The 118,171-nt window shown below is 40.8% G+C and overlaps 1 protein-coding gene across 23 annotated transcripts; it reads right to left on the bottom strand.

Moving 5' to 3' along the window:
• Positions 1-7,790: 7,790 nt before the first annotated feature.
• On the bottom strand, positions 7,791-104,902 carry EPB41L3 (erythrocyte membrane protein band 4.1 like 3). 23 transcript variants are annotated; one of them, XM_053973889.1, is made up of 26 exons: positions 104,816-104,902; positions 73,645-73,859; positions 68,783-68,980; positions 49,441-49,545; positions 47,160-47,202; positions 44,384-44,459; positions 42,631-42,849; positions 42,230-42,317; positions 38,565-38,717; positions 36,413-36,510; positions 34,890-35,065; positions 32,579-32,799; positions 28,500-29,066; positions 24,435-24,488; positions 22,571-22,606; positions 22,338-22,403; positions 21,671-21,862; positions 18,424-18,498; positions 17,918-18,019; positions 15,809-15,931; positions 14,898-15,290; positions 13,692-13,823; positions 13,179-13,277; positions 12,011-12,091; positions 11,628-11,744; positions 7,791-10,394 (listed from the first exon to the last, which is right to left on the bottom strand). In XM_053973889.1, the coding sequence occupies exons 2-25, from the start codon at positions 73,846-73,848 to the stop codon at positions 11,634-11,636; spliced, it is 3,612 nt and encodes a 1,203-aa protein (XP_053829864.1). In that variant the 5' UTR covers positions 73,849-73,859; positions 104,816-104,902; the 3' UTR covers positions 7,791-10,394; positions 11,628-11,633. The 23 variants fall into 23 exon arrangements, with proteins under 23 accessions (XP_053829864.1, XP_053829942.1, XP_053829878.1 ...); XM_053973967.1 differs by having other exon boundaries at positions 15,207-15,290; XM_053973903.1 differs by having other exon boundaries at positions 32,579-32,745.
• Positions 104,903-118,171: the final 13,269 nt, after the last annotated feature.

The raw sequence follows: 118,171 nt of genomic DNA, 5'->3' as shown, positions 1-118,171 counted from the left end.
TGTGACTTGTGTTGCTGTTTTTTTTTACCAGGAAGATGACAGTAAAGCTCAACAGGAAGTGTGGCTGTGACTTCATCCCAGAGAAAATGACCAAGATGAAGCTGAAAGCCTTTTTAGAAGAAGGATAAGAGCCAAGGGGTCCATAATGCATAATGGTGAGAAACACTGCAGAACATCTGGGAGGGATATAGGAAACAGAACTAGGAGAGGCAGGTTTCTCCCCTGTTCAGTTCTAGGTTAATTACAGTGTAACTGGGCAGGGAAGGCTGGCAAGGAGACTGCTGAAAACCAGCTAGAAAAGGCACCACCAGATCCAAAAGACAGCATCAGATCCAGTGCTCTCAGTGCTCTCAAATACCACATCTTCTGAGGACAATGGTTGGCCCTGTCAGAAGCAAAGCCTTCATGGGGTTATGACTTCTATCCATCAGTGTACTCGCAAGAGAATCAAGAGGGAAATTCTGCTGTCTGCATTTCTTTTTTCTTCCACTGGGAGAGAAATGGATGCAGAGACATCTATATTAGCAGGTCTTAGATACTACTGTTGTCTCAAAAGATGACTATGTCTCTCTCCAGCAGCAAAACAGTGCGAGAGGTGGGTGAGTTTTTATTGGTGCCAACACAGCGTTCATCAATTTTGACAAAAGCTTTACTAATTGACTTATAACAAATCTATTTGCCAGAGTAGCTGAGCATGCAAGTCTTCTTTGACCAAGCAGATAATTTAAGGTGAACATCATTATCAAATTATGTACAGCTGAAATCAGATCACTTGGGAGTCTCAGCAATAGCTGCTTTGCATGATTTCATGTAGGTACAGAGATATTACTGGTTTAGTAATGAAATACTTCAATCTTGTTCACATAATTTGTAGTTTCATGCCTATTTGTGAAGGGGAAAATACAAATGCAAATATTACTGCATAATGAAATCCCTTGAAATTTTTGCTCGTGGCTGAGCCATCAGCACAGCAACTGTGCAGGCATTGGATATAGACTCTATTCCCTAGTTTCTCTCTGGCACACATTAAAAATATCATCAAATAACAACACAGCTGTTGGTATCTAAAGACATGATTAGAACTACAGTTTAGTATTATATAACATGAGGACATGCTGTGGAATTTAGCAACATTATGGGGATGGTCTTTTCTGTTCTTACCTTTCTTCATCGAGGTCTTCAAGTAATAGCATGTAAAGGTGAAATATGCTGGTTTCAGATGGTGGATGGATATTAGTCCATTGCTATTTTTACTCCTTTTGGAGACAGCAATGCTAGTAATTTATGACTAAGAGTACATTTTATAGGATACATGCTAACAGAAGAGATATGTTGTCATACATATCTGAACTTTTTGTTGCACCTGTAGTACATTTTGTCTGATTTATTTTTTATACCAAGCATCACTTAAACAAATAGGTTATGTTACCTTTACAGAAGTTCTGCATTAGCACTGTCTGCCCTACCTCATTTTCCTAAATAAAAAAACCCAAGATTTTTACAAAACCCACATTTCTTGTTCTGTATCACCATGTGCTGCAACACTACTCCCTTATTTTACTTGCATATACCTGAAGGTTTTCTTTCTTCCACATGATTGTTCTCTTATGAGTAGCTACAAGATTTTTCTTGCCCTTTGCCACCATTGTTTTTGTCTTAAAGAAGTACAAAATTAAGGCTGTAAGACAGCATAGAGTTTGACATGATAACAAAGTTTTTTTACTGAGACTCGGGCATAAGATGCAGCTTTCTTGATCCTGAACTATTACCAGTTACCTTGTCTTTCAGTCACATCATCTTCCCCAGGATCAAAAATAAGTTCCATCATACATAGTGAAGGAATTGATTTTGCCACCAAAACATGTCAACAATACTGATGCTTTTAATGGAATTTTGAAAAGGCTGTTGGTGGGATCTTTTCACATCACTGTGAAAGGCAGGTTTTAAGTTTTGGCCAAATTAATTTTCTTTTTACCAAAAAAACCCTTTGTTCCAAATCACTAGAGCACACAGGTGGCTTCCTTGAAACTGCAGAGTTAATTGTCAGTAGGAGATTAACATACTTCATTGGAGAAACTGGAGTCATCTTCCCACATTGTACATATATTTCTGGAAAAACAAGGACATATAATGATAAAATTTGGGTAGGTAGCCAACTGGCCTACTGTTGTCTTAACAACAGCAATTAGCTTTAATTGCTGGAGTGATTGATGTACTTCACAACACAGATGGAACATGCGGGGTGCCAGCCAAGGTTTCTGACACCCACAAGGCTATGGCAGAACCCGTGCTTTGCCTGCCTCTCTTCTGCTATGCCTTCTTCCTCCTTCAGCATTAAATGCACTGAAGGAGAGCTTAGTAGCATGACTGAATAAATGGTGTTGATGCACCATTTCAGTACAAATGCGCTGACGCATTTGATCACACTGAGCAGTGATCACTTGCTCAGCCTGTGTCACAGCAGCCTGGCTTGTGTGGATCGGAACATTTCACTGTATTCCTAAGGTTTACATAAGTGTCATGTAAACTAGAATGGGAGGAAACAGTTCCTCAGCCCTTGCTCTGAGCAGATCAGGTAGAATCCGGCTCTAGTTCAGAGACTACAATGCTGGGCCCTAGTGAAGATGCCCATTTGGTCATGGGCATTTTTATCAATGGAAATAAAACTGGTGGTTTATTCCAGAACAGTTTATTTGTCAGCATAGCAATGGTGTTACCTCTTCATTCTCATACACTAACAAATACCACATTTCCTCGGGGTATATTTATTTTGCCTTCATACAGAAATTCTAATGTGGAAACACACATGACAGAGCTCTTTCTACTAAACAGTGCTGCAGCTGTAACACAAATTGCTTGAAGAGAAGCAATACTAACCTTACTTTCAATAAGTTAGACAGAAATATGGGCTGGCTGAATACACATTCCTGGGGAAGATCAGCAAAGCAGTGTAAAGGAAGATTGGATGCATGCCATGAGCTCCAAAGATTTCCACAGAAAAGTGGAGTGAAACAAGGAGGGCCTTTGCTAAAAGAGTGGATAGAGAGTCAGAAGGGCTTAAATGAGCACAGAGAGGAGGATTGAGACAGAAAAGTGTGGAATGTGTCTACAGAGAGGGCAAGTCATGGGGGACAACAGAAAATACTGGTCCTGAGCCTGAGCCTGGAGAAGAGCTGCTGTGCTCTTTTCTTGTGGGGACAAACAGACTGGCCTCCAGAATGGGAGAGAGCAGTTCTAGATAATGTCGACAACATGCTCCTACATGTGAAATTGGGACTTGGTGGGGACCAGAGCAGACATTTTTACCATGAGAGGAACTAAAAATTTAGGAAATAAAATTGATACTGTGAGGAGAAAGATCCCTTGGGATGCAATCATGAGGATGTGTTGAGGCTGTCAGGAGTTGAAATAGACAAAATACTTCTATGGCTGTGAAAAGGGCAAGTTGAGAATGAAGAGGAAGTAGATAGGCTGGTAATAGTCATTCTGCTTGTTAATTCTGCATGTTAATTATGCTCTCCTTGGAAAGTATTGGCAGGAGCACATGCAGAAAGAAGTAGAAGCAACAGGCAGCACATAGATTTTCTTCTTGGGGCTAGGATTTATTTAAATAGAAAAGTGTAGTTTAATACTGTTAGAGAAAAGAGTGTTTATTGTACTGAAGGCAAACTATCTGCAGCATTTCCATCATGCATGCTTTTTAGTGACAGGTCAGAAAGAGGAACAGAGAAAGTAGGGATGGGGTTTGAAAGGTCTGAAAGCAGATGACAACTCATCAAAGCTAATGGACCAGAAAACATGAAAGGTCCAAGTGTCAATGTGAGAGAAAATGAGCAAATGTTGAAAGAGATCAGATGAAGGTTGAAGAGGGAGAAAGTGGCTATAAAAAAATATCAGAGAGTGCTGCTTGATAAAATCACTCGTAGGAAAGACACCAGTGATGAGAAGAATGAACCAAGACTGAAATTTGTAGAATGATATGAAAGCAAAGAAATATGCACTTAAGGATAGGATATACCATCATTGTAGGAGTTGAAGTGGTTATGGATGAATTGGGAAGACTGCAGGACAGAGAATTAGCAAGACTTTAAAGAAGGTTGATAGGTGTGGTAAGATGCAATGGCAAAATGAATAGAAAGAGAAGCATCAGATACGGTTTGCTCAAAAGCTGGGAGAAAAGTTGGAAGAAGAAAAGATGCAGAGAGAATCCTGATAGATCAAACACAGGTGGGTTAAGTTGGAGATTATGAAACTAAGCAAGAAAGGCCAAAAAGAGTTTCAGAAAACTGGGAAGTTGTTGCATTCCGGGTTTGGGTTCAGATTAGGGGTTCTGATATATGTTAGTTAGCCGGTTCTGTGTACCCCTGTGCACCCCCATGTTCCGCCCCGTGGTGGTCCGCTCTGGGTCACTCACCATTGGAGCATCACCATGCCAGTCCTGTAACCACCCCCCTGTTCACTCCTGAGAGTTCTGTGTCTGTTACCCTGTCCCCGCAACCCCGTTCGTCCCGAAGCCCTGTGTCCGCCCTGTCGCGTCCCCGTTGGTTACCGCAGTCCACGTCACTCCCCCGTTGTCTGTCCCCATTGGGCGAGGGGGGTTTCTGCCCCCGTCTGCCCGCCTCCTATAAAATCCCATGCGTCCTTGGTCCCAGTGCCATTTTGTCCACGTGGTGCTAGGGAGCAGCCGCGGTTCTCCATTGCAGCTCCACGTGACAATAAAAGCTCTCCAGCCAACCGCGCGGACAGACTGGACATTCCTTCGCCTCTTTGTCTCGCTCTAGTGCCGGCCACAGAGTGCGGCCAGCCCCACCGCCGGTGCGCTGAATGCCACAGCGCCCGGGACACGCGGCAGCCCCAGTCCCAACGAGAAGCAGCGCCTTAGCCGGGCTCTCCAGAGCTGCCTGGGACAACAATGCAACGCCGAAGGAAGTGGTGGGATAACTATTACAGGCTGTCTTCCCAGAGTAAGCAGATGTGTCGTCATCACAAGAACCATATCACACAGGTATTCAAGTCAGTAATTTATTTCTATGATATCAGGCCACATGTTGCAGTGTTTTTGTGTTGTTCCCTTTTTATAGAATGATATGTCAAAACGTACCTGTACTGACATCTCATCTGATTGCAGGAAAAAAATCTTGTTACATGTCAATCACCAGATGGCATTTTGAATGGAAAGAAACAAACCAAAACAAAAATATTTTGTTTAATGTATATTCAAGGATGATTTCATCAAGATACTCTTAGAACAAATACTGTTCTGTGTAAACGTATATGTTAGTCTGGTAGCTTAGGATTTAGGAGCTCTAAAGATGAGTGGTTAAATTGTCACCACCTCTGTGACTATATAAAATGATTCACATCTATCTAAGTTGTATATTGATTGGACTACAGGAATATAAATGCCTTTAGAAGCCTTCATATGCCAAATGCATCAACATGTTTTCTGTTTGGCCAGAAAACCAGTATGTCTGAGAAACAGCCTCCTAAATCCACTGAGAAAGGACACCTGGGCTAGAAAGACCCTTGATTTAAGGAAATATTGTATTAGCTGGACTTTTCCTACTGGAAAAGGCTTCAAAAGTTCTTAATTATTTGCTTTGTATACTCAGATATATTGCTTTGTTTCTTTGCATTTTTGTAGTGTTTATGATACACCTTCCCTGAGCCCTTTAATGTGCTTTGTCTAATCTTGTATCTTTACACTATAGCCACCCAGGATTATCCACCAAATAACACATGGCCAGTACTTTATATGTGCACTGTAAGGCAATGCTTGTGTGGAAACACAACCTCTGGGTTGTAATTCAGGCAGCTTGAAAGCTGCACATGTTCTGGGGTCTGCTTTTTTGCAGCTCCTATTAGTTGACATTGCCCAAGCTTTGGTTATGCACAGAAGTTAAGAGTCATGGTACACCTCACCACAGCAGACAACAAAGATACTTCTAGAAAATGGAAAAGAAATTCCTAGCCAAACTCTGGACAAAAAAAACCCCACCCCACCCAAGAATGAAAGGTTTGTAATTTAAATTTTGTACTGGAGAAAGTAGAGCTGGTAGACTGTAGAGATAAAAATCTAATGTATTTAAAAATGAAAACAATATCCAGTCTCAGAACTCTTTCTCATTTTTCTTTTCCCTTTTATGTCACTGTAGTCATGCTCAAAGACAGGCCATTAATTCCGCTTACAGTGAGTGATGGTCATTTCAGCTACAAGGGTGAGGTCACTGATTTATGGAGGTTATAGATGAATTTGGGAACATGAGATAATGGAAGAAAGTTGAGTGACTTTTTTTTGTGTAATTTGAGCACACTGGTTTCCCTTTAAACAAGGATATTTGAAATTCTGCTCCAGAAGCCCTTACAGGAACCATTAGTTCCAGCTGAGGAGCAAGACTGATGTTGAACAGGAGTCAGAAAAAAGGGTGGAGGTGGAAACAAAAGGCATAAACCAGACTAATATACAGTCTGAACAGGGTCTAACATTGCAAGGTAATGGAATTATCTAGTTACAGATAGTGAATACAGAAACGTATGGAAAATATATTTATAGAAAAACTAACAACAATATGTTCCATTGTTTATCTATATGTAAATCCTTGAGATGCACCTACAAGATGCATAAGTAAAAATAGTCATTTTAAGTATGACCGAGTTTTAATTAGGAAGGCTTGTATTTTGTGTTGCTCTGAGGCACTGGAGCAACCACGGGCAGACTTTGCTGATGTGGCATAACATTAGTGACAAAAGACACAGAAACCCACTATTGGCAGTGTAAGCCTTTGGAATCTATTGATTTAAGAAAAGTCCTTATTTTTCTTTCTTTAAAAATAACGTAAGAAATGGAGTTAAGTGTTTCTCATAGCCATCCACTTGTCCACCCATAGTCCATCCATAGTACCTCAAACCACCACTGTACCTTGGGATCTATATAGGACTGCAGGAAATCTCAGCATTTAATAACTAGGAAACATTATTAAAAATAATGATTTGATTCCTAGTTCTGAAGAATCTCGACCATTATTGTTCCGGTATAAAAAAGGGGAATGCATTTCTTTATCTCATCCTTATTACCTGTGAAGTTGTAAAGGTGAAGCTTGTAAATGGGTTTTCTGATCTTAACTGACAGAACTGTTCTGTTGTAAGGAAAGAAACCTGCAGCAAGACTTGCCAGTGTGATTGCCAAACTGAAGCCTGGACTCAATGTCCAATTTATATGCCATGAAGAACTATTTATTATCATTTTTGTGGATACAAATTGTTGTACAGATGAAGCACATCATCTCACCAGCTGCCTAAATCTTCTCTGGGAAGAAATAAAGCTAAGCTGTTAAACCCTTGCTTTGATCTAGTATATGGATTTAGAAGCTCATTAAATGTTTTTTATATTTGCTTGAGCACAGAAACACCATTACTTGCCATTTGTGATGAGACAGCCTCAAAAAACTTCAGGGGCATAAATGTTAAGGGATTCCAAGCAGCCTTAAAAAATGTCAGTGTGATGTATTCACTCTTTCTGTATGTGAAATGGTCACTATTGCTGTGGTCACTGGCTATGCCCATTCTTGTCTGGTGTGCAAAGTCCTTAGCACAACAGCTCAGAGTAGTCAGTTCTCTCAGGATTGAGCTGGGATTCCAGCTGTAGCAAGGAAGGCTGCCTCCTGTGCTAGTGTCTGTGCTGGCAACACTGCCCACAAGTAATACACTACGATGGTTTGTTTTCCAGGCTGGTTTATGTCAAGAAGCCAGACAAAGACCAACGATAAATGAGAAGAGACGGAGACAAAAGATGATTGGTAGAAACAGGCAGGTGCTCTTTATTTCATGTGGCACAGCATTAGGCAGACAACCCAAGAAACAGTTTCTAACAAAAACCAAAGCTATCACTTCCAGGAACCATCCTCCAAACAAGGGTCTACTACCAACAGTGGCACTGAGATGTCCTTGCCTGTCCACTCTTATCTCCTCATAGTTTATATGTGCTTAGGCAGTATCTTAGTGGTGAGTGTCCTTTCCAAGGAGACTAACTTCCTACAATGCAATATCTTTAGACAGCATACATACTGTGCAGGATCACCAGAGTACAGTCTCCTCAAGCCATGCTAAAATATAATGCTAACTCTGGAGAGAAGGCAGTGCGATCACCTTGTGTCTCTCTGAGGTAATACAATGCTGTTTCTTAGCTGACAACATGAGGGGCACCTGAAGGAGGATCAATATGGCTTCAGAGTCTATTTTTAAACTCCTGATGCAGTAGCGAGGACCTGGTGTGCCATTGGCCAAGACAGGGTGAGGACCTCCTCCACTCCTGACAGCCGCTGGGCACCAGTGGCACCAGAGAGCTGAGCCTACTATCACTCAGGGGGATGAGAACAGAGATGGACTTGGACTAGGAGGAGGAGGAGGAGAGGGCCATCAAAGATCACAACAGATCGTCAGCTTTGCGACGGTCCTTAGGTGAGAGGTAACAATGCTGGCGATGCAGGGAGGGGCTACATCATTAGCACTCCAGATTTAAAGGCATGAAGAATGGCTGGAGGAAGGAAGATGTTTTGGAGACTAAGGGCAAAGCTTTAAAAGCCTTGGGATATTACTTTTAATTATTATCTACAGGTTATTCTCTCTATATATACTATTTTTCTTTCTAAATTATGAAAATAAACATTTATTAACAAGTCACTGGGTCAAATCCTGCTCTCCACTGAAGGCAAATCCATTGACTTCAATGGGAGGGAGCCCCGTGTAAACAACGAAGGGCAAATTTGGCCCTTTATGTCCTGAAAAGTCTGCTTGTACCCACTGCCTTTCAATCCTGCAAGGAAATACAGATTGAAGGGTGAACTAATCATTACAAATTTCTCTTAAACGACCAGGGGAGTGTCAGTGAGATGCAGCACAGGAGTGGGAAAAAAAAAAAAAAAAAGGAACCAGTAAGTAATACTGTTTTAAAGAGAATTTTATCCATGTTTCAGAGCCAAAGTACAAAAAGAGAGTGGATCTGGATCAAGCGCTACTGGCCTTTACTTTCTAAGCAACAACAAAATTCTTCATTTAGCTTTGGTGAAATGTTACACAACCAGAGAAAACAGAAGGAACCAAACAGTCCTTTTCCTTTGCAAATGTCATACGCCCAAAGGTGAACACTGTCATGCCTTTGGATTCTCTGCTAACTCCCACTGTCTGCACTGTGCAGTGTCAGCCACTGAAGACAAAACACATCTACTGTGCACATGAGTGAAACCTGTGGTGTCTTACAAACATAACATTTTGATGTTTTGAATACTAAAGACCACTAGGTGCTTTTAGACACAGAACAATACGATTTCAGATGCATTTACCACTTTTATTTCACTATGCAGAAACATACATTCACCATGTGTTGTGATGCAGCTGACAGTGTAATGGACGCTATCCCTTCAGTGGGTATTAGAGCTGGACACTAGCGAGTTTTCAGTGGACGTTCTGTACAGGTTAAGGCTTGACTCAGAACTAGATAGTAAATGCTGGCCAGATTCTCAAACAGATTTTTTTTTTTCCTCTGAGAACAAAAGGGAAATCAATAGAAAACCATCACAGTTATTTCAGATTAATAATTTTCTAAAGCTGCAAACTAAGTAAAATACAGATTTTTTTTTTTCTCCAAAATAACTACATATAATTTACAAGGTTAGGATCTGTGAAGGGTGACTGGAAGCTGACTCTGAACAATGCTGACAAAAATCATTAAAGTTAATATACTAAAATCATTACTACCTCATAAGGTATTCAGTCAGGTATACAAAGCACAATTTGTAAGCATTTATATGTTTTGATAAGAGTAAAGATTCATCATTGTTTATCGGGCAGTAATAAAACCAGATGAAACAAATATAAGATTCAAGTTGTTTACTGAATAAACTGTGTTATTGGCACATCTAATGTGTGGTAAAACATTATACACAGTACCTATACAGCTTCTAGCATTTTCGGGGTAATTTTCATTTACAATATCTGTAAACAAAAGGCTTGCCACCTAACAAATCTTAATTTGTTTAGACTTTCAGAAACTGTGAAAGGCATGAACTGTTTATGTGTTACATGAGATCACTGTTTATATTGTTTATGAACGTGCAGGTAAAGCTGAAAACTTAGACATTTTAAGAAAATTAAAAATGCTGCTTTTCTGTAATTTTATTGTTGCTTCATGCAATATTGTTTAACTGCTGCTGATTCAGATTGCTTTCTATGGGAAGGTATCTCTGCCAGTTTCTTTATTAACGGTCAAGATCAATTCTTCTGTACTGAAATTTTCCATAGACAGATACAAGTCAGTCAGGTTGGAACTGAGACTCCGTATAGGTTCTCGTATTCCTACTGATATGCATGTCTGGATTCATATGCATTCTAGGTTATTCCTGCAGAAAAGAGAACTGAGTTAATTATTCAAAGGAACTACTCTCTTGCAAAAGAGATTCTGTCAATTTGTTCATATAAGAAAAGCTGCTTCAAAATGGCATATCCCACTATAAGCAACTTGGACCAAATCCAAAGTCCACTGATGCTAATGGAAAGAATTGGTGACATCAATAGACTATTAAGCAAGCCACACTGAGCTGTCTCTGAAACAATTAGCAGAATACCACAAGAATCACAGCTACTCACTCCTTAGTGACTGGTTCCATCTTCCAAATAAATAACTGACACTGAAATTCAGTTTTCTTTAGGGTCTGTATATCCAAAAGCAGGAGAGCCATAGAGCTTCAAAAGGTGCTGTGCATTATACTCTGTTACTTACACCAAGTGCTAGGGAATACATATTGTTTTAAGAATAAAATGCTGCTATCGATTCAACAAATCTGACAAGCAGCTTTTTCTTCCCCTTCTGCATACAGCATTCAAAGCAATTTATGCAATGGTGCTGGCATTAAGAGCTTTTGCATAGCAGGTTAGTATGCATGACAGTTTTCTGCACACAGAATAAATATGGGAATATTGAGACGTCTGTTTAGCCAGGCACTACTGGAGAGCATGCCTTTACTGAGAAAAAGCTAGACGCAAGGAAAGCTGCATTATCATCTCGTCCTGATAAACAATGCTGCTTTAAAACATTAAATGCTCTTTCAAGTACAAGAAAGCCAAGACACCCAAATACCAACAAACTAATTTACTGCATTTAAAAGCAAATTGGACTATAACTTTGCAAGTTGGGAATTGAAGCATAACTTTTAACATATCTGTGCAACACATTTAAAAAGCAGCTGTAGGTTTTTCCCTTGGCATTTTTAAACAAAAATGCACACCTTTAAGAACAAATTGGTTTTGTTCTTAAATGACACAAAAGCAGACAACAGATTTTTTATGACTTCAGAAGTAGAAAATTAGGCTATAACAAAGCATGGACAATGAGGACTTTTCAGAGAGCCAACAAAAGCAAATGAGTAGTTTCTCTTTCTCCAGCTGGCACTGTTTAAGGAAGGCAGATATCTTGAGCTGAATGTGGTTTACTTTCAAATATCAGAACTGATAACCGGCAACTTGAAAATGCCAGTGAGAGAAAGTGAAGAGTTAAAGGTGAAATATGGTAGGAAAACAACATCTGCAACATGCCAGCCCAGTAAATGCCTAGGAAAATCATCTGGTCCTCTTACCTGTGGTCAATCCTCCCCATCTTCTGGTGTGATTTCTGTCTCTTTATGTACCACTACTTTGGTCACTGACATGTCAGGGTGCTGCTCTTTGGCTTCTTTAATTGCCTGAGCCAGCGCCTATCCCAAGGAAACCACAGAAGGGCAAAAACAAAAAGGAGGTGGAACATGCATGATCAGTAGCAAGGTGGAGAGATTTATGACATATTACACAATTTACAAATGAGGAAAATGATTAAAATATGAAATATACCATCACTGATTTAACTATTATTCCAGCTTAATTTGAGGCATGCCAGTATGAATAATATCTGTCAAAGCAATGTTTAGATATGTTCTCTTTGGCAGTCTTCAGGGTAGCCTTTTTAACAGTTTGTAGATTTTACCTGATCATGATCAATATCTGCATCTCCTGTGATGACTATTCGTTTTTCAATTCTTGTCTCTGAGATGCCTCCTTTCACAGTCTAGATGGGAGGGACAAAAATGCATATCAGTAACTTACTTTAGAGTGCTGCTACTCATCCCCAGATGATCAGTGCAGGAACCCTGTCAGGACTGGACCACAACAGCTCAAATAGCTTGTGCAGAGGGGACAACCCTGTATGGCAAGTGAGCAGCTCTGGAGTTGGCCCGAATGCTCTGAATGGACTAATGACCTCCAGATGTCCTTCCAACAGGTAATTTTATAATTCTAGTTAATCTGCACATGCATCAAGAGAGATGTTTGTATGTTAAAAATTACTAACTTGTCTCATGAAAAACAGAATGGAAATACAGACAGCCCCATATTCAGACCTATTTAAGTCCAACTGCTCGTTTCAGAATGGCATATGGGGTGGCATGGCCTTTGTATGGCTCATCTACTAATGGGAGAACTTCACTGCAGAAGATGAAGTCCTGTTCTCAGTGAATATTGGTAGGAGAGCTGTTACAGCACTACGAGAGTTTCTATTTAGGGAGGAACTGTTATTTAATGCTACTTTAGAACCGGGAAGACACAGCATGGTTTGTCTGTGCAGATGAGCTTTCAGTCTGGCTGTGGGCAAGTTCCTCAGGGTACTATCCAGAACACAGCTGAGGTGTTGGAGCTGACTGAATGCCCTGTTATGGCTACAGGACATAGATTCACTATGTGCTTTCAACACTGTGCATTGCTAATATCTCAGGGCTGAAAGGCATAGTCATGTCAATGGAACCTCATGTTCAGACAAGTTATTCCTTCCAGGCTACCATATGATTCCAATGTGGTTATACTCTTTCCAGTTCCAGGTAGCATTTGCAGCTAAATAAAGTGTTTCTGTACAGCAAGATTTTGTGCTTGCATAGACATACCCTAAGGCTTTATTATTCATGTCAAGTCATTGGATGATGTGTTAATCAAATCAGCATAGCCAAAGACAGGTGAATAAAGACAAGTATTTATGGTAAATGTACGACATTTTGTCAAAAGAGTATCAAAATGCGTTCCCTTTCTAAAATAAATCATAGAACCAAAGCTAAGATAGCATACACCCTGGTGAGAAAGGAGCTCCCTGTTTTCTGAGGACTCACTTTGGTGATGTGTGTAGTAGTTGTAGTGCTGGTGGTTTCAGATGTGATAGTTTGTGCACTCATCAATACACCTGGTTCAGAGTCAGCACTGCAATCCACCTAGAAACCAGAAGAGAAAACCAGTCACTGAAAAAATGCTCCTGAGCACAGGGAAGCAAAAACTGGACTATTAAAATCCCCTATTTCTACAGTTCTTCATAAAGTTCTTATGGTAGGGGAAAACTGCTATTAGGCCAACCATATGTCAGTATTTGTGCATCTGGAGGCTGTCCTTCCCCTCTGGAAGCACAGATGAGCAGATAGCGCTTTTAAATCTGCAGTTTCATCAATGCTCTTGAAAGGCCCTACACCAGGATGTAATAGTGGCCCTCAGGTAAGTTATTCTTATGTACATTCTCCTCATACTAATATTTAATACTAGTTCACACTAAAGCATACACTTAAAGATGGGTGAAGAAATGGGTTCCTTAAAGGCAAATTAAATTAGACCATGTCTTTTGCAGAATTTCTTACCTGAGAAGACTCATATGTAATGGTTTTTGTTTCTGTATGGACTACTGGCACTTCCTTTGTTGAAATTTCAAGGGTTTCCCCACCAGCAGGAACACTGCTGAAACTTATAGTCTCAGTCTTCACGACTGGCGACTGCATGAACAAAAAAGAACGAATTGGAAAAGAACGAATTGGAACAATTAGCAAAGCTTATGCATTTCTCAGAACTTTTTTTTTTTTTTTTTTTTTTTTGCTTGGGGCAAAAAAAGAATAATTAAAAAGTGTTCTGCATGAAACAAAAAAAAAAAAAAAAAAAGAGAAAATTCTCTTCATTACAGTGGTACATTCATGTATATAATGCTGGCGACATTTAGCACTTCCCTGGATTTTACAAAAACAAAGACCAAAATGCTCAAAATACTACAAGAGGCAATGATCACAACTTGAAAAACGGGAGGTTCCCTGAGAATGTCAGGGAACACTTTTTCCACTCTGAGAGTGACTGAACACTGGCACAGGTTGCCCAAGGATATTGTGGAATGTCTTTCCTTGAAGTTACTCAGAAGAAGCTCTCTGGACATGGTCCTGGGCAGCACCTCACTCTGGATGTCCCTGCCTGATCACGGGATTGGAGCAGATGACCTCCAGAGGGTCCTTCCAGCCTCAACTGTTCTGAAAATCTGTGATTCTACATTTTCTTAGAATGACAAGAGAATGAATTCTGTGCAGGCTTAGGCTTTTTATCTCTGAGGAAAAATCCCTGCACAAAACAGGTCTTGAAATTCTATTAATGGGGCTAAGATAAAGAACCTAGTCTGTTTAAGATATAGTACACTTATTTATAATTGCACCAAGAATGGAAAAAACAATCTATTTCCGGTCTTTGAGGATATGTGAACTTTGCCAGCCTTGATAGGCTTTCCCAAACAGAATGCCAGCTGATCTTGTTATCTGTTGCATAAAATGCCATGAAATTTGGTATTTCTCTGCAGCATAAAAAGCAGTTTCAAGTAAAGCATGCATGACATTTTGCTAATGATGGAAACCAGCAACAAGCCTTGCAGGTGACATGCAAGGAGGAAATAAGAGGAGAAAAAACCTGCTTCCTGTAAAAGTGCAATCATACAAGCTGGAAGCACTTTACTTTCAATGACAGGAATTAACTTAGCCTACTATTGCCTACATTCACAATTCAGCACAGACATGACTAATTTAACAAGAAGTTACCTCAAAATGAGGTTTTCTTTCCAAAGACTCTGAAAGTTGGACTGTTGTTCTGTGCTCCTCTGCCTGCTCACACGAAGCAGCGGCAGCGACTCCTTCCTGTTTGGTTAGGGCTTTCCCAGCCTCCTCCCTTTTTTCCTCCTTCGCCCCCTCAGTCCCAGCAGAGCCCTCCTTCCCTTTCACGCCGGCAGCCACCGCCGACGCTGCCTCAGCCTGGGCATCCAGCGTAAGTCCGGCCACTTTAGCAGGATCCCCGCCTGCATGCACCTCCATCCCATGTCTCTCCTTGACAACTACAGTCTCCTGTACAACCTTCTGCACTGTATCCTGATCCAGTTGAACTGCTTGCTTCATGTCACTGGAAGTTATCTCCTGAGACGTTGTCGTCTCTATTCTCTGCAGGGAAGGAGGAAAAAAACTCTCAGCATCAGAAGCAGACACTATTTGCAGTAGTGCCCAAGCTTAATGTCCTGTGAACATAAATTTAAAAAAACGGGCATTATATTTTGCCAAGTTATTTCTCCCACATTGCATGGATATTTGTTCTCAGGATGTTATCAACATAGCAGAAATGGAAAACAAAGCAAGAAGCAAAATTTTTAAAAGTGAAGAGAAATTTTGATGTTGGTGTTCTTCTCATTGGTATTTTTGTGTGAGTTTTACAAAGGCAAAATACAGCACCCCGCAAAATGACCAAAATAAAATGAAATGAAAGAAAAGCTGGTTGTTGACTTTTTTTTTTCTTTTCCTTTTTGGTGAAGTTTCTGTTGTGGTCCATTGAATCAAAAGAAAACACACATGAATACATGCATTAGTTATACAGTTCCATATTGTGCAAAAAATCACGAAATAATAGAAAAGCAAAAGTAATTGGTGCATGGTTATGACATCAATGGAGGGAATCAAGCAGACACCTGAGCCCAGGTATGGGAAGTAGAAGTAACCCCTCCTATGAACTCAGTTGGTTTTCTGGCGGACTCTATTAAAGTGAAGATATCTGAACCATCCAAGGTTTTTTCACTGGTGGACTGTTTAGTCTAAATAGACAAAGAAATGTAGAGTCATACACAGAAAAAAGGCAGACCCATATGCACAGACATATTAATTGCCAAAACCAGAGGCAGAGACAGAGGAAAAGGAGAGAAGGTTGCAGGGGCACGGAGAGGTTGGAAACAGGAAAAGAATGGGAAAATAAATCAGAGCGAATTCATAATGGCTGTAGTAAGCAATAGTTACAAAGCATAGTTGTTAGCATTGGCGTTTTGCTGGTTTAAGCAAACATTTTTTTTTCCTTTTATTAACAAGCCACAGCAGCAATACTGAATTTCAGTACATAAACCAGAAAGGTTGAAAGCCTTATATAATGTCTGCTTCAGACTGTGAGACGGATTCAAAGTATGAGAGAAAAAAAATAAGCTGGGTTGGCTGCTGTCAACATAAAGCCAGGCAGCAAGAGAACTCAAAGCTAGGGTGGTGTGAAGGGATTGCCTAAAAGAAGTCATGCTTTTATCTTTAAATCGTGGCGTGAAGTCAAAGCCACTTGTTACCACTACTTTTGATGCAGACGACTCAGTAACATAGTGAGCAGTAGCAATGGTAAATGGCTGTTCTCTGGAATATCTCCACTCAGACAGGCTCTTATCTGTCCGGGCAAACGCCCCTGCTTTTACAGCTTCTCTGCCAAGACGCTTTTCTGCTTTGCCAAGCTGTAAGCTTTCCAGTGTACCAAGTAACTGCAAATCCTGGTCCATCCTTAGTGTCTTTTTCAAACTCTCCTCTTCAGGACTCTGCAACTGAGATTCTGCTTCCTTTATGGGTGTCAGAGAGTCAGACAGCTTTCTTCTCGCGCTCTGCACATCAGACGCCCGCCTGGCTTTCTCATCAGTGACAGGCTTGAGGATTTCATACTTGGCCACTATTGGAGCGATCGTCACAGATTCTTGAACTTCCCTTTCCAGTTTCTGCAAAGTTTCTCCTGAAGGCTGTACTGCTTTCTCGCCCTCTTTAGCTTTACTTGTCATGGTTACAATTTTCCCAGATACGGTATCATAGGACTTTCCTAGTGTGAACATTTTCTGCTTATTCTCCTCATTGGATTGTATTTCACTTTCCAAGTCCTCAAAGCTCTGCATTAGAATGGTACTGGATTTTAATATCTCAGGTGGAAAGGCAGTTTTACTGCTCACAGTCACTACTTTGTATGCCAGATTTTTTTCCGATTCACCATCAACTACCTCAGAGGGTATTTTGTCTATAATAACCCAATCCTCAGTGCCCTATATTTGAGATATAAAAGCTAAATTAGAATATCTGCAGGTTTATCTGTACTTCAGGAGCACTAAATTATGAAGACTTTTAAGAAATCATGTTGCTTCTTCTGAAAGCATATAGTAAGTTCTAGCATTGTACCTCTCTGTGCAGTTATCAAGCAAATAAACAGAATCACCTTAGGCAAAATATGATTTCTTTGCATATTTTCTCTCTTCAGAGGCCCATATAACATGGACCCAAAAATATTACTTTTGCCACACTATTTCTGTATTTGTTTGAAGCAAAATAGCAGGTCAGCACATAATTTTAATGGTGATTGGAATCAACCTGGGCTTAAAAATCACATATTGCAGTGCTTCACAAACTACAGTCAAAAACAAATTACAAAAATAGGGCAAATAAGCCCATTCACCTGTACCCTAGTTGTCACAAACATGCTGTTAATAACATTTTAGAATAGTACTCTTCTGTATGTAGCCTGCACTGAATTTCCTTGTTTTCGTTAGAACATCAATGCCCTTCAGGATTGTTTAAACGGAGAAGCACAACACAGCAAACTGCATAAACTAAGCATACTACTAAAAATTCTGAATGAAACTTAATTGCAGCATCTTTTTTCCTCCTCATGCAAATGTGCTATGTGATTTGCTTTGACTATGCAATCAGCATCCCGTTATTTGACTTTAAGACCGTAACCTCTGTATTTAACTAAGAAAATGATGTAGCTTAAAATCAAATGAATTAAAAATAACCTCTAGGGATGATGGGATAGTTTTCTGGATAATGATTTGATGAGAAGTAACCAAAGTGCCAGCAGATTCTCCTTCCTGCAGCTTCTTCTCTATCACACTTGGCTAATAGAAAAACCAATAAAAATACCATCACTCAGCATAATCTAAATTCAGTTGACAATATAAAGGAAACACATTCTCGTGACAGAAGTGCCTCATTCACCGTAACGTTCTCAGTGAGGTTTATGCTGGAAATGCATGCAAACTGCAAACAACATCCAAACAGCACCGTGCAAGTGGATTTCTAAGTAGCAGAGAAATTGGTCTCCATTAGAAAGCCATAAGCTCTGGAGATGACCTGTTCTTTAGAATTTGGTCTCCAGATTATATCTCTGCCTGGAACTTATTAAATAATAACAATTAAAAAATATGAAAAGGGAGGGCTTGGAAAGGAAAAAAGATAATAAAATAATAAATCATTGCCATCCTTTCTGACTGCATTTCAATGAAGTATTGTTTGTTTTTACCTGCATTTCAAGGCATGTAGTACCTCCCTTCTGCAAAAATATGAGTTTTTCTGATTTTTCTGTTTCTTCTTTGGTCTAATGTCAGGGGAATAAATGATTTTAGTAAATGGAGGGTATAAAGTCCACTATACTTCACAGTAGCTCACATTTCTCTATAAATAATTAATCTCATGGAAAATTAGGAAACAGAACTAAAGAGAATCATTTTGCAGCACAGAGGTTTCCAATGAGAAGTGAAATCAGTGTCTCTCTATGGTGAATGCAAAGGAGACATGAGTATACAAATGGTATGCACAAGTGTAGCACAAAGCCCACTAAACTGAGTAAGACCCAGGTGTGGATGCACTGTGATTCATTTAACTGGGGCTGATGCCAGCTCACACAGCTTCTACCAATAGCCCAGAATAGGCCCCTCCACCTTCACTCTGGGCAAGGCTCTCTCCTGAGTTTGCAGCCCTCTCTGCTGATGCAGGCAGAAGGTGTGCCCAGCCATGATTTCAGCTCTCCCTTTTTCCCTGCTGGTGTTAGAAGTCTTAGGAGCACCTCTCCTACAGAGGATGCTAACAGTTGTTTTATTATCCTGTAGTGTGACACCAAAATCTCCTCACTTTTATCTCATCAGCGCTTTCCCAGTGCTATGAGAATAGTAAGAGTATCTCTCTATCTTGGACAACTGGGAAAATGTTAAATGGAGTAAGACTCATTTTCCCAAGGCTTTTGAGCCCACCTTCTGGGCTGGCCACTGTTGTCATTTGGCCAGAGAAAGTAAGCCCCTGCCAAGCAAAATGGATTTCTTGCCAAACCCTTTCTAGTGACTTCAGTAACTACTATACTCAATAGATATGCCAATGGAAGTCCTATGACTGGTATGATAAAAGGGTACATATCCTCAAGAGGAAAGATAGAAATTTAAAGATAAATATGACACTAGAAAGGGGTAAATAGTTCAACTCCCTGACTGTGAGGAGTTGCACAACTCCTTTATTCCTAAAGTGTTGGCTTCATCCAATTCAGGTCAGATTAAACATTATCAAGGACTTTGTCAATATGATGGCTTTCACGTTCTACAGCTATCTGGTTACCATCATGGAAAATATTTAAAACTATATTTTTCATTACTAAGGAAAACCAAATTATTTCCCCATCTGTTCTAAGAAATCAAGTGGCGACCAGTGGCTTAAAGTCACACTGACCAAACACTCAGGTGCCACATGCTCGAAGATCACATTTTGAAAAGATGTATTTTTTCTTCTGTTCTTGTTTTATTATAAGAAGGAGCTACAGGTAACAGCACTGAACATATTTTTAAAGTGGATAATGTGTAACTTCTTTGACTAGCAGAAGGCACTACAACATCTTGACTGCCTCTGCATTTCTTAGTAGACATAACAGTGCTGATTTTGACCTATGGATGGCTTCAGCTTTTTCCTGAAAAAATCCCCTCTCATCAGGACATGTGAAGTGAAACCATCTCACTTACTGGGACCAAAGGAATGGCCAGGTGTTATCTACAGCAGAAGTCGCCTCAGAGTTAGGCTCTGATAGCTCAAGTCCGCTCTTAATTTTCCACAGAATACCTTCACTTGTATGAGGTTCGTGAAACAGATGTGTTACTTAGATGCATGTATAATTCTTGCCCTTTTCCTTTCCAAATGAATGGTTAAATTCAAATGTGTTTCCTCAGGGTGAAGACCACATAGCTGTGTAATACTTTGATACTGCTTGTGTGTTTTAATTAAAACTGTTTATTACATTCCTAAAGTAATAAAGATATTAAACAAATAGGGTGGTGCTAAGTTTGCTTCCCCTGTCAGGCTCAGCTAACCACCCTTTCCAACAGTTCCTTACATATTTATTATGATAAATGCATCCTGTTCGTTGTGCTTACAATTTTACTTTTTAGAAGGATAAATCTTTCTTTTCAACTACAATCAAACCAACCTGCTTGTGCGGTCTGTTATGATTCCTGAACAAGGCAGTAGGAGCAACACTAAAACTCCTCTGTGCTCCCCTTAAAAAGGAAGCTTTGAGCACTAAGCCTGCATTTTTACATATTTTAATCCAACATGACTGCCACAGTAATGCACATCTGGTGCCAGCATCAGCCACTGGCTGTAATGTGGGAGAGGAGGAGGTGAGACCCCTTTCCTTCGCAATATCCCTTTCCCTATGAAGAGAAGCTGCATGCCTCCGGGGATGCCCTTCCCCAGAGTTATGGGTCTGCACCACCAGCCTCTGAGGTGAGAAAGTAGAACACTCTTTCAATGTACACTTTCCAGACAATTTTTACTGAGTTCCCTATAACATTACATCCCCCAGTGCTGTGGGCACAGAAACAAATCTCATGACCATTTACTGGTTTTTAATGCTAAAACCAAGAGGAACCCATAAAGATAATTCCTGTGAGACAGAAACCAGATATCCATTCATAATAGAATAAAAAAAAAACCTTTCGGGCAGACCACACAAGCTTATTTCTTTTTGTTCCACTGGACTTAAGCCAAGACTCTGCACTATGTATTTTATTGCAACACAAATGTTTCCTTGCTATCTCTACATGTCCTTATCTACCTACAGATCAAGTAAACACCAGCTTTTAAACTGGCAAGTTTCTTACAAGCACTTCAAGACTGCACAGTGAGCAAGATTTTTTTCACACACGCACACTGCAGGAAAATGCAGATACTTAGCAATCTGCATTGGGTCTTCAATGACAATATCCAGCAGACTGCAGCAACCATCAGGTTCCTTATGGAACTGGCCAAGAAGGTCCAATTATCATCATTATTTCTTCCCTGTTTTCAGAGATTGAGAGCTCTGCCCTTAGTTCTGTATTTTCTTTTCAAGCTTGGCACCATAGCCCCCACCTGTCTCACTACACCACTGCTCCCAACCAGTCACCATTGTTTAAATTTTCTCTCCATCACTTTCATGGTTTCTTTCATGCATGGCTGGACTTCCTCAAGCTCACCGAACCTGTAACAATGCCCGTATTTTGCACCCTCAGAGAGACCCAGTTCTGCCACATGGCTTCCAGTGAATTTAATTCTCTATATACACATGTATTTATATATGTATATATTTATGGTATCTACTCTTTCTCCCATCTTTGCTGCCTGTGTCCTGAGAAAAGGGAGTGCCTGCAAGCAGGGATTGGCCTCTAACTACAGCCTCTAATCTAGTGAGAGCTGCTATAAGTAAAAATGCATAGACAAATACATAATGAAGCCTTTCAGCTCACGCTGACCTCTTCAGGCACTAGTGGTTCAATCATAGGAGCATCCTCCTGCCTTGCTGCAAGCCGAACAGGAGATGTGGAAAGCCTCTTCTCCCACTCATTAGACACAGTCGTTTCTGTGGAGGTTTCCAAGAAGGTGCGTTTCAACTCGCTTATATTGGTCTGATGTTTCATCAGATCTTCCTGGGTTTTGTCTAGATCCTAGACAGTTTTAAAAGAATAGAGCAGTTTGTGATACATCCTAAGCCAACCAAACTTTAGAGCCAAAACACACAACTTGGTTAGTATAGAGGGAAGTAACAGCTCAGGGAGCCGGGGAGCACAGCACTAACACAACACTCTGTGAAAATGTGGCATTTTGAAAGAGAACAGCATAGCATATCTCGTACAAGTGAGTCTAAATACACTCTTAAAGAGCCTGTCCATATTGCTATAATTTGCACCTGATAAAGAGGCTCCAAACAAACATACATATGTGCGTGGAGGCACACACATAGAGGCACACGCATATATTGATATTGATAGTAAAGGTTAGAGAAGTCATCATAATCTGAGAGAAAAAATAATCTATTGGCAGGTGGGAGTACACAGTTCATGCATCATAGTGCAGATCCACAGTTTACCACTAAAACTAACACACATGTACGTACATGCACTGGTATATACCAATACCAACCTCTAACATAAGATTACTATGTTTGACATACACATTTTCACCCTGTATTCGCTTAATCAGACTATTCTGAAAGAAGTGAAAAAGAAAGGGAAAAGTAAGGGACACAGTATTGAAAGGATACAAAATGCTGTTTCTACACATTTCTTCACAGAGAACCGACAGTAACATGCTGAAAGAGGCGAACACCTCCAACATTGATACCTGAGCAACATCTAGACCTTTTGTTTCTGTACCTGTGCCTTTAGATCTCCGTCCTCCTCTTGATCCGACTGCCAGCATGAGAAAGATTGGAAAACAACACCTTACCCACTTGTATGAATGAAGGCTTTGTGAACATTGGTGAGAGGTACACACTAGGTTAAAATCCCGTTTTCTCCTCATTAAGGGTTTAAGGAGAAGGAGTAGACACGCTGGCTTTGCACAGTTTTCCTAACTCAGAGCAAACGTCCACTTCTCAAATTTTTGTTTTGTTATCAAAGGGGTGTTAAGCATCTTCCTTTATAAATAATGCTACACTCCACATTCATAAATCTCTATTTATGGAGCAGCAGTTGCACCTTCTCACCAAGGTCGCAGCTAGACTAGGACGGAACAACAGCAAATGCTTTGGAATTCCCCAATTCCAGAATTTACACATAGGACATAATCTAGGCCACAAGCAAAGCTTTTTATAAACTCACCAAGGGCAAACAATCTGCAACATTTTCTACAGAAAGAAGCACATTTTATTTGCTTAAAATGCTATTTCCCTAACCATAGTCTCTTTCTGTACTTCTGTAATTTTATTTCATATTTAGCCTGTATACATTCTTTCACGACCTATCATCTGGAATGGCACACACATCCTATCCACTTCAGTGCACTTTTTCAAAAGCAACACCCTAAGGACTGCCTCAGCAGCCCTGTTTCCAAGGGTGCAATTTTCAGGTGGCAGATATACCATACATTCTGAAAATCAGGTATCCATAAGAAAAACTGAAATGTGCTATATCTTCTCCTCTAAATAAAGATGGCAACTAGGGATATTAATATGCATTTTTGAGTAATAAACTGAACATTTTAAATGTCACAATTTTATTATTATGTTTTACTTTCTGAAGTGCTCAAGGCCTGAAGTTATGGAGTGAAATAAGCACTTTAAAGCATCTTGTACTTCTGACTCATAATGCCCGTGCTGCTATTTTATTGTTAATTTTTCATATAGTCCTAATTAGACAAATGACTCATGGGAAAATCTGTTGATTACTTTACAACTCTGTTCAAATTTATTCTATTTACAGCCAAAGCTGAATCGTCCTGACGTGTCATACAGAAATTTTTTCCTTGATGATAATTTTAAGTCTCAAATATTAATGAGATCCTTCTAAAAACCTAGAGTAATGTTTGTAGTAAGACACTGTCTTCCATCAGATGTCAGACAAAATTCAGCTCATGTTTGCAGCTGCAACCGTATTAATTATGAAAGCATTATACGCACTTCAGTGAAGTCACATAGGGTTGAATTTGCCTGCACAGTCTATGTACCATGTTGTGGATATGAGGCTTCTTAGTGCAAGGAAAATAGAAACATTTTGCATTTCTCCTCTGAAAAGAATACCTGGACTAGTAGTGGCCATATTTGAAGATGCCATGTGAAATTACATTAAAGAAAAGACTTAGATATTTAAAATGTGAGAATATTCAGTAAATTTGAAAACAGCTTTTTATTGTCTTTTCCCCACTCTCCCACTCAGGCTTCAGAGTATAAGAGCAAACAAGCACACAAAAAACCCCAGGGCACGATCTGGCCAGCAGAACCCACCGGGTGGGCAGCAGTGGCACGGGTGATACCGCCAGTGCCCCACTAACCGCACAATGCAGAGGTCTTGCAGCTTCCAAACCAAACTCAGGAATAAGAGGAACCCATGGGGAGCACCGGAAACTCAACTCTCCTAGCAAAGCTCTCCCGCTTGCAGGCACGCACATGCACACACGTGCAGGGAGGGATCCTGAGCTGCCGTAGCAGACATGCGGTCTAGCCCCAAGGCCCAGGGTCGGGAAGAGACGAGGCTAAAAGCTCTCCCCTTGCCATAGCTGGGTGCTGGCGACTGTACAAACCTCGGTGGCAGTGGTCTCACCATCAGCCGCAGTATCCGTCTGCTCACTGTCAGTCTATTGGGTTAGACAAGTACCCGGGTCCCGAGAAGAAGGCAGGAATAAAGAATAAACCCAGCTCATCAGTACACGCAGCTCACACGGGAAACTGTTAAACTCAACATCCCTTGAACTGCATTAGCATTGCTTTTCGAACAACGCACATGTCAAAGAAGCAAAATAAAAATGCTATATTAGTAAACAGAACAGACTCAGAGGAAGACTCGAGGCGTACTGTACACAGTATATAGCTTTACTGGAACAAATTTATAAGCCAAACAAAACATTACTGGAAAAGTGTTATTTGAATAGCAGATTTTTTTTTTTCTTTAAGAAAACCAGGTAGCTTTAAAAAAAATGGGGAAAAAAAGTGACTAATATTTTCTAATCAAACTTTTCCTCCCATAATGATTTTTTACAGAAAATTATCAAATTAGTTTTTGTTCTAGCCAATATAAAGTAGTGGTTAATTTTTTATCTGGAGGGGAAAAAGACAATTAAAAAAAACAACAACAAAGCTACTTTAACAGTCATCTGACTTTCAGCCCCTCATTTGTACAGAGGTTGTTCTTGTCTCCACATTTACACACCATGAGGCTGTCTGCATTACCAAGGAGTTCAAATAACCATACCCCCAGCCCATCTACTGTCTGTCTGTGGAGTAATGGTAAGGCTCAGATCCCACTCGGTTCCAATAAAGAACAGCTGATAATTGTTAATGATAGTAAAAGGAAAGAAAACTGCCATTAAAAGAAGAAAAAAGACTTCCCATTCCATTTAAGAGTATGGATGAAATCAGGAGAAAAACAAAAGTAACTCCCCCCACCCTCCAAACACTTACTAGGTATGAGTGATAAAAATGAAACAAAGCACAGCATTGCACATACTGATCTATCCCTACTTTGCATGAAGAACATTTAAGTGGAGAACATAAGTGTCAAAGTTAAGAGAGAGTGGAGTGGAGGTTACTACAGGCTGAGAAGAGAGTTCAAAAAACTACTCTGATGTCAGGTAGGCATATGGAAAACTAGTAAGTAAAGTGCACCCTACTGCCCCAGACTGGCACATCCAAGTTGTTTTGATAGCAGTGAAAGCTCTGAAAATCCATTAGTGATTTTCTGTGGTCCTTATATAGTAACTTAGGCAGTCAATTTAAAGCAAAGACAACACATCTCATCCTCCAATCACATCAATATGAACAAGAACAAAAGAACAGCCTACTGGTGGATGGAGTATCAGTCTTAGCTTTGAATTTCCTCCAATTTTTTGCCATTTTCTGACAACTCCATTGTTTCATAAGACAATGTTTTGATTTTTTTCATAGCTTTGTTTTTTATTCTTTGACGAGTTTGTATTTTTTGTATGACAGACAGAAGAATAAACAAGCATTTTGCACTACTTGCTAAGTGCATGAATGCAAGTTACATGAAGTTTTTCAAGCCATGATCACTCTTGAGACGGACCACATTTATTTTGAAATGGAAGTGTAATGTCAAAGCAGTCTATCAGGCTGGTCCAATTGCTTTCACTAAAATGCTAGAAAATTATTTCTTTATTAACAAAGGATCTCATGTCTTTATAAAATTATAGGCAATTGTAAAGGTATGGCAATAGAAAAAAAAGTATGCATTATCACTCCTGTTTACAAAAATAAAAAGAAGCAAAGAGGAATGAATGCATCTAGGCATTTAAAAAGAATTAAAAATTGTGTCAAGGCACTGTAACACAAGTCTGGCATATAGGGTTCATTTTAAGAACTTGAAGTCAATAGAAAATTAGCTGCTAAAGTAAAAACACAGAAGGTAGTGAATTCCAAGGGTGAGATTCTGTCTTTGACTGCATGGGCTAACTCCAGATGCATATCTCAAGGGAGAACAAGCTCAACAATGTAAGGCACCAGTTCAGGATACTGGCTGTAGTCTTCTGCATCTCTGTGTGCAATCTTTTGTGAGCTGTGGGGGTGGGAAAGGTTCCTATCTCTTTTGCCATAAGTTAAATGAAATCCTAAATAAAGCGTAAAGATTGCTTTATTGCAACATACGTGTCTGCTGATAAGCCAATCAACAGCCATGGAGTCGAAGTCAACATTACTGAGTTACTTGAAATAAAGAGCTGGGGTTATCACAGAGCAGGGAATGGTGAGTTAAGGCTGAGTAAGGCAGGTCTCCTCTGGAGTGAGGACTAAGAAAGGCCAGGCTCAGCTCCAAAACGGGCTGAGGTACAGCTGAGGTGGGGCTGGCGGGCAGGCGAGGGCTGGAGCAGGACAGAAGGCAGCTTCTGCTGATGTGCTGTGGCTGCACCTCTCCTACCTTGTGATTGTAATTGCTGTGATTTGTTTTGCCAATGTAATGCAGACATGCCCGAGTTTAAGACATATTCACTTTCATGCAATATTTTGAACAAGAAATACCCCGTGGATTAGGCACAAGTCTGTGTTGTCTGCCAGGAAGCACTGCCAGAGTAATCACCTTCATAAAAGAGCGATACTAAAAAGCCTATTTTAGATGTTTTTATGCTCAATACTTCCCAACTTTACTAACAAAAAGAAGTCCACATTTCTGAAAGAGGAACAGACTAATGTATTACATAAACACTGCCTCATTATTGCCTCTAGAGCTGGAACTATATTAATGATGTTACTGCTATTAGATTAATCCAAGTGCAGAGCTAATGCAAATTGAGACCTAAATGCTGTCTCAAAATGAGGACAAGAAATAAGACAGCAGCATTTTGGATGCCTTTTATCAGAAATTGTATGTTATTATTTAGTTGTAAGGCATCACAGAGCCAAAAGCATTTAAAGACAATGTTTTTACAAGACAAATTGATGTGACTTTTGGCTTTCCATAAAAATGAAATGAAATCCTGCATCAAGTCTTACAAAACCAACAGCAGCAGATGAGAATGTTCAAGCTGGTTTATTGAAAAGAGCTACTGCAATGGACTATTGACAAGTGGCCAAGGTGGCTTTTTACATGGCTAACTGGTCTTTGATTATCTGACCTGGGTTTTTTTCTTTATATACAAAGCAAAACCGTAGTTTTGTATTTGAAGTTGAAGAAAATAGAAAATCAAGGAAAACCTGAACTCATTATTTTATTCTGTCAACAAAGAATAATCAGGCTCCAGCAAAAACTGAGATGCCAGTTACTCTGTTACTTAAGCAGATTCCTTTCCTACTTCTGGATATACCATCACATCCACAGTACCCAGAACCACTGCAGACTCCTACTGCAGCTGATTCATCTGCCCATTATGACCTTGGTGGCTTGAGGCATCAGTTTTGGCAGTGCTAATCTAACACTGCAAATGTCACGACAGCCCACATGGCAAGCTCCTGCAGCAGCTGCACAACAGCTGTCCCAATCTGACCCCTCACTGATATTCTGGATTTAACCATGGGAAAACAATTTACTCTGCAGCAGAAATGGGATCAAGGCTGAAAATCAAGACCCAGGTTTTGCTGAACCAGAAAGCCTTTTCTGGGGTTCAGTTACAGCTGTTAGCCTTTTGCAAAAAGCTGAGTCCATCTGGACTTTGAACATAGTAAAGTTGGTGAGGGTGCTCATCTTTGTTAGGTAGCTAGACATAAAAATAAATATAGATACATATTCATATATTTGCATGCTTCAGTAATTATGCAGAAAATTATACTTAATACCAACTATTTAGATAACTATTCTAACCCTGGTATAAACTGATAGAGGGAAGAAAAATGTCTTATAATTTAATGCTAGTCACTTTGCACCAACTGACACAGTTCAAGCCAAGCCTCTTCCACACAGTGTTGTGCCTAACCCTGGGCTCCAAGCTGTACTCCCAGCATGAGAAAAAAATTAAAAAGAAGAAAAAAAAAAAAAAAACAAACCAAAACCAACAACCCCCAAACCAAAAAAAACACCCTTCTAACATATCAGCACAGACAGAAATGAGGCTCTGAAAGTAGGACCACTATTGCAGCAATCTAACACTGGTTAGGACTGAAGCACTGAACACGAAAAAGAGTGTGTTCGATGCCGAGGTACACACCTCTTCCTCTGAACTGTCACTCAGGTCATTGGCAAGTGAGGCACTCAAGGAGGCCGCCTTGGGCTCCAGGTAGCAGAGGCACATAGCCAGAGGAAAGGAGAGAGTGAGGGCGTATGGCACTGAGAAAGAGGCAGAGAGCAGAAAGAAAAAAATGAAGAGGAAGCAAGGCACGAGGGAGGGGGAGCGGATGGGGAGGTAGTGCTGCACACTGGCAGGCAGGAGGTTGGTTTCGGAGAGGTTAGGGAGCGACAGGTAGCCATCATCATCCAGGAGGGAAGGAAATGACTCTGGAAGTTGCAAGGAGAAGGAAAACAGTGTTCCGCCTTTGCCAGCTTTTTGCTTGTAGCCAAAAGCCATGTCTTGCTCGGCGGAGCAAACTCGCCCCTTTCTGTCAGAGTCTGGCTCCAACTCGCTGTGTTTTGGAGCGCTCTCTTTGGGGGCCTCACAGCCTAAGGACTTGGTCCGAGTGCTCTCCTTGCATCTCCTGCGAAGCTTTGCTGAAGATACATGGGGGCCAGGCTGAAAGGATGGTGAGGAGTGGTGGGAGTCAGTGCCAAGCAAAGATGGCTGGTGACAGAGAAAGAGCAGCAAACAAGGCGCAAAAGCAAAAGGACAAAAAGAAAACTGTAATTAGTTAATTTTCTTCCGTGATGATAAATAATATATATTATATATATAAAATTATAAACAGTATTTTAACACTACAGGTTTCCACTGAATTGAATGGTGCATGTTCCCATGCCACACACCACAGGTATTAGCGAATCACGCTTCCAGCTTACAAAAGGCAACTTCTTGATTCAACATTTGTCTAGTCCTCTGCAGCACAGGATTTACATAAAAGCCTCCATGGCCACATAGGGAGTTTCAAGTGTTGCCAATTTCCACTTACTGCAAGATTGGTTTCTGATCATAAAGTTTTCAAACATGAAATACATGGGGAGCAACAAAGATTGAAACATATTTCTGGTACCAGCACTACTTGTGACAGCATTCTTGCAGTCAGGAGGAGACCTGGTGGGGGCTAAATGCTTCCCATCTATGCCTTGGACAACCTCAGCAGTAATAACTAAAACTCCAAGGACTTTAAATTCCTCGATTGCAATATTAAAAAAAAAAAAAAAAATCTAGGCCGTAAACCAAATTAAAACACATTGTTGTTTATTGGGGGGAGCAGAAATCCATTCATTAATGCTCCTGATGGAAAAAAACTGCTTGACAGATATCCCAGCAGCCAGTTCTTCAGCACAGCTCCCACCACTGGTCCCTGCTGCGCATCACCACAGCCCTGCCCTCACCTCTGCTCACTGTGAGCCTGAGCAGGTAGTGCTGGGGGCTCAGCCACTCCGAGCCATGCAACCTGCCAGCCCCTCCACGCTGCCACTTCTTCGGCCGTACACTGAAAGAAGGGAGTTGAGACTTGTGGCTCAGAAGACTCCATAATCTCTCACTTTGGGATCTGAAGGGGGGCTGAATAGAGAGAGGTCCTTGCCCCACACAGCCACATCTTCTCATAATCAAAATGTAACCCTTTACCCATACTGAAGAGGCAAAAATGCCCATAATGCTTTTGCTACAAGTTTTACCAAAATGCCAAGAATACTGGCTACCAACAAGCAGGATCTGCTTTGATATGCCACTTGTAGGGCATTCAACTGGCCTTTCAGGTCATTTGATGTCAAAAAACTGGTAGGAGGAGGGAGGTGATTCAGTGGAAATGGTGACTGTCATTTCCCATGTTCCCTGCAAGCATACACTACTTTGTCTTCAGAAGGACAAAAACTCCTGTCATCACCAAAATGTATACCCAGTACAACACATCTGCCACAACGCTGATGAATCAGAGATGTTTTGGCCAAGATCAAACAAGTGCACATAGCTGAAGTGGCTCACTGGATCCATGACCAAACCCTCAATGCCTGAGCTGTTCCATCCATACCACATCTCCCCAGAGAGCTATAACAGCCATTTCACTTTCACTCCAGGCTCCCAAAAGCAAAATTACTTTAAAGCCACAACAGCATTTGCCTCCAGTTCAAGCTGGTGTTGAACTGGAGGCAAAAAGCAGATCCAAGTTTTAAATGCCAATTTTTACTAAGCCCAAACTTTACCAGGTATATTAATGGTAGGAATGGGACATAAGCCAAGTAATTACATGGAAGAACTCCTTTCTTTCCTCTTTCATATTTCCCTTTCTCTCTTCTCTAACAATCTATCAAATCAAGGAATTTGCATTCCCAAACTAAGCAATCAGAACCAAGCCTAGCTTCAAACCACTTAGAAATGTCTTTATGGGCTTAATGTAGTAAGCTCAAGTCAAAACAATGCTGATGGACTCACAGGTTTTTGTGCGAGCTAAATACACACACAAATACAACTTCTCTTTGCTGCAAAGACAAAAATCCAAAGTAAATGTATTCTTTTCTAATTCAGACTATTTGCCTACTAACACCTTTACAGTATTAATATTTAGAATAACTTCTGGTACTTAAATACACACGGATAAAACAAAGGCAAAATATCTTAAGGAAAAGCTGCAAACATACCTAAAACATTTATATGCCCTTAAAAGGGATTTGATTTCAAGCTTGTATTGTGTTTCTTGAGACATTCTCTTTATGATGACAGACAAATCTGTTAGCAGGTCCATGTGAAAGCAGGACTGAGATCTCTGTAGGATTACGGAACTGAAGCTCTATTTATGATGGTTTAAAAAGAACTCATCTCGTGAGTGGGGGTAAAAATCAATCATTTGTGCATATATAAGTTCCATGAAATTGTCTCTTAAACTATCTCTGAGTATTTCTAGCCATATATAAGGAGTAGCTAGATGATCATCAAAATGCAACTAATCCCTCCATTGACTTAAATTAACAAACACTTAGAACAGAACTAGTTCTTTTGGATGTTTTCTATGTACTTGATTTTCTTCATTCTTTCTCCATGTGGAAACTAATGGAATTTCAAGAAGACCCCAGAAAATTTTGTAGAGATTATCTTTTAAATGCTACAATACTGCACACACTTTCAAAAGAAAATCTCTCTCATTTGCAATTCTCAGTAACTCAATTTATTTCTGGTTTTCAGTACCTTAATTGCAACTCTTTTTGAGGACTTGATCCTTTCACTATGTGGCTCATTGTGGCCTTATATGATCATGCTGAAAGTTCAGGTTCTAACATTTACATACTTGACAGTTCTGTGGATATAAATATATATATATATCAAGGTTTTTCTTCCTAAAAGATGAGGGTAAACATTACTTGCTTAGCAAGTGCTTTTCACAGTACACGTTCTGAATGTTATTTTACTGTATTCCTCTTCACTGTCAATCTCTATTTACTATTTTCTCCATACTTCTGTTTGGTTTATCCTGTTTTAATATCTCAGTAGATACTATGCACAACCATGTGTGTATGTGCGTGTGCTGGTGGTGGGATTGAAGATGATGAGGGATGACTCAAATTTAACAATTGATAAGAGAACCATCAATAAAAAATGCTTTCTTCAACAGAAACTTCGAACAAGTGAAGCAAATGCTTTTGTAAGCCAGAAAAGAATTGCTTATAACAGCAGATTAGTATCCAGAAGTTAATAGAGAAAAAATGCCCACTGAAATTCATGCAAGGAAACAGTGTTATGAGAAGTATAAGAGAAACAGTTTAAAGCACAGAGCTACATACAAGAATACAGAACTATTTTGTTGCCTTGTCAAAATAAAAAAAACAGGATGGCCATACTAAAGTCAAAATATGACTGAAAACCAAGAGAACAAACATGCACCACCAGGCTACTTCTGGGCATTTCCCAAAGAGCTGTTGATTGCTGTGTGGAAAACATCAATCTGACTGTTAAACATATTTAAAAAAAAAGTCCGAGGCAGGAATTAACTTTTACAACATCATACGAAAACTGAAAGGACTACAAAAACACTGGTTCAAGACATGCAAATATACATAGTATATTTCCACTCACAGAACTAATTTTATTTCCTCTTTCTCCCCCTTCCCTAAAAATTCTATGTTTCTCCAAGCACTCTCAAGGCAGCATTGTTTAATACAAAACTCTGAAAATTCTACCTTGGTGTCATGGCGTATTGCTGAAATCGGGGTGACTTCCTCTGCTCTCTTCTTTTTGCCCTCTTCATCATCTTTGTCCTCTTCTGTCTTTTTCTCTGGAGTCACAGTGGTTATCAAGTTGGTCTGAGAGATGCCCTTTGTTGTGGCGTACTGGCCAGTACCAACCTCTGCAGCAGACACAGAATCCTTCATGTACATTTCATGGTTTTCATTCACTGATGCTAAAAGCAAATATTTAAAGAGGGAAAATCTGAAATAGCTTTTGCTGAGAAGCTGCATAAAATTAAAAAAGCTGGTTTAGAAAAACATTTGAGACAACACTGAAAACACAATTATGTCATGTTTCAGGAAACCAGAAGCATGTGCATACATTTAAATAAATTGTTTACTTGAAGCTCATAGCTTTTATATGCATACACATATATTATGGACGTGTATACACACATTACTGTAGCTAATGTGTGCATTACACAGTTGTTAAATGTTAGCAAGCCGTTAAAATTACTACTGTAGTAAAACACCACACAAAAAAAAGCAATGCATTGCCACAGTTATCAGGCAGGAAACATAAGGAGAACCAACTATGACATCAGCCATGGGGGTGGAAGAGATGTTTTTTTTAAAAATCTGTCAGAATATAAAAATGCAGATCAAACGCAGATTTAGTAACGTGCTGCATTACAGAAAATGACAGCATTGATATAACACAGGCATAATACCTGAGAAAAAGGAAATGTGATCCTTGTATTATTGAGTACTAAAGTCTGCCAGTTAGATGAGCTTATTATCCTAAAAATTCTGCAAAGTGATGACATTCAGTACAGTGGACCCAACCAGAATATTTTAGGATGCAAGTGCTCAATAATTAATCAGATTTAAATATATAATAGTTATTTTGAAAGAAATAGTACCTTTACAGATAGAATGTAATCAAAACTTTAACATATGCCCAGACCCTGCTCTTGACTATTGGGTAACTAATTTCTGAACCAATAGGATTATTCAAATTTATAAACTCATTTGCATCTGTAACAAATGACAGAGTCTGGATCACAATGTAAGCGCAATGCAGAATGTTACAGACACATCTGCATTACAGTAACAATGCTAGTGAAGACATAAGCATTGATTTAAAAAACCTCTTTTCCCCCATTTGCACTTAGGCAAATTAATATCATAAAAACCTTGCAGAGCCTAACAAATGCTGGGTAAAGCATTTCAGGTGTCTTGTCTCTTGGGATTAAGTTTAGGAGGCAGGAGAAAGCAGAGGGAGTAGAGGGAGACATCTTGTTTAGATGTTACAAACAAAATAATGCAGAAGGATAATTTCTGCTTTGAAACACATGCACAGCAATCAGGTCACCAGTTGCTTGGTAACGAGCAAGAAGCACATCAGAATTAGAATATTCGAAAATAATCAATGACAAGCAGCACCTTTAGAGAGAGAGAAAAAGGCTTGTCACATGTTCTTTTAAATTAAAACTTCTCCCCTCCCCATCACCAATTATACTCATTGCAATTTGTGATATTCTGCAAGAGAATTCTCCTTTTTTTTAATCTGTAATGAATCTGAATTTAGTCTCAATCTTCTTTTTTCCTACAAAAATAAACTACAAAACTAGAGCCTCTTTTTACTCAACAGCTGACAACAGTAATAGCTGATGGAAGTAGCTGATACTCTGAACTACATACTGATTTAACCAAAGTCAGCAGCAGAACCATGACCTCCATGAAGCAAGAATAAAGAGAGGAAGGATGTACTATTAACCTAAATATGTTACTCTCTATTTCATACTTTTGAAAATAACATATGAAAAATGTCTCTTAGTGCTCATTTGATCAGGATGTGAGGTAATTGGAATCAAGTCTTATTACTCAAGGGAAATAATAATTTCTGGATTGTAACAAACAAGTGAAAAACCTACACAGAAGAAAATCTCAGATTAAATCAAAACCCAAACAGTCACTCATGCAAACCCTGAAAAAGTGTTGAAGCCTGACATTTTTGGGCAGGCAGGTCATTCCCATCCTTCCCCAAATTAGGGAAGCAGATATGAGGCCAACGACAGAGGCTCTGTGAAGAGTGAGTTCCAAAGGACATCCTCCAGCCAAACACTTTGTAAGGACCACAGCAGTACATTTAGCATGGAATTTCTCTGCATCCTCCTCTACCCCTGCAGTGAATGTGCAGGTACTCACAGCTTCCACTCAGCCAAATCTCAAGGAGAGGAGAAGATGAGGTTTACACCTAATCTAAAGCAGTGATCACTGTGATGATAATGTTTGATAAGGTCAGTTGAGAGGACCTTACCCCCATCTAAGCTGCGAGACATGGTGTAACGTTTACTAGAGGACCGCTCAAAATAAGGTGCAGGACGGTCTATGAGGGCACTGGCTCTTCTCGTCTGGGCCTGCGTCCGGCCGCTGTAGCGAAACTTGGAGCCCAGTGTGAGGAACTTCTTTGGAGGTGCTTCTGGCAGCAGGAGCCTAAAACACACCAAGCAGTGCACCTGTTATTCCCCCCTCCTCCAAAATCAGTCCACTGTTTCTGCAGAGGAGAGAAGACGACTGCTGGGTATCACTCTCCATCGTGACCTGTGCCTCAGTGGTCTGTGGCTAAAAGAGAATCAAAGGATGCCCCTCATACAGCATGACAAAACCACTTAGCTAAAGCATTTGAAGATCTGAGTTCTTCCAAATGGGCAAGAATCACTCAGATCCTTCATGCTTGAAAATAAAATTTACTATTTTCTGAATACCAAAACTAAAAAGAAGGTGTTCCTTGTACCAGAGGCCCTGATTGGGCTGAAATGCAGATGTATCTCTTCAAATTTAACATGGTGATGTTATGCTGAGGACAGGGCCAGAACTGATTTCCAGTGAATGACAGGCAGTATTCATTCACAGGGGTGTAGACATTTCTCAGGTTAGAGCTCTCCCACCCTCTGTATTTTGGGCATGGCAGCTGGCTGAAGAAGCCATTCTCCTGCTATGGAGTCTATGTTTCAGACATTGATTTTTCATTAAAAATCAGAAAATATCCCAAAAATGCACACTCCATTTTTCTTTAGATCTTTTGCTGCTAAGACTGCATTTCATATGAATGTACAGACAGCCTGAACCAACAGTTTTAGGAAAGGAGGGAAATTCTTCAGTACTCCCAAACATTCCCCAGAGGGGGTTCTTAAGTACTGGACACCCATTCAACCTGTTGAAAATCTCACTCTTTTGGGTTTCCCTTTTAAAGTATCTGTTTAGTGACTATCTTAGCACAAACTAATTACAGCACTTATTTCACTATCCCACATTTGTCTCCGTTCTTCCTAGAGGTGAAAAAAAAAGGTGTAAAATTCCTTAGTAATCAAAAAATTACAGCTAGGGGTTGGGTATTCCGGGTGACAGAAAAAAACCATGACTGACTACTGTCTGTACTTTCATATATAATTTAGAAAAATATTCTTCTTTTTTAAACTCTTAGCCACATCCTTCAGCAATCTTCCATATAAGCTGTTCTCTCTATGCAAGCTTATATGCAGTAGGGCAGCAGAGGCCTTCATCTCTTTAATTACTGCAGCTGATAATATCGTGGCACAGATAAAGCAAAGTGATTAATTAGGACCATATGGTGATTTTAAGCAGTATCTATCTGAAATAGTATGAATAATTTGGGTTCAACACCTCAAATTTTGAAAAAGCAATAACCTTCCTTTATCTGCTCAGAGATACCTCATGATCAAAAAGACAATTTGATTTGAAGGGTTTTGTCTCTGCTGACAAAACTGATATTTTCTGTTGTGTTTTACATCACATCTTTAGGAAAAGAAATCCACATACCTGAAAAATGTATGGTGTTCAACACACACTTTCCATAAGCGCTTTGCAGCACGATGATTTGGCAACTTAAACCCAATAGTGCTTTCAAACTGCTCAAACTAGGTAGGAAAAAAGAATAAGTATGTTTTTGATGCTGTGCATCTATTTTTAGACAGTGTACACAGGTTCATCTTCATTTCCTCCACCTGTATCACCTCATTGCAAGGGCTAATGTATATGCTCATGTACATAACCACATGTATCCATATTCTACAGAAAGAATTCTGGGAAAGAAGCTGTAAATGATAATCTATGGCAACCTTTGAGGATCATTTCTAGGGGGAAACACTACTAATGAGCAAGAGATCTCTTATAATGACAGTGATGTTTTATACCTTAAAGTAACAAAGAGATCAGTTAAGACTTGGGAGACTTCTGAGAAAACATCACTCAAGTGTTTTACCTGTTGATTTAATTTGACTAGTTAGAACTACAGTGAGAAGCCTGGTAATAGCTGGAGGTGAGCAATTGTCCTTAGGGACTGATTTGGTCTCAGACAGCCTTAGATTAAGGATATTTACAGAGAAAGTACTACCGTTAGTAAATCACAGTGGTTACAGCTAATTCCTCTGAGAAGGATGAAGCAAGACAGGTAATTGAAAAGACTTGTCCAGAGATAAAAACAGACCTCTTTAGATTGTGCTGCAAATTTATGTATTTCAGATGCAGAAGCTGTGCCAGCTATATCTGCTGTAACATGTTGATGGCTACATGCAGACAGCTGAGTAGGTAAAACAGAGTTGCTGTGTTGGGGGAAAGGTAGACAGAAAGGCACTTGCAAAGAAGTCTGGATCCCTACAGAAGCTGACAGGGAAATAAGGCAGGAAACAACAAAATAATAAAGATGATGTGGGTTAGTGAATCACATTATCATCAAATGTAATTTGGACAGAGGCTGCACTGATTATTTTACACACGGAACTGTGGCCTGGTCACAGGATACTGTGTACCAAGACCAGCAGATCTCAACAGGGTAGCAGTGGTGGAGAGCTTCAGTGCAGGCATTGAGAATGCCAATGACTATTTTTTTGTGTTCTTCAAATCGAATTTCAAGGCTAGAAATTTGGTTACTAAAATTGTGTCTGCTGAGGGGCAGGAAACGTAGGTTTGTGGATTTTGGTTTAGGACTCTAAAAAAGGCTCAGGCTCAGGGGTGGGGAGCCCCAGCAAGTTTCCCAGGTCAATTATGAAGTCAGACCCAGAGACATCGGCTGCATTAAGAGAGAAATGTCAGTCCTCATCTAAATGATTTCTGTCCTGCTATACAGCTCCACACTCTAAATGGATATGGGGATTTCATCTATCACAGGCCAATTATTGCACCAGCATTTAAAATGGAAATTCTCCTTCGCCTGTGATGATACTGAATTTCTCAAGAGTTATCATCTTATAGGCCAGGCTGGATGGAGCTTTGGACAACCTGGTCTAGTGGATGGCATCCATGCCCACAGTGGAGGGGTTGGAACTAGATGATCATTAAGCTCCCTTCCAACCCAAACCGTTCCATGATATCCATGATTTCTGGGTGAGCGCACGCTCAGCCCACGAGGTCGGTATTTGCTTCGCATCTGGCTGAGCCACGAGAGGGCACTCGCTGTACGAGGTTTCACATCCCCTTCTCCAGAGCCAGAATGGGAGCTCTTGCGGGCCTGGGAGGGCTAATGTGTGCAGCTACCCAAAATGCTGCAAATATACTGGTCCAATATGCTTATAAAGTTTGGTATGGCATGTCTACGTCTCTTAGTGGGTGAGATAAATGCCAGTTTCATGTACAACATGAGGGAGGATAACAAGCTCTCCATGAATAAGCAATATTCTACTTAAATGCCCAAAGTATTCATAATATGGATGAGCTTTTTATGTGCAGATGGCCATATTTATTTCTTACATTAATTCATGGATGTAAACAGAAAAATAACAAAGTTGTTTTTAACCTGAATTTTAAAGAAAGTATGTACCTAACCTTTCCTAAGAAAATCAGCATAAATTAGGAAATATGAATGGAGAGGAATACTAAAAGCTTGTAAGACAAAACAAATCAAAAAACCAGTAAAAACTTATGTTTTTTCAAGAGGCTTAGGAGAATCCACTTAGGAGAATCAGGATGCCCTTACCTCCCCTGGTCGGATTTTGATGTAGAAGTTGTTCCTCTTGTAGGAAATTTTCAAAACCTTTGGCCAGGCAAATCTATTTATTCTTAGTCTGTCTCGATATATTAAGAGTCCACTTGCACAGACTCCTAGCATGATTTCCACTCCTTCGGAATCCTGGAATAGCAAGCAATGCACTTTGTTGAGTATTTCTATCCTTGCATCCTACAGTACTACAGATTCCTGTAGCCTGTGTTTCTATCTGAGTTACGTCTTTTTAATGCATCAGCTGTAGTGACCTGATTTCTAAGCACTACCCTACTCACTGAATGCATTCATGCAAATAATAGTAAGGTTGGGCAGGGTGAAGGAAACTGAGGGTTTCCAATGTTTCCTTATATTTTACAAAGACTCCAAAAGGAGGAGGGAAATTTTAGATGTCATTAAAAGAAATACATCAATCATATAGCAAAGTTTTATTAGCATAATAAAAAAGCATTATTAGCATAAATACCAGATTGAAAGTAAGTATGACAGCATACAAATTTACTTCTCCTGGTATCACTCATCTCCATGACTAAGCCTTGTGAATCCTTAGATAAATTTTTCTTCAGTAGTTTGCTCACCTTGGCTGTAGTAGGTTTGCTAGTTTCTTTAATGCTCTTGTGCCTTTGCTGGATGTTTTCACTTTGAAATGCCCTATAGGCATAAAGTTGGGCATTTGGACAAGAAAGGATTTTTTTTCAGAAGTGTGTGACTGTGACTGTGCTATAACCTACGTTTGCCAGGAGGCTGTAGCTCAGACACAACAGCACTACAAAAGATTTGTCCATAATCTTATCAGAACATACCCATAAATATGTGTTTTTTTAAAGTAAGAAATATAGATTTTTCTTTTCTTTAGAAGTCTTCAAATAGTCTAAAACCAATCTTCACTATCTTCTATCACTGTTTTTTCATGTAGCTAAAGTACTAGCACTGATAGAGAAAAGAAGAATCCACTTCAAAGTATTGAGTTCTTCACAAATTGTTTTTAAATAACCTAAAGTCAAAAAAACCTGATCACAGAAGTTATGAAGATATCACCCTATGATAATCATGAAATGAATTCACAATTTTCCTTTGGTTTTCCCAACCAGCCACCTTTTAGGCACTTGGTGAAAATCTGATTACATTTCAAGACCAACACAATGGTATGCATGGTCAGTCATGATGAAACAGCTATAGCACTGCTATGGAACAGCTATGGCACAGCTTTGAAAAAAAAAGTTTTAAAAGCATAACACAGAAAATGTACCACGAAGTCACTCCAGTGTTAGAAAACACACCAATAGAGGACATATATTCCAACAACAATGGTATCACCACTTAAAGATAGTTTTCTAAATACAGCTCATGTGTGATATCACCATCAGGCACTACAGAAAAGACAAAGCTAATTTTTTTCAGTGTACTTCAGTTTCACTTTCCTAAGCAAAGAGCAAAATCTAAATACACTGAACACATTCTAAAATAAAAAGTCTCATTGCAGTAATCACACTGCCTGGTGAATGTCTGAAATGCAAGTATGCTCATACATGGCACGTTTCTGCAGGTGCCAAGGGGCTTCTTCTTTTTACACACTTTCTCAAAAATTGTTGAGAAATACCTTCTTCCTCCACAAACCTAAGTTTATTCAAGACTTCTGTTACTTGTTGGAGTCAGAGACTGCTTTCCAATATGATACTTCTAGTGTAAAATGAAACCTAAATAAAATAAATTGGCTATTTTCAGGAGCCATGTGGTTACATGGGACAGGAACCTGTTACCTGTAATGTCTGAGGCACATCCTTCTAGCTCTGCATACAGATAGGGTGGCCTTCCTCAAAATGGTGACAGCCCAGAGGACAAGTCTGCCTATTTGAACATATTTTTCATCACAGCCTTGCATTTGATAACTGAGAACTAGTTTTAATCCAAGCTGGTGAGTCCAACATCTGTCCAACACTGAAGATATTGGCACCACCTTAATGAATTGACATTTACATAGAGACATTTGCTGTGGCATGACTTCCAAAATATATGCACAGATATACTTGTCCCCTAACCTGACATCATCAAACCTCCCTGGCAGACCTAATTAAAACTAAACATGACTTCTCACCCAGAGTCTACTTTTCCCACCTTCAGGTTTCAAGATGACTGTGGGGTTCATTAACGCACAGACAGACACATCTTGGTTATCACCACAGCTTTTTAAAATAAAGAGCATCAGTTCGGAGAGAGATTAGCTTTACTACTAACTTCTCTTGCTCTGAGTCTTTTGATATGAAAAAAAAAAAAAAAGAAGAGCAAACCAGGATACTAATACTTTTTCAGGAAAGAATAAATAAAATGGTTATCTTATAATATCCCATCTTAAACTTCACAGCTTTTCTACTATATTCTGAAAACATACTTAGGCCTTAATGCTATGTCATGTAAAATTTTCAGTAACAAAGACTGTAACTTATTTAAAACGGTAATCCATTTAGTTGCTGGTTTTTGGACTTCGCATCAGGAAAAAAACTATCAAGTGATATTTGCCAATCCATTTCTCCCTGCTCCAAATGTGCCTCGAGACAGTGTGTGTATCTGCAGGATACAGGGAAGGCACTGGCATCCCTCCTGGTAGACGTTGCCCATTGAGCTGTACACAGATCCTTCATTTTCAGTGAAGGCAATTAAAAGAACTCAAAGGATTGCCTTGAATTCTGTAGCACACCTGCACAGCTCCTATGAAATGCCCCAGGGACATGGTTGCAGGCTCTTTCAAAATCCAAGCTGCAAATTTATCTCAATTCTTGAAAGGAGCTGCTGCAGCAAAAAAACAGGTTCACAATAATTTGACCTTTACAGAAAATGTGGTTCCCTCCACAGGGCAGAATTCTTTGGTTCCATATTTATTTGCCAAGGATGCTTGCTAACCTCAAAAATATTAAAATCCATTAGTCTTACTCTGAAGAGTGAAGAAAACAATAGTAATTATTTATTTGGAATGAAAAAAATCCTGAACCAGAAAATCCAACAACCAATACAAGGCTAATAAGTAACTCTCTCCAGCCAAAGTAAGAATGACCATGTTTTATTCATAACTTAGCCTGCTGATGATTAGAGAAACTACTTGATCATGGGAGAATGTTTCCAGGAGAATTACTGCCCTCCCTGTCAACCACAACAACCATACTTCAGGAAAGAGACAAGCTGCTCTCTCCCCATTATCATCAATCCGATTAGGTTTCCAGCACAGATAAATAATTGCTTGAAAGTCCTTTGCAGCATAAAAATTATCTGCTATCCAGTTAAGATAGCATGGTTGGCCTTATTAAACTGGGAAATGTAGCTGAATTAAAAGAAAATTCACCACTCTCTGGACAGTTTCTAAAATCCTCCCTCATCACCTCATCCATTCAGTATTCTCAAGGATAGCATTGTTTAATCAACATGAAAGTTTATGTGCAACATCTTTGAATCAATAGGATAAGTTATGTTATAGTTACAAGACATATTTATGTTTATTTCATGAGTCACCTTTCCTCATGTTGACACATGATTGATCTCACAAAAATCCTCTCTCAAAAATACAAGAAAAAATAAATCAGGGAGTCCATGCAGATCCAAGTACTATGCCACAGGAGACTCATGGCCAGTGAAAAAACCAAAGTACATACCTTGGCATGATGGAGATCTACTCCATACATTGATAGTTTTTTGGCATTCTCCAGGAAATGCATCTCAGCTTCTGCAGGTGTCATTCCCCTGTGGGAAAGTAACCAGTTCTAGCATAAATGTTAAGGAAACAGAATCCAAAAGCAAATCCAGCAGCTGGAAAACATTTTCAGCCTGTCAGAACTATAGTCATACCCCTTAGGTGGCTGGGTACCTACCAGGGCCACAACTCTAGTGCAGAACCTGTTAACTCGCATGCTGCAGAGCTCTTCTCTATCCAAAGACACGCAGAGGAGTCTTGTTGGAAAAATATTAGGTACACCACTGCAGAATTTAACACCTCCTGATGCACCAAGATGGTAGCTGAAGCAGGCTAGAGCTCACACTGATGCCCTCAGCTTACCTGTGGCTCTTGTGCAGCTCGATCACTTTGTCCTCCAGCTCTTTAGTGTGGTTTGGCGCAAAGCGGAATTCGCTGATGTAGTCGCTGCCGTACTCGTCGGGGTCGTAGTCGCCGAGCTCTGACTGCACGGTGTAGGAGCCCAGCAGGGCCAGCGTGACAAATGAGCAGGGCAGGCGACCCGAAACGATGTCATCTCTCAGCTGCAAGCAGAGGTAGTACCTGCAAGGGAGCACCAAAGCAGCTCAGACAGGGCTCCTCCACCGCTGCCCCCAAAGAAGCACCGCCCCAGCACTGCAAAGAGGCCTCGGTTCCAATAGGCATTTGCAGACAGCCAAGCCCCGAGATCTTCAGCCATTTACAAGAACAATAATAATTTTGTAAAAACAATCCCAAAACCCCAAGCTCTTGCGTAATTTATCAGTAGGAACACCTAATTTATCTTTATATAGCAGCATGGAGATCTCTAAATAAAGTTATTACTTTGTTTAGTGACCTAGATGAAGAAATACCCATTAAACATACTAGATTTCTATCATAAATCACTTACATATAAAACTACCTGATAATTCTTTCAGGAGAAAAAAAAAATTAAAATTCTCATATACTGTTCATTTAAGAATAGCAGAACTCCAAGTCATTCAAAAAACATAAGCTGTCTCTTTAGCAACATATTGTGCTTTCTCAAAAATACATTTAAACAGTAAATGCTATTAAAACCACAGAAATATGCAGTGGAAAGTTTCACCAGATACATGAAAACAGAAAAAAAAAAGAGCATTGATTTGGTGGAAAAGGCAGAGCTCCCAGGGGAAATTTAGGAGTCTGAAGAGGAGTAAAGCAATCCTTTCCTTTGGAAGTCCTCTGTTCAATTTTGAACCCTTGGCACACTGTCTCTCTGCACAGTACCTACCACAGGGTACCCTGATCAAAGCCAAAGGCTTCACGCTATCTGAAAAGCAACAAGTAGCCCATAAAATACTGCAGGTTAAAAATAGTCAGTTTGCCAAATGTTGCAACAGGCTAAGGAACAGTTTGCTGATGGCACAAAAACTCATCACAGATCAAAACTTTTGTGCCTCCTTCCAAGGAGGAAATCAGGTGAGGTTTTGGGCTTTTTTTTTTTTTTTTTGTTGTGGTTGCAAAATGAACACAAAACCAAAGAGCAGAGGTTTAGAGTGCAGAGCTGAGTGACTTGGAGAGGAGGGAGTAGCTATTAATTACCATCATATTTTCTATTCCATGCACATCGATTTCTTACTTACTTAAATGATACACAAAATTTGCATATGCATGCTTATTCTCATCTATCCTGGCTTCAGCTGGGAAAGAGTTCATTTTTGCCTAAGTAGCTGGCACAGTGCTTGCTCTGTTTTGGATTCAGTATGGTCACAAAACCACATTAGCTCACTTATTTCCTTTCATAGTCATGATTTTACTTACAGTAATAATTTGTTACCTCTGACAAAAATGGGCATCAGGCATCTTTGAGAATAATAAAATCAATTCTAAGGAATATACATATTGAAAAAGCTGGGATTTAGGCTTAAACTACACAAAATACTTCATAACACAGAGGATAGACACTGTTCACACTATCTTTTCTGTCAAAGTATTGCATATTTTCCATAAGCTCATATAAAAAAGAGAGACAATTGGAATATAAAACACTTATTTTCTTGTATAATTGGAGTGTAAGTACTACCAGGAACAGCTTTTAAGCCACTTCTAAAAAGGTATTTAACATTTAAAACACCTGGTAATGTCCTCAGATAGCTGGGCAGGGTCTGGAGGATAGAATTTCACATTAAATGCAAACTGCCAAGCACCACCTGAAAAAAGAACATAGATTGACTGAAAATACACTGGAAATGCAAACAGAGATGCTCATGCTATTCAATCACCAGAAGACTTAAAAATATCCCAGACAAACAATTAATAAGAACAGGTTTTAGAATAGTTTTCCCACACATCGCACTGAAGATACTGTATTAGATCAGATTTTACAGTTCTTTTCTTACTTAGCAGGATTTCCACTGAAGTGAGGACTCTGAGTGAGCAGCAATTTAAAAAAAATTTAAAAAACCTCTCAGTCTTAGAACAAGGTTTATTGAAAGTAAGCACCACACAGTCTGTACAAGTTTTAAAAACCAATAACCCAAAGCACAGAGGCACTGGAAACACCACAAGCCAGAGTACAAATGGGCTCTGGTGTAGGGTGATGTGCTGAGGTTTAGCTGCCCAAATCAGCTCACAGCATCCTCTCAGAGTGCTGCCTCAGCACATAGCTCCTTTCTTCAGCAGACATAAATTATTGTGCAGACAAAACTGCAAGGACAAACAGAGAGTATGACTGCAAAAGTACACAGCACTGGGAATTCTTATTTAATTATTTCACTAAATTTAGTTGACCCATGGGATGGATACTGGTTTGTATCTCCAGAGTTGGCAAAATTATTTCTGGAGTGCTAGCTTTAAATGTTGTTAAAAAAAGTAATATCAAGATTTAAAAAATAGAGTTGAACATGGTAGGTAAATTTAGAAGCTATTCTGAAAAAAAAGGGTTAGGTTACACTAGCACATGACTTGAATGCAAATGAAAAGCAGTAATAAAACCCCAAACCACACTGTTCTTACAAGCAACAAGGAACTTTTATCCCATGGGAGGTCCCATCCACTTTGGTCATCCACACATTTAATCTCAAATGTTCAAGACCAGGCTGGATGGGGTTTTGAGCAACCTGGTTTAGTGGGATGCGTCCCTGCCCATGGCAGGGGTTGAAATTAGGTGATCTTTAAGGTCCTAACCAATCCAAACGATTCAATGATTCTATGAATGGGCAAGAAGAGTTTTGCTGTTCACCATCAGGAGTTCAGCTCTTGGCAAGATTTTTAGAGTCCTTGATTCTAGGAACTTTTCTATTTTCTTGGGACATAAAAGACAGTGAAAGTAAGATTTGGCTGGCAGCAAGGATGGGACATGGTCCCAGCAGAGAGTAGACCAGAGGTGACACCTGGCTCCACAACAGATGAAAAGGACCATGGCTTGTAAATCTATTCCTTGGCACAAAAAATAAATCAAACCTATGATAAAGTCTATCATAATAACACAGATGGTTAAGATAGAGAAGTAAGCAGTCTTCACCCCATATTTACGGGGTTGGAATAAAACCTAACACTGTGCAAGTTAGTGGGTTATAACTAATGGGATGTGAACCAAGGGCCTTTCTCAACCACTGGGATGAAGTCCCAGCAGTGTGGTCTGCGTGTTGCACAACTCAGCCAGCGTTTAGCAGGACTATATATATGCTTTAGAAAGCATTATGCGTAACAGCACTACTTTTCCACTGTTGGCCTGTTGTAAACTTCTGGAATGAATTGTACAAAGAAAGCAAATTATTACTGTCATTTTTTTGCAAATACAACTGTCCACTGCCTCTAGTCCAGGATGAAACTCTTCTGCTCTGGTTAATCTTCTGCTGTCACAACCTTTCGTTGTCTATTTCATGGCTTGGGTACATATTAAATGCATTTCAAATATGTGGTGGGGAGCTGAACTGCTTTACTTGCACTGACCATCTGTGTAACCTGACTCATCATGGTCTAAAGCACCTTCCTCTCCAGATCCATCCCTTCATGAGATTTTAAAAAGGCAAATGCACATTACTTTGTATTGCAGATCACTTACTTGTAATGAAAATAATACTGGAGGAAAGGGGAAGTTGCTCATAGTAAGTGGGGAAATTTTCCCACCAGTGTAAATTAACCCTTTTAATCTTGGAGAGGGAAGGGATTTCTTTGCCAGGTGTGACCCAACAAATGTGAACTACCAGATACATTTGTTTGTGAAAGCACAAGTGCTAGAAGAGGTCATTTACAAAATGTGCAAAGAAAAAAAAAAAAATTACTGATGCTTTTCTGCCCAGAGAAGTCATACACATAGACATTTTGTCAATTTTTAAAAGTGAGGGGAAGTAAAAAAACACAAGTCAAGTTTTGAGCCCAGCAGTCTCAAAAAGGTTTTCCTCTGAGAGGTTTTTGAATTTCTAATGCATCAGACATCTAGTTATAACAACTTAGCTTTTAAAAAGATTCATGTGAATCAGAAATTTAACTGAATGGTCGTTTTAGGAGCAGAGATCAATCTTCTGAAATGAAGAAGATTTTAGATAGAGTACTATTTTGTGTCAGTGAATTATTTCAGTATGGGGCATGAGCAGTGTTTCTGGATATGATATAAATATCAGTAATGCAAGAAATAATTCAAATACATGGCCTAGTCCCTAAGGTTACATTGCTTAATGTCAAACTTCAGGATTTTGCATCACTGCAAATGTCAAGTTGTTTTCAGCAACTCAAGTTCATGTGTTATGAGCATCAGTAATGCTTCACCATCATCATAGTGTAAAAAATCTAAAGGATGTACATAATTCCTTTGCTAAAGACTTGGGACAGGATACAAAAGATGATTGTGAAATAACCTTTGTCCCCATGGGGAGACATGTAGAAGGGGGCAACGATAACAAACTTACTTCGGATCTGCTTCTTGATTTCCTTGGCAGGGTCCAACCAATTCTGCAAAGAAAATGTTTCCTTTTTTCAATTTGAATTAGAAAACACAATAAATGTTATTTTTAAAGCAGTGCTATGAGTCAAAGCTGGAACATGTGAAGCTCTGCCACTCCTTTCTCCTTGGAGTAATAGTAGGCAGGGCTAATACTAATTTTCAAGATGTGGCCCTGGGTAGAAACAGGATTTTTATTAACCTTCACAGACTTTGAGGGCCTGAATAATTTGAAATAAAAGAATAAAAAATATAAATTTGTAAAATAAGCCCACAGAGATCTTTTTGCAGAGTGTCTTCAGGGAAAACTGAATTTCTACAAGCTTGTTATAAGGAGGTAGTTTTGATTGTTTGTTTTTTTTTTTTTTTCTCCAATCCTGGAAAGGCTGAAAATACTTGCTAGAGGAAAAGCAAGTGCAGACTAGGGATGTTTGCAATGCAGCATGGGCACAAGGGGCTCTCCAGGGAAAACCAGAGGCAGAACCACAGCACCCCTGCCCCCACCCACACCATGCAGAGCCCAGTGACTATGCAAGACAAAACCCTGCTGAGGAGGTGGAGAATTATCCCAGTGATGTGTTAGTACTTCATGGATGCCAAGGAGCAGATTAAATTCCTCTGGAGGAGGCACACAGCAGCTTGGGGTCTTAGTGCCTCTGCTGTCTTGACCTCTAAGAGAATCAAATTAATATTTAAAATGCGTCAGAGCCCAGAACAAAAAGTTTGCTTTCCCCAGTAAAGTTCCACTTTGTCCAAAGAAAGATAAACAAGTGTACCAGAAAGACAATAAAACACTAAAGAAATATCAAACAAGCAGAACACAACAATCCCTCCCCAACAAAAACAACCAGTTTGCAGCTGTCCAAACCTGCTCTGTGGTGCAAAACCTGAGCCTGAAGATCTCCAGCTATTGCTGAGCACATTATGCACCAAGAAATTAAAGACATATTAGGGTTTCTGTTTACAAAGATGACCTGGGATTTGGGCACATATGTTGTCTGGCTGGAAGTTATGTGACAGAGGATAGAGAAGGATAGATAGAATTGCTAAGTACTTTGACATTAAAATATGCATGTTATTGATCAATAAAAGGGGTGGCAGGCAGTTGTTCTTTTAACTGTTCAGCTCTGTAAAGTAACTGGTGAGCTATAAATATTTAGTGGTTCTAAACAACGTGTTAATAATGAATCCATGCTTCTCTTTCCCATAGGAAAGCATACCTATCTGAAAATGCACTTAGATTTCTGCCTAGCTTTTCTCAAAACTCAAAACTAAGCACATGCTAAAGCATTATCTTGTGCTGGCATGGACCAAGTATCTGCTTAAGTGATTTTCTGAATTAGAAACAAAGAAGTCTGTAAAGAAAGGGGAAAAAAGAAACAAAAAGATTGATTTCTTTAATATCATATATATTTGAAACAAAAGGAAGCCTAGAAAACACAACTGTTGTTCCCAAAAGACATAAACAGCTAAAAAAATAGTAGAAGCTTCAGCTCCATCAGGGAAGACCTTTCAGGCCTCACAAAGCACAAAATACCTTCACCTGGTGAGCTCTGCTGAGCTTCTGCACATATTGCTAAGAAGTTTTGTACTAGTTTCTGTTAAAATATTTATCTTAAAATAAATAACACAACATATTTTAAATTATCCTTTGATACTCTCTCTTTCACAGTACCATGTCCCAAACACCTTCACATTAGATCATCTTCAACAGCTTGTTTCATATGGAAGTTGGAATGCAGGACAGCAGAATGTGACTCACTATTGCTACCAACAGCTTCTGAAGATTAATGTCTTTAGTAAAATCAACAACAATGCTAAGATAAAGTCAAGGCTCAGAGCCTTCCCTTATCTTAGCAGTTAGCAGGAATAATCAGGCATCTCCTGCCTATTTGTATCCCAACAACTATTATTAAGCCATATTTTAGTATTATTTACTTTGGAGTGTATCTGTAAGTGTAAATCTGACTTTCATCTATGACAGTAAAGGAATAAATCATATTAGAAAGAGCACCAGCTATATTATTAATATCTTCCATGTCATAAATTGCCAAAGGAGAGGGAACCCAAGGAAACACAGGAGATGCTTTTGAGAAGTAGAGTCACAAAAAACAATCTCTCAAACTGTGTCGATGGAAGTTGGCAAGGAAGATAAAACCAACTTCTGGATTGTTTACAGCTGTCTGAAGAGTGTCTCAGGGAGTTCTGATGTTCACATGCCAAAGGCCACCTGCAGTTTTGTGGGTTACCTTTTGGTTTTCTGTGTCTCTGTATGTTAGCCCAAAGTAGTCTTTTTCCAAAAGGTTCAGATGCTCGCACACTTTGTCGAATAGCACTTGACCTCTGGAACGTTTCTGTGGGAAATGAATAGAAAACAAACAAAAAAGATGCTTAAGTTTGCAAAATAAAGTAAAATAAGCATTAAAATAACACGTTTTCTGTCAAACCAGTAACCTCAAAATTATTCAAATCAACACATCCATCTTTCCAACCTATTGACCTGGAGCTTCATATGAATCTGCTGAATGGGGCAAATCCTCTTTTCCTAAAACCTCAAGTCCTCTTGCAGAGTTAAAAATAAGTCATGTAATAAGATCTCTTCTTTTTCTCAGAAACTGCAGCTTCAAGAGCATGAAGAGGCCACACCTCTGCAAACCAAAGCAATTCTTTGGGTGCAAGTAGCAACAAATATCACTACAAAATATTCCTGGTCATGGAATATCAGAGTTGTGACTGGGGGGGCAATCTACTGGAGGAAAAACCAAACATGGACGTACTTTCTGCTTCAGTGTGAACTGATAGATGCCTTCAGTAGCAGTGTGGACTGGTTTCAGGACCCATTTTTGTCTAATACACAGGGAAATGTGATTAGCCATCTATGGAAATCACAGGAAGAACCTAGTATCTGACTGGGAATGCAGCTGCATAAAAAAACAGCTTTCCAGTGCCCCACTAACCTTCTCCACTGCTGGCATGTCAGATGAGAAGACCTCTCACTGTCAACATCTAGAGCCCTTAGCAGAAGATTTGTAGTATCTATCATACTGGACAGTAAAAATTCAGGTCATCCTGTTTCTCAGCGTTGTACGTGAAATTGAGAAAATAATTCTCCAGAAAGCCAAACAGACAGAAACATCCTCTTTATAACCTACACATGCCAACTTTGATATGCATTAACTATGATAAACAATTCAAAATTATTTGGGCCATATTTATCACTGCATTTCATCACTGCCTGCTTCCCAAAGTGCAACTCAACTAAAGGAAAACTCTCCACTTCATTCTGACCACACGCATACATAAATATTTTAGTTGATATCAGCGCAGCATTTTCTTTATCTGTAGCATACACGTGACTAGAAGCAGACTGGAAACACACTACTTGCTTCAAAGGCAATGCAGGCAGTTGACAAAAAAGAGGAGAGAATGCCACCTTCAAATTTACGTGCCTCTGCCAACAGAGCTGCACCCGGACTGTGCTTCCAGCCCAGCAGCCTTGGCTGGGAGAGGGTAGCTCAAAATCCAAGCTGACACAGCTATGCCAACAAACCCATGGAGCCCAATGTTGGCCTCAAACTATTTTAAAGTCCTAAGCAAGCCAAAAGAAAAAAAAAGGAAAGAACTGAGGGTTGCTGCCTAACACCCAGTGAAAACATCACAAGAGATGATGGAGGGAGTTGTGCAGCATAATCTAATTTGTGTTAAATTTGGTATTTTTATTGCCATTCAAATGGTATATTGGAAAGGACACTGGAAAACATCCTTTACAGTTTTATCAATGGAGAAACGGAAGCGTGGCCTAAAAAATGTTCTCCAGCTGAGGATGAAAAACCAGGCCCAGAAATGCATTACAAGTGTATTCCTGTAACTTCATTTACTGTGCCTTCTAGCATTATTTGAGCAAATAGCTTTAGGGCCTTGTTCTGTGTGTCACATGCTTTCCACGCTGTAAGTAGGAAGCATAAATATGCCCCAGCTCCTTTATAATGTCAAACAAATGTTTAGTTAATTCTTCACGCCCCGAACTTGAAAGTAGGTAACAAGAGGTTGGTGGTTTTATACTTGGTGCTCTCTGTAGAGAAAGAGGCGGATAAAAAAGATCTTAACACTAGTGTGTGGAGAGGAACCAACTCAGAAACTTCAAATGGTCACATTTCTGCTGTAAGCAAGCAATGCTGCATTTTGACTAATTTCTTGCTCTTCTACTTGTTAACAAACTAAGTAGTTGTACTGAATTGAGAAAAACAAGCAGGTTAACTCTAGAGGACACCAGCTCTGAAAAACACTATGTCTACACCAGTGAACCACTTACTTATATTTGAATTGTGGCACTTCAGTGCTCTCTTAATTTTAAGAGTCACTCAAGGCCAACACAGGAGCTGTATTATGTAGCCAATCCATAGCTATAGAGATCTACACAGATGTCTGTTTTGAGAAATAGTAGCTAGCAGCTGCAAGGTATGGTGTTTTAACAGGGAATTACAGGAAACCGTTGTGAGGACTGTGCTGTAATAAAAACCAAATGCCCAGAAAACCCCCAGTGCCCAGTATTTCTTGTTTGGCTACACCCTGCAAGTAAGAGCAACTACGGCAATCTGGAACAATTTTCATGGCAATGCAACCTCCTCTTCCTCCTCCTGTATGAAGATGCCCAAGTTGTACATAAGCAATTTTCCACAAAATTCCTGCTGCATCAGGATGGGCAAAAACCCTGCTGGTGGTGCAAGAGGACATGAGAAATCAAAACCTAACTAACAGTCCTCCACGGCCAGGGTCTTCTCTTCACCATCACGAGGTAAGAACTGGTGATGATTGAGGGAAAGTCTGACCAAGATAACTTCTATTTCGTTTGGAAACAGCTATTAGTGTCCAAACACTCACATTGAGTGTTGGATGAGCCTCACATCATAGCCTCACCACTGCCCCTCACCCTGCCTGTTCCCAGGTCAGAGATGACCTGTAGGAGAAGGATTTAGAGGACTCTGATCATCTTGGGAGCTGGAGCAGCCCAAAATGGAGTCACCCCTGCTGTTCTTCTAAAACAAAAGAAATCCTCATGCCCCTGCACATAGGCAGCAGTGCCACTTCGTGTTGTGAGCAAGCACACTGTTTCTAAAGCATCACTGCACAGAAACAAAATGAAGGGAAGCTGTTGCATAAATCCATGGGAAATTAGGAGGTCCAATAAGAAATATATAATTAAAGCAATTGAACAGACCTGTTTTGCCCTTGTTATTTGTTTTTATTGTACTGCATGCCCAAATAGCCCTGCCATGAAAGGCAAGGTTATCATTGCTTTGGCAGGAAGAGAATGGGAGGAGAAGAGAAAGGTCAACTTATAAATTCATACAGCTCCTCAATCCATCCTAAACCTTCATTTTCCATTATGTTGGAGTGACCAGTCTAAGACGATGAAAGATTGACAGCCTGCTGGTTACTGTGGATCACAAGTTAATGCCAAAAATGCCAATCAATTCCCAGCAGTCCAAAAATGTAGACCAAAAAATAAATAAAACCAGAAAACTTTGTACTATAAAATACAAAATATTTTGTATTTATAAAACAAAAAATTCTGAAAGGTAAATCTTGCAAGAGCATCCACTAGAAATATTCTTAGATATTTTTCAGGCATGAATGGGATGAAAGGAAATGTGCAGATGTGAAAAAAGACACTCTGCTTAAGCTCTGGGAAATCAAGTAAACAGAAGGCATACAACACACAGATTAAACAGTATAAATGAACACAAAGGTCTGGGAGCAAAAACATTACGTTTTTTCACAGCCTCATCCCTACAGGTCTATAAAGGCCAGTGCTCTCTCTTGAAGCTGGAATGGGAATAAACAGCCTCCTGGTGAAGTTCCCAGTGAAAGGAGCCAGCAGCAGCAAACTTGGCAAACCAGTGCCTGCCAGCAATTCTCACACACAAGGAGAAGCAGCCTCTCTTCTCACCAGCTTCTCCTCAGTTTTGAAGTTAAGTTTCTCCTTCCTTGGGATGCTGAAGGTCACAAAAGTCTCTCTTGTCCTCTAATTGGCTTCTGTGCCATGCTCAAATCTTTCCACATCTCCTTCAGCCCATGTCCCTCCATCATACCCCCATCACATTACAAGATCACCAGACCAAGATTGTGTGAACAACAGAGTGAAGGGCTCAAAAATTAAAGTACTTCCACCTTTGCTCTGCCTGGATAACAAGATTATTATCAAGTCAATTATTCTCATTGGAAAACATTTAGGCACAACATTCAGTATTCCTTAATGCAGAACAATAATAAGCAAGTTTTCCTTTATTATGATTAAACCCATAAGCTGTAAAGTACTTATAATAAGCAAACATTATCAAAGTGAAAAAACACAAGCCTTTGCTATCACTTCAGCCACAAACTGTGTATTGTATGGTAATCACAGAACCACTGATTGACTGAGACTGGAGAGCACCTCTGGAGATTGCCTAGTCCATCCTCCCTTCTCCAGAAGCACCACCTACAGCAGATTGGTCAGGATTATGCCCACTTGGGTTTTGAATACCTCCATGGATGGAGACTCCACAGCCTGTGGGGGCCACTCTCATAGTGAATTTTTCTTTTCTTCTGTTTAAATGGAAATTCCTGTCTTTCACTTTGTGCCCCTTGTCTCTTCTTGTGGCAAATGTGTACCCCTGACCACATTCTGGCTCTGTCTTCTTCACTCCACCCATCAGATATTGATACACATTGCTAAGATCTCCCTGAGCCTTCTCTTCTCCAGGCTGAATAGTTCCAGCTCTCAGCCTTTCCTTGTAAAAGACACACTCCAGGGCCTTCCTCACATCTGTGGCCCTTTGCTGAACTCTGTCCAGTATGTTCATGTTTCCCTTGTACTGGGAAACCCAGAATCAGACTCAGCACTTCAAGACTGAGTAAAGGGAAAGAATAATCTCCCTCAACTTGCTGGTAATACTGCCCAGGATGGCATTGACCTTCTGTTCTGCCAGGAAACATCACTGACTTCTGTTCACCTTTTTGCCCATCAGGACCCTTGAATAATAAAACCTCTGTATTGTGCCAACCCAGCTACCAAACTCATATGTTACTGTACTGTGTTAAGCCACAAGGAAAATGACATAGAAAATTAGCAACCAACAACTTAATACAAAGATATGATGCTAACTTCCTTGTTCTACAGGTGGTAGTAAGGCTCCAGAAAATTTCTTTGGGAGTCAGTAAAATATAGGGAAGAGATCAGGAAGATTTCAAATGTTATGTGCTGGATCATGCGTCCCAGGCTGGAAGCCAGTTGTGCCAGAGGAAAATATATCAGGATTCAGATCTGCCACCTCCAAAAGACAGATTTTATTTCTGTGAAAGGCAGTAGGCTTGGCTGCCCCATGTCAGGAGGCACCACCTCTCCAGAAGGTCTTCAAGCTGCTGTGGCTCCTGGTTTGGCAAACCTGCCCTGTCCCTGAAACACAATCATTTGCAGTCTCTCTGCAGGCCATATTGGCACCCACCCTGATAATGCAGCCTGAGCCTCTTCTGCTGCACCTCACCCTGAATGACCCACTTTCACTTGTTGGGTAACCTCCAACCTAGAGGACCAATCATGTTTCCTAGCTCTGTGCCAGCTAGAGCCATCCATGCTGAGGACCTGTCAGTACTCAGGCTTCTTTCAGAGAGAATCCAACCCTCTGTCTGACAGATTTGTCACTGGAGGGGCAATGCCATCCTGGACTGGTAGCTCAACATGGCTGAGGAGCCTCTGTTCTCAGAGGGTTTCAAGGCATTGGCCAGGCAATGCCACAGCTGGCCTGCCCACACCTGCTCACTGCCCTGGCCTGCCCTGCTCATGTCAGGGGCCTCTCCAGTCCCTTTGAACCAGCATGGCCGTGACACTGGGATCCCTGTGCACCTCCCCGTGTGCTAAGGGGTTCAGTGTCTAATTACAGGCTGGAGTGTTGGTCTATTCTCAAGGCTCTATTTTTGCTCACTAGCAGATTACCCTCCTTTCACTGAGAGGGAAACAGGATGAGGAGCTGATGAGCAGCAAGCAGCCCTCTCTGCTTCCTAGAAATGAAAACCATTGCAGCCTCCAAAGTGACGCACTTTGGGGCAGTTCTGCTCTGGCATTCAATGCTGCAGTCTCATGTGGGTGCAGAATGCTGAGCAAGGGCTGCTTGCAGCATGGAATCAATTACAAGAGATCACATTCAGACCAAATTTTGCAGTGCTAGGGAAAACACAAAGTGAGAACAGAGTTCTACAGCCAAACATCTATAACAGGATTCATTTTTGCCACCAATAACCATCAACTCCACTGCACAGCAGCCACAAGGTCAGGACAGCCCGATGAACTGAAACTTCCCTTTCTGATCACTCAAGGAGCTCAGTAAGATTAAAATGTATCACAGCTGTGGACCTGGATTTTAAAAGAGAAGAGTTTGCACGTAACTTTCGGCAGAAATACATATACAAATGACCTTGCTGCTTTCCTGGGAAAAGCTGCCAAGCTGCCAGTGAGCAATGTCACACTAGCTCTAGCCTGGCATCCAACTCATACAATTACTGTAATAACTCTAGTTAGGCAGGATCTCTGGAATAAGGACAAACAGATCAGTATCATGAAATCCCAGTACGAATAATTGGACTCGAACTAATGTTGAGGTTATCTGGTTCACATTCCTAATTAGCATTTGCACTTTCCAATGGATCTCAACAATGCACTGTATAAATGTGTGGGCTGGCTCTAGCCTTGCATGCTGTAATTTATTTTGGCATGTGGCTGTACTAACCTCTTCCTTTTCCCCTCTTCCTTCTGGTCGGAAGAAGTAGCTGTTCTTTTTTTTCCCTTTCCAATGTTTCAAAATTTTTTTGATGAAAAAGATTCCAATTGTGTGCAGAGCACTGATATTATTTCATTTTACTGTTACAATTTAAATTACTTTTTGCAATTTAATTTGCTTGATACTTTCATTTTCTACACTGCTGGGCTGCATGGTAGTCTCCTATGTGCAAACACAAGTAAAACACCTGAAAAACTTAAAATGTATATGGCAACAAATAAGAAACATACACAAGGGGAAGCTTCTCCATCCCCATGTTGCAGCTTCTTTAATTATTCTTGCAACACAACGAAGTGAAAATGATTAACTGGTTGTCAGGAATACTTTGTGCTCACCACAGAGAGCACTCTCTTAACAAAATTCCCCCAGCTGAGTCTCTGAGTCGCTGAATTCCAGCCTCCTGACAACACAATTTCTCATTCTTTCCTCATGAACTACCCCATTTACAGAAAATGTATGCCAAATCCCAAAAAAAACCCCAAAAAAACCCAAAAAAACCCCAATACTTCTGCAAATACTCACTACTTGTAAGCTAAAGTTACCAGGCCTGTAAGATCACTTTTGTATCAAGAATCCTATTTCTGGGGGAGGGATATGAGCATCACACATATGTCATAAATTAATATGCATAGGCAAGTATGTTTATAATTTGATGCATACAATATGTGCACACACACAGATGTGAAGTTTTAAGTGGATGTTCATTGCAGTTCCAAATGTAGAGAAGCTTGAGGCCACATCATGTTGCTTCTCCATCTACAGAAAGTCAATCAGAGATTCTAAACTCACACAGTCGTTCTGGTAAGGAGCACATTTTTATCTGTAAATGAAATAATAATCAACATACATTTCCCATGTTTTTCCTGAAAAGAGTTTGAGCTGTTCCAGAACCAAAGAGCTGAATTGAGAAATTCTGGAAGCTGATCATTGCACTTTAGGCCAGAAAATTTCCAAACATGGAGGACATGTTTTTTGAACATGTGTTGATTGAAGCCAGCAGAAAGAAATAGCAATTTTTTTCTCAAGGAAGATAAGTGAAAAAGTCATTCCGAAGAAGTTTAACTTCATTTCACTTCTACACATTTGTAATTTGCATTTTCAAAGGATTTACTCTTTCCCTGTTTATATTTCCCCACAGTTTCTCTCCACAGGGAAAAGAAGATGAAACAGAAAGGTCACAGGAGAGAAAACAACTCCTGAATTTCTTCAAATCTCGCGTTTCTCAACTGAAGCTCCCAGCAGGAAACTAAGTGAGGAGAATCCAGAAATAAAAACAGGATAGAGAATCTTTCCTGGAGTCTTAACTGGCTGAAAATCAGCAAGTTTTCCTCTGGTTTACTGAAGTAAATATCACATGTGTAATGTGTAGAATAAAAGCATCTGTGAGCATAACATGACTTAACCACTGGAATTTAGGTCTCTAAATCCCCTGCTGTGTTTGCTGAAAATGGCTCTGGCAGTTCTAGAAGCATCAATAACAGTTAATTCATCTGAAAGTTCAATGTGTTGCAAGTCATGTTCTAGGCATTCCACAAAACATTTTCAAGTCATTTCTCCTAGGGAAAAAAACCTTTGCCAAAGTTAGCAGTGCAACACTGTACACCAAAGACAAAGGTAGGATATATATTGACAAAGCAAAGAACAAATGCCCTACCTTCCCTCTTCCACACAGACCAACATAAAAAAGCTTAAAAATAAAGGAAATTAATTCATATTGTCTTTTTATTCCAACTACTTTTTTTCTTGCAGAAAAAAATCTGCATATGCAAACTATTATAAACCAATGTCTTGGCTAGAAAGTACCCTTAAACATCATCTAGTTCCACCCCCCACCATAAGCAGGGATACCTTCCACTAAATTGCTTGAAGTCCCATCCAACCTGGCCTTGAACACTTGCAGGGATGGGGCATCCACAACTACTCTGGGCAACCAGTGTCTCAGCACCCTCATAGTAACGAATTTCCTCCCAACATCCAATCTAAATATTCCCTATTTTAGTTTCAAACAGTTCCCCTTTGTCCTATCACTATCTGTCTAAGTAAAATGTCTCTTTCCCTCTTTTCTGTAAGCCCCCTTTAACTCCTGGAAGGCCACAAAAAGGTTTCCCTGGATTCCTTTCCAGGCAGAACAACCCCAACCCTCTCAGTCCTGTCTTTACAGGAGAGGTGCTCCAGCCCTCTGAGAATCTTTGTCGCCCTCCCCTGGATGAGGAGGAGACATAAATGTTCAAAATATAACGCATAATCATTAATAATAAATGTTCATAAATGTATGCCTAGGATGGACAGAACGCTCTCATCCAGTTTGTAAGCAGTTGGCCAGCAAGTGTAGGAGATACTGAACAAGACATTTTTGCCAGCCTTTCAGGATGCAAAGGGAAAAAAGACACACTCCAAGAAAAGAAAACATTCAAAGCAAAATACATTCATTTTTTGGTTCTCAAGTTTTCCCTGCTTCAGTGGTAAACTGTATTTGGAAATGTCCCAAGTCAAAACTCCAGATAATATCTACTTAATAAAATATTTAGCCAAAAGTGGGGAGAACTAAGAATTAGGCAATTTCAAATAGATTCTTCTGAATAAAAGCTATATTAAAAAGACTTTTCTTTTTCGTTATGAAGCTACTTAATGTACAGAAATGCTTTTCCTGAAAGCTGCATATCAATATAAGCTCTCCAACTGTTCTATTTCTTTATTAACTTCTTTATCTGTGAACCTTCATAAAACGTCTCAGTAGGTGACTGATATAGAGTAATAGTTTGAAATAAAACCTGCAATAATATTTTGCATATCTGTCTCTGCCTTTTAATTTAGAACACTATCTTATACTGCTTTGCACATATAAGTGATGCCTCATAAGGAAACAGAGTAGATGAAAAGGTATTTTAACATACAGTGATGACTGATCACTTTCTTTTTTTCCCCCATGATGGTAGTACTATAATTCAGCATCTTATTGATATTTATGGCAACACACCATATTGAAATGTATTACCATTCCTGAAAATAACTTTTTCTGTCAACCACTAACCAAGCATTTAGATCAACAGATAAATACGTAACACTGCCTATGCTACAGTTAGATACCTGCAGCAAATGTCAATGACATTGTATAATATGACATAGTTTTTATCAGGGGCAACCTTCTTTAATGCCATTTGAGCTGGCAATCCTAAACAGCCAGCACTAATCTAAAAAAACAGAGAGTACTGCTAAATCCCAGTAAGAAGATTGGTGACCTAGTCCCGATTCTGGCATCAAACCAAATTAGGGTTTTTGCCTTCTACATCAGCAGCAGAAATCACACTAGCACTGGCACCACACAAGCTCTAAGCGTCCTGACGGGTGCTCTGCACAGTTTGCATCCTTTGGAAAAAATAGTGAGCACTCCGTTCATGACAATGCAACTGCGCTGGGGGCACTCGATCAAAAATAAACACTCTGGAGCATGTTTTTGTATGTGGAAGTGTGAGAGCCATGTCTGCACATGCACAATGGCTACAGAAATACTTGTCAAATGCAATGATTATCAAATGCATCCCAAGTGCATCAAAAGAATGAATACCATATAAACTGAGGTCTGCTACCAGCTTGCGACCGCTACTCTGTGATAAATGAATATGAAAAGAGTGGACACAATTTCTCAATTAGAAGTTCTGTCCTCAGCACATTTATAAGCTTTACACATTTGCTAAATCATGACATAAAATAATAAACAGTATTCCATTTATGAAGGCTTTTCAGCAGAGAAAGTAACCCCCCCACTCAGCTTTCTTGGGAGCACAGATTGTTTGGGCTTGGATTTTAGCTAGACATGCAGCTGATCCATTGGCTTAATGCCTCCTGATTGCCCTACCGCCTCCTGCAAGACACTTTGCAGTAACTCAGGCGGGTCTCTTGGGATTCACTACAGCAGCTGAAGCTTTCCAGTGGCGGCTATAAATATTTTCCTTATTCTACCTACATTTGGACAAACTCAACAAACACTCATCTCACGTGCTAACTGTGCACAAGACTAGTATCAACATAGCAAGGGGAACCAATCACTACCTGAGATATAAATAGTCCTTGGCATAAATCAACAAAAAAACCCCATAAACAGTTTGTTTATTTTCAGATGAAAAAGCTCTCCTGTCAACATAGTCCGATTTACAGAGTAATCTTACCATATGAATTTAAAAGCCACAGAGCTCTCTCTGACCTACATTGTCAGCCTGGAATGGAAAAAAAAAAAACAAAACTACACTGCAGAGAAAGATGCTCTTGAGGCAGAAGAGGGAGCAGGATGATCAGGCTTTTAGATTTGGGGTACTTTAGATAGTATTGTACCATCAGTGCTGGGGTTTTCATGAAAATTAACATATCCTGTTCTTAAGCTACATCCAAGCTTTATCCACTTCAGATCAAAACCATTTCTGTCAGAGTGAGATAAACCATGAGAGACAGACCTTGCTGCCCTATCAACACTTTGCTTTGCAAGCAGATATTTCACCACCCAGTCCTGTCTATGATATTCTGTTCACTGTGTCAACAGACAAGGATGAGAAAACATGAAAGCAGCCCAGTGCTGCATGGGGCTCAACTGGAAAAAAAAAATCTCCCATGAGGCATTTTCTTTGACATGCTAATATATTTAGAGGATGATAATAAAGTGAAGATTTACTTCGTTTGGGTCTGGAAATGGCAATTCTAAGTGTAAACGTGGGGACAGCACCTATAAATTGGAGCAACTAGAAACAGAGCTGATGAATTTAGACAGCTCAGTTGGGACTGGAACAAGCAGCAGGCACTTCATTGACACTGAAACAGAGCAGGAAACATGACAAATTGCAGGGAAGCTTGAAAGGAGCGTGACTGGGCAGTGACACGAAAATCAGCAACTTCTGTGTTGGTTGGGCATGAGGTAGAGGAATGTACACATTGTACAGAAACAGTAGAAGGCTTTGAGTGTTCATTTGGAAAAGGGAAAAGACAAAGCCTGTCATACACTTTTTAAAATTTATATTCCAGCAGTCGTTAAAAAATACATGCAGAAGTTAGGTGCTGGCTGCACAAGGCACTCTAGTAGAAAGCTGGAGGCTCTCTGGGGCCAAGACCACCCCAGGCAATAAGCCTGGAGAATACAAACATGAAGGGACTGTCTTACCCTGGTGAGGCCATCAGCAAAAATGGTGACAAGGACAGGACCCCTGGAGCCAAGAGACATCTCTCAGTCTGGAGTGAAAGGCAGGTGGAAGATCATCCTCTCCCAGGCTCTTGCAAACAGGTTAACCAGCAATGAACCTTGCAGTACCTCAGTTTGAGTGTGCATGATCAAACCTAGCTTTTAAAATCTTTGCCAGATGGAGAACAAGCTCCTGTTGCTTGGCTTGTGTCCATCTGGTTCCCCAAAGGGAGGGAACCAGAGACACTATTCCAGTAGAAAGTTTTCAGCTAACCATTTATTCCCCAAAATATACGCAGTTTCAGAGCAGCTGAAAGTATTTGTCAGTGTAGGTGGACTGCTCACAATAGTTTTCAATGTGATGAAAAATGGCTGGTACCTCCAAGGTATCAAAGAGTATTTTTGCCTGATAAACTCAACATTTCACTGCACAAAAAATTTTCAGAAACTATTAACAAAAGACACTAGTTAAGAGGATTAGATCTAGAAAATGTAGATGTGGAGAAAATGTATGCAATTTTTTTTTTTTTTAAGCTTCTGGCATTTGATTGTGACCATGTCCTCTGATGTGCCAAAATGTGTAATTTAAGGCCCCACCTGCTGTTCACTTGGTACATCTAAAGGAGTGGCTTAGTTTTAATTCTTGGTTCCTCATTCTGTCTCTAAAATACCTGCACATTAATTGGAGAAAATATCTGTCTAAATGTTTAGGTGTCTCCCGACCAAGGTTATAAGAGACCTTCTCCTTGAATACCACACAACCCAGACGTTCCCAGCCACAAGAAGCTGCGGGGGACCTGAGCCTCCCCTGGCAAGGCAGAAATGCTCCAGCCCCATTCCCTCAGCCTTGTGGCATTTCCAAAAGGCTTAGTTCAACTGGATTGTTTTGGTTTAGATTTCTTTAGCTTCAGTGAAATAAGAATAATAGCCATAATCACTAAAAGGGAGCCCAAACACTTTTGGTTTTGTTTTAATTACCAAACTGAAGAGAAAAAAACCTTTCTCTTCTCAGCCTCACGGTTGATCTTTATGAGATCATCATGACATTGATGCTGATTTCCAGATCATTATGCTTCTTGAATTGACAACTATTTTAACTCACAAAAAGAGGCCTAGGGTATTTGGAAAAAGCAAGTCAGAAGAACTGTTTAACTTTATTCAGCTGAAACATATTCAGGCAATACTCAGACTCCTACTGACATGTGTCAGGTAACATAGATCTTAAGTGAATCCCCTGGCTAATCCAAGTCAGCCCTAATTAGAGGGTCTGGGGACAGAAAACATGCTGTGTAACAGTGATGATGCCTCTCAACCCAGTCACTTTTACTAAAATATATCCTGGGGAAGAAACAAAACCCAAAACAAAGGTCTTCATATTAAATTAAGTGAAGTGTAAACAATGAGTAGGTCAAAAGGAAAAGACTTATTTATAAAAGTCCTCTTGCATTCAGTAATCAGTTTCACATGTAAAGCCATTTGCAAGAGACTCTGTGGAATTCATTAAACAATTAAAATGTGCAGGGGGGTAACTGAAACTGTATCCTTCAGAATGCAGAGTGCATCTTATTACAAGGTTTCCTTCCTGACCTTAAAACCTACCCCAAAACCGAGGAGAAATTTGATGTTATTAAACTCCCCATGCAAAAGTGGCTTGCAGGTCCACACACACAAACTCCCAGGGAAGGGCCAGCTGGGACTGCATGGGGAGGGGCACCAGGGGGCCATGCATTCCTCCTCTATCATACAGAAACACAGGAGGATGTTTCCTCCAGAGGGAGTCTTGCAGGTCAGGAAAAGCAGCACAGGCAGCCACTGCTCTCTTTCATTGCTGGCAGAGGTGGCAGTGCAGAAATAATTCTGCTTGTTCTCAACCCTTCAAGCCTGTCCTAAGACAATCTTCAGTGACTTATTTTTTAAGGAAGCATCATGTATTCTCACTTTTTAACAGGAAAATGAGAAATTCATGCAAAAAGCAATAGTTCAACTATTAGAGAATCCATTTATTTCATGTCCATTTTGTCTTCAAAAAGGATTATCAGCCCATACTTGTGTAGGGCAGAAAGGGACCAGTTCACTTCAGTCTGCTTTGGTCCATGTTACAAATCCTGGTTTTAAATGTACGAAAAGAAAACTTCTAGCTATTTGAACTCAAGCATGCTACTCTGATGTGGCCTGAGGATGTGGGGAAATCCATTAAGAAAGTGGGCTCTCCACCAGGGAGGAAGTCACCAGAGCTTCATTACAAAGGTGTAACAGTGGCTACAGTATGGGACACTGAACCACTGCCCAGGTTGCAGTGGCAGCATGACTGAAGAAACTGGAGCTAAAAACACCCATATGCAGTGCATTTTTACCAGTCCCTTTCTACTTCAGCTGACCCCCAACTTAGACAGAAGTGGGGTTAACAGTAATACTTTGTGAGATGCTGTTTCTCCATGTGCTGTGCAGCTTATCTGGATCCTACGTCAACTTGCTGTTTGATGTAGGGCTGCAGAGATGCCACAGAGAGGCTGCCATGGAAACATTTGTTTTCATTCACTGGTGGCCTGCATGATAAGAAAGTCTGAGTGGTACAGGAATGATGAAAGAGTATAAATTACCAATGGCCTCAGACAGCTGAGCCTTTCAAAATTAAATCTAATTATTTTACCATTTATTTAGACAGATTATGTTACAGCTTTCTGCCCTCACATTGTGAATGACAGCATGTATATATTTAGAGCAGAAACAAAGACAAATTCCAACTTATTTTAGAAAGACACTTTAAATTAGGCTATGTGTAATGGAGAGCATGACAGCTTGTTCCACTTGCATCTTTTAATTAAAATGCAGTGGTCTAGATAACAGAAAATTGAGATGGGGCAGATATGAACAACAAGGGAAATAAATCCTAGAAAAAATGTAATTGTACTACAGCATTTGAAAACTCCTACTTAAAGCTGAAGAAACCCAGAAGTAAGTTATTTTTGCTTGTTTTCTTGAATCTTAGGAAAAACTTGAACTGGCGTGTTCATTACCTTTTTTAGGTTATCTGAAATTAATTTGCAGTCTTGGATCTTGCTTTCTCCTTAGCTTTTCAAACCAATGAATGCAAAGCATAGGTCTCACTTGCTTAAAAGAGACAATCTGAAGTGCAGTTTTGGCCACAGCTCTGGCCTGGGACACTTTGACAATCAATATTTCTGAGCATGATGCTGGCTGGGAGAGCACAATGAACAACCCAAGGAGAACCACTGCCAGCAGGGGTGAACATCTAGGTGGAAACCACCATGCTTTGTCCCTCTGAATGGACTGCATTGACTTCTGTGATCCAACACCCCTCAGAAATCTCCAGGTTCTTCATGACGTGGGAGAAACACACAGCTGCCCTGAGGCTGTTTGTCTTGGCAGACGGGACAATGTCAATGCACAAATACCTCTTCTCTAAAAGCCAACAGCTTTCCCTGGGGAGGGCAAGCACCATTAGGTGGCCATCCCACCTTGGAAAGGAAACCCTGCTCTGAAATAAGGCTGCCACTACCATCTGCAGGCATCTGGACAAGAGCAGCATCGGGGGTACAGATGGTAATGCTGGTGGTTTATGGTTTTGGAAGAGGATGAATGAACAGGTTGAGTAACCTCCTTAAGCTGGTTTTGGCTTGTAATGTGTTACTGCATGAAAGACTTTCTGGGTCAGGACAGATAGAGCACACAGGCAGTACCACTGCAGGGCCACGAGGGAAAGCTTTTACCTGGTATTTGTTTAAGATCCTTTCACTGAATGGAGACTACATTAGATGACCCCCTGTTAACCTCAGCTTTGAAGTTAGCTCCGCTACACTTTCCCTCATACATCTCATACAACATGAAAAAACCCTCAGTGTCACAAATGCAAAGCACTGAATGTGAAAGAGATTGAAAGATACAGCAGCAGACAGTGAAAATGCTCAGAATTAAATATGGAGTAAGAAAGAGGGGCTTCTGAAACAAAGGACAGCAAGGGCATAATGGATTAACCAAACTTGCCTCAGAAGTGTCTCAATCTGTGAGTACATGCCATGTTGGCTGCCAGGTCATTAGTGGGATGAACACATAATTGATAAGCTGCAGGTTGTGCTCTACTGGAGAGCAATAAGCTCCTTTAAATTACATTAATATTTAACATACATAAAAAGCATTTGTCATTTGCAAAGCACTTTATAGAGTAACTGATGGATTCTATAATGATCCCCAACTCCCAGACTAGGGAGTGCAATTCTGGAGAGATAAATACCTGGCCTGCATCCAAATCAAGATTCACTGACAGAGCTATTATTCTAGCTCAAAATTAGGTTTCTAAGTTTCTGGTCCTTCCAGATTACATTGTTTTGTAGCCTTCAGTAGGTAGAAGCATGATACACATGGAGCAGAAAGAAAGGAACTGACAACACAGGATGACATTTCTGACTCACATCTAAAAATTGTCATATCCCTACCTTGGGTCACTGTTCACTCTGAAAGATGCAGATATGTGGGTTGAACACAATGAATGGAAGTATTAAATATCTGATTGCCATGTTATCTGTCCCTCTCCCTTTTTTTTTAAAGAATTAGTCTTGGGAAATTTACTGACCTCCATAATTTGTTGGGCGCTTTATATATTTTGTATTTTATATATATTTATATAAAGCACCCAACAAATTATGGAGGTCAGTAAATTTCCCAAGATTAATTCTTTATATATATATTCTTTTTCTATAAATATATATATATATATGTGTGTGTGTGTGTGTGTAAAAGAAAGAACTGCGATTAGCTCACTTGCTTACAGCATGGTGATAATAACACCAAGGGGGTGGGTTCAATCCCTGTATTAGCCATTCACTTAAGAGTTAAACTTAATGATCCTTTTGGGTCCCTTCTAACTCATAATATTCTGTGATTCTGTAAAAACTTCATGGCTTTGTGTGCTGCTAACAGAGAAGAAAATATATATATATATATATATATATATATATATATATATATATATATGTATGTATGCTTGTGCATATATACATTTCCCCCCATTTAAATTGATATAGTGATTTCACATGAAAGTGATCCTTAAAATATGATAGCATTTTTCTGAAATATGATAGATTGTTTCTTACGCTGCAGCATTGAGTTTCTGTGTAACTGACACAGAACTTTATTACCCAAAACTTCTGTAGAACTTCACCTTCAGCCTCCTACACAATTTCCTGGGATGTCTCCTGAGACAGACTCTCAGTTTCCCTGCCCTACTAACTCCCTTTGTGAATACTTTTTTACTCCTCTGGAGAAAAAACATAGTGAAAGTCACATCATTTGTCTTGGCTGGACTCAGCATCCTTTTGCTGTAGCTAAACTTCATGCATGTAAGAAGTGCACTTCCTTTGGATCTACCAAGAATGCCCATGGGCTAGAGTGGGCTGTGCCACGGAAGCACCTGTAGTTGTACCATCAATACATACAACATACTGATAATACTACCTAGGAAGGATGCAAAGTCTGAATCACGCTGTTTAAGGTATGTAAGGTGTATCACCACTCCAGCTGCACTCGTTCCCTGAAATATTTGTTCCTCCTAACTAACTTTGTTTCAATGTGCTCCACAGTCTACTCACCATCATAGCTTTACAGTCATTTGAAAAGCCATCCTTTTAGGAGCTCTATTCTCATAAATATTACATTCTGCCTGGGAAGCCTGATCATCTTAGAAGCAGGTAAAATGATTACTGATGATAGTCAATACAACTTGAAAATATTTCAGCAATGTAAGTAGAAAAAATTCATACAAAACTTATACTGAACATTATTCAAGAGATATTCAGAACTTGCAAAGCAGAGAAATCTGAAAAGCAATAAAATATGATGGCTTCCACATGCCAGCATTTTTATGCTTCAAGAGAACTCAAGTTTAGTGAAAGAATGAAACTTTCTATAAAAAGCATTATTAACAGCATTTTTTTGCATAAGTGGAAATCTAACGTAACAAATCTCCCTTTCTGCTCCATCTTAGATTCCTCAGATAAAGCTCAGCCTGCTAGACAAGATTTCCATAGAAATCTTATTTGGTAAGATTTGCTTGATTGTATTCCAAAAAGTGACTCACATTTTACAAGCAAGTGGCAAAAGCTGAAATGAGTTGACTCTTTCCATCAAAGCCAGTATGAGTCATTCCTCCAGTTTAATGGCTCCCACACTATCCCTGAGTGACAAAATTGAGACTGCAGGTCAAGAAATGACCACTTAATAGTCACAAAAGATGTGACTAGTCCTAGATAGCTAGTCCTAGGCTGAAGGAAACAACATGGGACTTGGCCAGTGAAATGAAAAGATACTCAGTCACATGGACAGCTAATTTGCTGTAAGAGTAGTAAAATACCAGCTTCTGTTTGCAGCTTACTCCTAGCATGACAACATTTGACCCAACTGTAATGCCAGGGGTAACTAAAAACCAATAAGGTTTTTCCTCACCTGCCACTCTCCAATGCACCTAAAATGAGAGCAGCTGAAGGACAACTGGGCTGAGTGCAACATGATTGTAAACATGCCATGATTTGGCTCCCAATCAGGTACTCCTTTTCTCTGCCCCTTTTTCTTCTCCATGCTCCTGTGGATTTCCCTTTCAAGCCTGCAGACTATTCATCTCTGCCTTTATACTCTCCTATTCTCCCCAGTGGCTTTTCTTCTCCATGGAATTCCACAGTTACCCAAAGGACTATTGGCTTAGCCAGGCCCTCTTCCTCATCCTTCCTCTGCAGCCACTGCTTGATCAGGCTCAGCTTCATCTTGTGTGAATGACCTTCTGACCTAAAACAGGACAGGCTGGTCCACTGCCCAAAAGTCACCTTGATGACAGTGACTGAATGGAAAAAGGGTCCACCCTGAGATGCTGAATTTTCTTGTGCTTACTCTGAGGTGCTAAATGCGCCCAATTTTTGCTTTTCTGGCCTTCTGGAGTTGGAGGCATCCTCTTAGCATGGGCCTGCCCACAGGCACAGACTGGCTTTAAGTGACAGCGAAGATCATCCCTCCCAAAAGTAGGTTCCTATCAGAGTCCCAGCAGGGAAGGCAAGCTTCCTTACAGAAAAATCACAGCATCTTTTTGCCAGTAACATTCCAACACAGTTATGATTCACAGACATCACGGAAAAGCACACAAAACTCTCCATTCTCACTGGTATTTGTGCTTGACATTTTCCCCGCTTGCCCAGGGTGTCTCTCATGCCTGCAGTAATCTCACAATAGTCAGAATTTTTGTATGGACAATGACTCAATGGAAGACTCAACTCAGTAAAGAACCAAGGAAAAGAAAAGTCCAGTGAGATCAAAATCCTTATTTGTTATGGGCTTTGTTGCCCATACTTTGCTTTCTGCATTCTGCTGTGGCAAGTGCCAACAGAATGTTAATCCACAGTCTCTGGCTGCTTCAGGGAGTGCTCAGAATCCCTCACCTAGCTCAAATCTGTGCACTATCTTCAACAACCTCCAGAGAAAACAATGGAAGTATCTCTCTGCGAAATATCACGCCATTCACCTTTTTTCTTAAATTAGAAACACAATTTTCACCATTTATCTCCTGACAGGATGAAAAAAAAAAAAAAAAGATGACAAAAAGCCATTTACCTCTACTTCACACGCATATTCCGATCCATCCAGGAGTGTCACTTTGCATTGCATATTTTTCGGTTTCTTGACGATCTTTAGAGGAGACTTAGAAAGTTTGCTAGATGAAGATTTTTGAGAGAGCTTGTCGTCCTCTAGCTGCTGGTATTCCAGCTGTTTTGCACTTGCAGCAGCAAACTCCTGTTCTTTCTCTGTGGCCTATAAAGAGAAAAGGAAGATACCTTTTGAAATAAGATAAACCAATCATGCCCTGCAATTCACTTTACATGCTGCACCCAAGCATTTAAGTGAACCTGTTTTTGGGGCTTGGACAAGAAAGCCCCTGATGCAGGAGAGAGTCCTGAAAAGATTTCCCATATTCCTTCCAGCCCTACATTCTCCCTCCAAAATGTATAGAATACCCAAGAAGGAAAATATTTCAAGGCTTCTACTTTTTCCACAGGTACAAAATCCCAATTGTGCTTCCTCTACTTGTTTTTTTGGTGTTTTGGAAATACTGAGTAATCAGTAAATTTTGTTGATGAACAGATACTCCTACACTTTCTTGATATTACCTTGAAGTCCTGTACCTGTTAAATAATATGATGTTTCCATGGTGTCATACAGAATAGAAAAACACCATCAAGTTTGCACTAGTTTTGCTGTCAGTGGGAAAACAGTCCCTGAATGAGGGCATGGATCCCCCCTGAACAGTGTAAATTTGTAAGGGGATGCTGACGGGAAAGTTAAAGGCTCCCCAAGGATGAGAGGATGAATTTTGAATTTTGAATTTTGGTCTCTGCTGATGCCCAGTAAGTCTCTCAAACTGGAGAGTACTAGGTGCTATTTGGAAGACAAATATAGGGCAGGGAAGAGGGGCAAGAAGTAAGTGACCATGGTTGCTTTTGCTTGGGTTTAACTGAGGGTCAGGCCATTTGAATTTACCGTGATGCAGCAGAGCCCATAGTCCTCTCCACAGCACTAGATGAAAGCCAGAACAGCTCTACAGCATTTCACCCTTCCTAGCAACAGCTCTGTGCTGCAGTCATTACCCTTCTCATCAGTTATATCCTTGATAGACTCCAAACAAAACCTCAACAGGAGTGCAGTAATACCTCAGCTAAAGCTTAAGTTAAATAAAAACATCTTTCTGTTATCTCACTACAATGCAAAAAAACCCCAACCTACTCTGGCTCTGAATTATTTCAGTGTAATAAGCAACAAGCATTAGTGGAAATATATTGTATATTAATCCTGCAAGTCTGTTTCCATTCATTACATATAATAAACCTTCATGAGAGTGGAGCAAATCCATCTGAAGGCTTTAAGCTGCCTTGAGACCAGAACAATGTTGCATCATATAACCTGAAACAATACTGTACTTCTAAATCACGGGGTACTGTCCCTGAATGATTTAATAAAAACAAGCTTTAAGTTTCTCCTCTGCCTTCTGACAATGGGGCAAAGGACAATTTGGAGCTGGCTGTGTTAGCTCCCACCAAAGCCCAGCAAATTACAAAGAGGTATAGCAAGACCTCACAGTCTTCCTTTCCCTGAAAGGAGGACACAGCAATGGCCTCCTGGGCATTCCTGGATGGGGAAACTTGAAAAGAGTGGGGCTTAAAAGATAAAAAGGCAAGAAGAGCTGCTTTAAAAATCTATTGCATCTCCTGGGCCATGAATGTTCTTCCTCAGAAGCAGCCTAGCACCAGCCATCTCTTCCCCCGTCTAGCTCCAGCACAAGAGAAATTCCTCCTTCCAGCAGTTGGACTGCAGCTCTGTGCCTGGATGTCAAGGTCCTCACATACCTTGAAAACTGGTGAGAGATGAAGGCTCAGTATATGTAAGTGGATCAGCTGTTTGCTGAGCATTTAACACTCACAGCAGCTGTGATGAAGAGGGAGAGACCCCCTGGGCTCACAGCAAGGTTTGAGGCCAGCTAGCCTTCTACCACATCTGCAGCCAGCTGGCAAGGGGTCCAGCCTCGTGCAATGAGAAATAAACAACACTGAAGACGCCTCCTGCTTGGGCCTCTGTGCAGAACTGCACTGTTGCTGGTGGGCAGAGGGGCTGTGATTATTTATGTATGTTTTGTCAAAAGAAATATGCCAGGAAAGGTGCACATGCATGTATGTGGGTTAAAAAAAAAAATAAATTTCCAGTGATGGGGAAAAAATGCACTGTCTTACCCAGTGGCTCATTACATTTCTCATGTCAGAGTTAGCACTGTGCTCAAACAAAAATCAACCAACAAAATAGCCCAGCATGGAACCAATCTCTTTCAAGAAAACAGAAAAGCTGTTTGAGAAAAAAATCCACAAGGACACCCCTCATCCATTTAAACCTCAGAACCATACTCAGCCTGCAAGCAATTTGTGTGAATCCCAATGGACTGGTCATTATTTTCCTTCATAAACACAGTCAGTATATCAATACTACTGCAGAGTTTTGCTTATTTATAAATATGAAAAAAATATTACTGAGGTTATTTTGTTTATTAAGGTTCCCATCTACATTAAGATCAGGGAAATGTATCTAGGTTAAAATCATCCAAAAGGTCTTCCTCTCATTTTTTCTGGAGAACAAAACATGCCAAGAACTATTAGAGAAGATTCCCCCAAACTATGCTGACATGTTCAGGCATTGAGGTACTTTCAGACTGCATTAAGTCTCTTCTTCCTAAAAAAACCTGACATCCTGGAATCCAGGAAAAAAATGGCCAGTGAAAGACCCATGTACACAGTGAATTATTTTTTACTCTGCAAGCATAGCTTCATTTTTTTTCCTAAATTTTTGTCCAAGGTATTTCTGCACTGGTTTTTGTTTGTAGTTTCTGTGCTCTGTTTTTGCAGTATTCTTTAAGCGCTATGGACTAAATACTAATGCAGCACAAGTTGCTTCAGGGTTTGCATTTTTGAGCATAATCTCTCTCATGTATGACACAATATGTTCAAGCCCTTCTAAAGCTGGACCTCTTCTCAAAGGACGCCTCTGGAGTCATGGGATTCAGCAATAAAGATCTTGGATGCTTTGCAGCTTCTCACTGGGGTATGAAGTGATATTGCCACACTTGCAGAACACATTAATCCTATCTACTTATGGTATGCTCAGAAACTTTGGTGCCCAACCTTGTGTGATGCCACCTTCTCTTTTTCAAAGAGACAGGAAGGCAGGCAGAAAGTGAAGTTGCATTATTACACCTGTTAGGAAAGACTCATTTATCTAATACCTGTTAATCTCAATATGAAAAGGTTATTCACCTACATTAAAATGTTGGGGGGGGTTTATGTGCATAGGATGACAAAGAAAAGTTATTCTCATGGATTGCTAACTTTAATCTACCTTCCCAAGGTTCTCTCATACAAGTAAGAGCAAAAATCCACTCCCTCACTGCAAGTATGGACAGCAAGAGGGAGAATAAGATCTTTCAGTTTCTGGCTTTTTAATGACACTATTGCAAACAGTTTTGTCTCTTAGTGCTGCATTTAAATGTTCCTTTCCTGAGATACAGACACTTAAGGCACTACAAAATACACTGAGCCTATCAGTGCAGCTGGATTTGGCAGTGTGCTTACAGCATGGACGTTTGGATTCAGTCTGGTAATCTCAGCAGGAAGGTGTCACATATCCCCTTCACTAACCCAGTTCTTCTATCTTGCCTTCTACTGAAACCGGTTACCTGGTGATCTTTGGGAAAGAAAGGGATCATGCAGCACATGAGAGCACCCCACACCTCTAAACACATGTGGACAGGCTTGGTGTCTAAATTAGTTTAGGTTTTTTTTGTGTGTGTGGTTATTTTGGAGTTGGGCTTATTTTGTTGTTTGGAGTTTTTTGTTGCTGTTGTTTATTTGTTTTACATTTTTAATGTGAAAAGAAACTTGAAGAGAAAAGATTACTGAAGATGTCAGGAAAAAACATCTATAGAAATAATAATACTTATGCCTAAGACTGATAGAATTACACTTTTAATCAATGACCAATTTATTCAACACCTATCTCTTTTGGAGAAGCTTTGCTCCTTTTCCCAAAACTAATTCCATTAAACTCCTGATCTATTTGACAGATCAAAATTGCTTTGCCAGAATTGTCTACCCCAACCAAGTAAAAGAACACTTCAAACAGCCAGAGTTTTTAAAAGGATGAAGAGGAGGAGCTAGACTGGCTTATTCCACTCTCCAAAGGTAAATGTAATCAGATGAGGGTCATAACCTTACAAAGCCAAAGGAAGAGATTTGCAGGTACCCCGCTAATTGTGTGTCATTTACCCATGAAGAAAAATGCCTGTTAATCCTATTGACTGGAAATTATTAACGGAAAGAAGAAAGCAGCTTCTGGAAATTTAATAAGTGCAACAATGAACTAAATGGAAAAGCACGCAATAGCTCTTCTGAAACCTATTACATGAATAGCTCAAGTAATTATAATGCAGTCATTTCAGACCCATGAGAAACTTAAGGGACCACACATTCCTCATGGCTCACACATCAGACAAGCAAGCATGAAATCAGTGTTCAGCAGGTGTCAAAAGAAATGAACTCTGAAAACATTTTCAGCTTCATAAAAACTGACACTGTTTGCTATCTAATGCAAAGGCAAGGTCGAAGATGTTTCCTACTTAGTTAATGAGACTGCCCTCCTGTTTAAGCACTGGGGGCAGAAATACCCGCCGTGAATTTAAAAACATTCTGCATGAGAACAATTTTCCTTTAAATGCGAAAGACCAACCAGCCCAGATCTACAGCATCCCATCAAACACCCTTCCATGCGTATCTGAATATATATTTGCACTCCACACGTGCCGGGATGGTTATTTCCTGGGAGCAGTAGGTGGGTACTCAGCCAGTTGCGTGCAGTGAGCGTGTGTATGTGGGCTGCCTTACCTGCTCCTTTCTCACGGGCGTGCTGTGCGCTGCCACAGCCGAGAACTGCTCGAGCGCGGTCTGGTGTTCTTCACTCAGCTGCTGCGGCTGCTGCGGCTGCTGCTCCTGCGGCTGGGTCTCCGCCGTCCCTTCCTGCGCAGGGCTCTCCTCCTGATCCTGCTCTTTATCCTTGGACTCGGAATCTGATCCCGATTCTGTAGTCATGGTTGGTAATTCTGCAACACACGGTGAGCAGACCTACTGAGTACAATCTCATGGTTGTGAATTTGTAAGCTAGGCATACAAAAAGAAAGATCAGATAGTTTTAGTCTCAATATCCTCAGCCTTTAAAACTTAAGTGCCTATCACACTGGCCCAACCAGGATCCCTAGGAAAGCTTCCCTGCTGCAAAAGACCAGGTCTAAATGCATCTGTACTGTTGGGAAAAAATATTGCCAAAAAATCTTATTCTACATAGTAATACACAAACGTTATAGGACTTATATGCAAGTTAAATACAGAATATATAGTTCATAATTCATAGAGGGAGAGTAACACATTGGGCCTTAAATCTAACAAAACCCAGTGGAGTTTGGGTTTCTAAACCATGTGGAAACTTGAAAAATTAAATCTTTTGTCCTTTACACTGAAATCAACAGGACTTGAGCTCCTCAACATCTGCACTCCCTTTTGGAAATGTACTCAAGTACTTTTGATGCTTCCAAGCAATTTATTAATAGTTGAACTAGATGATCTTAGAGGTCTTTTCCAACCTAAACGATTTTATGATTCTATACATACTAGAAACATCTGAAATGTTTCTGTATGCACTGTGCATACATACAGTGCAGACATATATTTGCCCTTAAACCCAGTTCTGTCCTTCCCACTTGAATTCATCTACATTTCTGTCATTTCTTTCTAAGTACTACAGCATCTAAAAGAAAACATAAAAACTTCCATTAAGTCATTCTAAGTATTAGATTTCAAATGAAGGGAATACAAATTCCATTGAATGTGAAAAGTCTATGTTTCTACTTAACTTTGTCCAGTACTAAATAAAAATGAAAATATTAGCAATACTCATTCAACATTTTAGCTACTTTAATTACATAGTTTTGTTGCAAATATGTGGTTGGCACCCAATTCTCAAACTAAATACTCGCAAAACCAAACTTAAAAAAAAATACTGTGATTTTTTATCAAAACAAAGATTTGAAAAAGCAGACTGTGTCAGTTCAGCAAAGCGAGTGTGCTTTGATGTTTGTTATTCGTATGTTCTCAGACCTCTCAAACTTATTCTTGAATAGTTTGCTACTAAGCAACTTGAAGGCAAACCAGTCTGCTGCAATCTATTTCTGTTAGTCATCAGGACATGATTTCTTTAACCTGGTAACCATGGCTACTGTGTAATTATAGGTGATTCCACAAAACATGCATCTGCTAATTCACTGCTAGCAAGTCACTATGAACTCCTAGCATACACTACAGTGCTTACTAGTAGAAGCAAGTTTATTATAGAACATAAGGAAAGTACAAACCTTTCTCTTTTTCTTCATTTAAATGTTTGATAAGCTAAATTGGTTGACAGAAAATGTTTTAAACGAGGCCAATTACTATTTGCAGACTCACTTGTGTATTCTGCACTTTCAAGGCTAAGCTCTCCAGTGAATACACACCTCTGCAGAGCAAAGCAAGTCACAGTATTCAGCCTGTGCTCAGCTCCTGCTCAGTGTGTGAGGAGAGGGGGAGAAGCAGAACTAGAAAGCATACATGGCAGATTTAGGCTTCAGGCCACATTTTCAAGGTACTAACATGTGACACATGTTTAGAAACACATTGTAAATTTCTACACTCAGACTGGCACAACTGTATAAAAAAAATACTTGTTGAAATGTGTTATTTAACAAATTGTCCTTAGCATCTAAAAAAAGCAATAATTAACTTGGGTCTTAAAATGTGACAGTGAGAAAGGTGTTCATTTAATCAAACTCCAGCTGTCCATATCTGAGATGGTCACTTTAAATGCAGAGCAGAAAAGCAGACGTTTCAGAGAGGGATTCATCTGACCTATTTTAAATTCCTGCTTTAAGCTGTGATAAATCACATACTAGAGCGACTTCAATTTGCTACAAAGGAAGCATAAACAAGTTCCTCCAATGTAAATCACTCAAACCCATCCTCCATGTTCAATTCTCCTAAGCCATTCTTTTTGTACGCTTTAAACATTAAATTGAACAACAATGTTAATCTCTCAGAATTTTTGCTTTACACATCTGTCAAATCAACATGGAATAAACTGTTCTTCATCTGACACTCATTACATTTGCCTTGCTTTAAAAGCACCTAGGTCTCCACAAATGTTTCAAGTTTGCCCCTGCCCACCCCCCACCCTGTTTTGTCCAAGTGCTTGAGGACATGAAATGCAAATTAATCAATTATTTCAGTAAACTCAAACTATGTGTTCAGTTTTCTTTTCCAGAAACCATGAATTAGAAAGTTACCAAAGCCTAACTTACAGCTACAAAAATCATTGCTCAAACAATACGAAACAGCACCTTTGACCAATATAAAGAGTAATGCGTGAAGTAAGTTGTAATACTTTTTACCCCCTCTTGATATTATTTAGAGCAGTGTAAATAAAAACTTGCTGTATGATATATACTTCTCTTTAGAAAGAAGTGTTACTCTCTATAGGATCAGATTGCCAGCCACTGCTAGCCAAAAGTCTGTCTTCTTTCAGCTGCCATTACCATGCCTCTGAAAGCTCATTTTTGCACCCTTCTTTCCTAATGAACATTTGTATACTGTCTGTTTGCAAACATGGAAACAGACATTTAAAATTGCCCCATAAAAAACAACTTCATGTAGGATGAGATGTAAACAAGTTTTACTGTTCCTGCCAGTTATAATTTTGAATCTCAGGGAACAACAAACGAGGTTCTTATACTCTTCTCGGACATTTCTGCATGAAGCATAGCCTTACAATACTGAGTTATTCTCTAGAAGCTACTGGTTTTCACTCCAGTTCCATGAGTTCTTGCTAGCTTTAAGAGTACTTTATTAGAAAACTTCATGTGCTTTATCAAATCTTTCAGTGTAAGAGATTTCCTGGATACAATATTACTATCATTAGTCAGACAACAGATGGATTTAATAAACCCAGGGTTGCCCAATACCAAATGTCTTTATTTCCCCATGAACACAGCACGTTTAATAACAAATACTGAGAACAAAATACTGTTCTTCCCACACTGTTCTCTTACAGGTGTAAATAGAAGCAAAGCAAACACATTGCAACGAGTTTGCTTACAAACTCCTCAGATGAGAGTACTGTTAAGATTTATCTCTTTCCATCTAGAGTGGATGGAAAATACCTAAATTACAAGGCAGGAAACAACATTCCTCTTTCAGTGCAAACCAATAAGTTGTTTTGCCTTCCTCAGCAAACAGCTGCTTATCCGCATGAACTCTGACAGCATTTCATTTGTTATAAGTAGCACAACAACCCTCCTAGGAAGAGGTAATTTCACTTATTGAAAGAAATAACAGTAATCTTAAGAAATTTACCAACATAAATATTACTCTACCTTTGTTTATATGCAGCAAACCTGACAGAATAGCTGGTAGTGCCTAAACATTTATCAAGCACTCAGCTGGCTGAGAATTTCTTATTCTTATTTGATTATTTACTATAACTGGCTATGTACCAAAACCACGACTTCTAATGTGAATTTCAGCACAGGAAGAAAGAAAACACTCAAGTTCCTTAAACTTTTTCTGTTACCAGCACAGCCTCTGTATCAAATTCCCCTTTCCAGCAAGCAGAAAACAAAGCGATGAAGAGAAACTGGGAGCACTACCTTATACAAATGAGGTAATACTATGCAAGCCAGATGTGCTCTTGGATAGCTACACTTTGGCTTACAACCCAGCATTCAAAGATTCCAAAAGATTAGCTGAGTCCAAACTTAACACAGATGCTGCCTCAGATAGTCCGAGGCAAAAGTACATTTGGCTGCAGAATGAAAATCAGAATGAAAATTAAGTCTTTTGATTAAAGGGAGGGGTGGAGGGGAGAGGGGAAGCCCAAAACTAGCTTTTTTTAATTTACTACTAAAATTTTAAGCTAAATATGTATGTACTGTCAGCAGTGTAAAATAAAAATATCAGTAAAATATTAAAATGTCCGTGTTTTAGTGCTGCTGACAACAGGTAAGGGAGTATAGGTATTAATATACTATCAAAGTATTGAAACACAACTTCAAAAAATCAACATGGCATTCTATAATAATTTTATCTATAATGTAACCAAATCACAGAGAATAAATCTTTTCCCACCCTCACACTACACAAAGGCATTACATAAGGATTACAAAACCTGCAAACCACTTATGCGAAGCCCATACATCCTAAATCCTGACACAACACCCAGACCTTCTTTCCTTCAGCTACCAACCTATTGCAGCTTGGGAGATTCCCATTTCCATTACCAATTACTCACTGTAGACTTAGAGAACATAATTTACTTTTTTCCATAAGGAGAACCAAAACCATGTTGTCCTCTGTGTCACCTGGTCCCCTGCAGCAAGTGACAGCCCCAATCTACTGTATAAATTCATACATTCAAAAACCTGACACTACCTCTTGTTTTCAGAGCACAGAGCTTCTGTGCTGCATCCACAGAGCAACAAAATTCACAGCTAATTGACAGCAGAGCCTACAGTTTAATTAACACTGCAGTCATTAATAAACCTTTATTTATATATAAATACATGCTAGTGAAAATATCTGCTATATTAAGCAAACAGAAGTCACATTAGACAAGAAATTGCAAATTAATTCTAAATAAATGATGATGTAATGAGAAAACAAAATTGAACCAAATATAATTAAATGAACTATACATAGCCACTATTTCCTGTAATGCACGGATTAATGATTTACATTTAAATGCTTCTTTGATCTGATTAATTCTCTTTGTAGAAAGTTCTCCTTTAATTACAGTAATTCTTGAAGATTGTTATAAATCTTTGCAAAGGTCCAAATTTGGAAATTATGTAACAAAATAATGATTCCATACTTCAAAAATAATTTTCTGCATAATGAGAGACATATTTATCCAATAATGATGAGATGCTGATGAGAAGAGCATATGGAGAACAATATTGCTGCAATGAGCAGTGACAGAAATGCCAATATATGTTTCAAGAAAAGAATATACACCAGAACGCTGACTTCTAAGCTTGAAATATAAACTGTTTTCATCAAACTGCCTGAACCTCAGCTCACTTCATTCCAGTTGGGTTCCTTTTTAGGAAAACAATAATTTTCTGTTGATCCTCTTTAATGTGGATGAGTTTCACTCTCACAAGTAGGAGGCACCCAAGCCACAAACGCCTGGCAGAGGGTCCCCAGGAGTTAAAACCAGCTCTTTCTTGACCCATCACCAGTGCCAGCAGCAACAGGAAGCCTTGCAGAGGAGGCACTTCCTTGGCCTTACAGTTACTTCAGTGGACATCAACAAGCCAAAGCGACTGCAGAGATGTGTCCTGAATGGACATGGGTGGGAACAACCCCAAATGGGCCACTGGATGCCCCCTCCCAAATGCATGCTCCTGTCACCTTTCTCATGCTGGCACCAGTGTGACTTTGGGGGCCTGGTGGTTCAGCTGGGGAGGGCTGGACCTCTCCAGGATGGGGAAGGGGAAGCAACAGCCCTCCTTTGGGCTCTGATGGGTACCCCATCTGTCTGACATGGCTGTGGGGCTCCAGCCCAGCAAGTTCAACTCTTGTGCTTCAATGCACAAATACACCGGCTGTGCTGAGAGTTCACTATTGCATCTTAAATATACACATATAAGCACAAACCCATCAGAGTCAACACATCAAAAAGAAAAAAAAAAGACATGAAAATAAAGTCAAAAAAGTAATAAGAAAACAGAGAAGAGGAAAACCAATGGCGAAAGGTGCTAAGCATCCAAATGAGCTGCCATCCTGCCAGCAGAGAGTGCTCCAGGCTAAATGATTTAAGAGATGTGGTGGCAGAGGACATGGGCCCAAGCACAGATGCAGGAGGGAGACTGCAGGGAGGGCAGGGAGGTGTTAATCAGCAATTATAAAAGAAGCTGGTTGGAGGTGTTGCAAGATATAGCATGATTTAAAATATTTGTTTGGCCTTCTAGGAAGGTGCGTGATACAGATTTGTTTAGTTTCTTGATGAAGATGAAAGGAAAACCAGAGGCAATATCTAAGGAAGGAGTACTGTTATCTGGAGGAGACGGAGAAGGCACCTTAAAACCACCAGACATACCTTTCAAAGGGGACAAAAAGGGAACTGCAGACAGGAGTTACCTGTCAGGACCCAAAACTCCCTCATCCCAGGCACACAAGCACCCCTTTGCAGCACCACCACAAAATGGAAATGGAGCCAAGTGTTTCTGGGGAAACTTCAGCAAGCAAACCTGGGGACAGGAACTGTCAGAAGCTTTGAAAGGACCTGGGAAGGGGAGGAATATATCAAAAAGGGATTGTACACCAAAGCAGAACCAGAGACACATGACTCAGGGATGAATATAAAAGGAGAAATGAAGACTAGGATGCCAAGTGACTTAGAATTAACCAAGAGATGTGACAAACAATAAGAAGAGAGCCTCTATAAATACTTTGGAAGGAAAACCAGACCTGTTACAAAACATGTGAAAGGCTGAATTCTCCTGTGCCTCATTTCACAGCAGCTAGCTGGGACCAGATAATGGGAGCATATTTCACTTGACACACAGGATGTGCAAGTTCAGGTTGGATGGAGTAAGGGAAGAATAGAGCAAACACATCAGTCAGCCTAGTGGTTTCAAGTCAGCAGGAGCACTGAAAATGTCCCTACAGTGCTTGGGGAACCACCATCAATCATCTTTAAACCATTAACCAGTGCTATGCAGATGCCAGAGATGCCAGGTAAGGTCTAAAAGGAATGAAAAGACCAAGCACAGCACCCAGACTTACAAAGGAAAGTAGGAGCAGAAAAGCCAGAATCCTTCTAATAGCCAAGTTACTGGAGCACACTGTAGAATGATTTCTAATGCTGTAAAAATAATGAGATTAGGAGTAATGTAAAAATAATGAGATTAGGAACAAAACACAACAAATGGCCAATGTTATTGTATCAAAAAGTCATGTCAAACTAGAGTAATGCCTCTCTCACTCTCTCTGACAGGGCATCTGTCCCAGCTGATAAAAAGGAAGTAGAGTAGTACAGATGACAGAGCCTATATTTAGAAAGGCTTTTAAAACAGCCCCACATGGCTTTTTCATGAGTGAACTACAGAAATAGCTTATGTTATCACAAAAAGAAAAAGGAAGGGTGGGGGACAGAAAGGTATACCAGTGATTAAAAGAACCCAAATCCTAGCCTACCTAGCCTACAAAGTTATCAGCACCATGATGACAACATGCAAAAACTTATTCATTTCAGGAATCACAGCTATTTGGGGATCAGTGAAAGATGGAAGAGTGCCTGATCCATGCTCAGTATCACACTGACGAGGCTGGGATTCACCACTGGCATCCTCTCCTGACTTAAAGAAGAGCGGAGCAATCTGAAAAAAAACCCATAAATATGCTGAATCTGACTACATTCCTATAAGGGTAATGGCAGCAGCAGTGGGGACCTCAGAAGTGAAAAGTGGTGAGGAAGATGTGGGTTAGGCAGCAGAAATGAAGCAGCATGAAGGTCTGATGAATTTCTGAGGGACATAATGCTGGAGGTGTTCTGTCTTCTACAGCACCAGGGAGAGGTATACAGCATATTATATTTAAGATTTTGATTCATATTTTTTTGAAAAATATGCACTGAAAAGTGTCAAGAAGGGAGTAAGAAGAACAATAGCAGCTTTAGAAAATGTGACCAGTGGAAAAACATTTAAGGAACTGGATTTGTTTACTCTGGGAAAGGGAATAGAAAGAGGGGCTGATAAGAGCCTTGCAATACATTCAAGCTTCTTGCAGACAGAAAGTAATGAAGCATTTGCTAACAGTGGAGCAAGAGCCTTGACTGGCATCAAGTGGGATTTAGGGTAGACATCATATCAACTATAATGACAGTCATGAAGAGGTTATCTATAGCTGTGTGGAGTCATCATGGGACACTTACATACTGATAAAAAAGCAGCAACAAAATTCGCTGTTTGCAACTTTGTAAAGCATAAGATACTAAGATTTCTTCTATTTTGCTACCCCTTCCACGTGGGTTGACAACCCTAAATTCACAAAATGCATATATTCATTTCTGTTTCAGAGCACCTGGATGCACAGGGTGACATTTTTGTCTCCTGTTTACCTTTAATTTCTATGAATCAATGAAATGACCTGGGTCTGTTTTGATCTCTGAATGGGGGGCTTCACACAGCAATAAAGCCCAGGATCACTGCCATTTCTGCTGCCCCACTTGCACACAAGGTTTATGAAGAGTCTGACTGACTGGGTTCCCTGCAAACACCAGGTCACCTTCTGGAGGTCATAACACCTACAGCATCCCAAGGCTACCCTAATTTCTGAACAGGAGAAGAAAAATCAGGCCATCACAACATGTTTTGGATCACTTTTTCCTGTCCTGCTGATCCAAGCAGTTTTCCCCAGGGGCAAACATGGATTTACCAGTGGAAGAAGGGAACTACATTTTCACACTAATTTCTCTGTTGAGGTCTCCAGGCATGGCATGCAGTTGCTGCTGCACCCTTCCTGGCATCCAGAGTGAGGGCTGGCTCTGCTCCCCTCATCCCCCACTGCCAGGATTGATCCACCAGCTCCAAAAGCAGAGTTGATTACAGCCACTGCCCACCACTCACACCAGTTCCTGCAGATGGGTCTTGTCTGGAAGAGCTCACGTACACAAGCTGGCAAGCACACACTTCTCTGAGAGTGCTGAGTGTAACTATAGAAATGCACAATTTAACCCAAACCTGACAGCTGTTTTATTCATTAAAAAAACCCAAAAGGTGAAAGCAGAACTTCTGAGAAACACAATGAACTGCTGCTTAAAACAGACTTCAGCAAACCATCTCCTCGCAAAAAAGCTTTAATCTGCTCAAATACTGCACTGCAGGAAGGTAAAGGGAACCAGAAACAATACACAAATAACTTAGCAAGTCTGTATGGTGAGAAAAAACAGGTAATTACAGGAAGGAGGCAGATGTGAGGAGGAGGAGAAGGAAATGAGGAAACCCATAATGGAGAATACAGCAACATCCCACAGATGTTGATCATGAGAGAATTGCATAGAAACACACCTAACTTCACCCCTCATTTCCACATTTCACTGAAAAAATCTTGGCCTAAAAAACCCCACAGCAAAACTGGTTGTAGTTTTATTACAACCAATTGATAAATACTTCATTCAGAAACTAAAAAGGCAAGAAACAGCCCTCAATGGCACAGGCTGATTTTCTGCAAACAAGTGACTTTGATTACTTGGGTTACATTTACATGAGGTTTTGACCTTTCTAAATTGCTCTGGAGCCAAATGTTCACATGGGGCTCCCTGTGCACCATTCACTATTTAAAAGTTGTATTTAATGTCACAGAAGCTGAGTGTGCTTCAGGCATCACATCATTAAAGTTGATATTCTCTTATATTGAGCAGAAAATAGAACCAATTCAAACTTTAAAAAAAAAATAATTGCAAGGGGTTGCTGACACATGGCAGGTGTGCTACATTATCACACTACCCTCAGGCCAAAATACTGTAACACCTGTGAACAATATTTTTTGTTTCATGCAGTACCTAAATAGAGTGTGCTCCAGTGCTCCCAAGCCGGTGACCTGCCTAACCTCACAAAAACAACAGAATCAGACAGACAAGGTACAAATCAGAGCATCAAGCCCATCTTCTCCAAGGGCTTCTGACTCCCTCTGATCAGACATTTATCATTCCAGCTGAGGTGATGGAACAATTTATGAAGTAAAAGAAAATTTGAACTGTAATTTTAAAGTATCACCTCAGCTTTACTGATTTATCTTATTAATTAGAATCCAGTAATGAAACCACTTGTTTTTGCTTTATTTTACTGAACAGTGCTTGAAAAAGTCACAAAGGACTGCTCACTGATAAATTAAACCCTCCCTAGGTTATTACTTCCAAAAGCAATGTAGCAGTATAATTTTTTTGTTTGAGTTTGTTTGGATTTTTTTTTTTTTTTTTTTTTGAGTGACTGGATACTTTTCATCCATTTTTATGGTTTGGAGGGAATTCACTGTTACGCTTTTGTATCCTTTTTTTCCAATCCAGTGTGGCTCAGAGATGGAAGAAAGGAAGACGGACATTTTGCACACAGTTGCCTGATGCCTCTTTCAGCTGGCCACAGCCATTTCCAGTGTCCACCACTGCTCCTTCCCAGCAAGACACAAATCAGCACTGCGGCTGCAAGCTCTGCCACGGGCTCACAGGCATTGCTGCCTTGCAGCATGCTCAGCTTCAGCAAGTTTTCCATAAAACTCCCCAGAACTGAGCATTTTAAAAGCAGTTTTTTAAGGGGTCATGAATCACTTCTTCTCAGAGGCAGATGTCTGACCTGGGTCATGCAAGGCAGGACATTTGAGCAATGGTTTCCCCCGCAACATCCCAGAGCAGTGCTTGCTCTCCATCTCTAGGAGCTCCAGGTGGATTCCTCAATGCTGGATTAAAATAATTGAGAAAACTTCAAAAATTCAGGCAGATACAAAAGGAAGGAAGAAGTCACAGGCAGTGAAAAAAATGCAGAAGGACCACCCTGAATTCATGCTGGGTCCTAGTTAAATAAAGGCAGCTCTGTGTGACAGCTCTGTGTCCCCATACTAAAGCCTGGGGACAGAAGTGCTCCTACTTCATCTTCGTCTTTTCCTTTTGTTCCTTCCTATACTAACACTAATTTTACACCCCGTGTTTCAACTTCTGAAGGCACTAAATGTGTCTGATGCAGCAAGACTACTTGACGGTGAGGCATCACAGCGTTTTCAGTTGTAATAACTTTTGGTTTTCTGAAATGGATGATTAATTTCATATTTAGATTTTATCCTCCTGGGCATTCATGTCAGTTTTGAATATAAAACACATCCTGCAGTATCAAGTAGAAGACTTTCCACTGTGGAGCACTTCATCAGGAAACCACTGGCTCCCCAAACAAATTAAAATCTTGTGCACCTAAACAACCAAACCCACGGCATCAGACAGCTAGGTTTTCATACCTAAACTCTTCTGGGATCAACATGCTCCCCAGAGCTTTAATTACCTGCTAGAGATTACAAAAATACCATTCAATTGGCACCAGCAGCTAGCCCATGACACGTGTGCTCCAGGTTACACTGTCACTGCAAAAGCAATCTCCCAGAATCCTCTGAAAATGCAGTCCAACATTTCCCTCCCCCCTGCTCCCAAAACTCAAATGCACATACCGGCAGTCAGCCCTAATGCCTCATAGACACCAGCTGTAAAATCATGGGTTGGATGCAAACCAAGATTTGAGGATGGTTTGGGAGCAGGGACTTCTAGGAACAAATTGGTCAGTGGAAAAACGCATGAACAACACGTATATTCATGGTGGGTCCAGGCATCTGTAGTGTGATCTCACTTAAAATCAGCCAGAAAGTGGGACTCTCTTCCAGAGCCAGTGACACTTTGATTAGATGTTTTAGAACCTTTTCAATTAAATGTTTCCAAAGCATGGGAAGCTCCTTCACACCTCCCAGTGCACACTAGTACAGCCTTTGCACGATCAGCTCTGTAAGGAATTAAGAGCAAGCTTTCAGTGTCTTCACATAACATCCCAGTAAAGCCAAAATCTTTCACCATCTGTGCAGCTCCACCATACTACAGGGATTTGCAGACCAGCATCCAATACAGCCTGACAAAGAAAATAGCTTTCTTTAAAGAGGCTCTAACCCTTTTTACCTATTAAACCCTGAAATGCTTCACATACAGCTCCATAGTAATTACACTATATACTCCTGACCCAGTGTTACACTGGATTATGCTGTCTCTGAAGATGGATGTCACCAGATCTGGCAATTCCTCTAAAATGTGTATGACCTTCTTGGAGTTCAGACACATAGAAACGACAGGAGCTCAGAGAGGACAGAAGGGGTTGAGGCAATTGGGACAGACAGGTGGCCTAAAGTGTCCCCACAAGACAGTGGTCAGAAAAAGAAAATGAGGGAGGAGGGGAAAACAAGAAAGCAGAAAGTTGCAGTAATGCAGCCTAATCATAACAGAAAAAAAAAAGAGTAAGAGGGAATGGACAACTCTTGCAGCAGAAAGAAGAAGAAAAGCTCTTTGCAGCTTTTAAATCACTAGGGTTTAATAAAAGTAAGTCACATAAATCTAGGTTATTCAACAGAAAGTGAGCATTTAAAATGATAATAAAAATATATATATTCTGTATCAAGTTCATAATTTGAGAGGAGAAGTGAAGGTAATTAAGCTAGATGCTGCAATTCCCAAAGTCTGTAATAAATTACTTTAAAACCTAAATTCTTTCCTTCCCCACATACTTTTCTTTAAACATACCTTTGTTAAATGTTTGAAAGTGTGTTTTTAAGGCTACAAATTCTGTCCGCTACAAAGGCTACTAATTCTGTCACTACAATCTACCTTAATTTAAGGGAGAATGCTGCAGTTCAGAAACAAAGTGAGAGACTTTGACACCAGATACAATTCAATGTGCTGAGTTTCAAACTTGTCGCGTGTGCTAACGAGGTAAGTGCCCAAATCAGCAAGCTAAGTCCGTGAACAGTGGTTTTTGCCATCTTTCCTCCTGATGTTATGCAGGATCCTATACAAGAATCTCTGGCCAAGTGACAAAGGATTGCTGTGCACTGTAACTAATGATTATTTTATGCCAATCCATTTTCTTCAGTACCCTTCAGGTCACAGCATGTAAAATTCATTTACATTCCACACTATATGCTAGTTTGGGTGGAAAAAATAATTTAAAAAAAGTAACTGGGTAACTGTCTCACTCCTGACTGGAAAATTTGCTCAAAAAGGCATTTATAATTTCAAAGTTTAACATATCAAACAACGTTGATATCTTAGTGCACAATTCAACCTTCTCAGGAGCTAATAAACATGTAGGAAATACAGTTACTCCCTAGAGTGTCATAAATGGTGACTCAACAACCACAAGCTTCTCCTAGAGCTATGTCTGATGCTAGATTAAAAACAGAGTCACATTTCACCTCTCCTTCCACTCTTCTGCTCACTCTGTAGTCTGTTTTCTGTGGGGACACAACTCCATGCCAATATTCACAGGGCCATTACATCTGAACTAAAAAATGAATGAGGTAATCCACCACCTCCCTGGATGTCATGAATGCTCCAGGGAACTGGTACCTTGCAGCTAGGCTCCAACCCGTTCTGCTCTCTGTCACCTTCACTACATACACGTGTTTTACTACAGCTGGGTTTGCAAAGAAGCAAGAAACCAACCAACCCTTCCCCCAGCTCCATTAATGATCCCTACAGCAGCAGCCACCACATTTTCTTTGAGAGGTACAGACATGCAAACATGACAAATGTACCACCACAAAACAAGCACATCAGATACATACTGTCTAAACTCTACCTGACAATATATTTATGTCACCTGTTACTAAAATCCCACAATGCTGAAGTTTACATGCTCCCCATAGGTCATTTATTGCTATAGTTCCCAAGCCTGGCTGTTTGGGAAAATTTTCCCAGATGTCTGACCTAGTTCCTCCCACTTGAAGTGTACTGAGTTCTCCTCACCCTGACAATAGTGGATGCATAGCCTGGCTCTGCAGCTCGCAGACAGCTGCTGTTTGCCCCGCAGACCAACTCTTGCCTCTGCCTCTTCTGGCAGTTCTATTTTTAGTCCTCTCTCAGGCTCTTCCTTCTCTCCTCTGTTCTCTTTACCATCAGTTCACTTCTTTCCAGAGCAACAGCATCCAAACCCTAATTTCAGCTGAAAATCAACTTTCCTTACTGATGCTGAACCTCGCGAGGACAGCTTTATATCTGAAAACAATACTTCTCTTCGTACATCCAGCTAGCAAAGAGTTAAATATTTTCACCATATCATGACAATTATCAACTTAGTTTTAACCTTTGATCCATTCATAATCCCACAGTGTTTTCTCCACACTGCTGCCAAAGGATCTCCCCAGTGGATAAAAACTAACTTAGCCACGTTTTATTTAACAAAAAGTCAGGAAAAAGCCCTACCTACTGGCTAGATATTATTTGATTTTTAAAAAATATTGTACTTACAAAGTCCCTTCTCTTTTGTTGGGTATCATTCAAAAAATTAAAGCATTTATTACCATACAAGATCTAGTTTCAGTGACAAGAGCGCAAATGATTTATGTTAGAACAACTGCAGCTCCCTGTATCCAAAGTACATTCATGCCATGATACTCTCATATTTATTAAAATATTAGGGATCACCAATTGGAAACACTTCCAATTTCACCTATAGTTTCCACTCACTGCTGACATACGCACTCCAGTTCCTTGACAGGTCTTGGGGGCATTAGAAACTTGGCCAGGCTGCCCCCCAGCATGTTTGCTGTAATGGTTTCACAGAAGCTGAGAACACCTTCCAAACAAGGCAGGAACTCAAAAGTTCCTGTCCACTTTCAAAAGCCACAGGGCCATTAAGCTGACCTGTGTGGCATTGCTGGCAGTGTCGCAACTTATTAATAAACTGAGAGCAAGCTCACATCTGCTAGGAAAGGAAAATCTAGTCTACCTCATTTTATGGTCTCTAGCTGAGTCAAGCACATTAAAATATGTATTACCTCTGTCTAGCTGTCACTTCGTGTAACATGCTTAGGTGAACCCATGGCTGCAAGCCAGAGCCCAAACTGTTCCAATGCAAGCAGTGCTTTTGGGGAAAAGTTATTTACAATAGAAGTGTCAGGTTCCTCTCAGTATGCTGGCAAATGTTTGCCTCAACCCTTACTGAACCAAAAGTTAAATGGTGAGGAAAGACTGCAATTTCAGGTTAATTCTGGGCATCATAATACGCTCTGCCTTAGCAATGAAAAATGGAATAATCAAGAAAGATATAGAGACTGATTCCTTTAATATGTATTTTAAGAACAATTTCAATACTGGTTTCTCAAGATGGAACAAAACCCGAGCCTACATTACACTAGCAAGGAGACCTTCTCTTCCTACCTTTGGTACTGAGAGTAAACGTGCCCTGGGGACATGAAGCCAAGAAAGGGTAGACAGGCCAATATAGGATACTGCTTCCTTCCAACCAAGTGGTAGACAATGGCTGGCATTCAGACAACTGAAAACTTGCAGAGAATCTAGTTCAAGCTAGCTTAAGTGGATGCAAGTGTGGGCTTGGATATTTAGGAGTTCTTAAGAAGAAAAGCAGCTTGCAATATTTCAGGGTGGGGCTCTGAGACTTTCTTTTTTGTCTAATCCATTAGTAGTAAATAAGACCAGGAATGTGGCAGGGTCATGTGTGCCCAGAACTGCATCTAAGGCTCAGAATTACAGCTGCAATTAATGAGCTCTTCAAGGGGGGGTTTGGAGGGGCAGGGGGAGGAGGGGAGAAGAATCAACTGGAGGGAAAAAAAAAAAAAAACAAAAACAAAACCACCAAAACTGAAACTACCCAGAAGATCACAGCAGCTTGCAGACTGAGCAAGTTAGAGATTTCTTCTCTTGCTCACATGCAAGCACACAATCAAGGGCACAAATTCCAAAACACACACATTTGAGGTTTTTCCCTGTTTCACCCCATTTATAATCTTTTACAGTCTCATAAAAGTGTGTTGCCTTCAAAAAGACAAGGATTCTTTTTATTTCTTATTATTTCATCTGCAGTTCACCACTTGACCTACACTGACATAACCTTAAGTGACACAGGTTCAAGTATGCAGCTTCACCATCCCTAAAGTGAGATGCATTTTATTAGGGTTTTTTTCCTTTTTCCACTTCCTCTGCTCACACTTCAGATGACAGGAAATGCCTGCTGTGAATTCTTGTCCAGCATTTTAAATAGCACATGAAGTGTTTTCTGTCCAATGCCAGACAGCTCCCCTTGAACTGTAAGCTCTCCAAGAAAAAGAGGTAAAAATACCTTTGTCCCTCCTCAGTGAGTGGGAAGCAGCTGGGCCAGAGAGGGAGCCCACAACCCCTATGTGGCCAGTGCACCCGCTGAAGCCAGCAAGGAGAGAAGACACCATCAGCCCCTTTACTCAACCACCCAGCTCCAGCTGTAACCAAAACTGGCAAGCACCCAAAAGATCACAATTTTTTAATGAATATTATTTTGTTATTTTTCAAGCACTCGACTGTACCACCCTACACACCACAGCCACACATTCATTATGGTTGGTCACATGCAAGTAAGTGCAACACAGGCTGAATTATTTTTGCAACAGCCTCAGTATTGTAACACCCAGAAGTCTCGTAGGAGATGGTTTTGCAGCTTATTAAACGAAATATACTTTTGTGCACTGCAAGTTTTAATTGTCAAGGAAGATCATGTACAGCTATAAATCTATGAAATTTATTATAACATAATAAATTATAAACAATTATAAATAATGCACATGTTCAACTTAGTTCAATTTTAATGGAGAAGATGATTATTTGAGTTTATTCCTCTAATACTGTGGCCATAGCAGTCTGTAAGGTAAAGCAGGTCTACTACTATGGCTGAATAGAAGGCAATTTTAAAACTCACATACAAGAAGTATAAATGCAAACTTCTCTAAGAGTAGAAACACCAACAAGCCATGACTGCACATCTGTTTCAAACACTCCTCATAACAAAAAGGCTGGGTTTCTGGTTTGGGTTTGTGGTCTGGTTGGGTTTTTTGGGTTACCTTTGGGAGTTTGTTTCTTGGGTTGGGGGGGGGGGCTGATAATTTTTTGGAGAGTCTTTGTTTTCCTCAAAAGATGGCTTATGTTATCATTCTCTGTCCTCTCAGAGGATGACATCTGGTTACTGCAGAAAGCAGTTTTTTGTTAGAAAGCAGACTTGTTAAGTCATGTATGCACCTAGCAAGCTTGAGTCTGGCACACATCCCTTCCAACTCCTCTTCATTCAAACAAAATTTATATAGTGAAAAACATGTGCCATAGAAGAAAAAAAAATGCTATTTAGCTATTTTCAGAACAGACTGAATGTACTTGAATGACAAATCTAAACTGAGTACCTAGGAAAATGACAGAACAGGAAGACTACAGCCTTAACACTGTTGGCTGTAAGCATCCTTGCCCTTTGCACTGTTTCTAACCTCAGCAGTGGTGCCTGACCTGAACAACAGAATTTATGGGTAACCTGAGCAGATGCAGAACTATTTCCCAATGTATCGCTTTCAAAAGCAAAAGGATTTGGAGTTTCCCACCAACTGCATGTGTGGGTCTGCAACACCAGGTACGACATGCTTACAAACCCCTACACTCCGTGCCATGAGTTTTCTAACTTGTTTTAATTCACAGGTCTTTGCAGGCACAGGCAGTGTGCTGTCTGGGACAAGAGCAAAGCCAGTGCAAGGCATGGGCATGTCAGGGCCTCAGCCCAAACATTTCATTGTAAGGATCCCCTTCTCTCAGGCCAACCCCACTCTCCTAATGAGGATATGAGTGCATGCTTCTCTCCCAGTTTATATTTATCCCTGGCCCAGGTGCTGTTTTCCAACTGTGAACACAAGCTCCCCTGTGCTGAGGACTCTGAAACTAAAAGAAAGAATGTGTGAGATGGTAAAATGAATTCACTCAAACTGGTGTCACGTGCCAAAGCACAAAGGCCTGGTGTTTTTGAATGTTCAAAGCCAGCATATGTTTGTCCCTACGCTTGTGTTCTATATGTTTTTTGCCTCACTGAAGCCTACAGCAAACAGCTGTCATTAACATTCACCCCTTCTGCTAGCATTTTCCTTAATCCCTAACTGACTTCCCAGCCTATAATTAAACTTTCCAGCTGCCACACTAAGAGATGGCACCAATATCCATCATTTATTTCTAACTAGTCCTTAAAAAGCTCTTTTTCCAATTTCCAAGACCATGGACTAAAATAAAAGCCTCTTACCCTTACAAGTTTTTGGTTAAAAACCTTCCATTCACTTACAAACTGTCTCATCTTTTACCAGGGAAATTAAATGGCCAACTAGTATTATCTTAACAATTAAACTAATGCATTTTTATAGTGCCAATAGCTGGAATGCAAAGAGCTTGAAAACTGATGCATAAACACTACAAGTGTTTCTATATTTCGTATGGAAAATATACTAGAAAGAGCTCTATAACCAACAACATTTACAAAGCTGTTTGGTTCAAGCCCAAAGTTTAAACAGGAGACTGAATTAAGATAATGAAAGACCTGATATCTTACTTTGGATTTCAACAGTAAATTTGGGTTAGCACTTCAATCTTGAAAATGTGTTTTTCATATTCATGTAAGAGATTATTTGAATAGCAGAGCTAGTTGACAACATTTCCATCTGGAACTATTCTTGCAGTGCTCAAGAGGACTTGATATTTTATAAGAAAATTACTGGCTTCACAGTTGAGAAAGGGAGAAGATGTCTGAAGCTAGTGCTGTATTTTTTTGGTAATGTGACATAACAAGACCCCGAGGAAGCTGAACAAAGCAGGTGAAGGCAGTGGACACACAGTGTGGGGTTCAAACACTCATCATTCAGAAGCCCTTCAGATCCATTACAAGAACCGCCCGCCCCCCCCTAAACAGCCACAAAATGCTGTTATTTTTTAAGCCCCAAATGTCTGGGACACCTGCTGAGCTTTTGAGCCCAAAAAGTTTCCCCAGCCGAAACCTGCAGTCTGGAGAGACACACACATCATCCTCAGTCCCAGAGCTCTGCAACTCTGCACACCAAAACCCAGGAGCCTGTATCTCCAAATACTATCTGTTATAGAGTAAGGAAATATCTGCTTGACTGCTGAAGCACCATCACCAAAAACAGCAAGCAGGCTCCATTCACAGTATGATTGGCAAGTGCCAGCTGGCAGTCTTGACAGCCCACAGCCTGTAGCCTGCTGATGAAGACTCAGAGATGTTCAGGATCAGCCACCTCGGTGTCTCCTCCAACATGTTCAGGAGTCACAGCATGCTTTGGTTTTGCCTTTTGCCTCATGTGGCAGAGTAAAATTGAGTGCTAAGATGCAGCCTTCATGTTTATGAAACTGCAGGCTGGTTTCATAGAGGATGAGGCTGCAACCTTGCTGAAAGTTACCACCTATTTAAACAAAGTGGGGCTCCTTGAGGAAAGGAGTGCATTGTTTTCCATGTTATACTACTGCTTGAGATCAACAATTCAACATTAAGTTTTTAATGGATTTCCATAACTATGCAGGATTTATCAACTACTGTAAGGCTATTTTGGTAGGCTACCGGATTAATAATTCGGGTTTTGTCAAGTCTAAAAGCATCACTTCTCAGCAAAGAGATCATGCCAGACAGGTGTAGAAATTCAAAGCCTGAACAGCTATGGCTTTGTTCCTAGCAGCAAGGCAAGAGAGGTCAATATTTTAGGTGAAAATGGATACACTTTCAGTTCTCTCTAAACTACCGGCGAAACTTTTCTCCCTCCTTACATTAAACATATAATTTTAAAGATGGATTTCGAAGAGTGCGTGTGACACTCTTAAGCTTCAGATATGTATGTGTTGAGAGGTTAGGAGAATATGAAAACAGCGTTTCATTGAAACCCGTTTGTCATTTTTAATCACAGGATAACTCTAGAAGAGGTGTGACTGATGCAATTTAAATTTTCACCTGACAAACTGAATTATTCATCTTGGCAGCGCCTACGACAAAAGACCAAGCAGAGCAGGCAGTCAGTCAGTCACCAGCCCCAGGAGCTGCTACAGAACATCCTTGAGAAGGGGAAGCCATGTCTTGCAGCACCACACGGTGAAGTCCTGCTCCTTGCAAGGAGGGCCCAGGACCTCATCCTTGTCCCCACTGCTACCTCCTACCTTTTGTTTTCCAAAGCAGGGGAGGACCCTGGGCAGGCCCACTGATAAGAAATGCTGTGGTTTGCAAGGAAGGTGACAGAAATGAAGTTGAGGCCTTTATCTGCACCTGGAAAGAGCTGTGTGTTCTGTACTTGTGGCTCAGACAGGGAGGACTAAGGAGTCTGAGGAGCTTTTTATTTGAAACTGAATGAAAACTCTACCTGTTGCTAGTCACTACTTCATTTGCCAGGGATGGGACCTGAGGGAACAGCCTAAAGGTGTGTCAGGGGAAGTTTCAGTTAGATACTAGAAAAAGGTTCACCCAGAGGGTGCTTGGGCACTGGAACAGGCTCACCAGGGAAGTGTTCGAGGGTTTGGACAATACTCTGAGGCACATGGTGTGATGATTGGGCCAGGAATTGGACTTGAAGATCCTTGAAGGTACCTTCCAAATCAGCCTATTCGGTGAGTCTGTGAAATACTCCAAGCTCACACTAAGTTTTCAAGGAATTGACTTTTCCTACTGGAATGCACTTGTCATTATGTCTTGTCAACCCAGTTCTGGAAGATACCATGCATTTTTCAGAACTGTTATCTTAAGCAATGCTATACATTACTTTTATGTCTCAGTTTTGTGCCTCTCTAGTATTAGTGATCAATAGTTTCCTCATTGCATGTTCTACCAGAATTGAGAAAGAAATAAAGTTCTAAAAATTCCAGTGTTAATAAAATGGGGTTTCCATACAACACAACTTCAGAATAGTAGGTTAAGAGTAGGCTATCCAAAGTCTTAAAATGAAGACTAAATGCCAGCAGAAAGCAGGATTCCTTGCCTGGAAATGTAGAGATGTTGGTTTAAACATGAGATTAGTCAAAGAGTGAATTCTGCTCAGCCCACATCCCCAGTATGTTTTTAAGTAGGAAATAATTCCATTCATTATGTAAACTCTAATTCAGACTCTTGTTAATGTTTGTGCTATCCTTTCTGAATTTCTGGACAGTTTCTTTCAGGCTCAGCAGCCAACATTTCATTAAGAAATATTTAACAACCAGTGTTTTTTAAACAACGTCACGTTTGCAGAAATAATTGCATATCACATCTACTTTACAAAATCAAAATACAGCCAGTGGAAACCAGATACAAAACACAAGCTTTCAGCTGAACTACTTTTGTTTAGAAAATGAACAAACAATGTATTTCCTTGGCTGAGACCTTGATCTGTTTGCCAAATACTGTCCTGCAGAGCTTTTTCTTCTTACAACAACATTCCAGGCACAGAGGACAGCAAGGAAGCACACTCACAGTTCTGCAGGTTAGGAACAATGATAACCTCGGCGTGCCTTTAAAGAAAGGTGGCAAAGCATTTTCAGTGAAGAACACAATGCAGTATGTAGTTAATGTATCTGTTTTATCCCTTTATAACTGCTCGGAAGCCAGAGAGTGATGGGTATCTTCTTATGCAATTACAAAGTTTTTAACATGATGTTTTGTTGCCGCATCTTCTAGTGCATGCCAGCACTGTTTCACTTAGGAAAAAAAGCACAGCAAGATTTCTTATGAATCTATGGAAATATCAAACACTCATATCGATTTCCACAGACTGGTTTAAAGAAGGAGGCATAACTACACCAACAGTGTTCTTCAAAGCAATATCATAGGATCAGAAGGTCATGGGGGGCATCTTTTTTTGTACCAGCTATTTTGCTTTTAGATAGAGGAAACACTGGCTAGAGCTAGAAAGGGGCATTTCAGATGGTGGAAAATGCAGGATGCAGGGAAACAAAAATAAATTGCAATAATCAAACCTCTACTGGGGTGAGGCAAGGTGATTCAGAACAACAAAGGATGGGGAAAATACAGTTATCGTATCTACAAAGCAGATAGGTTAAAACAACATTGGAGCTTGAGAGGGAGGAAGTCCAAAGCCAGGTAAAGAGTTTGCTTTAATATAGACATTACTGTTACAGAAGCTGCTGGTATCCTTCTGGTCTATGTAACCATTCTGCCCCCATGGGTAACCCCAAAACCATGCAGTTTGCCCTGTACTGACAAGAGACATTTTATGTCTGTTCCTACAGCACAGCAATGCAAAGTTGGTAACAATTTAAAAAGAAGGAACTTCTTTTATTCTTCAGCTCTGCATCCTTAATTCAATTACTGTCCCCTAGGGCTGAGAAAAGGACTGGCTTTACTGCTCTGCATTATCATGTTGGCAGAGAAGCTACACAGAAAAATATTCCTAGTTTATATATGATGCAAGTGTATGAAAAACTTCAGGTTCACACAATGAAGAATAAGTCAAGAAATCTAAGTCAAAGAAGTATCAGGTGAGGATAGAATACTCTTAAACCTGAAGTATGAAATTCTGTGTGGTTGAGCTTCACAAGAGCTGTGGTCAACAGGTAGCAGATCAGAAATAACAACCTTAGCACCAACACTTAGAAGCGTAAGATTGGCTTTTCAAGTATGTTTAGTTTAGCTTAGCTTTCAAGTAATTTCAGTATTTCTTTCATATATACTTTCAAGAATATCAGCATTTCACCATCACAATAATTGTGCGGCATATTTAGTTTGTGCAAATAAAAGTAGGTAAATTGTTTGTGCAGACAGAAAGCCTGGTTGAATATATTTATATATACACTGATGAAGGAAGTGGGTGCTGTCTTTTCTCCCTATCTTGGAAAACCAGTGAGGGCAGAAGCATTGTCTGCTGGCTCTGCTTCTCCAACCCAGGTGTGAAGGAAGGGATTCCCAAGATCAGGACAGTGAGACAAATCAACTATTCTCTATTTCTTGAGAATGTCACTAAATAGGGTGGCATGAGAAATGGCTGTGGGTGGTGGTTTGGTTTTTTTTTGTTGTTGTTGTTGTTTTGTTTTGTTTTTTTTTTTCCAAAATATCTACTATAGCCCATGAATAGATTATTATAATCCACAAATACTAGTAGTGGCACTGAGGGCAGGTCTGAACACAGAAAGCAAACCACTGTCAATACCAGATCTAAGCTGGCATAGAGCCTGTCCCCAACTTCTGTTTTCTGCACTTAGCACACTACCCCTGCAAAATAATGAAACCCCAACAGCGCTAGCACAGTATTAAAGGATCCTCCTAATTGCCATGCTTCAAATTCCAGCTCTAAGCCTGCTAAGAGAAAGTCTGCAAAACTCTTTAATAAATCATAGAAATCAGAGACGAAAATTAGGTCATGTCACCCACGCCTCCTATCTGCACCGTGAGTCTGTTACCCATACAGTGCTGCCGAGTGCTCCGTCTCGACAACTCCTAAATGATTCAAGTGCTGAGGTTTCTCCCAGTTCCCCAGGCAGACTGTTACACAGCCCAGTGAACATCACCATCCATAGGCTTTGCACTGACCAGCCTCATCCTCTCTGTACCAATTTTATCTTTGTCCCATTTTGTTCTGTTCCTATTTATATCTTCCTCCAACTTCCCCCAAATCTGCTCTTGATGCTACCTCAACCACTATCCGGCAAAAATTGTTGCTCAGGAAACGTTCTTCTGCCTCTCCTGTAATAACTGCTGTAGTGTGCTGCTATTTTTAGGAGAAAAAAAGGAGGTGGTAAGGGAATGAAAGGCTGCCAGCTCCAGCTGTACAAGAATAATGCTCTAGTACAGTGGAAACTATATTACAGTGTTTCTCTTTAAGCACATATAATTGACCAAAACCTTAGTCTTCTAGAATGATCTAAATGGGAAAGATAGAAGAAATGGAAAAGACAAATTCCAAGGTTAAAAAAAATCCCTTGTCACTTCACCTTTCAATCCTACAGCTGGGTTCTTCCTTCCAAGGTTGTTCTTGAGATTTTACAACAGCCCTTGCCCAGTGAGACACATGGTTAAAGTAATCACATATTGCCATTATTCTACAATAATTTAGGTTGGAAGGGACCTTAAAACTCACCAAGTTCCAACCCCCCTGCCATGGACAGGGACACCTTCCACTAGACCAGGTTGCTTAAAGCCCCATCCAACCTGGCCTTGAACACCTGGCCTTTGACAATGCTTTCAGGCACATGGTGTGAATGTTGGGGTGTTCTGGACAGGTCCAGGAGTTGGATTTTATGGTCCTTGATGGGGCCTTCCAACTCAGTATATTCTATGATTCTATGACTTTCAGGGATGGGGCACCCACAACTTCTCTAGAAAACCTGGCTATTCTACCTTGTCCTAACATTACATGCTTGTGTAAAACATCTCTCCATCTTTTCTGTAAGCCTTCTTAAACTGAAATGTCCCAGCGCAATCTCCCCAGAGCCTTCTCTGCTCCAGTCTGAACAACCTCAACTCTTTTAGTCTGTCTTCCTAGCAGAGGTGCTCCAGCTCTCTGATCACATTTGTGGCCCTCCTCTGTACCTGCTCCAACAGGTCTACACTTTTCCTGTGCTGGGAACCCACAGGTGGAAGCAATATTCCAGGTAAGGTCTCATGAGAGCAGAGTGGAGAGAACCACATCCCTCAGCTGCCTGGCCACACTGCTTTTGACAGAGCCCAGGATGCTGTTGGCTTTCTGGGCTATGATCATGCCTTGCTGTCATGCTGAGCTTCTCTTACACAAACACCTCCAGGTATTTCTCCTCAGGCCTGCTCTCAATCCATCTCTCAGCCTGTATTTGAGCTTGGGTTTGTCCTGACCCCTGTGCAGGGCCTTACACTTGACCTTACTGAACTTCAAGAGGTTCACGTGGACCCACCTCTCAAGCCTGTCAAGGTCCCCCTGAATGCCATCCCTTCCCTCCAGCATGTCAGCCACACCAAACCGCTTGGTGGTGTCAGCAAACTGCGCAATCATTAAAAAATTATCAATTAAGAAACCCGCTTACAAGAAGCCTCTGTGCCTTGGGCCACCCCCTCAAATAGAAGTGAGACCTACATTTTGTGCTTGCTTCAAGACAAAGTGACATGCTGACCTCCAAAAAGGCAGCTGCCCATCATTCCCCAACTTCCCCGGCCAATGCCGGTGCCCGATGCTTCACACAAAGGGCTTTGTGCAACCAGTGCCTGGACTATCGAGATCATCTGGCCAAACTAGAAGACCCTGCTTTCCTGAGCACACACTTTTATACATCACCCACTGTCTTTATCAAACCAGGTATTTACTGATACGCAAGGTTAGGAACCACTACCAGGAACAAAGTAGAGGTATCGGATTTTTTGCTACCAGTAATTCTCACAGGCAAGCAGTGATGTTTCTCTTTGTATATATGCATTTGTCCATGTATGGACTCCAGTGCATCTGTGGGGCACCTCCAGCAATCACACCATGCTGGGAGCAGAGGGGCTAAGCTCCATCTGTCCCAACAGTTGCTCTGCAACAGCAGTAATTTAACAGAAAGAAAACAGTGATAAATACAGAGCACCTGGTGAAGTAATAATTTCTAGTGTCTAGTGGGGAAGATTTCAGCTTCCTGACCTAAGCTACGATTTGGCTGGATCAGATTTTGATACCTCCATCTAAACCAAACGGAGCTTTGTTTCACAGCCAGGCTTACCAATTTCTGTGGGAAGACTGGCGGACTAAGATACTCCCCAACATGAGTCAGGGTGCAAGAACAGGTCTCTCAGTTAGTATAAACATATGTTTCCTAGGTCTGGAAGAGCTGGTGTGTTTTTTTCTTTTTTTTCTTTTTCTGTTCTTCACAGCCTGTTTACATTTCCTGGCTTATTAAACTAGATTTTATTTGCAGCCAGTACATCCTAGGGAACTGGAGGTGTTACACATAATTGCCCTCAGATTCATAAGGACTAAACAAAGTAATCTCCACCACCAGGGAGTCCTTCTGCTCCATTGCTACCAGCAGTGTCAAGTTCCCTGGATACCATGAGTGGTGTCACCTCCTGCCACCAGGGAAAGGGCTGCTGGTGCACCCCAGCATGTGGCTGTCTCCCAGGATTTACTCACCTCCTCCAGGGAGGTGGAGAGTGCTGTGACTGAGCTGCTGCAAGGGATGAAGCTCTGAGGATGAGGAATATGAAGGAATAATCCCAAATGAGGAGGAGGAGAAGCAGCACAGGTACTTGGCCACTTTCTTGGGTGATGGAAGGAATGGAGAGTGCCAAAGGATCAGGTTCCAGCAGGGACTCCACCAAGGAGCCCAAAGACAGGGGGACCCAGCCAGTGATTGCAGCCAGGGAAAGGGGACATGAAGGGGGAGCGATAGGCAAAAGCCTGACTGGAGGAGCAGGACACAACTGCAGAGCAGAAGAAAACCATAGGCCTAAGTGTAGAGCTTGCCCCAGTATGATATGGGCCAGAGCCAGGTGTTTTCCCTACCTCTCTCCCATGAACATCCCACTGTTCATCAACAGGGCTCTGAACAAAACCCCACCAGGGTCAGCTGTTGCTACCTCAAATTATTCACTCACTTGCTACCTGCAGCCCATCTGGGGAAAAAAAAAACAAAAAACAAAACAAAACAAAACAAAACAAAACAAAACAAAACAAAAAAAAAACCACAAAACAAAAAAACAAAAAAACAAAAAAAAAACCCACAAAAAAAAAAAAAAAAAACAACAAAACAACAACAACAAAAAACAACTCCTGTTTTGGGAAAAAGGCTGCCCTAAAAGCCAGGCAATGGGCACATGCTACACTTTGGTAGTCCCAATTTTAACATAGCCCTAAACTAGAATCATCAACCACTCTCTATTCCAGACAGGAGCTTTCTTCTTCCAAGTCTCACCTAATAGAGCAATGCTGTGACTGTTTCCTCCGGTCCCATTTGCCAATAAACATCTGTTTCATAGAAATACCCACACATGAGCAGGTATTCAAAATTGTATCCTGCTTTTTTTTCTTCACATTCCCTTACCCTTCCTGAAAGTATTTTTTTTTATATTCACATGTGTTTTCCATTTATTCTAGCCCTTTATCCCCAACACATGCTCCGAGTCCCCAGCTTCCACATTCTTCTTTAACCCTATAAACTGAAAACTTTTCTCAATGGGATCAAATATCTGGTGGGTGATCCTCATGCAGATATCTGTACTTCTTTTGTTTCTCATCTTGCCAACAGATCAGTTTTGATAGATAGTGAAGCCACTGAAAAGGAGTCTCTATCTGTGGCATACAACGTATTTACCAGATCTATAAAGGAAAGGGTAAAAATTGATGAGGTCTATGTAGAAAGGCCCCCTTCCCCATTTTTTTTTTTTTATTCTGTGTACTTTTTAAACTTTCATTTATGTAATACTCTTTCATGTACTGCATGCCATAGGATGCAAATAGATTCATGATTTAATAGATTATAATTTCCTTTTTGCTTTTACTCGCTTTATTCAAGAACAGCCAGCTCTGCTGATACAAAGATGAAGTAAAATTTAAAGATTTCATTTTCCTTCAGAGACAAAAAGCTGACAATTACTCAAATTGCATTATATCAAATACTCAGGAAGGGTGCAAGAGATACTGATTTTGCTGTCTATACAGCACACTGTCTCAGATTAACTCAGTTGTCCCAAATACTGACCCATTTTTGCTTTTCCAGAGGTACTCAGTCCTCAGCAATCCTCTTGAGCTTCCTCTGCACTGATGGTGATGGTGACAACGATTGAGAGTGGCAGGGGAAGGAGCAAAGGGCCTGTAGGTTTTCTCTTACCGAAGTCACGGAAAGTGCTTATGCTCCTCTTCTCCACTACCTGGGCTGTTCCCTTTAAAAAATGGAGATCTTCCCAAAGAAAACAAGCCTTTCTCTTTGGGTGTTTCAAGCCAGCTATTGAGAGAGCCAGTGCTAGGTGTCCATATACTCATTTAGACTGGGACCATTCCCCAGCCATTATAAATGGCAAACACTCAAGATTGAAAATTTAGAGAAACATGCTATAAAAGCTAGCTAATCTATCATTCTTCCAGTGGATCATCTCTTTTAAAGACTTCCTTTATGCTACTGACTCAAACTGCTTAATGATGTTTATTTAAGTCTAGTTCTGGGTAACACTCTTATATTCTACAACTTTTGTACAAAATAGAAACAATCCATCATCCAGAATAAACACTTTTTCAGTCTAATTTTCAGCTTAGTTGACAGCAATCATATTTTTCAGTTATATGCATGCATTTATACTCACTTGATTAGAGAGAAATTTTGTTTGAACAAAACACTTTGAACATTCAAACACTGCAGACATATTTCCTGTAAAAATGCGATAAATAAAATGCTAAACCACAAAATCCTAGGGCCATGCTACACAGATTGAAAAAACACAATCCTGCAGACTCACAACCGCCCTCCCTGCATAGACTGACCCCTTGTTTTCAAAGCCCAACTTATATTAAACATGCACTGAGTATACACAGATTCTCAGCCAAGGATGTATTTTGATATGACAAAGTCACATAGTTTCACACTTTTGTGTTGAAAATGCCATAGCCCAAGGAATAAAGCTGATGCTTCATCTCATGAGAGACAAGAAGTCTTTTATAACCACTTATAAATGGTTTGACGTTTTCCCTCAGACAACAAGCAGTCATTTACTGGTACATGAGATTTCCATGAAACAAGTCTGAATGTCACCCACCGTGAATAACACATTTAACACATTTCAAGAACTTTCTGTTAATTCAAAATCATGCCTAAAATACAAAAAAAAAGTGACATTTTACATATTTTAAGAAAACAACCATGCATAACCCCCATGGAACTCACAACCACGCGTCAAACAACAAACCTAACAAACATAGGTGCGACCACTTTGCTGTGGGACAAATCTACTATTACCTACCCCTTCCTGATTTCAAAGAAAAAATCTCTGAATAACAATTATTTCTCATTAAAGACTAAATATTCAGCAGGTTTCCACTACAGACAAGAAAAGATTTCATCCTGATTAAATGAAAGATTACATAAGTTGTAGCTTCACCTTCACTTGCTCCTTCTCAGAAGAGAGAACAAAACCCCAACCCAAACCAGCCCTCTCCAGTTTTGGTGCAGCTCTCCAGCAGTCAGACACAGCCCTAGCCAGCGAGGAGCCGCCAAGGCTGAGGCACAAGGAGAGGCTGGGGATGGGTGCCACACCCTGCGCCCCCCCCCCCCCCCCCCCCGCTGCTCCTCCTCAAGGCTAGACCTGCCCACCGCAGCAGCGGGCTCCCATGGGATGAGCTCCTGATGCGCATCCGACCAGCTCCTCGTCCTATGGGGAAGCCTTTGGGGAGAAAAGGCCATCAGCTGCACCACTAACAGAGGGATGCGACTGCAGGCAATTAGTGAGGGGAGAGGCCGGAGCTGTACTGGTCTGATAAAACAGAACCAGTGTATTTTTAATGCTTCCCGATGTGTTTCATGTTCCCTGCTGCAGTAAGCAGGTCTACAGCATGCCAGCAGCTCAAGGAGCCTTTGCGTTCATGCAGTGCCATAAGGAATAAACTTCAGCAGCTCTTACCCCAATGCAGTGTTCTCAGGCTGTCCTCTCCTCCCCTGATTGCCATGCAGGTCTCATCCTCACACTAGAGCTGAAACTTTCCAACCCAAGCAGACCAGCATAGCAGTATTTGCCTATACTCTATTATGCATGTACACACTCAGAGGTGCAGCAAGACCAGTGAATTTAACAGCATCAGTGATGCAGCATGATGATCTTGACCTTTTAATACTCTGTGAAAGGACTCTTCTCCACAAAATTAGAGAAAAAGCATACATTCAACTGCATCTGACCTTTACTGGTCCAAGCCTTATGTAGTTTGCTTATATTTGTATTTTTAATGGGATTTAATACTTGCTTTCTTTGTACAAACCTTTCAGCTTTCTATGGACAAAGACAATTGCTGACAACACTGAAAGTAAAACAAAAAGGTATCACTCAGATCACCAGGCTGTAAAAGAACAAATGCGCATGGGACACACCTAACCTAGAGCTTTTTTTCTTTTTTTTTATTTGGCAAGCGGGCCTCTGACTTGCAATCATTTTGACAGAAAAGACCTCTAACATTGTAAGTAGCTTCCCTTCAACTTCGAAGCAACGTGCATGTTCAGTGGAGGAAATAGTTTCCATCTCTGCTCTGCCTCAAACAGGAGCACACGCCAGAGAACAGTGGTGAGTAACAACCGCCTTGACCCACCGCTCTCCTCCTCCAGCACAGCCCCAAAAGAAATTAAATAAAGTCAGCACAAGGCCAGACAGGGATGATTTGCTACTGCGATTTCCACAGGAGTGCAAGTTTTTAAGCTTCTTGCTATATGTGATGAAGTTTCGCCTTTGAATGAAAAATGGGACAACCGAAAAAGACAAAATCCTTTTCCACCGACCCGCCCCAGTCCTTCTGGCAGCCCAAGGGCGCGGGGCCGCACCCAGGATGCGGGAGCACCGACGGACCCGCTCAGCCCTCACGCTGGTCCCCCGCGGCTTCTCTATTCCCCTTTCCCCACAGACCTGGCCGAGCACCGACACTTCCACACCGCGCTCCGCGGGGCCAGGAGTAGGGATGGGGAAGAGTGAGAGGTTCCAGCGTCCGGGACGCGCTCCCGAGCACCTGGCAGCCCGCGCCGGGTCAGGCAGGCAGGGACGCGCGATCCCTCCCGCGCGGGGCGGAGCGGGGCAGCCCGGCCCGGCGGGGCCCCTCGCTGCCGGCCAGGAGGGGGCCGGCGCGGTGCTGCCACTGCAGCGGTCCGGGGCTGCGATGTGCTCCGTGCATAACCACACCCACCGCATTGCAGAAGCCACGGCCCGGGGCGGGGGGGTAGGGGGTAACCCCCCCATCGCGAGTAGCGCAGCCCCGGCCGGGCCCCTGCACCGCCCAGGTGTTGTGTCCCCCAGGTGAGCGGGGCACTGGGGCAGGCACGGCCCTAGGGGGGCTCGGGGTGCGCCCCACCACGCCACACACCTCGCCCGCCCCCCTCCGCCGTGCCTCTGCCGCCTACAGAAGTTTCCCACAGAAATGCGTATCGTCCTAAAAAAATTAAAATTGCAGTCGCCCTCCCACCCTCCGTCCCCGGCAGAGCTGCGGCGGGAGCAGCCGAGGCTGTGTGTGTCCCCGCAGAGCCCCCGCCGCCCTCCCCGCTCCGCGGGGAGCACCGCTCGCTGCCTGCCCCGGCTCCCCCAGGCAGCCTGGCCGCACGCACACGCCGCCCCCCCAACTTAAAAATGGCTCCTAAGAATGATGCAAATATATATAGACATATATATCTATATTTATATAGATATATATGTCTATATACACACACACATATATATATATAAATAAATACGCATATATTATAAGAAGAGGGAGATGCAATCTGCCCCTGCCCCCCCGGGCATACCCTCAGCTCCCCGCTGCGGGGAGGGCACCGCAGGCAGCGGGGCCGGAGCGGCGCGGAGGTTCCTCGGCCGCGGAGCGGAGCGGCGGGGGCGGCGGTGGCGGGCGCGGGGCTGCTCCCGGCGCGGCGGCGGCCACGCGTCAGCAGCGGCAGCGCAGCCTGGCTCTGCCCAGAGCGAGCCTCCGCCGCTCCCCAGCAAATCAGGGCTGCCGAAGCTCCTCCGGAGAGAGGGAGGGAAAAAGGAAAGGGGAAGAAAAAAAAAAAAAAGGAAAAAAAAAAAAAAAAAAAAAAAAAGAACTGTACGCAGGGGAGAGCGGCAAAAGCTGGATGCCAGCAGGTTTGTGGAGGCAGCCTTCCCGCCTGCCCTACTCTCTGGGCCACTGAAGGCTGCTCTCCGGGCACTGCATAGAGCCACCCTGCTAGCACAGGGATCCCCACCTGTGTCTAGAGGGATTCAGCCGGTTTTTGGCTCAGCTCAATGAATCCGTGTATTTAGGGAGATGAGTTTATCTTCAGCAGTTTCAGGCAAACCCCTGCGACTGAGAAGCTCCCTGTCAACTTAAAAGCAGCAAGCTGTGAGCTGGCAAGGTCTGGCTTTGAATTACATGCAGGGGTTTTGATGGGGAGTCATGTTAGCAGCCTTTTCAATTTTAATTTTCAGTGACAAACTACATGTTCTTAAAATATGAACCGTATTTCCCTCAAGAAGATTGCCAAAATTTAAAAAAAAATAAAAGTCCTGTTGCACATCAGGTCCTGATCCAAAAGGGATAATGTGAAACTGAAGATGACTTTGAAGTTTGTACTCCAGCGCAGACCACAACATGCCACATGTCAGAAAGCATCAAAAATTTGTAGTGCATACAAAAGCATGTTGGGAGGGGATTAATCCTACTTGCACCATTCCAGTGTGGTAAATACATAGCTCCTCTTAGAGCACAAACTGACTTCCCCTCTAAACACATAGGAGTGGCTGTTGGGTTTGAGACTGCTGCATCACTGTGCTCAGAGGCACTGCTCATTTGCTTCTCTGGAGGACCAGAAGCAGCTGAACTTGCTCTTTTCTGGAGGAGGAATTGACCACAGGAAGGGCAGCGATGGCTTGGCTGCAGAGGAGTGACAGGTCAACACATTCTGATGCTGCACCTTCAATCCTGGTACAGCGAATAACAAGAAATGAGGCTTGTTATTCTCTCTTTAGATAGGGCACTTAAAAAGCTCCCAAAACTTATGAGATCCAAATCATAGTCAGGGCTCTGACATGAATCAAGAGGAGAGGGAGGGGCAGGGAATAGCTCTTTTAATTAGCAGCATCTCTGGGGGATTTAAGAAGAGGAGGTTTTGACAGTAGGCAGAAGCACACCATTTCTCAAATCTGCAAAACTGTGCTGTTCTGTATTTCACATGGAGTCGTAGCCAGACACACACCGCCCTCTTCACCTGCTATGCAAGAGTGCTGTTGAGCAGATCTGGCACAACGTAATGCGCCTGAGAAGGAAAGAGAGTTCAAAAGGAAAATGCACGCCATCAACTAAGAGAGGGCATACCTTTGGTCACGCAGTTGAAATAACAAGACTTGTATACTCTTTTCCACCAGGAGCTCTGGAAGCCATCACAAATCACAAGGGAATGGACTTGACAGCTAAGATGCACATTAGAGTTAACAAGGTTTGATTTGAAAAAGAAAAAAAAAACAGAACGAGGAAAGTAAGAAAAGGACTGACTTGCTCTGAATCAAATTGAGTCTCAAAAGCAAACTAGGAGACTCAAGAAATATTTGTGAAAAAAACAGCAAGAATTTACCAGCTCAACTTTTGGCAGCTCTTGCACTGCCCATTACAGAGGAAGGTGTTGACATCACTTTTATGCAGACACATCACAGGAATATTAGTGCTCCCCAGCCACCCATGTCATCCTTGAGCAGTACTGCAGGCAGATTTACCCCACAGTTACACTATTCTCTGTGATCCCTTTTGTGGATATTCTGCATACATAATGGCATCTTTTCATCTGAGGCTCTAGAAGGCTTCCAGCACATTGATTTAACCTCAAAGCATCAAGTGGTATTAACAGGCTGCTCCTACAAACAAGAAATCTTTACAACAGATTAAAGGCAGCTGGTACCTCTGGGCTACCAATAGGGACCTAAGTTTCAGTGCTCTCAACACTCACAGTATTTTTTTTTTCCATTTTCAAATGTTAATTTCAAATCCAAAGTGGGTTTGTTGCCCAACTTGTCATGACTTTTGTCAGAAGGAAGCTCCAAGGAAGTTTAAGTTTCCATGAATCAGCATTTTAATTTTTTTAAAATTTTTTTTCAGTAATTTATAGCAAGCCTGAATCCATACTCTTCTTACACAGGTGGGAAATGTGAATAATCCCCCTGCACTTCACTGGAATTAATGCAGTGTCCATTTACACAAAAGGAAGACACCAGATAACAAGTGGAATCCAGGTAGCACGAGAAGAGACCAATCTCCTGCCTTGCTATGGGACAATAATTTTATTTTTGCTATTTTCTTTTCTTTCTGGAGGTGGTGCTTCAGACCTAGATGTCAGGCGCAAATAGTTTCATTCGAGTTCCATTCATCTTAACTCCCAACACATCAGGCTTGGTGCAGCCCAAGGCAGTCCCTTTTCACCTCCACATAAGGCCCTGCTGGCAGCAAGTCACGCAGCCCTTGCTGCCTGCCATGGAGGAGCCTTTAACTCCTACATTCTGCTTATTTAAAAACAGCACCAGCTTGGGTGGGATGCAGGATGCCACACACTGGCAGTCGCTCTGAACGCACAGCCTTTGAACCCCCCACACCCTGCTGCTCTAGACATGAGCTCCCTGCATGCCACTACCCACACACCATCTCCTCTCCATTTCAGTGACTGCAGAACACCTCTCCCAGCCTGCTTCTATTACACCATCCCCTTTCCTCCTCTCATATCTGGTTTGGCCCATTCTCCCCGTCTCTATTAGCACCATACCTATTGGCCAGGGATTTCCCAACCATCTATTCCTCCTCAGCCCTTACAAGAGGTATCTCTTCATCTTCCCTCCAAAGCAGTTTCCTTCCCCTCGTACCATATGCCTTCCCTGCATTTTCTCCATTTTCTGTATTGAGATGGCAGGACCCAACTGTATGAGCAAGAGTCGGTGTCACTGAGGAGAAAGACACATAGGTGGTGAAAGGGGTAGAACAAGTGGAAAGTTCTGTCTTCCATTCTCCTCTCTATCCATCCACCCCTTTTGCTGTTTCAGTTTCTCACCTTTGGTGAACATTTTCAACTTGCTTGGGAAAGCACTTCAAAGGAAGGAAGGAAAAACCACAGAAGAACAATAGCAAGCACAGCCTCTGACATAAAGCAGGTAAATTAGAGGTGGGGAAGGAAAAGGTGCCAACACACACACACACACACCCCTTCCCCATGGGGTTCCACTCAGAGGAAAACAGTCGTAAGGAAAAGAGGCCTGTGCAAAGCATTTGGCCACTACAAGGACTTTTTTTATAGGGGAGAGGAATGGGGAGACACATGGACTCTGCCAGGAAAAGATGAATAGGCAACCCTGGAAGAACAGGGACAAGGATTATTGCCCAGCTCTGGGAACTGATGCCTAAAACATTCTTGTGATTCCCTAATTGATTGGACATGGCATTCAAAATAGCACATAACAGAAAAGCAAACACAAAAATGCTATCAAACTCAGCAAAAAGCCGTCTTAAGTTCAGCCAACGATGAATTAGCTGGGCATAGCACTTTGAAAAATGGCAAGCACTATAAAAGTACTAGCATTAATACAGCATTATTAAGAAGATACTTCTTAGCAGACAGGAGCTTGGCACTATCTGTCTAGACGGGCAGATGGGTTTGGAGTCTAACTGATTTTTTTTTTTCTTTTTTTTTTATTATTACCGTATCCACTTCCATTTATTAAAAGCAAACCATTCTGTCTATGACTCATGCAGCTTAACTTTCTGCATGGCAATGAAACAAAATTCTCATAATTAGGAATGATCACTGTGAACAGATGCAGGTAAGATTTAGAAATCAAACCAAATTTTCTATTTTTGTCTTCGCTCACTACAAACATAATGCCCACTAATTGGCCAACATTACCATTGCCTTCAAATATGTCAGTAGTAAACCTTTAGATGAGCTATCCTTAAGCAGAACTCAGTGACAAGGCAGGTTAGATTCATTTTTGACACCGGTTTACCAACCTCAGAGAAGAGATTTATTTGGTCTATTGCCTGTAACTCTCACTCTGCCAGTCACTGCCAAATCCATCCCATTTTAAGACTACTGAAGGAACAATAAGTAAATTTGGCCCCAGTGCTGTACAACTGAAATCCTGCCCATAGAAGATTTACTGCAATTAATTCAGCATTGCCCTTTGCCACTTTCGTATCTGTGGCTACTTTCTGACTGAAAGCATTAACGGGATTATCAAGGATTACCTCCTGCTGCAGTTCTCCAGCCCCCATTATGAACCAAAGGTAGCCACATTCTATGGATACATGATGCTTTGGGATGTACCTGAGGCTGTGACCAAAACATACAAGAGTTATCTTTCAGAGAGAATAATAAACTGAAACTTTGAATCACAGTTAAGGTTTTAACTTTTGATTTATTTTGTTTATTCATAGTCATTAATAAGGTTTAACTGTAGTTTGATTTAATATACACTGACTACAGGAAACCAACAACACAATATGCAGTCAGTACAAATTTATTTTCATTTCATTAGTGTTTCTGAACAGCCCAGCAATAAGGGAGGCAAGGACAACTTTCATTTTCCAGTAGCAACTCTAGGACCACAAACTTCCCAGATGGGAACCATCTCTATGGAGGTCAACACAGATTATTTTCCTTTACTAGATTGTTTCCTTCATTCTTTTCCATACCATTAAATCTAGTCTTGCACTTTACTTATAAAACTATTTTTAGCTCTTCTATGTCTTTTCATCTAATTCAGAAAAGGATTTAAGCTGAAGTTTACCTAAGCATAAGCTAGAGTCTCACTGAGGCAAAGAAGAATCAATGCTCATATTTATGGACTACTATCAGAAATTGAAATGCCATCCTGAATCATAACTGCCTTCTACAAATCCCATGAGGAAGATGCCTCTTCCTCATGACACCTATAATAAAATGGCTTGCAGTGGCCAGGTTAATAGGCATAGCCCCCAACTGCTTTCATATAATTTGTCTTCGTTAGCTGCAAGATTTACCAGAGGGGGAAGGCACTTTAATGAATGCTTGCATAGCACCCAACACAGTTCAACTCTCATCTTAATGAAGGGTAATAGCGATTAAGGGAAGCAGTAGTATGTTCTTGTTTAAAATACAAGGAATGTTTATTTTTATCATCATACTAAAATGTTATTGGGAAAAGATAAGAAGGCCTGCTCAAAACAGAACACATTTATCCTGTATCTGTGTTGTCTCATATGCTAAGATGTCCCAGGTTGCTTTCTTCAATGCTTGAAGGATTCCTTTAGGCTCAAGGATTCCTTACAATTGAAATATTTCTGACCTGGCATGTCTAAACAAGAACTTTAGGTTTGCTATCTTTCTTGTCAAGCTACCCCTCTCCAGTTTTATACTCTCAGAGTGACAGAAGAGTAGAAAAACACAGATTGGACAACAATAAGTAAACTCTCAGAAAGGGGGAGGGCTGTTTTTTTTTAATCTGTCAAATATACTTTTTGAAGAAAACAACAACAAAGCAAAACCTCAATTTATGCACTGTAATTTCTCTGTCTCTAGTTAGAAAAGTGCACAGTTGTTCCCAGTATGCTGCCTCATCTTGCTCTTGTATTTTTCCTTGCACAAAACTTTACAGCAGAAGTGGCTGCTCTTCACAAAACAAGGGCCTAAGGCTGTGCCTGTTGGCTAAAAGCTCACCAAGCCAGATATCACCCTTGTTCCTCACAGCCTGTCCCTGGCCCAGTTTGCCACATTCTCCCAGTTAGACATCTGCAATACCAACAGGAGAAACCTCTTTATCAATCCCACAATTTCTCAGGTGCTCCTTCCCACCTCCATCTCCCGCCCCTTTCACTAAGCCACTACAAATATTTATTAAGTCTGTGGGAAGAAGCAGGCAAACCCTTTCAAGTTAGAACTGAAAATAAAGGAGAAACAATAAATCTGACCAATTCCTCACTATGATTCCCTGTGAGACCTCATCCGTAGGAGACTGAGGAGTGAGTGGTGTGGTGTGACATGAGCAGTGAGCAATATCACATCATTGCCTCTGTCGGGGGCTATGCCAGCTTGTGCTGGCATCAGATGATAACATTGAGCAAAAGCCTTTATTTATGTGAGCAATTGATCAAAATTATACCCCTGTCCTTCAGTCCTCACCTGAGTGGGGTTCATGGGACTGGCCCAGCACCAGCAAACAGCCTCTGCACATAGCCAGGAGCTCCTTCACCCGACGTAGATAGCTGCTCAGGCGCTTTCAAAATGCCTTAAAACATGATCTGATCCAGATTACAGTTTAAGTCTCACTTTCAACTCAACTGGGATACTGCCAGTTAAAATGAAGGTAGTGAAGAGACATTCATCCCTTCCTTCTGCTTCAACAGCTTACTCCCTCTGCAACTCACTCTCACTATCACTACTCATAGGGAAAAATCAGAAGTTACTTATCCAGGTTTTCTGTGTTTTTTTTCCTTGGCAAATAGAGTGGCATACCTTAAAGCTAGATGCCTTGTGTGCACCCAGCAAATTGTATATCAGGATAGAAAGTAGCAGAGGGTCACACTCCGCTGTCTTCTTTCTAACTGAAATGTGGCCAATTGTTAACTGGACACAGACCTGCAAAACAACCCTGTGATATCTGCCTTGGGGTCTCTGAAGGATAAATCCTCTTAATAGCATGAAAATGACACTGGTACAGTTGAGAGGTGGGGAAAGGCAACACCATAACAAACCATCAACCTCAACTCACAGCTTTAAACTAAGCAAATTTCACTCATCCAAATGACAAATGGTGTGTCTGTCCCCTAGGCACTGAAAAATAGCCAGAAAGGCATCTCAACCTCTCACCTTTTGAAAAGCTTTTTACACTTTTCAAATAACGAGTATCATGAACAGCCTCTCACAGTGCAAATGTTTAATTTATCACACATCCCTTGAAACAATCATTTTAGGACTGGGTTTACTTGGTCACCACCAGGCGCTGCTCCCAGTCAGCCTGTGTGCAAACATCTGTCCAGCTGCTCCCAGAGAAACGCATGCACAGCCCAAAGTTGCCAAGCAACGTCCTCGATGCCTTAAGTATCAGGCCAGCTCGCCTGCTTTAAAGAAGTTACCCAGAAAAATAGGCTGGTAGGAATGCACAAGCTTACATAAGGATCCTGCATTTAGAAGAAGAGATGCTCAGAGATTTTCAGGTTGAAAAATCTATTTCCTGGCCAAAACCACACAAAGCACACACTGCCTTTCCATTCCTTACCCAAATCCAGGAATAAGCAAGCATCCCTTCAGTGTACCTAAGGGCTGACACTGGTGACAGTTAAAGTCAAGCACATGTCAGTGGTTTCAAATACAGAACTAAAATAATGTATTTACAAAGGGCCTGTGAACCAATGAGTTCCAGGCTACAGCCTCCTCTACATTTGAACTAATTTTGCTCAAACTTTAGTCAAATTATTTCCAAGACCCTCTTTAACACACCAATCAGATAACCTAGCACTCCCACTTTTCAGGGTTTTAATGTAGCTCCTCTCTCAAAACAAAGTAACAAACAGAAAAAGTGGGACTGGAATCTCTGTTTCAAGATAAAATCATGTCAGTAGTGTCAGGGTTTACAAACAGGGCTGGTCCTCAGTTTGCCAACTTGCCTGCTCTACTCTGACGACACCATGGTGATGGATTGCATCACTCTGCACTTGGGTATCTTGACCCATCTGCTTAGGACAAATTTGCAATTGCCATTGCACCTGTTAACATACACCATGAACAGTCCTTTCTTAACCAAAGTAACCAGACCCTGCTTGATGCTTGAGGTGCCAGACAAGGGCAGTAAGGCTGGAAAAGGAATATTTTCAGTTTAAGACATTGTTCTTTCCTGACAAGATATGCAGTGTAAGACATAATGAAACCTACACATATTTTCTCAAAGGAAAAACACAGTGGCATTGATACAAAGCATTACATTTACACAATATGCAGTACACAGTTGTTGCCTTTACAAAGAAAATTCTATAATTCAATTAGTTTGGAATAAAACGTCCCAAACTCCTCCAATTCTGACTTTGTTATTAAGTCCATTCCTGGAGGTTTGGGCCATTTTACTGCTCTTCATACAGCAGCTAATCTATAGTCTAAGAGTTATTTTTATAGAAGAAAATAACAGAAGAACAGCAGAAGAAAGAAGTTACAAAGAAACACAAGCAAGCCAGATAAATGAACTCATAAAACAGCCTTCAGAGGGTTCAGATGACTTCAATGAGTTGATCTCCTATCTTCCTTTCACATTCTGGGGAGAAAAATTGGAAAGATGAAAATGAAGTATGGGAAAGGTTGCGTTCATAAGGTTTTATTACTGCTCCTAGTCCTCTACACTCCATGGTTATCCCAGCAAGCTCAGTGCTCTGAGTACTCCTCTGGATCTTTCTGCAAGGCAGGAAGGAGCATATGCCCTGGCAGTGTGTGAGCTGACAGGCAGCACTGCTCATGCTGATCGTCTATCACAACAAACGCTGCGATTAATCTAACAGGATACCTGCCTGCTAGGGCCACACAGGGCCCAGCTCATGCCAAAACAAAACCCGTCCCCTAGAGAGAGGCAAGCTTTGCTCCTCTACACCGTCCATCCTATACCACTGTGGCTACACCACCAGCACTGCTCGTCTTTATTTGTCATACCAACCACTACACAGGATGGATTTGAATGCTCAGCATCAAAGATGCAGAGTCAGTGGCTTGTGGTGCAGAGTCTCCATGTCTCTCCCTGCGCCAGCCACCCTCTGCTTTGCATTAGGCAATACAAAGTCTTGCTTTATTTTCCTTTGTGGGGGATTCTGCCATGCTTTGAAGGAACCTGAAAGTGATTATACAAAGGAATGATGAAACATGAACTCTTGTTCTCATGTTCCACTCAGACAAAAAGGCAGGAGATAGAGTGACTTATGCTTGGAGAACTCAGCCTTGAGTATCCACCACAACTGTGGTGACGCATTTCTTGGGGTGCAAGAGTGCCGAACCCCTTCAGAGAGTAAGAGCATTTTTGTATAGTACTCTAAAATTACACTTCAAAGAAAGTGTTCTCATGTCATCAGTGAATTCTTCACTGGTAGGTTTTCGGTTTGTTTTCCTTTCCCCTATTTTTAACGAGCAGCAAATAATAATGATAAGAACAACAATAATAATAATTTGAAACCCTAACTTTTAGTGAACAGTTCTTGGAATAACATGACAAAAGGCCTTTGAGAGAAATAAATTTTCTATACTCCACAACACCCATGAAATCAAATACTCTGACATATGTCCACTATGATGATTAAAGGACTTCTGAAGTCAAACTCACCAATGATGAATTTACAAAATAAACCAAAGCAAAGTTTTGTTTTTCTGTAATTGACTGTGATGTTGAAATGTATGTGAATTACAAGGTCTGTTGCAAAAGCTGCATCATCGATGTGGATATTTTATTCACTTGCCCTCTTCAAAGCCTCTTTAAAGCTAAAATTATGTTCCCTATTATTCATCAATTTAATTTCAGCTAATAAAATAAAATTTTCACTTTGCAACTTCCCAGACATTCCATTATGTGATGTGTCTAAAGTTTGTATAGAATTCATCAGTTAATGAACATAGCAAAGCAATGTTCACCAGGCAATTACAGCATCTGAAAAACTTGCCATAAAACAGCAGTTACAATGCATTATGTACATGCAAACTGAGGTATTATGGTAAGATAATGTAGCATGTTACATCTTAATTTCTTATCTTTGAAGTCCTTAATACCCTTAACTTCTCTACCATGAGTACAGCAACTGCTCTTAACCACTTCTTGTTACCTCTTTCAGAGCCTGAAACCTATAAAACACTTGCCCTGTATAAGGAAAAGTTCCATTGTTTTTGCTTACTTACAAGAGAAAAAGAAAGCGATGAAAAATAGAAACATTTTTGAAATGCCTACAGCATTACTAAGTTAAAGAATAAGGAATATTTTGGGTACAATTTACTTAGCCCACAGAAAGCAGTTATAGCTACACTTAGGCATTCACAAATATTTGAGAGCTTTACAAATGGGGAACAACCATGTGACAACCAGAGATGTCACATTTGAAGCGGAGTGAGAGAAAGAAACAACAGCTACTTGTAACCATGCAGCGAGTGCTGAGCTTGCACAAGCCCAGAGAGCACCTCCACCTTCTGGAGACGTGTAGTGGGAACTCACCTCCACAACCCCTGCACTCAAGCTCAAGGGGGCTGGAGAGGTGGAGAACACAGTTGGTGTCCTGGGTAGCTGAGCAAATACATGCCTGAGCATGACTGCAGAGGATACCAGGATCACAGTGCAGGAAGACTACATCTTAATTACCCGGATGTGAACAACCTGGTTTGTTATGAAAGGCCAACAATGAATCTGACCTGAGAAATCTAGGTTCTGTGGAATAGATGAGATGAAAATACTAACAAGTGGAGCAGACTAAAACCAGCCTGAATTTTTTACCAGAGAAAGTATTTAGAAAGCATTGCAATGTAGCAATAATGTAATTTTCAACTGTATTGTATATTCTCTTTCACAAATTTCCAATGTTCCTATATTTGTTTTTACACTGGGTTCTCTTTATACACATATATTTGGGGAAATAAAAATATACCAGGTCTCTTTGATAATTTCTATTCTCTCTTCTTCCTCCTACCCACATCTCTATATCCCCACTTTGCTTAAACCTTATGGTTCCAAAGAGTAGTAAAGCAACTCATGGAAGCGAAGTGAGTGTTGTAACAGCTACTCAAATGAGAAAATCAAACATGGAAAGAAGAGGTGGTATGAACCATGCTGAGTCATGTGACATTTCTTAAATCCCAACAAAGATAAGTTTTAAAATTTTTTTTTAGCTAATAACAGCATTCTATATCTCAGACTTCTTAGTGGACAGCCAATATTTGGATCTGCTCTTATCCAAGCTTCTTATACCTCTATAGGCTATAACTTTCCTTACTTTTTGTAGTCTTCATTGTACTCTGATAAAGTTTACTTTCTATCATAGAAGAAATTCAAACTAATAATGGCTATGAGAATGAGAAAAAAAAGTCAAGACATTTTGTCCAAGTGTTCACTATTACACTGAGAATGCATCCCACTGTTCTAACACCTATTATGTTCTCTAGTAAGTTATTTTATGAAGTGGTATCCTCAAGGTCTTCTAAGCAATAGGAAGATATTACGAAAAAGTTTCTTAACTGAAAAAGATAGCAAGCACTGGGACAGGCTGTCCAGTGAAGTTGTGGACTCTCCAACCCCGAAAGTGTTAAAAAAAACCATGTAGATGAGGGACTTATGGACATGGTTTAGTGGTGGATTGGGCAGAGCTGGGTTATTGGTTGGATCCAACGGTCTTAGACGTATTTTCCAATCTTAATGATTCTATGATTTTTAAGACCAGAATCAGAGTGAGCAGTTTGCTTAAATAAACAGGTTTCAAATCTGATTTGAAAGCTACACTGACTCTGAGCACATTGGTGAGAGGAAAGGAGGGGTCAGACAGAAGCAGCTCTGCTTCCTCCATACCATTTCCTAAAGCACACTCTGCTCTCTGGCAGCAGCCAATAATTATATTGCATTTCATAAGAGGGCTTCTCTGCCTGAACAGTTGGGTTGTTTATAAAACTAGGAATTACAGCAGCATTCTAAAGCACACAAATAAGCCGCCTCTCTGCTTGTTTGCACATGGGTTACCCATCGGCGATACTGACCCGCCTTATCTCAACATGTGCTTTTCCAACCAAGCCACTGAGAAACAACAGAGACTTTCTAAACCTGTTTGAAAATTGTATCACTCACTCAACAAGAGCCTTAAACAGACTATCAGGAGTACAGCACAGGTGGAAAAAAAAACCATAAAATCTGTTCTATCCATACTGTCTGCCACAGTACCTTTACATAAGCAAACATGATACTCCACCAACAAAGAGGTCTAATCTCAACAGTTCAGTAGGTGAAGCCCTCACCACTGAAAAGGATGGGAAAACTCATCAGTTTAATGATGAAAGGGTGTCCCCACCCTGTGCAGGGTGGCCAAGCCCAACAAAACCAACAGAAATAGAGTGTCAGAGAGAAACAATGCATTGTTTGACTGCTCTGTTTTGCAAATTAGACAATTTTAATAGCTGTACAGTTTTGACTCAATTCCTTTATTTGCATTTTATCCAAGAGTAGCAATGCTGTATTTGTGGGTAATTTTTAAAATACCTTTTTTCTAAATAAATGAAAAGAGTACATTCAAGAGAAACAGCTAAATTATGCTCAGCAATGAACTAATTATTACAAAATACACATTCATCCCAAAAGAATTCTAGCTTACTATTTCAGCCCATTTGATAATTCAATTCAAATGCAGACAATATTTGAAAATTACACAAACACACTTGCACATAAAAAGACAGCAATTGTATTTAATATGGACAGTTAGTGCAATTACAATAATTTCTCATCCAAGTTATGTGTGCAGTTGATTCTGTGTGCATCTCTCAGCATCAGACCCAGTAGACCCCCCCAGTCCTCCTACAGCACATGAAGGTCAGCTGCTTTTAATGCCGGAAATTTAGTGAAACAGCTTGGTTTGTTATTGCATTGGAACCGGTTTTAGTCAGGGCAGCTCGCAGCTAAATGGCAGGCAGAACAAGCAAATTCAATTAAAAGAGCTCTGAGGCAAAAAGGAGATGAGTGTGTGTATTAGGAAACTATAAATGGGAATTTAAATGGGTGCTTCAAGAGCATGACCAGCCCACATCACAACCCCGTCTTTCCCTCTTTCCTACCCCTGTTTTTCTCTAACAATGGAATATTTTTAAATAGGTTGCTCCATTTCACAACTTTATCTTATCTCGGCATGCAGCGAGCAGACACAGAAGAGCTGGGTTTTCACCAATCCGACCACACCAATCCTTCCCTGTTGAGGAGAACTTTCAAAACACATGGTCTGGACTACCCCTCTTTCCCAAGCTGATTTTTTGTTCCTCACCAGAGAAAGAAGGCACACAGAGCATCTTTTCTGCATGATATCAGTCTGAGCACAGGCAGGGCATGAGCTGCCACCAGCCTCTGAGTGAAGAGGAGGGGAGGAGTAGGGCACAGCCCCCACAGCTCCAGGGCTGCTCTGCCAGGAACTTCAGAAA

This window comes from Vidua macroura, chromosome 1, assembly GCF_024509145.1.
Source record: "Vidua macroura isolate BioBank_ID:100142 chromosome 1, ASM2450914v1, whole genome shotgun sequence".
In the NCBI taxonomy this organism is placed as follows: domain Eukaryota; kingdom Metazoa; phylum Chordata; class Aves; order Passeriformes; family Viduidae; genus Vidua; species Vidua macroura.
Note: the sequence above shows the minus strand (reverse complement) of the source record. Positions and strands in the feature narration are given on the sequence as shown.

Bases quoted from the DNA above. Each gene is read 5' to 3' on its own strand.
- EPB41L3 (XM_053973889.1), bottom strand. From the start codon at position 73,848: ATGACTACAGAATCGGGATCAGATTCCGAGTCCAAGGATAAAGAGCAG. The intron at 22,404-22,570 runs GTACAGAAACAA...CACTTCTTTCAG, and splicing joins ACGGAGATCTAAAGGCACAG to AATAGTCTGATTAAGCGAAT. The intron at 15,932-17,917 runs GTTATTTTTAAT...TTGTCTATTTAG, and splicing joins CTATCCCATCATCCCTAGAG to ACTAAACAGTCCACCAGTGA.